This window comes from Cyprinus carpio, chromosome B5 (genome assembly GCF_018340385.1).
Source record: "Cyprinus carpio isolate SPL01 chromosome B5, ASM1834038v1, whole genome shotgun sequence".
Classification (NCBI taxonomy): domain Eukaryota; kingdom Metazoa; phylum Chordata; class Actinopteri; order Cypriniformes; family Cyprinidae; genus Cyprinus; species Cyprinus carpio.
The window spans coordinates 26,394,256-26,538,434 of NC_056601.1; the positions used below are offsets into that span (position 1 = coordinate 26,394,256).

Sequence of the window (144,179 nt, forward strand, 5' to 3'; positions counted from 1 at the left end):
TAACATTTTTCAATTATGCTTTTAGGTCTTTAGAAATACATTTCTACAAGTACAAAGAAATACATTTTTGGAGTTGTCACCAAGTGACAGTCTCATCTTTTACTATGACCATGTACATATTCTTGTCGTTTTAATAAAACACTGATAAATTAGTAACTTGTCACATACATATTGCACTATAGTTCACAGTTTCCTTTGCTTCAGGCCTGGGCTTGTATCTGCCATGACTATTAATGCATATGTTAATGCAACAGGGATGATGATTCAACCTGAGAATGGAATCATTGAGAATCAATTTGAATTTACAACATTAATCATAATATACGTTCACAGGCACATTTAACAATGTGAACCATCCTAATCACAGCATTCATGCCATAGATGAAAAAACAAACAAACTATGAAACCTTATGATATAAAAACGAAATAAGATTTAGAGTAACAGTTGAATATACTTCTGATATAAATTCACAAGAATTTTTGTTATTTTGGGTTGATTTCTATTGTATTTTATTATACTGTATTGTACTATATTGATATAGTACATTCCAAATTATAATAATTAAAATAATACTGTACATCTATAGTAAGGGTTAGTAATGATCAGTGTTGGAGAAAGTTACTTTCAAAAGTAATGCATTACACTATTGCATTTCTTCCTAAAAAAGTAACTAATTACGTTACTTAGTTACTTTTTATTGAAAGTAATGTGTTACGCTACTTTTGCATTACTTTTTAAATCTGGGCTGGGCTTGCTTGTTTGCATTTAATATAAAAAGTTCTGTTTTTGGCAAATGTAAAAGCCCTTTCGGAAATGTAAATTAACATCTGTACAGTAGAACGCAGAAGAAGAAAGTTCAACACTCTTCAGCAATAAATAAGTAGAACAAATGTTAGTTTATCTTGTGTAATTTTTGCTTATTAGTATGGTTGAATTGGACCATTGAAGCTCAGCAGCAAATTGGTTAATAAAATGGGATTAAATACACAGGATAAGGATATTTGTATTATTTAAAATATTCAATTATTGCAGCTTTGAGTCATATTCTGAGTTGCTTTTAATTGTTTTTATTAATTGAGGAAAACTAAATCAGATTTTTTTTTTTTTTTGTGAGTAAAATTAATTAATGCATGTTCACATTTATTCTAGAACTAAATTAACATCTTACTCCCAATTTCTCACAACATGGGGACAGGAGAGCTTTCAATCAATAAATGGGGAAAAAAAGTAACTGTCGTTACTTATTTGAAAACGTAACTCAGATATTCTCTTTTAAATTAAAAAATAATGTGTTACCTTACTAGTTAGTTGAAAAAAGTAATCTGATTACGTAACTTGCGTTACTTGTAATGCGTTACCCACAACACTGGTAATAACAACTACTATATTTCAGAATAACATTATAAAAACATTACAAAAGGCAATCCAAACAATATCTGTCATGTATAAAGAGAATCCAAATCTGAAGTCTTTAACTGAGAAGGAACACACTCAGGAGAATATAGGAGAATTATAAAAGCTAACCACACTACAAACAAAAGCAAGGAAATTGAACCAGGAGTATAAAAATACATGTTAACAAAATTTCACCGTAAAGCCCATTGCTATGATTTTCTTGTCTTTCCCTACAAGCTAGGAAGATAAAATTTGGATATGTTCATTTCAGAGCAGTAATCTGGCATCCCTAAAAGTTTAATGATTCTGGAATATCATGAAAGCCCTCTGATCCTTGCTATAAAACCTAAAAATGCATATTTCAAAGCCAGCAGTGCAACTGCTTTGACCTGACAGCAATATATCGGAACAGCCCTCTTTCTAAAGTTTCATTACATTATGGCAGCAAAGAAAAAAACATTTTGAATGTTTATCTATGATTTATTTTGCTCATAATAGAGGCCATGCTGTGTTGCGATACTATTTATTTTGTGACTGTATTCCAAAATTGCACAACCACCCTTTTGCTTAAATATGGCACATGAGGTTGTATTTTATTGCAAATATAAAGTTATATAAAGAAAGAAAATATTTAACTGTGAAGTAGTTGTGATTATATTCATAGGGGCATTTCCAGGGTCTGTGGGTAGGTATGTATTTGTTCATTCCATTCCATGCTAGAAACAATCAATGATCAATTATGTAACACTGGTCAGGCACCCAACCATAATCAATGTCAAACTGGAATGAAATTTAACCTTCAGAAAAAGAACAAATAGCCACAGACCCAATCGCAGCTGAGTCCTAAATGAAAAGCCATACAAGGATGATAATTTCTTTTCAACTTCCTCTTATTATATAATACCAGAATTCACACAAGGACATTACAGTATGTGAATTCATTTCCAGTGTGACTTCAGGCACTATGCACCCCTCATTGATTATTGTTGTACTGCTGTGCTCTAACACCATATTGGATTTTTCTGTCCCAGTGTAATTCTCTGTCATTTTAAAATGAAATGCAGTACATAAATGTATTAAAATACAAATATAAAGAAATTGATAAGTATTCTTCCCAAATAATCTCAAACAGGCTCAGACATTCTGCTTTCCACTCAAGTCAATATTCTGAAAAATAAGAGATTAACTCTATAAAGCCTATGGTATCATATTTGAATTCTAATGCCTCTAAATTACCAACATTCTAAATTACCAACATGATCAAATCTATGGTGAAAAACCTGTTGTACACAATCTACTACATGACTTGTGTCATCTGACTGATAATTTATACTTATTTAGCATGTAAAAGCCCTTGTAGTTAAAAAAAGAGAATGAAACAGCATTAATTGGTGGAGGTTCAAAGAAAAAGAGGTCAAAGTCTTCATGTGCATTCAACTGCCGCCAATCAAGACAGCTGAAGAAATATACAGGAAAGCAAAACAATTTAAAACAATTTAAATCAGTGGCGAAGCACCACACACACAAAACATAGCATGACTATCCCTGGACAAAGAAGGTCGACAAAGTATGGCTGTGGACAGATGAAGTCAAATTGAAAATCCGTGAGAAGAAATGTCTCTACTATGCTTTTATTGCTGACAAGAACCGTGAAATTTGGCCAAAGTATCGCATTGCCAAAAGCAGAGCAAAGACAGTAGCTGTCATAACAACTGGTTGCTTATGACAGGCTTACATTGCCTCATGAAGTCGCGCTATCATCAAACTGAGGATGTCAATGACGAAAACGGACAACGGATCAATGGCTGTAAGAAGGCCATCGAATGCTGGTGGGACTACTTTGAGAAGGTCTCGACCAATGAGTTTCCGCATCCGCTGATTGGGTCTGCTTCTCCTGTTCTTAGTCCAGTGCAGCTGATCATAGTCAACAAGGTTGCCAGAGTAGAGAAAAGAACAGCGCTGGGTAAAGAAACTGGATCAAAGGATCTGGTGGAGGTGTGAAAGTCACTGCAAGTTTCATCAACCAGGTGTTTTTCAGACAAGGTCAGCACGACCATGCCAATCTGGAAAAAGAAGGCCAACCCAGCTGATTGTGTCAGCTACCAGGAAATTTGATTGCTCTCACACACCATGAAGATCTTTGGGTCTTGGATCAGCAAATTCACAACATTGTTCACCTCACCATCAGCCAAGCCAGATTCATGAAGAACAGCTTACACACCAATCAAGCCACCAATCACATCAAATGGTGCCAGCGATTCAGAAAAGCAGACCCTTTCACCATGCGGGATAAACTATTGCATAGTTTGTACATTAATATTTATATTGCATATTGATATACATCCATGACTGATAAACAAAATCTATTTAATTATATTTTGTTTAGTCTCAATACACTCCATTTATTAAAAAAAGAAAGAAACTGACTTCATATTCATTCATACTGTATTATTTCTGACAATTACTTCATATGTCAGGCTTTACAGGATTAATTTTACATTCTGGAAAACAGCAAAACATTTTTGAAGCTATTGTGTTTGCTGGATTAAACAGGAAACTCGGAAGCTCTTCAATTTAATGAAAACAAAAATGACAAATTCCCTCACATTACATAACAAAAGATGAGAAGAAACCATGTTAAATAGGGCAAAATGTATTAATTTATTTTTTTAAATATGGATGGCAGGAAAGCTCAATCAGTTTAGCTGCAGCATGTCAACAGATCTTCAGGGGCCTGTACCATGATGGTGGCTGAACTAGGATTAGTTTTGAGTTGACAAAACCAAACCACACCAATCTGGCTTAGATCATACCATAATCACTACCATCAACATTCCCAACCAAATCAATCTTCTAAACTTAAATAGATAGAACATGTGCACATGAATGTGTGACATCAGTGGCAAATAGCCAATCACATGCCTTGCAACACAGAACAAGTGTGACTCCAACAAGATTCAAAACTCATTGGCTAAAGGTTAAGAGATAGAAGAATGTTGAGGAACTTAAACCCATTTACACTGAAGAATACTTGTCCAAGAAAGAGGACAAATAACAGAAATGATCTTGCTTTATCAGTGCAGTCACAAGTGAAACTTGTTAGTTTAATATATAGCGATAGAGACTTGAAGATGTAAGGTCACATATTTTAAAGCGTTATCTATTGATTCTACAGATTATTAATTTATTTAATAGGATCTGTATGAATATTAATTTAAAACAAATGCTTTATAATTATTGTTAAACTAATGGATTAATAACAAATCATAATTATATAAATCATATGTAAAGCTTATAAAATAATTTACTAAGTAATTATCATTAAAGCAAGATCATTTTGTTGTAATTTGTTGTTTGTTTTATTTTGTTTGGGGGTGGGGGGGGGGGGGGGATCTCGGGTCTTGAGACCTCTAATAGATTGTTTCAGAAAGAGAAACTGGGGGAGTGAATTTTTTTTTTTTTTTTGCATCAGACATATATCACTTTGCTCAGATCTGATTGGTCCAATTTCAGTTTGAGCTCTCTTACCCAGAACATAACCTGCCCAGGAGCAGGTTAGCTGTGGAGCGCAAGTTACTATGGCTATGAAAGCTTCTGAATGCCAAGCCACTTTCTTGGTACCTAAAACCCAGGACTGATACAAAAACCTGGCTAGCCAGCTAATCCAGCTTCATGGTACAGACCCCAGATCAGTCTCTCACAGACTCCTCAACATGCACTGATCCACTCCAGCTGCACTCAGGTTCTGTTAGATTATTGATGGATGGATTGCGTTGACATGCTGATCACACTGCATACCACAAAACAAATGTTCTGGAACCATGTTGGAACAGAGTAAACAACAGATGCACATATGAATCATATGATGTTCATGTGCACACTCTAGTGGTGAAGCATAGTAAAATCACAACATGCAGCAATGATTGCTCAACATACTGATTTCTGTTAGCATTCGGTTCCCATAAAAAATATATATATATACTTAAAAACATGTTAAATATCTATAGCTCAACTAATCTATAATTTAAAAAGACCTACATCTATTTTTTAAACATGCAATTTAGCCAGACAGAATTTATGAATATAGGTAATATGAAAGTGTATTACATATTGTACCAGTGATCATCCCTTCTGCCGACATTTTATCATAGGAAAAATACTTGAAACTTTTAACAACAGGATGCACACTTTCAACTCTGACAGGCTTCTACTCCAAAATGCTATTTATTAAAATGACAAAAGTTTTTAACAAAACTGATTAATCAAATATGAAAAAAAAAAAAAAAAAAACACTGAAATAACCAAAGAAAGACCAACATGTTTTTTAACATTGTAATTTAGAGATTTACTGATGAATGTGGCATTGTGAAAAATAATCAGAACAACAAAACATTTTGATCACTTAAAACATGCTTTTAGTTAAGTTTTTGCAAGCAGGAAGAAAAAGAGAGAGCAGTAGCATAATGAACAATAATAAAAGTAATAAGTTGAAAAGTATGACGCGTCCTGAAAACGTCCTGAAATCGTCTTTAGAAATTTCATTCAACAAACAGTTCAAAACTTTCGGCTTCCTCAAACTCAGCATTCATCTTTGCAGCAAGAATGTCCAACTCTGACATCTGAAAGAGCAGAAAAAAAATTAAAACCAATCTAAGAAAATAAACAAGAAGCATTTAAAAAGTCATTTATGCAATTCCACTTGAAGTAGAAATTACAGTACACTATTTAAGATTCTTTATAAGCATTATGGTTCCATGAAGTGCTTTCAACATCCATGGAACCTGTCCACTACACAAAAGCTTTTTTATACTGAAAAAGTTTCTTTAGATTATTAAAGCATTCTTCACACTAAGAAAAAAAAAATCATTCTTTTAAGAACTGTTCACTGATAGGTTTTTTGGGAAACCAAAATTGGTTCTTTAATCTGTTGATGATACTCAAATCTATTTATCTTTTAGGAAAAATGATCCACTGACCATGACTGCTCCTTTATCCCGTCTAGATGAGGTTAAATCCTGGTTATCTCAAAAAGATTTATCCTTAAATGAGGAGAAAGCTGAAGTAATTTTTTTTTTGCCCATCAGAAAATATGAAAGCATTTAATTTTGACCTGGGATCCCTATCGGCTTTTAGGTCTTCACAGGTACAGAATCTGGGTGTTATTTTAAATTCAATAAACAAAAATTAGCTCCGTATACTTGCAAAAATTAAACATTCCTCACTGATAAGACTCTGGAGATGGCAGTGCATGCTTTTATTACGTCACGTCTCGATTACTGTAACTCATTATACTGTGGCATTTCTAAAGCTCAAATTGCCTGTCTCCAACTGGTCCAAAATGCTGCCTCTAGATTTCTTTTAAAAAATAAAAAAAGGGATTACGCCACTCCGCTTTTAAAGGCCCTTCATTGGTTGCCTGTTCAATTTAGAATACATTTTAAAATATTATTTGTTTTTAAATCTTTACACAATCAAGAACCCGGCTACCTATGTGAATTGCTGCATCAGTACATCCCCTCGAGAAGCACTTTGATCAGTCTTGTGGCTGTTTTAAATGTGCTATATAAATAAAGTAAATTTGAAACTTTATGGCATCGCAAAAACTCCCTTTTGGAACATTTACTCACCCCCTCGGCCCATCTAACATGTAGATAGGATTTGGAGGAATTTTGCATTATGTGTGACCCTGGACCACAAAACCAGTCATATGGGTAAATTTTTCAAAATTGAGATTTATAAATCACCTGAAAGCTGAATAAATAAGCTTTCCATTGATGTATGGTTTGTTATGTTAGGACAATATTTGGCTGAGATACAACTATTTGAAAACCTGGAATCTGAGGGTGCAAAAAAATCTAAATATTGAGAAAATCGCCTTTAAAGTTTTCCAACTGAAGTTCTTAGCAATGCATATTACTAATCAAAAATTAAGTTTTAATAGGTTTACAGTTGGGAATTTACAAAATATCTTTATATAACATGACCTTTACTTAATTTCCTAATGATTTTTGGCATAAATTTTGACCCATACAAGGTGTTTTTTTTGTTGTTTTTTTGGCTATTGCTACAAATATACCCCAGCGACTTAAGACTGGTTTTGTGGTCCAGGGTCAAATATCACAATGGATCCTCTGCAGGGAATGGGTGCCATCAGAATTAGAACTCAAAGCTGATAGAAACATTACCATAATCCACAAGAAATTTACACCACTCAGTCCATCAATTAACATCTTGTGAAGTGAAAATCTGCATGTTTAAAAGAAATAAATCCAGTCTTCAGGCATTTTCTCTATAAACCACTACTTTTGAGTCTACAATCCATAACACTTTCTCTGGTGTTGTCCACTCACATCAAAAAATACCAACATGTTTGTTTAGAACTGTTCTGGACCATATTTGCTTGACAGAAGTACATGATCTATGCATATTTGCATTCTCCTGATTCAGACATGATTACTTTTTCACTAGAGAAGCTAATATCATGGATAGAGGACTCATTTTTTGGCCAGAAGCAACAGTTTAAAGTTAAAAATTGCTTCTAGATGGATTTGTTTCTTACAAACACACAGCTTTTCACTTCACAAGACATTAATTTATGGACTGGAGTTGTGTGGATTATTTGTGGATTGTGATGTTTTTATCAGCTGTTTGGACTCTCATTCTGACAGCACCCCTTCACTGCAGAGGATCCATTGGTGAGCAAGTGATGTAATGATAAATTTCTCCAAATCTGTTCTGATGAAGAAACCCTCATCTTTATCTTGGATGGCCTGAGGTTGAGTGCATTTTTAGCAAATATCCATTTTGCACACTCCACCTTTAAATTTAAAGAGATGTTTTATATCACTATATCCTTCTTCTTCCTCTACTCACGCTCACCTTTATCTGTTGTACGCGCTTCCGCCTGGTTGTCTTCTTTACCAGGCACACACCCGGGATGTTTGGATCAATTTCTGGTGGGTTTGACGTGCTGTCATCAGCAGCGGAGATGTTGAAAGAACCCAGCGAGATGGACATAGAGCCCAGAGGAGCTACTCTAGATACCTCAGCTTTACGCATCACCTCTGGTGTCTGAAGCCTCGCAAAACCAAACAGGGTCTCTCGGTTGTTGGGAGAAGTGGAAGGTGCATGATGGGATTTGGGGCTTTCAAAGGACTTGTCCCCCATGATCAAGCGACTGTAGGAGCGTCGCACTTTTTGGGACCAAACGGGGTCCTGCTCAGATTCTTTGGGGTGAGAAGATGGAGATGAAGGAGGCAGGATGGGCGAGAGGACAGCTGTCTCGGGCACTGTTGCCACAGCTGGGGACGATGTCAAGACTCTGGACAGCTTTGTTGGCACTTCAGATAATCTTTCCACATTCTCCTTGTTACTGTCAGACAGGGCCTAGGGAAATATTTTTAAATGACAACATGTATTTTTGGTAGAGTCCAAAAAACAAAACACAAACATAAACTGGGTAGAGTTTGTAAGAAATACCTGAGTTTTCCTGGGTGCTATTTTCCTAACAGTGATTGACCGTTTCACAGCCACAGGTGGTGCCTTAAAGGTGGGAGACATGATAATATTACACATCTATTATAAAAACATATTAATAATAAAACATATAAACATTATATAAACAATATCAAAGACTACAATTTATAATAGTTTACAAAAAATGTACAAGTTACTGAATAATTACTATTAAAGGGGTCATATAATGTGATTTCAAATTTTCCTTTCTCTTTGGAGTGTTATAAGCTCTTGGTGCACAAAGAAGATATGTAAAGTTGCAAAGATTTAAGTCTCAAATCCAAAGAGATATTCTTTATAAAAGTTAAGAGTCAACCACGCCCTTTTAAATTCCTCGTTTAAACACGCCCCCACATGTCTACTTTAGGATGTGGGAAGATTTGCATAACGCCACCCAAATGTTCATGCAAAGAAAGGCAGCGTAACTTTTATTCTCACTGAACCCAAATACACCATGTTGTGGAGACGCTGTGTGTTTCGTTGTGAAAGCGAAACTACTTTGTTTGGCCTTCCAAAAGAGGACACAACTAGAAATCAGTGGCTAAGTTGTATTTACAACACTATTCCAGAACAGTTCAACCCAAATATTCAGATGTGTGCACTGTGGAGCGCATTTTACAGAGGACGATGACTATTTCCTAGAAGATAGCCTACAATGCCAGTGTCTGTTTCTATAAAGTGGGGCAATTCCAACTTCAATGACAGTCTGGCGCTTCTGACTCACAGTCTGTAAGTATGTTTACATATTTAAAGATTTTGCCACTGATGAGTCAAACGTGAGTTTTGAGCAGTGAAGAGTAGCCCTTGTTGTTTGTCATTTCTCCAATCTCAAATGCAGATATAGTTTTATGTTTATGCAGCACGATACGCAACGCAATGCATAAAAAAAAACAAAAAAAAAAAACAGCACAAATCATTATAATCAGTAATTATGTGCCCACTGGATGCTACAAATAGCTCGATTGTAATGGGCTTTATTGGTTTTTCTTGTCGCGCCGGGTAAGAGAAGCACATGGGGGAACACGATGTGCGACGCGCTGAATGAAAGCACATTCACTCTCTGACAGCAGATGGCGCTAAAATGAAGCCCTTACCCTATAAAACCCATAAATAAAGCAGCTGCTACTTTCTAAACCATATTTAAATAATTTTAAATAGCCATTCAGATTTGTGGATTTGCTATGGTGTTCATCACAGAGCCAAATATTTAAATATTTAGACCTAATAGGCTATTTATTAGCAAACTTTTTTTTTTTTAATCTGGACTACAACATTGTTTGAAAGTGCTTTGATTCTTTACTGTTCATTCACACTTTACATTAGGGCTTCTTTAGTTAACAAACTGGCAATGAAAAATTCTTCTGAACATTCATTAATCTTAGGTATTCCAATATTTAATAACACGTTGTTAAAATTGAAAGTTGCAACTGTGTTATTTAAAGAGCTAACGAACTAAGACTTGTATTTTTTAACAAAGATTAATAATTTCTATAGTAAATGTAGCTATTGCTCATTGTTTAGCTGTGCATTTACTGAAATGAGCACTTTGCGATGTCCAAACTGATTACACTATATTTTATGTATTGAACTGTATTTTATGTAAAATCATTTTCTATTTTTAAACAGTCTTAAATTCTTTTTAAGTCAATTTTTAAAGCATTTTCAAAGTTCTTAAATTGCTTGTTTTATTTTTGTGGTTATTTTTCTTCATTATTTGTTTTTTTTACTTTCTTTTAATGTAAAGCACTTTGAATTACCATTGTGAACAAAATGTGCTATATAAATAAACTTGCCTTGCCTTAAATGTTAATGCATTAACTAAGGTTAACTAATGAGGTCTTATTGTAAAGTGATACCTATTGGTCTTTAGAGTTCTTTTGCACTTTAATGTGTAAAACTTTTAACTTTATATATTTTTTCTGTATTGCTTTATTGTATTTAAATGTTCAGTTATTTTTGTTATAAGAAAAAAGGTATTTAACCTGTTATACTATATTATGACCAACAGGAAAATTTGATACCAGCATATCCCTAGTACAGTGTGTGGAAAATAGTGTTTTTTGAACCTTAAACCGCATAAACACATTGCATTACACCAAATACACAAAATAATGTTCTTTTTAGCAACGGCCACATTAACACCCAAATGGTTAACCATCTTTTTTTTTCTCTTTTTTTTTTAATATGACAAACAAGTGTCGCCAAGACCAACAATGACCCACAGAGCTGCTTAAAAAATAACAAAATTTCAATAAAAAAGGTTAAATTAACAGAAAACTTTAGTAAACTCACCACAACTTTAGAGGCCAGGTTTTCATCATTTGCCGACAACCTGCAGGACCTCCTTCGTGGTGGACTCTTTCCATTTGACTCTATTTACAAACAGTAAACTTTTATAGAAAAACACAACTAATACAAAACAGAACATACTATAGTATTATAAAGCTATTTTAGCTGTCATTTATGCTTTCATTATTCCTTCGCCATCCGCTAACATAACATATAACTTAATAACAGCCTTGTTAAAAGACTAACGTTAAATATAATGTTCAAAGTAATAACACTCACTTCTGATTTCATCGCGGCTTTTCCTGGACGGTAATCGTGTGGTTTTGTTGCTCATCTTGCAAAACAATACAGATCCAGAAACGCCAAACTGCTGCTAACGTTAGTCAGTGAGCTAACACAACGAACAGACGAGAAATTTACAATGCCACGATTACAACAACAAAACGTTGCATGTATACTAAAAGAGCTGTGTATTAGTTTTACTTACAAGGTCCAATCTGTTATATGGTCGGTTTTATTGAATTGTATAAAACAAATAACACAAAATTCTATGTTTTCGGATGTAAACGAATATGCTCTTCTTTCAAATTCGCCCGCCTTCCCATGTAAGAACAGGAGATGGCGGAAGCAGGGGGTGGAGCTAAACCAACTACTTCCTGTTAAACATGTGTTTTCCTTTGGGGGGCGCTTCAAACTTCAGAGACAGACAGATCATCTTCATATCAGGATATTTTGGATAGTACAAGATAAGACTAAAAATACAGTATTTTAAGTGCAGTTTATTTAACTGCAAAGATAGAACCTCGCATATATATATATATATATATATATATATAAATATATATATAAATATATATATATTTATATATGTGTGTGTGTGTGTGTGTGTGTGTGTGTGTGTGTATATGTATGTATTATATATATATATATATTATATATATATATATATATATATATATATATATATGTATATTTTAAGTGCAATTGATTAAAAAGATAGAACCTCGTATATATAATATATATGTATATATATACACACACACATTTTGAAATTAACATTACTTTCCGACTTGGTTATGTCCCTTTCTTATGTTTTCCCATACATTTAATTCTGAAGAGAATTGGTAATAATCGGGTGACAGGTTTGTCGGGTGGACTCCATAGACTGTGGATTAGAATTTCATGTTGTCACAGCCATGCGTATTGATATAACGGTAGGCCTAACTGTAATCTCTAAACTACAAAACGGTTTTAAATAGCCGTTAAGTTGAAGGCTTTAACATGACATTTTGTGAGACCTTATAGGCTACATTTCCATGTTTTAATTTCCATGTAACTTTAATTTAAAATTAAAACAAAAACAAAACTGTATTTCAAAGAAAAATTATATACATTATTTGGCCAGTAACTTGACTAAATAAGGAAATATTGGCATTTGTTTTGATTCTTGTTTCCTCCAGCCACTGTCTTCAAAGCTTTTGAAACTCATCACAATCAAATGAACCGAATGCCAAATGATTCTCTCTTTCTAATGGCCCAAACACCCTGACAAATCAAACACCTTTACAAATCAATTTCAGATGTTTTTTATGCAAGTGTAATCTATTAAATGCCATCTACAAATCATTAAATATGAGGTGAGTGTATAAATTGTGTTGTTTTACTCATTTGTAGTTCTTGTTTGTTTTATTTATTTGTTTGATTGTTTGTTGAGAGGGCTTGCAATCAGGCCAATTTAGTGACTAATAAAACCAATATACATCTGTCATTAACACTAAACCTAAATCATAAAGCCTGAGATTAGATGAAACCATATATGCTGATTGATCTAATGAATGTCGAAAAGGTTGACATAAAAAAAAATAAAGAAAGTTTATTTTTAGGCTGTTTAGTATGAGCAGCAAGTGGCAGTGATGGTCCAATACAGGCTGCTAAGCATGTTCAAATTGATGATGCACTTAAACAATTTGCTAAACACTTCTTCATGAAGCTTTGAAACGTTTATGAAACTTTGGTTTCAAACCAGTGTTTCGGAGTGCATATCAAACTAGACACGTGATTTTGTCCAAAGGGATACTCCAGCCCAAAATGAAAATGTTGTCATTAATCACTTACCCCCATGTCATTCCAAACCTGTAAAAGCTTAGTTCATCTTCGGAACACAATTTAAGATGTTTGGATGAAAACCGGGAGGCTTGTGACTGTCCCATAGACTGAAGAAAACAAAGAAAACAAAAATAACAACTTTATTCAACAATTCCTTTGTCAACAATCTCTTCGCATTCTTGTGGCGCAGCTGATACAGAAGAACATACGCAGCATACGGTGATATGGAGAGACACAGAGGAGACTGTTGACAAAGGAATTGTTGAATAAAGTTATTTTTGTTTTCTTCGCTTACAAAAATTATTCTCTTCGCTTCATAACGTTACGGTTGAACAACTAATGGCAGATGGAATATTCTGACGATGTCTTTAATACTTTTCTGGACCTTGACAGTGTAACTTACTTGGCAGTTTATGGGACAGTCACAAGCCCTCCCGGTTTTCATCCAAAATATCTTGTGTTCCAAATACGAAAGAAGCTTTTACGGGTTTGGAACGACATGGGGGTAAGTGATTAATGAAAATTTTCTTTTTGGGGTGGAGTTTCCCTTTAACGTTTAAAATTCTAATGGTTCACCACTAGGGGGGCGTTGATCTGGTTTCTAGTTTCAGCCTCAGACATCACAACCACAGACCGTTGGCTAAACGTCTAATGCTAATGCATATGGGGCACAAAAGTATCTGTACTGCCATCGTGACGCTGAGACGTAACAAACTGTGATTGGTTGTTTGACATGTCGGTCAAACGGCCTCATGGGCGTGCCTTGGGCAATGAAAGCTGCCATGAATTCCAGACCTTCAACCATCAGTCTGAAGGTCTGGCTACGCGAGACTAGTGTATATCTGTCAGCATAGTATAAATTAAACTTAACACTACTGACTTACAGGTAATATTTAGACATAAGGAAACTATACATATTTTACTACATTTTAAACTTGGTTACAGTTATTTATGAAAAATATAATGCACATTTGATATTAGAATGTTTACATAATCTTTTCTCGACTGCAATTTAGTTAAAATGATGCATTTCTTTTTGTTCAGTTTTTTTTTTTTTTTTGTTCATAAGAGAAGAAAAAAGATTGGGAAACACTGATATAGTTAATGGTTATGACTGACCACAGACAATTTAAAACTTATTTGAAAACAATGTTTATTGTAACTCACTGTTTCATTTGCCAGGCAGTTTCATTGTCAAAAACAATGTCTGGCTCGGACAAGAGCCAAACAGCCCTACATTTTCTGCAGACAGCTCAGGATGCTCTTTAGGGCCATACACACGTTTTCTTTTAGAGCAGCACATTGGCATTAACATACAACACAACAAATAATATTTTTTGCACTTAAAAGATATTTCTTGAAGTTTATTTTCAAAAAAATGTCCCCCCCCCTATAATATTACAAAAAAAAAACTCACAAAAAACAAGCCAAACAAAAAAATAACTACTAAGAAACAAAAAAAACAGTAAGATGGTGGTTTTTTTCTCCATTTTTTTTTTCGGGCAAAAAATGCATTTTTCATAACAGTCATTCTTAACGATAATAAATGATTGAAACATACTTGTTTCCTTTTTTTTTTTTTTTGGTATATATATTTTGAAATTTTCACAATTCTAGAATAACTTACTTTTTATATTAATACTTCTCTTACAGCATCCAAACTCGTTGATATGTGAAAGGCTGTTGAGAAGTCAAGCCTCCCTTCCACTAGAGGTCAGCACTGAAGTTCAAAGATCTACAACCTTTTAAGCATATAAGAGAACCTTTGATTCCAGATTTCATGGTTAACCACCTCTACCACCATATAAAGAATGAGCAGGTTATTTCAAGGTTATTTCAAAGTGAACTTAAAACTCTCTTTCCTCCTAATAGTCATTCAGTGCAATAAAGGCAGGTAAAATTGCCACTGAGTAAACTACAGATGCTTGCTTTTAAGTGACTGAAAGGTTTAGGCTTATATGGTGGTAAACACACAAGTGAAAAACCACACAAACTTACAATAGTCTTTTGTGCACTGTTTGATTCAAGGCATAGTATTGCAAGTACAAATGTTGCGGGATATTGGAAGCAGGACCCTAGAAAGTTTGATCGTCATTGCAGGAATCTGTCCAGTGGCCGAAGACCTCACAGATGTCACAGTAAGGTCTTTCATCATTGGGACTGCCATGATAGGTGGTGTGTGGTGGGGAATCTAGCATCTGGTCTTGTGTGGGACAGTCCTCTGTATCGTGTAGGTCAAAGCAGTCACATATGTCACAGAAGAGACGGGGAGGGGGTTTCTTTTTAATCGTTGGCTCGGTGTGACTAGGTAGAGAAGACAAGGGTGTAAGATACTGTGTAACAGTTTATAAACAGCTTTTTTGATTCAACATTTTTATTCAGTTTTTCACATTTTGCATATCATCATAATAAAATGGTGGATCAGGCATGGATAACCCAAGCTGAAATAATCAGTTTAATTCTACACAATACATAGGAATTAAGTAAAACAAAAACAAAGGTAACACTCCTTAAATTTAGAAATTCTATGTATTTATGTACACAGAATGACATTTTTGTTTGCAGAATTGAAAACCATCACTAAGTCTACAAAATCTCTACATACCCAAAATGAACTAATACAATACCAGTAAAGCTACCAATTAAGTGAAAAATTAGTTTGAAGTTTAAAAAAAAAAATAGTGAATTCAGCTCATTCTTGGGATTGTATGCTGAGATTTAAAAACAAAACACCTGTTATGACGGTCCATTTCAGTTGCACCATTTCCATTGAGCGCTGCTTCAGCCATCTTCTCTAGTTTCGATTTTAGGTCCTCATTCTTCCGCTGAAGATCCACAATAACAGAGTTCAGGAATTCAACCTTTCAAAAAAAAAAAAAAAAAAAACCGAAGTAGTAGTAGTTATTCAGCAAGTGTTTCAATTGTGCAATTCATACATTTATAATATTATAAACCTGCAGAAAGCCTGTCCAATTGTTCTAAGATAATATTATGGAATCTATTCTTATGGCATTGCTTAAATATACATATATGATTGATTTATAGTTCATAATTTAGCTACACTCCAGCTACCACAGCTATATTCATGGTGAGAAAAAAATTAAAAATAGACCGTAATAAACTATATAAAACAACAAATTGAATCTGTATTCCACGTTTGTGATGGTTAACCACAAATTCGGATGAGACAATGCCTCCAGATTAGAGATGAAATGATTATAGTGACCAAAATGATCATGTTATCAATATTATTGTTAAAATGTGCTGGAAACGTTAAAAAAACCTCATACACACACACTGAAATCATTTTAAGTTTTATATCAAACATCAAAATATTATGTCAAAAATAAATAAATAAAAAAAAGAAACAGCACTGCATTTTTTTTTTTTGCATAAACATTAAAATAATACCATTAAAAATGATGGCAGATTTTAAACCAACAAAATACTGGTTGGGTGACTTACAATGTAACTTACCTACTAACATGTACATCATGTTCAAATAAAATTAAGATAAAATATATAAGATAAAAGTTATAAATGATGAATCTCACAATTCAGCCTTAACATAATGATAAATTAAAGGCATTTTATCTGTTTCATAAACAATTCTACATAGGCTACCTTTTATCTGCAGTGTTACTTTTTTTTTTTAGAATGCACATTAGCTTGTTTTCCATCTACCAGTTAAGATTTATGATAAAAATGTGGTCCAACAAAACTGGCAGACAGGCTGAAAGAAAATGTAACTCCACTGTCTGACAGCAAGTGGCACTTATGGAACAGCAGAAACAGAGCAGCTTCCTCTGTAACCTTCATAAACAAAGCAGCACTGTTAAGCAGCTGAGAAGAAGAAAAGCAAATGCTATTGTCAGTTCCTCCTCGTTCATTTATAGAATTCATTCATCCATACATTCTTTCCTAGAATTTATCTATCAGCACTCTGTTTTAATGATAATTAAAATATGAAATGGTAATTCTAACCGTTGTTACTATTTAATCATAGTTATGGTTATACAGATACAGTATTGGGGTGAATGACGGAAAGCTTTCTCTGTTTAAAATTGGCTGGTGGTGATCAATAACGAATTTGGCTAGTTGTTAAAATTATATTTCAACTTAGTAATTGGGAGGAATTCTTTTACACAAAAATATCTGTAAATGTGTTAAAAAGCCAATTTTAACCAAGTATGGACAACAAAAGTAAAGTGATTCATGAGAAGATTCTAACAAAAATATCCCATATATTATAATTAAAATATTGATTAAATTTAATTGTGAGACTTTTAATTAGGCAAACTTGTAGACAATTTAGACCAAAAAATGTCCTCGGTGTGTCAAATGCCAAGAAAGAAAATGCATTAAAAAACGTTATTACAAATTTCTAGGGTAATTTATGCAAAGTTTTTTAAAGCAGGTTTAAGACTAATACTGTATTTGGTAGTATCTGATGTTGTAGGACAGTGGGCCAAACGAATAGTATGCCATCACAATGATGGACAAAAATATACATTATGAAGATCAAACTTTCCACTCTGCATACCTGCCGCTCAGCATTCTCCTTTGCCTCCTTCCATGCTTTTAAAGCAGAATCATCTGGTTGGAGCGTAAAACATGCAAACCGGTCATGTAGATTAAACATAAATACAACACACTTATAATAAGTTAGATTTAGGTCAGTTTAAGGTAACAGTTACAGCATATACGTATTTCTAAGCAAAGTTTGATCCCAAAATGCAATGGCAGAACTACAGTCTGCCTGGAAGAAATTAAATGTAATGCAATGCAAACAATAAATCCCTCTATTTTATATTAAAAATTATCTAAATCTTTTCTCTATTTTTTTTTTTTTTCAAATGTGCATTTCAACCTGTTTTATTTACTTTTTACTGATGGAATAGACACATGCGATAAAACTGTGTGTAGAGTTGTACCTGAGGCATCATCTCCTTTGCTGGTGATCTGAGCGTCAGTTATACTCGTCTCCAGATTCTTCACTCGCTCCTGCAGCAAAGTATTCTCACTCTTGTGAGATTTCAGATTGGACTGCAGCACCTGTGTCGTATCACGCAGACCTGCTATCTGCTTGCAAGAACCGCAAAAGAAAAAAAAAAAATCAAGCAAAACTGAAATTTGCACACACACACCATAATTCAAACAGATGTTACCTCATTTCTGAGAGTGTCTAATTCTTTGTCCTTCTCTGAGATCAAGGCACTCTGTGTTTGGAGAGATTGCTGTAGTGCTTCCTTCTCTTTTTCTTTTTCTTTTGTTAAAGTACTTTCCCTGTGCAGAAGACAGATTGCATGATGTGTGTATTCTCCATTCATTAATGCAGGAATGTACGGTCAAGAATGTCTATATTAAAACAACAAAGCAAAGACTTCTACACATGATACAGTCAAAATAGTATTCAATTTCCTGTAGTTGCTCACCTCATTTTTATCTTCTTCAATTGACTATTGAGGTTGTCACACTCCTTTTTGAACTGTATTAAGGAGGAACAGAATTTAATATTTATGCAAAAAGTACAAAATTATTAACTAAAAATTAAAAAGAGCCTATAATTTAGAAACCATAGCTCACATATTCTAAAAAAAAATTCCTGAAACGTAATTAAAGTGTAATGCCCTAGTAACCCTGACCTGTAAAACACTTTTGTTTTATTTTATTTTATATGTGCAATTTCAGGACTGATTTATCTGAAAATTAAGATACCACAATAATAAAGACTAAAGGTTCTTGCACACTGAGTCCGAAATTTACATATGCATTTTTTCGTATTCGTCATCCTAAAAATTCATCACGCACAGAAACCTTGCACACTGAGTCCGATGCGTATTAATTAATAAATTGCGAAAAAATTAACAAAACAATACTAAATGGAGTCTCCAAGCAGTGAGGATGATTTTGTTGTCCTCTCCCTTCTTAAAAAGAGAAAAAGAAATTGGGTCCATCCAATTCTATGATATAGAGAGGAAGGAAAGTTCCCCCTCCTTATTAAAGGGTTAGTTCACCCAAAAATGAAAATTAGGCTGCGTTTACTCACCCCCGATTAGGGCTGGGCGATATATTGCATGCGATTGTCACGCGCATTTCGTCATCACCTGCAGATAGGCTCTGTCTATTAAATGTCGCTCCATTTGAAAGCAGGATATGGCGATTTACCGGTAAACAGGGAACCAGCTTTACTGACGAAATACGCGTGACAATCGCATGCGATATATCGCCCAGCCCCACCCACGAGGCATCCTAGGTGTATATGGCTTTCTTCTTTCAGATGAATCCAGTCGGAGTTCTATTAAAAATTGCCTTTGATCTTTCAAGCTGTTTCATGGCACTCAACGGGTGTTGCATTCCTTCAGTCCAAAAGAGGTGAAATAAAAAGCGCCCTTCCATTCACAAAGCTGACCTCATACGTAATTCCCCGGGAACTGCTTAGTAAAACAAGTCCCAAATCAAATAAGTAGCACAAATAAAATAAATCTCTTCATACAAACAAAATAAGGCTTTGTCTTTGCTCCTTCCATTTAAAATTAGAGGAAACCACTGCATTTTAATCATGATCCAAACAAAGATGCTGCATACATGCAACATGAGCAGTTTTTAATTTAAATTAGATTGTAATATTTTGAATTTGAAGCAAAAAAAGAATGGTTTGACTTCAGTTTTGTGAAACTAATCATAAAATGATCTGCATGAAACAAAGTGTTTCCTTGGTTTCTGCTGTAAACGAAGCAGCGCTGCACTTATGAACTTTAATATGCATTATACAGAGGCAAGATGAAAAGAAAAAATACCATATAAACTTTTTTAAAGACCGTAAGTTCCCCTCAGACATGCATTCATATAAACTCCTATCCCTAAATGAATCGCGATTTGTTTAGCATCTCAACCGCAACACATATTTGAATCTATTTTTCAACCGGCTCGCAGTTAATCATTACATCCTTAATTTTTACGTGTTTTACTTTTAGCTTCGTAACTTTGCAGATACTGTTTATACTCGAGCAGCAACATTACACACTAACTAACATTAAAAAAGTGAAATCGCAATCAACCACCCCTTTAAGAAATACTGCAGCTTGGAGAATTGCTTTACAAATATGGTGTGTAAATTTATTACTATAAATATTATATTTGAAATATATGCACAAGCAGCAATTATTGGGGTCCAAGCACCAGAAGCTCATGTAAACAAAACTTCTCAAAAATAACGTACTGTTAAGTATGTTTGTACTTGAGAGTTAACTTGAATCTAGAATCTCCAATAATTTTATAAGTTAGGGTTTGATGAAACAGCTTAGAAAATTACAAGAGACATGTTTATGGACAACATTAGTATTACAGCCCATCAACCATCATTTAAATATAAATACAGATAATTCGGAATTTGCTTTTAGCCCCCATGAAAATCAGAAATTTGTGAAATTTGGAGGGGTTTTTCAGACTATTATATTGGCCATGTGTACCAAGTTTTGTAAAGTTAGGACATTGCAATCACAAGATGTAGGCCAATTCGTTATAATGGGCCTCGCGCACAAATATAATGGCCTACATCTCTACTTTATGGATCAAACAGTTGCAAAATTACAGGGTTTAGGTTACAAACTGTAGTGTCCTCAGAAACTCCTGATGTCTGTGTATAATGCTTTGTAAAGCTTGGACATTGTGCTCTGCAAATATAGGTAAATTGGTAAAAATGGCTATCACCTGAAAAATTAATTACATTATATCTTCACAATGCTCTGACAAATCTAAATTATTTTGATAACTTTCCATAGCTCTCAGGTCATGGTTGTCATAAAACACACCACGTTTGGTCTAAATAAGATAAATTTAAAAGATATTGTTCATTAAAAGTTCATTACTGTGCTCTTCATCAATTTTAAATTAATTTATTTTGGATGTTAATATGCTCTCATACTGAAATAACCACTATTATTCTACTCAAATATCATACATAAGTATTGCATAAACAGCCACACTACCTCATTTCTCAGAGAGTCTAATTCTTTGTCCTTTTCTGAGATCAAGGCACTCTGTGTTTGGAGAGACTGCTGAAGTGCTGCTTTCTCCTTTTCTGATTCGCTTGTTAAAGTGCTTTCCCTGTGCAGAAGACAGATTGTAGGATATAGTTGAAACAATGAAACAAATTCCTTGATACATGACTCCATAAATAAATTCTCTGTTGTTCCTTACCTCATTTTCATCTCCTTCAATTGATCATTAAGGTTGTCACACTCCTTTTTGAGCTGTATTGAGGGTGAAACCAATTTACCTCTTAGATTTAACACATTAATCATCACAACATTTCATTTAAAACACAAAATATTTACATAAAACACATTGCACAACATTGATCCATTTCATTTTTTAGCATTCAAAACTGCTTTAAATTCAAACAAAAATTAATTGAGCTTAAAGATCTGGACAATCGGTTAACATACATTCAGCAGAATGTTACTGTCTTTGTGGCTGCTGGCAAGTTCCACGGTTAACTTTTCCTTCTCATTTTTCAGAGCCTCTACTGCCTGGGCTTTTTCAGCAGCAGCTTGTTTCAGCTCCTCACTGAAACACACAACCAGCATTTATTCAAACAACACAGAGTCAGATAAAAAGTGAAATCACAAAGGATTCCTATTCCACTTGTTCTTAAAAGAATTATAAAAAGAAGCAGCTCTCAACAATTATCTAATCTTTAATTATTAAGCTATATATGCAAAGAATGTTATGCTACAGGTTTGGTGACAGCAATTTACTGCGACCATGTGGTTGTCACACAGGCATTATATAGTACTAAAAAGGGGTGTGTGTACATATATAGTCACATCAAAAAAAAAACACAAAAAAATATATCACACAAAAAAAATAAAACTCTCTCCTCTAAACCAACCCCTCAAACTATTCCAAACCTGTATTAGTTTCTGTCTGCTGTTGAACACTAGAGAAGATATTTTGAAGAATGTGGGTAACCAGACAGTTGCTGGTAGCCATTGACTTTCATAGTATGGAAAAAAAATACTATGGAAGTTAATGGGGACCAGAAACTGTTTGGTTACCCAACATTCTTCAAAATAACTTTTTTTGTGCGTGTGTGTGTGCGCGTGCGTGCGTGCGTGAGAGAGAGAGAGAGAGAGAAAGAGAGAGAGAGAGAGAGAGAGAGAGAGAGAGAGAGAGAGAGAGAGAGAGAGAGAGAGAGAGAGAGAGAGAGAGAGAGAGAGAGAGAGAGATATCAAGGACATGAGGGTGAATAAATGATAACAAAATTTTCATTTCAGGGTGAACTATACCTTTTCCTATAAGAAGGAAAGGAAATTTTCCTTCCCTAGTATTATACATGGTTGAATTACAAACAAAGAAAAATAAATATCAGTAGCAGATTGAGACAAGATTTTAAACTGAGTGGAAGTTTATCATGAATATAAAACAGTTAATAACTTAATACCAAAGAGAAATTACTTAAATTCCACAATAACACAAAAAACAGCAATGTGGGTGAATAGTTGAAGACACTCACATCTCTTTACTGAGACTGCTGATCTTCTGACTGTCAGAACTCAGATTCTCTTGATACTGCGAGTTCTGCTGCTTCAAAGCATCCAGCTACAACAAGTACAGAGAAACGCGTTTAGAAACATCTTCTGATCATCTAAAAATATACACATTATAGGACAAGGACAACCTGGGGCGGGCACTAATAAATATGTAAAATTCTGCACAAAACTGACAAGAGATTTGCATAACATTCTGCTATCTCATGTTTTCAGATAACACAGAAATAGACTCTTCCTCCAGTCTGCAAAAAAGAATAGAAACTGCAGATGCATGGTTAAGACAATCTGCAGGTTTAAAAACAGAAATGTGAAATTTCACACTTTTGTTCAAGCATTTACAAGAATTATTCAGTAATACTAATACTGCATTATTACTAATTCATGTTATTTGATCCGTAAACTTGTCTAAAAATCATCCTTGACTTTGTAGGTGGATAAAATTCTGGTTATGCATTACTGACAATTTTGGTGGGTGAAATTTTACCCATGTAGCCAGTATCCTAGCCAGTGATTGAAAGCCTGAATATAAGTGTACATTTAAGATTAGTAAGCACTGATATCACATTAGTCACATGTAAACATGTATAAGTCTTGTGGCTATACTTTCAAAACAATCTGTATTTTCGAGACACCATGAAATCAAAATGTACAATTCTTTGTTTTATTCTAAATTATTGTAAAGTTAAAGGTGATTTATCAATTTCTATTATTATTATTATTATTATTATTTTTAATTAATGTGCTCTCACAATCTTTAATCAAAAACATTAATGATTATAATCTGTCCCCTTCAGCAACCCATCACTTACGTGAGATCACAGTGACGTTGTAAACAATCATTTCACAATGGACAAAACCATATAACCATATATACGCATACTTTTATTGCTTTACATGTACAGTTAATTAAATTTTGGATGCGGCAAAACATTTTTTTTTATTTTTATTTCTGATAATTTTTTAGCAGTTGAAGACGTCACCTCATTTCTCAGAGAGTCTAATTCTTTGTCCTTTTCTGAGATCAAGCCACTCTGTGTTTGAAGAGACTGCTGAAGTGCTGATTTCTCCTTTTCTGATTCACTTTTGAAAGTGCTTTCCCTGCACAGAAGAGAGAGATTGTATGAAATGTGCAAGGAACAAAATTAACTTCAGTCATCATTTACTCGCCCCTCAAGCTGTCCACTTTAGTGGAATGTTCACACTGCTGCTATCTATGAAGTAAAAATCATGCAGCTCCAAAAAGCGTGTTAGGTTTCAGATTTCAAATCACATATTCCTGCACCAGCTGAGTGACTGGAGATTAACAGAAATGCTATTGCATGACTTCTAAAGACTTATATATGGTTCACAAGTCATGATGGACTAATTTTATGATGCTTTTTAAATTTTCTTTCAGAGAGATTTCCTGGTCATTTTATGCTCTCATTGTATGGAAAAGAGCAACTTGAACATTCTCCTAAACATCTCTTTTTTTGGTTGTGACGAGGGTGAGTAGATGATGACAACTTTCAACTATTCCTTTTCATTTGAGGTTGTAGTAGGCCAATGACAGACTAGAACTAAAAATCATGCCCAGACCTAAAACAGTCTATAAAAACAGTCTATATGTCTATAAAAAGCATGAATAAATTGATATAAGACAGATCAGTTGAAACACTAAACACTGTCACTGTCTGTACTGCCATCTTGATTTTGTAACATTCGCCTCTGTACATATTTTTCTTTTTGTAAAAGTTCATTACCTCATTTTCATCTCCTTCAATTGGTCGTTGAGACTGTCACACTCCTTTTTGAGCTGCATTTAGATAACAGTGAAGAGAATTCAGGATATTTACCTCTCACAAAATAGCACATATATGAGAACATGTAAAAACGGAATTTAGTTTAAGCATCTGGATTTTGAGTCTTTTCTCATACAAAATAAAACAGTAAAATATTACACACATTTAGCTTAACATACATTTAGCAGAATGTTACTGTCTTTGTGGCTGCTGGCAAGTTCCAGTGTTAGCTTTTCCTTCTCATTTTTCAGAGCCTCTACTGCCTGGGCCTTTTCGGTGTCAGCTTGTTTCAACTCCTCACTGTAATACACAAAATTATTATGTTTATTAAGGCCTCTTTTGACTCCTTTGAACTGATGGAGAACCACTGTTTTACGCTGTTTCCCCACAAAACCACACTACAGTGATGTCACATTCAAACTTTTATAGTGTGTTTGGTTATGTTTTTTGTCTCTGTCAATATGCTCAATCGATATTTACTGTAATGATAACCAAAGAATGTGGGGAAAAGTCATTTATATAGCTACTTCAAGGATTAAAAAAAAAAAAACAGATGTTGTATTAACTGTGTCAATTATTTGTAACATGTTAACCGGCAAATATTAAATCACAGATTTATTTTTCCCAGCCCTAATAATAATTTGAATTAATATCATACAGAAATTACTTAATCTACCCAATTCCAAAGAATACAGAATTCAAGTGTAGACACTCACATCTCTTTGCTGAGGCTGCTGATCTTCTGACTGTCAGAACTCAGATTCTCTTGATACTGTGAGTTCTGCTGCTTCAAAGCATCCAGCTACAACAAGTACAGAGAAAATGATGAGCAGCTTGAAGCAGACACTACTAAATATCAATTATTCAACAGATATGAGGAGAAATAGCCTATATGAAGGATTTAAAAACAAATGTGCAGCTCATATTGGCATTTACACAAGTTATCTGAACTGCACATTTGTATAAATTGTGCTTTTAACAGCAGGCCAACTTTCCCAGGTAAATGAATGTCTGGTTAGACCATACTGATGTTATTCCTGTAAGTTTTAAAAAAAAAATTCTCTGTAAACCATACTTCAAGGATAGGTACAGCACATTTCTTTATTTGTGGTGCTACTAGGGCTGCACAATTAATCGAATTTCTAATCGCGATTACAATTATGGATGCCACAATTACGTAATCATTCAAAGTCCACTTATCTTATTCTGCATGCTTAAGATGCATTTTTTTCTTTCTACATGTTATCTTAAGCGTTTTTCCCATTATTTTAAATTTAGTTTTAGTATAACATTATAATACCATTCATATTTTTACTTTTTCATAATTTAAAGAAGAAACCAATCCAATGTATAGTTGACATTTGAGGCTTAATACTATAGAAAAGCACAAAGTTTTTCAGTTAGTGTATTTTCAGCTTGTTTATTTTCATATAAAAATATGGCATGTAGTTGCATCAAACTATGGTATAAACATTCAATGTAAATTGTGATAATTGTAATTAATAATCGCAATTACAATTGCAAGGGAATAAACGACAATTATGATTTTTGACAATCGTGCAGCCCTAGGTGCTTACACACTACACAAGCTTATATTTTGTGACAAATACATTACTAATGTACAGTGGAACGTACTTCTCAAAGTAAGAACAACAACAAATTTTTTTTTTTTTTTAATGGAACAAAAAATCTCTTAATTTTAATTTTAGTTTTAATTTTAGCAGTTAACCTGTTTCTCTGTTTAATGAAAGGAACTGTTAAATTTTCATTTGTTCACATTTTAAAAGATTAATTACATAGTTAATGTTTTATGCCTTATATGTCCATTTTTGATAAAAGTTTTATAAAATCACAAATTCAGAAAAGTTAAAACAGACAACTCAAGATCCTATTGCAGTAAAAATAAATAAAACAAAGTAGAAATAAAATGAATTAAATTGTTTTATGAATTAAATTGATTGGACATGCTTTATGATTATTAACATTTTATTGAACCATTAACAAAGAATTAAAAAATATTGAAATGGAAAATTAGAATATTGTACAGACTTCGAAGTTTAGTAAGGTTAATAAAAGTTTTATTTGATTAAACTTTTAATAAATTAATTTTCATGATTTAAATTAGACCTGATTTTGATTAACAAAATGTAATTTAACCATTAAAACTGAATCCACAAATATTAAAATTGAAAAACAAAGAATCTAGAAAAATTAAATTGAAAAAAAAAAAAAAAAAAAAAAAAAAAAGAATTTGGGAAATAATAAAACGTTTAAAAAATAAATCAGTAGTAGTAGTAGTAGTAGTATCTGTGACCCTTAAAGGGCACACACTTGGGTCTGGGTTTGTTGTTTAAGTGTTATAAAACTGCAAAACATGGCAGAAGTGTCACAATCCTGTTACCAAAGACTAGAAATCACACAGAGATGACAGGGCTGTGACACTTCATCCCTTTTTGTCCTTATAACAATGGTGTTAAATGTTATACCTTGGAATAATTCTTCCCTAACCTCAGCATGATTTTACCTTGCACTGCATTTCTTGCATTGAGTTCTTGAGCTGCGTTACCAGAGCCTCAGTATCGGACTTGTCTTTCTGAAGTTGTTGGTTCTCCTGGGTCAGTCTCTCCAGTGAAGTCTGTGCAGTCTGTTCTGCTTTCTCTGAGACCTACGTGCAAATTAACAGTAGGGGAAGAGTTCAACCTGAGGTCACATTCTGATTCTGATTAAGCATCATGAGACATTTAGTATAGTATAGATGTTTTTAAATGCCACATTTAATAATTTTACCATTTCTTTCAATAGTTTTTATGATTTATAATCTATTTATCTAATAGTATTTTCGCTGCAAAGTTCAAGACCTACACTTACAACTGCAGTACATGAATTGTCCAAATTGCCCCATGCTCTTTTACAATTGAAGTATTATGGTCTTACCATAGCTTTTTCTTTGAAGGTCTTCAACTCCTCAATCTGTTTCCTCAGCTCCTGGCTTTCATCCTGAGACACTTGGAGCTCTTGTTGAACTTTTTCAAACTTGCTGTTTAGCTCCTGCATTTCTTTTGTATGCTGTTCCACAGCATCTGCAAGAGCTTTCTCTCCCACAGCAAGCATGTCTTTGGCTTTAGCCTGATTGTCTTCAGCACCCTTCTCCTGAAGAGTCAGGGGAAAATGGCAATTTTTAAGTTATATAAGAGTGCACTTGAAAAACAGAATGAAAAAGGGAAAAAAAATCAACACAGCTGGCAGAAAGGTTTAAATCAATTCAAATAAAATCAAGAATTATTATAACGTTACAAGTGTTAAAGGGATAGTTAATCCAAACATGAAAATTGAATCACCATTTACTTATGTTGATCCAAATCCATAAGACTTTGGTTAATCTTTGAAACAATTAAGGACATTTTAATGAAACCAGAGGTTTCTTAGAAAACTTTTAACATCCACAAAGTTAAATCCATTTAACAAAGTAAAGCAGCCAACCTTGGAATTTTTTTTTTTGGATGGGGGTAAACAGTTTACTTTTTTTTTACTGTTTACCGTAACTATTTACCATAACTGTTTAGTTAATTTTTGCTATATAGTTTTTTTTAATGCCATTTTAAAAAATTAAAAAAACAAATAAAAACTCCAGTACACGTCTGTGTGGGCGATATGAGCAAAAATTCATATCTCGGTATTTTTTGGCTGATCTGGTATATGGTAACCTATATATCTTGGTATTTTGTATTTGGATTAAACAAAGTGAATGTAAGCATGTAGGCATATATTATGTGCAAAAAAGGGTTAAAATCACATTAAATTGTAACACTGCAATCTAAAAAGCAGAAGTTAAAGTTACTAAACTAAAAATGAGAATAAAAAAAAGCATAGACTAAATTGAGTAAAACGGCTATTTTGATTACCTCATTACACTTTACAGTTAGCGCTATCATATTCTGATTCTACATGTCACATTTATTGTCCAACTACAAATAAAAAAGCTATTGTGCTCCTATTTCATTGAGCTCTGTCTGTTTGGCAGCGGTGCTCGTTCTAAATGAAGTCTGTGGAGTTTAGCCAAGAATCGCAAAGCAAAAGCTCATGCACTTCTGACAGCAAAATGGAAATATTTCTATGGTGTTTTTAACATTTATAGATGGAGAATTTACCTGTGAAATGTAAGTTATGCATTAAGAAAAAAAGCACATCTCAAACACATTAAACAGCGGGTCTATCAGCATCACACGCAGCCTTTGAACTGAAACTATAAACTATAGGCTAATAGGAGAGAAATAAAACGCAGAAATTATTTAAATGCAAAACAAAAAACAAAACAAAAAATGCTCTGATTGGTTTAACTCTAACTTTTTCTGTTGCTTGTTTTGAATACTGCGCGTGGACAGAGGCGTCACCAGGTTTTTGCGTGGTTTAGAGTGACAAATCGCACCAGCGTACCTTGAGGGCAAAATGAAAATAATAAATACGAATTTATTCCAAAATTCGTACAGGTTGGCAGGTCTGGTAAAGTAATCATTTCTCTTCAAAAGGATGAGAAATCTTGGAGTAAACTGCTTGATTCATATGGATTCATTTTACACAGCCTTTATGACCCTTTGGGGTCTTCTAAATTTTGGTTACCTTGACCTTTAATTTAGGAACAGAAAAATTCTTACTTTGTGTTTTGAAGATCAACTACATGATGCAGGTGAGGAAATGATGATAACTTTAATTTCTGGGTGAACTATCCATCAAATCATTACACAAACACCAGAATGAGACGATGCCTGTATTCATTTAAAAATTCTTACTTTGTGTTTTGAAGATGAACCATGTGATGCGGGTGAGGAAATGATGATAACTTTAATTTCTGGGTGAACTATCCATCAAATCATTACACTTAAACACCAGAATCAGACGATGCCTGTATTCATTTAAAAATTCTTACTTTGTGTTTTGAAGATGAACCATGTGATGCGGGTGAGGAAATGATGATAACTTTAATTTATGGGTGAACCATCCATCAAATCATTACACTTAAACACCAGAATCAGACGATGCCTGTATTCCAGTTGGGAACAATAAGTATGTGACGGGAGAAGTTTAACAGTTCTCACCAAAAACGTGATCCTCTCCTGCAGGTTGGAAAGCTCTGCTTGGTGTCTCTTCTCAAGGCTTTTGGCTTCATTCTCAGCCTGGACTTGTGCTTGAGACTGTTTTTCCTCAGCTTGAGCTGCCTTCTCCCTCTCCTCTTCAAGTTTGTTCTGAAGCTCGTCTAGTCTCCTGAAATTAGGTAGGGTTTGTGAATTGGGTACGAGTTCCTGAAATAAGGCTTGATTTGCAAGTTTACAATTTAGTCTACCAAAATATTAGGCCCCACAAACAAAATCACTCTAATATGTAAACGGCGATAAATACTTCTGTTTACTTTCTGTATGGTTATGTTTTTAAGCATTTTAATCAAGCATATTAAAGCAGACCTTTCTTTCTGCTTGATATCCTCATTCAGTTTTGTTATTAGAGTAGAACTGTCTCCTGATGACTTTGTCATGTCCATAATGTCATTCTCAAGTTTAGTCTTGTCTTTGGTCAGCAGCAGTATCCTTTCTTCGTTTGCTTTCAAATTTCTCTGTAAAGCTAAGATGGAACAAGATACCAATCATACATAATTACAAACATGACATTTTAATTTGTTCTTTCACTGATTCATATTTCATTAAAGAACTTGGTACTGACCAGCAGACTGACTCTTCATATCCTGTAATTCAGCAGAGAGAGATGTGCATTGCTCCTCTTTATTCCTGAGCTCCTCACGCAACTCTGAAATAGACAGCAAATCAGTCACGCTGAATGTAAAGTTCAATTAAGCTCTATAAAATCTTACATATTTCAAGTCATAACTGTGTAATCTGTGCATACACATACCTTGATTAGTCTGAGCAGATTTGGCTTGATCATTAGATGTTTTTTCAAGATTCTGTTTCTAGAAAATTAAGAATGTGAATTGATATGAGGATTATGGCTGAAACATTCTCTGGCTTAATTCCTTGTATTTGCTTTGTTATTTTGTTGTGTTGTGCATAAGAGGATCACCATAGTTGGACTGACATTTATTCCCTCACTGAATCAGTCAGAGTGGTTCTTGAGTTTAACTCCTACATTTCCTAAACATACACCCCAGAACCCCACCATTACCCCTGCCACTCAAACAGGCTATAATCAGTGGTGTCATTATTTCTGCCTTTCACATGTACTTGTGATTCTTAAAGATGATGTTCACCCAAAGATGAGTGACCTCTGTGACTTACTTCCTTCTATGGATCACAAAAGATGATATTTTGAAAGTCAGTGGGGTCTAAACAACATTGGACCACGCTGACTTTCACTGTATGGACAAAAAAGCAGTAAATGTAAATGACAGAATATAATTTTTGGGTGAACTATCTCTTTAAGTGCTTCTACTATTAGTTATTTAAGTGCCTTTGCTGTATTTTTTTCATGTGATAATTTAACTAGTCAGTTTACATTTAGGTATCTTTTCAGTCACTTACCAGCTCACTAACTTCTTGCTCCAGAGAGCTCTTTTCCTGCAACAGGCCGTTCAGCTCTTGCTGTTTACCCTCTAGTACTGAGTTCAACTCAGTGACCTAAAGCAAGGTGTAGCACCATAATGAAGGGAAATGACGGGGGACAAAACATGAGGAATGTCACACACAAAAACTCAAAAAGTTGCCAGTCATACAAATTGGAATTTAAAAGTGAAGGAATGAAATATCATGGAAAATAACATTTTATAACACTCTTAAGAACAATGTTACCATGGATGTATAGGGCTGCATGATTTGGAGAAAAAAAAAGAAATCTGATAAAAATTGTGATTGTGAATAAAAAAATAAAAAATTTATAAATCCAGGTTTGCCATGCTTTTTTGTAGGGTCACACAATTTAGCAAATAATTTTTTTACTGTATACGTTTTATATGGCTATAAAACAATAATAAAAATTAATTCTTATTACCAAATTAAAATATTAAACAAATAAAAGAAATATAACTATTATAATATTTCACTGTAAAATAAGATAAACATCAGCATGTGTGTATGTGTGTGTATGTGTATACACACATACATATATACACACAGATAGACAGACAGATAGATAGACAATGATAAATAGATAAATTTTATTTTATTTGCAATTGTAAAATAACAACACTAATATTTTAATTAGTTTAATAAGTTTTAATTTCCATCAAACTTTTATTTTGACAGCAAGCAGCTGCAAAAATGGTTGGCACATGTTGAGTTCCCAAATGCAGGTTAAAGATACCCAAACTCAGAGCAGACGCAGATATGGAGTTTGTTTGGAGCAGCATTTACTGTAAACTGAGCCGCTCTGAGATGCTGCAAACAATGGCAGATCATGAGCTGCTTGTGTATGAACACAGTGCTGCGTTTCACTCTGAAACACAGCGCATATATTTACATAAGTCTTTGAAATTTCACAATTGCACTAAGCCATAATGTGATTGACTTTTAATTTCAATTAATCATGCAGCCCTATTATGCAGAATGCACAAATGACATGATCAAACAAGAATGACTGAATGAATGACTGAATGACCTGAACACCACTTATGTAAAATTTGGCACAATGAGATTTAAAAACTATAGCAGACGGAATGATTCCTGCCTGTTTCTCATATAAAGCAATTGTGTGTCTGAAATGCTTCTAAAATTATTTTAAAATGACTTTTGTCGCTGAGCTTGACAGCCCCAGTTTCCATTCATTTATGCTGAATAGAAAAGAGCAACTTGGACATTCTGCTAATGGTATGTGTTGACTACACCATTACATTTATATTTACTCTCATTGCATTGCATGAAGCATGCAATCAATGTTTCCAGAAATAAAAACTAATAAAGAGATTAAAAACTTCATATTAACTATAAATAGACATATTAATTAAAATAAATTGCACTCAAATAGTGCTTTTTGGTGTTTACGATCTACATTTGTTATTACTGATCTAAGTATTATTTAATCACGAAATGGTTTAGGGGTCTTGGAATATCTAAAAATAAATGGAGTTCGCACTCCAAAGAACATAGCATTTTTGCCAAAATCTTTGGCAACTGCTGTTGATTCTTCATTATCAGCCTTTGTAGATTCCTTGTTATGCATGTTCTACTTGCAAATGGACGTAAAGGCCTACCTTTTCTTCCTGAGATCTGGACTGGCTTTTTGCCTCCTCTATTTGGGTCAATAACCTTTGCATCTCTTGGTTCCCTTGACTTTGCTGTGACTGCAGAGTCTGAACGGCTGTTTTTTGCTCCAGAGCTTCTTGTGACTTTTCATGCAACTGCTGACCTAACTTAACTCCCGTGTCCTCTAGCTCTTTTACCCTGAGCTCAGCACTGTGAAGTTTTCCCAAGACATCCTCCATTTCCACCAGGTGCTGCTCCTCTGCCTTCTCCAAATTGGTGCGTAGCGTTTCTACCAGCCGTTCGTTCTCTTCGGTGACTTTCAGGAGCTGTGCCTGGTGCTCTTTGGCTTCACCCGTCCACCCCATGGTTTCAGAAGCATGTTTTTTAGCAAACTCTTCGAGCTCCAGTTTATGTGAGAATTTCAACTGTTCCAGAGCATTGTGTACCGCCAGCAGCTCAGATTTGCTTGCCTCATGGGAGGTTTTGAGCTCCTCCAAGGCTTGCTGGTGTGAGGCCTCCACTGATGCTAGTTTAGCACGCCACTCCACAATGATATTTGAATTCTCCTCCTTGGATTTTGCAAGCTGACCTAAAAGCTGCTCGTTATCCTTCGATAAGCGACCTGAGGATGACTGCAGCTGTGACAGAGATTCAGTGTGTTCTTTTTCTCGAGCCGCAAGCATCTCACGCAAGGAAGTCAGCTCTGCTTGGTGACTGTCACTTTGAGCGGCCAGCTGTGTATGGAGGGAACGGAGTTCCTCCTGGAGTACTGCCATGGTGGAGTCAGTAACCCCATCCTGCCCTGGTAATGCTTCCAGTGACTTACGGAGTGCAGCTACCTCCTTGTCCCTCAACACAAGATCCCGCTCCAACTCCAATATACGGGACTTCTCAGAGACTGTGGCCACCTAAAATAATAAAAAATGCTCTTTTAGTTAACTAATGTATGTGTGCTGTATGGATAATTGAGAATTAATCTGATGGTATGGATATGATTGTCTTTTCAGGTTAAAGTGGATAATTTAATTATATTTTCATAGAAATATAGTTCCATTCAATTTATATGAGCAATGTTGCATAAGCTAAGTAAAAAAAAAAACAAAAAAAAAAACACTGGGACAGAATTGGGTGGATTAAGGACTTTACAAGAGGGTGAGCAACCACCAACCCAAAACTGATCATCTAACTGGGTTCCCACACTTGAATGGATTATCATGATCTCGTCTGTAAATTTTTCATAGACATTGTTGAGCAGATTTACATTTATATGCCAGTGTGTTTGATTTTTCTTAATCAAATTTAATTTAGTAAGACCCTCTGATTTACACTACCTCTCTCTAATAGACTGCAATAGCTGGGTTCAGAGAGGAAAAAAAAAAACCTTTTTTACTAAAAAAGAACTGATTTTTACCAATAACCTATAAACTTTTAAAGCCTGCTGTAAGCGCTGATGTTGTTAATCAACAGTATATGGTTTAGCTGAAGCCATCAATTTCAATTTTAAAAAGAATCTTGATTAACAGCAGAATCCCTTTGAACCTGGTGAAACAAGTACATAACCCATAACGCATGGAAGAATATTTGATGTAGTGGTGAGTGATTTTGTAATAAACAATATATATTGTGTCTATATATGCAAAAGTGGCCAAAAGTGATGTCCGTTCTAGGAAAATGGACATCATTTATTAAAACATTTTAAGGATTTTGTAAGCATATTGCATAGTTGTACTAGGTGTGTAAAACTAATACAGTATATGCACTTAATTGTTTCATTTGTAATAATGCAATGAAACAACGTGTCATACAAGGAAAAAAATTATTAATTCATAATTACATTTTTGTTTTCAATGTATGCATTTTTCTGTAAGCTTTTTGTTTTTCTATGCATTTTTGTACATAGTAAAATAAAATCCACATTCCATGATAAACTTTCCACCACCTTGTGGCTCAACAATCTAACTGCACTAACTGACAGCCCGTCTAGAATGCATGCAGATGGAAATATCAGTAGAAAGTGTCTTGTCCAGTCAGATTAGAGCTAACTGTTATACATATAGGCTAACGACAGCCTAATGATCTTATTGTCAGGTTTATGTTCTGTTATGTGGACCATTATTTTGTCATTCTCTCCTGTTCACTTCCTGTTTCAATGCTATTTGGTTTTGGTTCCACTGTTTTCTGAATGACCTCGTTAGTTATATCGTAACACATACACACAGATTATATATATATAATACTGCATACCGCGCTATTGAGCCACTCAAAATTACCGCAAGGGAAATTCCCTCACCGTGACAGCCCTACATACGTATTTGATAAAAATGTGATTTCCTCAGCTTTTTGCTCAAAATGGTGCCTTTTCTTAGAACTTGCCTACATTCAACAAGTGTTGAAAAAAATAAATAACTAAATAAATAAAAATAAAAAAAACCTTGAGGCTAGAATAAAAGTTTAAAAGTAGAGGTTATGTTCTTTATTTTAATGTATTGCGTGTTCAGATATTCATACAACAAAATATTGTGGGGGGCATGAAATTGTAGTGAAAATGATTAAAAATGCTGGAAGTGGCTGGCAACTTTTTTCAAAAAGTCTAGTGGAGAAAGAGTTAAAAGCAAATTAGAAATATCCTCTCCGGACATCAGTTTTGGCCACTACATATACAACTAAATCAACTTTGATTGAGTAATTTTATATTTCTTTATAACATTTATTTGAAGCCGTTAAGTACACTCTCTTATACCGTTGTCTTCTTTTCTGATCTTTAAATAATTTTGTGCTTCTAATAAAAGTTTGTAATGTGTTAATTTGCTTTATAGCTGGTGGTTTGGTTCATGGCTTAAAATGCTTTAACAAAAACATTTTAAAAATCCCTATATGGGAAAAATAAATGGAAAAACCAAAATCCAGAACCAACCAATGCACTCTGTATATAAAATATATATTTCCTATAGAACTTCCTAAGTTTGTACGGATTTCCACAGGACAACTTACAATCACCTGATGTTTTCAGGTTCTCTATGACTTTGGGAACCCTGGTACAAAACAAATTTGCGTTCTCCATACCTATATGTATATTATGACACCACAATAATATTACAGCAATTAGATATTTAGTGTGTGTTAGTAATCATTGCTCAAATTAGTTAATAATTAGAATAATTGAACAACATGCAGTGAAGATCCCTAACTGATGCCCTGACATAGAAAAAATGTTAGATGGAGCATTGTAGCATATCTTCAGTGATCCTTGACCCATAGCCCAGGTGAAGATCCATTACCCTAGAGTCTTCTAACTCCCTCTGAAGTTTGTCAGCTTTGGTCTTTTCAAAGAGAAGACTCTGTTCAAGCTCCTTAAGAAGGGCATGCTCCAGCTGCGTCTGCGTCTGTTAGTACAGAAAGGGGAGAGGAAGAAACACAACCAGTGCCACCATCACATGCCAGCCTGATGCAGAAAGACGAGGAGTGAGGAGGACAGTTGTGGAAATGTAACGCAGAAAAAGATGAGCAGGAAGATGTTGTGATGAATCAAGTCAAATCAATGCCACAACTGAGAAAAGTGTGAGGAAATATTGCAAGATTATTGGTCAATCCTTATAGACATGCTGATGATGGCCAAACAAACAAATAAAACGCCAGACATTGCCAAACGCCATGCAGCATTATAGTGACTGGGGTTAGGAACACTAACAAAAACGGTACTTTGACCACAACAAAGAGGAGAGGAACAATAAAAAAAAAAAAAAGTTATTCTTAATGACTAAGCACTAAATCAAATAAAACATGATTATACTGTAGTTCGCACAATGAGATCTTCATGTAGGTTAGTGACTTGTTATGGCATTACAGATTAATTCAGTATTTATTACTCTACCAAATTTAATAGACTTCCAAGACTATTTAAAAAAAGACAACAATTTTGCATTTAACATCATGCTGCACACTGTGTGGGCTGGATGATCAACTTGACAAATGAACTTGAAAGTTGATAATATAGTATCCATTTTCCATGGAAATTCACTTGTAAAACAACTAACCTTTGTTATTTTTAATTAAACAATTTTACTTAGTATAGCTTCAACTGATCAAGTATGTAAAGCATCTCCACAATAATTCATTGTCTAGGTTGCTGATTTGCATGTTTTATAACCTAAAATCATTAGCCAACAGTTTCATGAATTTAAATGGATGAAAATAACCTAAGAGTTATTTTTGAATAAGTAGGTCAAGACATGAAAACAACTCAAATGTGCAATAATGAAGGCTGGAAACAATCAGTGAACCTATCAAGAGTACTTGATTCATGAATAGAAAATATAAACTAACAGACACATTACAGCTCTTTAAAATCTTATTATGCAGTTGATTCATACAAATATATTGAACTCAAAGTAGTGTGACCAATACTTATGTATAATATTTGAAAATGCATATGTTTCAAGTTCTGCTGAATGGATACACTTTCATAGTACTTTCATAGTTAGGTCTAGTGGTTGACCGATATTGTTTTTTTTGACAGCCGATGCCGATATCTTGGAATGCAGGGTGGCAGATGGCCGATATAAAGCCGATATAATTTTATTTATTTTATTTAATATTTAAGAAATTTGAAATCATTTGAAAATGGATTAAATTAATAAATGTGTAAAATAAGCATGCTTATACTTTAAATGACAATGTATTTTTCACATATAAACAAATATTTAATAAAAATATAATTAAAAAGGAAGTTAAACACTAACCAACAGGGTACTCAGTATTCTGAGAAGTTTGTGTGCATTGGGAACCAATATTTTTTTCAGATAAAGCCAAGATAACACTCATTTTACATACAGCAAACAGTGAAAATGACATGAATATTACATTTGGCAAAAGCATGAAGTGCAGCATAATTTGAAATCACAAGTTTAAAGTTTGTTGATTGCGCGTCTCAATGAAGCTGAAGTCTCCTCCTGTCTGTATTCAATTCACACGGACCGACCTTCATGCAGAGTACACGCGATCGTACAGGATACAAAAGCACACTTCATAAGATCTCACAGCTGGATTTGACTAAGTTTGCAAGGTTTTTGAAATTAGATGTGCATTAGTCATTCAAAGATTTGTTTAAATTATATAAATGTTGATTTGCTGAATGCTGACGGCAAACAAGAAAGTAGTATAATGTTTGCCTTTCCATTACTAACAATATAAAAGCAATCATTATAATACTTCAGTTCTATCTGATTATTAGACAGACTTCTGTCTGTGGACAGAACTGTTAACGATGACAGCGAACAAGAGGGAGAATGTGAGCACTGTCTGTTCAGACGCTGCCGTTCTTAGCACCGTCAAAATAAAAGTCCTGCCACAAACGCATCGGCCAAACAGAAAAACTTATTGGTCAATGCCGATATTTGAAAAATGCCAAATATCAGCCGATATATCGGTCGACCACTAGTTATGTCAACAAAAAATAGCAGTCCAGTCTAAATAAAAGAATTTTCTCATTGTGGTAAAACTGGACTCATCTTTATTTGGTTTGAAATTCAAATTAGGGAGTAGTAAATGTGGATATGATGCTATAACTTAAAGCAGGGACCTCTAATAGGAGTGTAACGGTATATGTTTTCGTACCGAACGGTTTACGGGGCAAATTTCAAATGGAAGTGATCATCCCAATGCCCTACTCCCTTCGAAGGGCAGAGTCCTTGGAGTGGAGGACTTTGGAGTGAGCAGGGCACGTGTGTGCCATTATGTACCCATTTGGAATACCATTATGTAGCTGTTTGGAACTGTTGCAAATAAACATACATTTTATATTTTAAAAAGTTTTATATATATTCGTTTTTATGTATTATATAGCATATTTTAAAAACTTTTTAGAATATAAAATGGATGTTTATTTGTAACAGCTATGCTAACAACAATTTAAAGAAATTTGACGGGCACCGTGCTGCGTTGTGACAGAAACATGCCAGCTGAAGATAATGAGAAAATGACGCTCCCTTTGCCAAGTGCATTCCAAATTGCTACATAATGGCACGCATGTGCCCTGCTCACTACAAAGTCCTACACTCCAAGGGCTCTGCCTTTCGAAGGGAGTAGGGCATAGGGATGATCACTTCCATTTGAAATTTGCCTCGTGACCTTTCAGTACAAAAACATGTACCGTTACACCCCTAATCTCCAACCCTGCTGCAGGAGAGCACCCATCCTCCGGACTTCAGCTCTACCCCTAGTCCAACACACCTGCCTGCAATTATGAAGTAATCCTAAACACCTTGATTATTTGGCTCAGGTGTGTCTTACTGGGGTAGGAGCTGAATTCTGCAGAGCAGTAGCTCTCCAGGAGCAGGGCTGGAGACTCCTCCCTTAGGGCTTCTGTTTTAAACAACCAACATGTAAATAACAGACATGGATAACATTGAAAATGTGAAAAACATACCATTTACTCAGCTTTCCCACAGCACTGTGGTATTTAGAACGTCTATCGGTCATGCATCTTGTCATGTAAATTCAGTGAATGGATCAAAGTCTTGTGTGACCACAGCTGTGGGTCTGAATGTTATATCAGAGCAAAAAATTTTCAAATACCTCCAAATCTCCTTTGGTAATGCAAGCTTCCTCCACCCGAAACTGCAGGTCCTCCACCTTCCTGTTTGGGACAATAATTATTTATCATTGTCAGTTTTTATTTTCATTTTACGTTCTTACTCCTTCGTCAGCTGTATTTTATGTACTTATTTTTATTTATTTATACTTTTCCATTGAAGGGCATGAGAAATAAAAAATAATTAAAAAAATAAATAATAATAATAATAATAAAAATAATAATAATAATAATAATAATGTAATAAATATAAAAACTATAACTTAAGTAACAGTGAGTACATGTCAGCTGGTGCACTATTATTAACTATAAAATAACTTTGGTTGTATATTTATAGTAAATATTTCATAAAGTTGACTGAATTCTGACATGCTGCTAAGAAAAATGCAAGCATCCCCACCACCACAAAAAACTATATGACCTTTTCCCCCATATAATCAGAGATAAATGTCAGCAAAACTGGTTACCAGCATTCTTCAAAATGTCATCTTTTGTGTTTGATAGAGTGAAGAAAGTCATACAAGTTTGGAATGACATTATGGTGCGCATATTAAGTCAGCATTTTAATTTCTGAGTGAAGACTATTCTCATTCGATGAATTTTATTGAACAAAAATGCAAAAGCCTCCAAGTGCCATTTGAAATTTTCTTCTGAAATTAGCATTTTTCTCAGGCTCCTAAGTGTGGGTTCAGTAATTTCACTTTGATGGCAATGAATAGGTTCTTTTTACTGCCATGAAAGTGAAATAACTGAACATAAACATAGGAGCCTGAGAACATTTCACTTACAGGCTTTTGCATCTGAACTCTTCATATGGCCCTTCATCAACAATATAAATATTCATTATCAATGAATACTTTGTCTACTAGTTCTAAGGTTACTTATATGCAAATACATTCATAAAAGTCATGAAAAGCCACAAAATTCAAACTGATTTCATTGAGTCTTTAATATGAAGAAACCTTAAATTGATTCATTAATACTACACCTCTTTTCCTCCTCCAGCTGGTTGAGCAGTTCCACCTTCTCTCTGTCCGCAGCCTCCACAAGCGCTCGCAGCTGGTCCATTTTGGCATCAACCTCCAATACATACTACGATTCAAAACATTTACATTACATTTACCTAATCTAACCTTATAACTTGCATTAATATTTTCCATATTTTATATATACAGTGCTGTGAAAAAAATGTAAATAATATATTTTTATATATATATATATATATATATATATATATATATATATATATATATATATATATATATATATATATATATATATATATATATTAGAGAGAGAGAGAGAGATCATCAAACTAATTTTAATATTACAAAAGGATAACCCAATTAAATACAGAATGCAGTTTTTAAATAATGATTTTATTTATAAAAGGAAAAAAGCTGTCCAAGCCTGCCTGGCCATATGTGAAAAAGTAATTGCCCCCTAAATCTAATAACTGGTTGTGCCAACCTTGGCAGCAACAACTGCAATCAAACATTTGCGATAACTGGCAATGAGTCTTTCACATAGCTGTGAAGGAATTTTGGCCCACTCTTCTTTTGTTTTAAATTTTTTTAATTCAGCCACATTGGAGAGTTTTCGAGCATGAATGGACTGTTTAAAGTCATGCCACAGCATCTCAATCGGATTCAAGTCCGGACTTTGATTTGGCCACTCCAAAACCTTAATTTTGTATTTCTTAAGCCATTCAGAGGTGGATTTGCTGGTGTGTTTGGGATCATGGTCCTGCTGCATAACCGCGCTTGAGCTTGAGATCACAAACTTACGGCCGGACATTCTCCGTCAGGATTTTCTGATAGGGTGCAGAATTCATGGTTCCATCAATTATGGCAAGTCGTCCAGGTCCTGAAGCTGCAAAGCAGCCTCAGACCATCACACTACCACCACCATGTTTGACTGTTGGTATGATGTTCTTTTTATGAAATGCTGTGTTGGCTTTATGCCAGATGTAATGGGACACACACCTTCCAAAAAGTTAAACTTTTGTCTCATCAGTCCACAGAATATTTTTCCAGAAGTCTTGGGGATAATCAAGATATTTTCTGGCAAATATGAGATGAGCCTTTGTGTTCTTTTTGGTCAGCAGTGACTTTTGCCTTGGAACTTTCCCATGGATGCCATTTTTGCTCAGTCTCTTTCATATTGTTAAATCATGAACACTGACCTTAATTGAGGCAAGTGAGGCTGCAGTTTTTTAGATGTTGTTTTGGGTTCTTTTATAACCTCCTGGATGAGTCGTTGTTGCGCTCTTGGAGTAATTTTGGTAGGCCGGCCACTTCTGGGAAGATACACCACTGTTCCAAGTTTTTCCATTTGTGGATAATGGCTTTGACTATGGTTCCCTGGAGTCCCAAAGCCTTGGAAATGGCTTTATAACCCTTTCCAAACTGATACATGTCAACTATTTTGTTTCTCATCTGTTCTTGAATTTCTTTAGATCACGGCATGATGTGTGTTGCTCTTTAAGCATGCTTCACTTTGTCAGACAGGTTCTATTGAAGTGATTTCTTGATTAAACAGGTCTGGCAGGAATCAGGTCTGGGTGTGGCTAGTGAGATTTAACTCAGCGTTATAAAATAATATGGTTAATCACAGTTCTTTCTTGACTTAACAGGAGGGGGCAATACATTTTTCACATAGGGCCAGGTAGGTTTGGACAGCTTTTTTCTCTCAATAATTGAAATCATTTAAAAACTGCATTTCGTATTTACTGGCATTATCTTTGTGTAATATTACAATTTGTTTGATGATCTGAATTTTTAAGTGTGACATGGCTGGCTTTTTTCCCCCATTATTTAATCAAAACTGTATTTTTATATGTGGATATCCCTTTATGGCTGATTCTTTTCTTTATGGCAGACAGATTCTTAGTCCCAATCCCATTTCTACCCCTTACACCTACATTTTGCGCGTCCATGTGAAGGGGTAAGGGTGTCTCGATTCTCTTTTGGTTGGAGAAGTAAATAATGTATTTACTACATTATATTTTCGTTGCTGGAAAATATAATGTAGTGATTCAGTATTTAAACTGTTATTAATAAAAGTCATGGGGCAGCGTTGACAAGTTTCTTTGCTCCTAGATATGTGAGCTGCGCAATCTCTGATATATGTGAGTGTGTGTCAGTAACCATAGCATTAATATAGAATGATAATTATAAAGGCTCTACTGCGCACAAGCACACCAGTATAGGTGTGTGTTTTGTAGGAGCTAGACAACGTATAATGACGTGTAACGGTATAGTAGTGGTGTTCCATTTCTTAGGGAAATATTATCAGGGGTAGGTGAAGGGGTATAAAATAAAATTGCGACTGGGCCTTACTGTCATACACACACCCTTGTTACTCCGATTACATACATAGAGGTGACCCAGAGTCAAAAACCTGAGAAATATCTAGAGATAAAGGTAAAACATTATGTACATGCCATGACTGTATTATTAGTAGATTCTGTAATCACTACTTCTGAAACAGAAAGTATCAAGTGGAAGTAACAAGGGGAAGAAAGGCTTTTATTAGAACCTCAGAGCCTGAGCACTGACGTAAATGAGCGCTCATTCTTCCTCTTCATTAGCTTATAAAGGCTATAATACTTTTTATATGCTGACAGCATTCCATAAATGTGCATTTATATCATTTAAATCAGTATTTGAATATCTAATAAACATTTAATTCCACAAACAGTGTAGAATTTAGCAAATGCAGTTAAATCTTCTAAACTCTACACTGAAGTCTGCTTAAAAACATGTATAGGCCTTTATCACAGTCCGCGTGTCGTCACATCCGGCTCCGATTAGTAGTGTTAAGGAATTTCTGCCTGCTTTATTGTCAATGGACAGACGGCAATTTTGTGAAGAAAATTAAAACTAATTTAGTTTAGTTGAACATTGACGCAATAAACGTCAATGTTAAAACTGCGTATTTATACCGATTCCATACTATGTATCATGTCATCCTTCATTTTAATGTGCAACATTAGCCTATCTGAGCGACTGTCAGCGCTGCTAATGTTGCCAGTCAGATTAATGCAGAGCTCGCAGCTCAAATAACTGCCAGAGGAATACTCGGACTGATAAAATTTTATTTTATAATATTATTTTGTTTATTTTTGCATTATATTTATTGCAATTAACCTCCAGTTCTTTTTCACAATATAATGACATTCAATCGTTGCACGCAATCACTGAGAATATAACTTGATTAAGATGATCAAACTTATTTTTAATTATCATCTATGGGCTGGAAATATTTCTTTATTTTAACAACTTCAATTTTGATGCAATTGAGATTGCATAATAAAGTCAGCGCGTGAAAACAATGTGAGCTAAATGTTTAATACAATTTTGCCCTAAACCTTTAATTTAATCCTTCTATACAGCCTTAATTTAGTCATAATTAATGTTTTAAGCTTTGGCTAATTCTAATGCTTATGTGATATGTTGTTTGCATATTTTTCTCGTTGTTCTGAAATGAAATAAGGTGATCAGACTGTGAAGAATTGCCTATACACATACAGCATTGCTTGCACACTCCTGTTTAAGTCTCGAAATACGCATCGGGATATCGTGACAACTTATTCCTTCGTTTCATAATACTCAATTAATTGTTGTAACCTGAGATTGGCGTCTTTAGAAGGCATATATGTGCTGAATTCTAGATAAATAATCCACAACAATGACATGCCATGGGCACAGCCGTTGACAGAGGCTGCAGCGGAAGTTCTTTTACGCTTCTATTTGAATCTTCCGCTTTTCAAATGCGGAAGTGTGATAAAGGCCTATACTGTGTGCAAGATCTATGCAAATGATCCAAGCAGTGTGAATTGTATGCAGAAAGTAGTCTTAAAAAGAAGAAAAAAATAAATAAATTCACTGGACACCCACAGTTAATTTCTACGATTATAAGTTACTGTGGTTTAGTTCCCCACCTCCCAGTATACATTAACTAATTTAATTCATATAAATGTGTGATTAGTTGATTAATTGCACGTTTAGTCGACTACTAGTCAACTAGAAAAATCTTTAATCGGGGGCAGCCCTAATAAACACATGCACTATGTTTAGACGGTGCCTTAAGAACTAGTTTGACCAATCAATCTTACTTTAAAGTCTTACTTAGATCAGTCTACATTTTTTTTTTACAAATTTGACTAACTTGTAAACAGCTTAAGCAACCGGCCATTGCTTACAGTATTTGCTTCTCTTTTTCACGTTTAACAATTTATTTGTGAATACTTAATTGTTAAATATCTTAAGTGTAAAGATGTTTATTTTTTTTTATCAAGTTCACCTTATTTTATTCATTTTTTAATTATTTATTTCTAATAAATTAAACATTAGATAAAATAAATGTAAATTTAATTGCATAAATTGGTATTATGCATGCTTTCCAAAATATCGGATCTGCATCAGACATGAAAAAAACCTATATCAATTGACCACCCCTCATGAAGTAGTCTTATGTTCCAAAACAAATCCATAAGCAATTGTTTTGTGTTAATGCTAATATTATCTTGGTGTAAAAAAAAAAAAAATGGAAACATCAGGAGCTGATGTTAATAAGTTCAATTTATGTTGTAATCATCTGAAAAATGCTAACCTTACTAACATAAATGAAGTAGTCCCAGAACTCTAACATCAATATCAGCTGTCAAAAACTTGCTTACTCTTCTGTTACACACTCAAAAGTATCTACAGCTTAAAACACATTTGGCTACAGCTAATTTCTGATTTGCATCCAGAAAAGTACAGAATGATTACATCTGATGAGCTTTTAGACATTCTAAAGGCTGGAATAGACTACATAATTTTTGTCCAGCTTATGAGTCTGGTGAAGCTGATTTTAGTTGCAGAGCCAGTCTGCAGATTTGGGTTGACAGATTTCAAAGAAAATCGCACCGTGTATGATGGTCATAGTCTCTGATTTGTTAGCTTCAGACTATGAATACATCCAGTTGGAGGATATCAAACATGTTATATATTTTGGGCTGATTTTAGAACACACATTGTTTTCATTTGTCATGCATCTCCTAGCAACAAGGTGCACGTTTTAAAATCAGTTCAGATTTTAAAAGTCGTGTATTGTACTCCAGTCTTAAGCTGCTAATTATTTTTCTACAATGAAAAAAAAAATTGGTGTAGAAATAATTTGTACTAGTACATTTAACAAAATACAAAAAAATTACATGTAAAACATTGAATTTAATGTCAAATTGTGAAGTAGAAAGACTAAAAAAGGCTGAAGTAGTTTAACTGAGGTACTGACCACATTATTTTTCTAGAGCATCTTGCTAAATGATTTCAATAATTTCAAAGAGCCTTGCAGTCTTCTGCATACAATGGCTTAATCCTGTGTTACTAGTTCAAAAAGGATAGTTTAGAAATTGCAATGGAGCACTAAGATATGTGTAATAAACTCATTTAGAAGACCATTTTAAGGACAAAAACCTGAAAAATGTCTTGAGGTGTGGTAACTGACAACAGGCTGATTAAGAAAATTATTGAAAAAAATAACAGAAAAAAAACAGCAGCTTTGTTTTGGGGCATTACCACGCATTATTTTTCTAAAATTCAATGGCCTGTTATCAATTATTCCTTACTTGATAAAACCTAAATAAACAGATAACAGAAGACACGGCTGGGTCTAACCTGCTCCTGGCCTTCTCTCAGTAACGTAAGCTCCTGCTCCACTTCGCCCACATGACTGGTTGCCTTGGCAACCTCAGCTCTCTCCAGGTCACGCTCGGCAAGGAGTTGCTCAATGTGTTGCTGTTTCTCCTTCAGGGCTTCCTGAAGTGCCGTAGTGCCAGAGATCTTCCTCGCATACCTTGTAGACGTCTCTGTCAATCAGAGAGAAATTCATTCAGGATCTTTAAAATTACAGAAACCGTATTGCCTGTTTCATATAATATTTACTCAGATATAGTTTTCAGATATGACCTTAGCTCTAAAGCTAGACTTAGTTACAGTTGTTACTAAGTAAGCAGGTGTTCACACCATTTTTAGAACCATTAAAGTTACATTTACGCTGGGCTTTGATTTCATACAAATCCAGAAGAACCTTATATGTTCAGATAAACTGAAGGTAGAATGCTGGAAAATTTGATCCTGCTATCAGACCTAACACATTCTGTGCATTTTTATAATTACAGCTGAACAATTAATCAAAATAAAACCAGAATTGTGAAATGGCTTAGATTACAAATGGTAAAAGGCTGCAATTTAAAGTGCACCTATTATGCAAAATTGACTTTTACATGTTGTTTGAACATAAATGTGTTGGCAGTGTGTCCACACAGCCAACCTATAATGATAAAAATCCACCCTTTTATTATAATTTTTTTATTTCCATTAATCATAAGCAGTGTCTCAGAACAAGCTGTTGGCAGAATACGTAAAATGTTATGTCACATTTTACAAGCCCCACCCACAACTGTTGACAGACACTGCTGTTTTAGCAGAGACCCTGCCCTGAGTCTGCCGCACACAAGCCGCCATGTTTATCTTCATACTAGAGTATTTAAAAGCAGCATTCAATTAAGAAATGTCTTCTTATTAGAGCTACAGAAATGATTCATTCAAGAGCAGTGAGTGATTTTCTGTTTATTTTATTGTTTGGGTCATATTAACAGCTTAGACAGCAGTTGTACTGTATATTATGCTGTTGTAAATTAATACACAGATCTACTATAAACATGCAATTTCTTTCCATCTGTTTACCTTCACAGACATAACCAACTTATGTCTGTTTTTAACAAACTTGTGTGTATTTGACAGTTTAAACATAATAAGACATGAAAGAGAGTACTCACATGCCATGTGACAGACATTTTCTGTGTGCGTTCTGCAGATGTGTGCACTCAAAAAAATGTATATCAGAATTTTAAACTGATATGAATTTTTAACGCATAATTTCAGCGTGATAGACATGATAATCAAAACCAAACAGATGTTTTTTTTTATTTTTGGCAGAGTATCTGAGGTATGAGCTGTAAAGGCACAACCCTATTCTGGAAAAGGGGGTGGGGAGAAGCAGCTTATCTGCATTTAAAAAGACATGCACATAAATAGCGTGTTTCTGCTTCCACTCAAAATAGGCAATTTCAAAATAATATAACAAGCCTTATTTGGGTAGAAAACAGGCATTTGCCTAGCCCTAGGAAACCCATCTGTAAGTTGTTTTTTTCTGAAATGCTGCACACTAAAACAGTGCATCAGATCAGTGAATTAGTTCATGTGACTCTGCTATCAAAACATTGCCCTATTTGTTTGAGACCTGGCTTGTCAACTGGCTCAATCAATTGCTTCAGTTTGCCAAACACAGTCTGGCAAATGATTCTGCAGTTGCATTTTGGTGCTGCTAATATCCCAGAAATGACATATTTTGGCCCAGCTAAGCATGCCGAAGTTATGTAACCAAAGACATGTATGCATATGAGGATGAATGTAACTCACCAATCCTGTTCGGCTTGGCTTGCAACTAGCAGATGAGGCCACAGAGCTCATGGAGCTGATGGAGGAGGCACTGGGGCTGCGTTTCAGTCCTGATGGTGTGGCCGCTGTCTTCCGCACAGTGGTCTTTGCCTTGGCTGGGGTAGTGGAGGGAAAACCTATACGGGTCACCTTGTGCACTGGTGCAAACAGACCATACTTGGGCTGACACTGGAAATACCTGATGATACACAAATCCATTAATGAAAAACTATTTTCGTATATAAAGGGTAAATGTAAGAACAGGCCACAGTACCTGGTTCCAGCCACAGCACCATCGTTCTTTCCCAAGGGCTCATCCAGCTCAACTCCACACCACTCACCCTTGGCAAAATCGGTTTCGCCTAAGAAACGCACCACACCAGCTTTTGTGCCAGCAACCTAAAATACGTGAAGGAAACAAGGACTTAACATGCATTCCGATACACAATGGAATATTTGTAACAGCAGCTTCACTGTAACATGCCTGATAATTCACTGGTACAATGTTTATTGTTTCTCTAGACAGAGTTTAAAGTTTAATACTTTGTTTATTCTGACTGATATTAAGAGGCTCACCATCACTTATTTTTATTATAAAGCCTGTATTTAGAATGCAATATACAGGCATTTTCAGGCATTATAATGCATACATAATAACATGAGAAGCAAGCAAACATATAAAATATCTTTTATTTTGATTGTTTTTATTTTACAATTATATTATACAGCTGCACAACTTTGCCAAAAAATATATTGTGATTATTTTATCATATATTGCAATTTGAACTCTCAGATTCCATTTCATATGAGGCTTCTCATATTGCTACTGCTGAGAAATTGAGACAAAGACCAACAGACTCTGCTGCTAGGTGAAATAGTTACTTGAAATAGTTGTTCACACTTGGGTTCATTTTTCACAAGAACCAGCTAACACTACACGTTACAATACAAATATTTATCTTGAATGCTTCAGTTTCAAATATTCAAACCTTCTGGGTTTTAACATGGCAAATCCTTAAGCTTTTACACTACCGATCAAAGATTTGTAAATGATTTTTAATAAAACGACTTCTCTTATGCTTCAGTGTCACATGATCCTTTAGAAAACTTTAATATGCAGATTTGGTATCAATATTGAAAACAACTGCATGCCTAATCTTTATGGAAAACATACTTTTTTCAGGATTCTTTGATGAAAATAACGTTCAAAAGAACCACATTTATTTGAAATAACATTTTCTAAAATTAAACATATCTTTACTGTCACTTTAGAATAATTTAATGTGTCCTTGTTGAATAAAGGTGTTCATTTATCTTACTTTTTTAGTTTTTTAAACATTTGCATGATTTCTGTAGGATCATGTGAAACTGAAGACTGAAGAAATGAAGCTGAAAATAAAAAAAAAAACATTTTTAAAATATATAAAATTAAGAAAACTGTTTTTTTTTAATTGTTGTAATATTTAACATTATTACAGCATTGTATTTACTGATAAATGAATGGACCCTTGGTGTGCATAAAATATGTTTTAAAAAACAAACAAACAAATCTTAACGATTCCAATCTTTTGACCAGTAGTTTAAAAGTTTAAGGAAACACAAATTCAAGATAAATATTTGTACTGTAGCTTGCAATGTTATATAACTGTATTATTCAGATGATACAACACAATTTTTTTATGGAATTATAAATGCATTATAATGCCTAAAAAGTGTCCTCATAATGCATTGTAAATACTGTACAGGCTTCATAGAAATGGACTGCAATTTCTCAATCATAAAACATGCATAAATAATGAGTATAAAGGAACTTGTAAAATATTGTTTAAATAACGTCAAAAATCACTGGTTCTCAATTCCAATCCTGGGACCCCCACTGTTCAGCACATTCTGCATATCTCCCTTATTTAACACCTGATTCAGATCATCAGCTTTAAGAAGAGAGATCCATGAACTGAACCAAGTGTGTCAGATAAGAGACATACAAAATGTGCAGAGCAGAACTGGAATTGAGAACCACTGCTTTAATGACCATCTTAAAATCTTGAATTATCCTAACTTGACACACAATAATGCTCATCACTACATCCATCACAACACTCACCAGCACACGATCGTTGATCTTTAGCTCCCGATCACCTTTCTTGACCGAGCCAGTCTCTGACAGATTGGACACTGAATCGCTCTTTGACCGCACCAAGTCTGAGGCTGGTGTAGCAGTTTTAGTGGGTGAAGCTGGTTTCTTGGTTGAAGCAGACACTGATGTAGTGGAGGGTGTGGGTGATGCAGCACGGGACGGAGGAGCCGTCGTTGTGCCGTCCGGCTCACCTTCTGTGCTTGAAAGCTTGGACGGCCGTGTGAAAATACCCTTCAATGGTTCACACTGAAAATAGCGCACACCTGACACTGAACCATCGTTTTTCCCAATTGGCTCGTCAAGTACAATTCCAGCCCACTGGCCCGGGGCAAACTGGGTCTCTCCTAAAAACTGAATGACGCCTGGCTTGTTGCCGTTAACCCAGACACGATCCCCGATCTTGAACTGCTCTCCTGCATCTTGGGCTTCAGCTGAGGATTTGTCACCTGTGCTGGTTTAGCAGCTCCTGTTCCAAAGGAAGGAAAGAAATAGGCTACCAACTAACACAATGCACTTACTGATTCTGTTCTTGACATACAAACTGTCATTATGTCATTATTAATTATTAATCGAATTTAAAAACTAAGAATAACATAGGCTGCTTTTATTTTTGACCTGATTTCATTAATGCAATGGGTCACTGTCTGGTTTACCTAGCAAGTCCTTTAAACACCTTAAACAGCCATATGACTACAGAAAGTAATTTTTACAATAACTTTTAGGTTTGTAATTTCACAAATAAGGTAGTAAAGTGAACCTTAAAGGGTTAGTTCACCCAAAAATTTGACAGTTTCTTGCTTCTATGGAAGATAGGATATTTTGATGAATGTTGGTAACCAAACAGTTGCTGGTTCCCACTGATTTCCACAGTATGGAAAAGGCCAAAATATAAAATAAAATTATATATTATGTAAAAAAAAAATTAAAAAAATTAAAACAATTTTTGACAGAGCTACGTCAGAAACAATATTATTATCTGTCTACATATATATATATATGGCTCTTACCTACAGAAGGAGACGTCTTTGTGACCCCAGCATTGGCTTGCTTGCCAATTTTGCTGGGCGCTTTGAGTCCACTGGGTTTTGATGTGCTCATTGTTGCTCTGAAATGGTCTGTCTATACTTGCACGTTTCCTCTCCAACAAACATTGACTGTTGAGTTTGGAGCAACAGTGTAGGAAAAAGTAAAAAAAAAAAAAATTAAATTAAAAAAAGTGAGGGAAAAAAGAGGTGCAGCAGTGTCTGTGCAGAGAAAGAAAATAGAAATATATCATATATGATATAGTTTGCATGACATATGCAAGGATGTGTCTTGCTTTGTGCCATTTCAGTAATATCATGCAACGCAACAAACACATTGTTTCATTGGTATGTTGAGTTCAGTGTAGTGTTAAGCCTATTTCACACTGCACACATAAGCAATATGTAAAAGCAAACCTGACAGTGTATTCTACTGCGCAACAAAACTAACTCTATACAGAAACCAAGTCCTCTACTCAAGTATTTATATTAAGTAAAGGCCTTAAGATATAAAACAGTTATCAAGAATTAGCTATTAAAAAGTAATTAATGTGCTTGTACTGAAATAAAGTGAGTGACACTTCAGGCAATTTGAAAAAGAATTGCTTCCAAGAATGGATTCCATCAAAGGAAATCGACTCCTTTACATCCTTTTTATTTTGTCACTTGTTCTTTCAGACAGTTCATTTCAATAATCAATTGCAGCCCTTCCTTTGCACTGATTATTGTATAATGTTGTCACTGCGTATGTGTTTCTAACAATTTGATGTCACCTTATGTCTGTCACACTGAAATATTCACATTTAGTCGTGTGCAAATGCATATTTATTTAATTCACTTGAGTTAATGAGGTTTGTTGTCACCTTTTAATTCTGTGATCCCGCATGTCAAATAAAATATGACTGACAAATATTCATTAGCTGCATTTACATGTGGGAGTGAATTCACTAAATAACTCTTGAGAGTCATTCTTGAAATTGCTTGATAATGGTGTCACTTGTTGCAAAACAGTTTGACCCTTATTGTAGAATTTGCTGCATTCCACTTCAAACTGTAACACACCATTCAAATGTAATAATTATCTTTTGTGGTTGCCTTTCACAAGCATTTATGACAATAAGTTAAAAGTCAGTTGAAACAAACCAGTTGGAACAAACAAACCTGTAAAATGTCAACTGGGAATTTAAAAATAAGGAAATGTGTAAAAAACTGTGAATGAAAATCTTTTCTACTCAAAAAGAAAAGAAAGTAGAGGTCAAGTAACCTCTACTAAACCACTATGAGATGGACTGACCCATAAACTAAGTACTTCAAATGCCATTTCTTTACTTACAGCAGATTATCATGGCTTGGATGAGTGCAAAAAATAACATAACATAACATGCTGCAAAGATGCTGAAATAATCCCCCAGAGTGAAATAACATGATGACTTGGCTACACTTACTCCTGGTCATACATGCTGCACATGTGATTGAGATCATCTGAAAAGAGAAAGCTGCAAGTACTTAGAGTCTAATTCTCTGCTGTACGCAAATATACCAAAACTTATCATCCGGGAAATTCCACTGATGAAAAAAAATTTATAATAATTTAATTTTTTCCAGCTACTGGTCAGTAATATATTGGCCACAGATATATTGTATCATGATACATCATGCATCCCTACTTGGTGTGATTACAAAAATCTGCAAAAATATATCATGTGCTGCTACACAGTTGCTTACAAAAAAATCCACTTGGGAAAGCAACAGGCGCCAGATTCACTTTATTTTCACATATGCAGAATTTACATTATTTTTGTGGACAGATGTTTACACCATTTCACTTGAAATGAAAAGCATTCATAAACCTGTTTTTAACTAAACACAGAAACTAAAAAAGGCTCTCTTGCAGCTTTACACCAATAAAAAAATTAATAATAATAATTAAGACAAATATCAGTAATGTAATTATGTAATTTTACTACTCTACTAGATTAAATTATTATGTTTTTATAATAATAATAAAAATTTAACATTTTAATAATAATGATAATAGCAATTATAAGAATTAAAACAATAATACAAAAACAATACAAAGTGACTGAATTGCTATAAACAATGGTGTAAACAACATATATTGTTATAACTGAGTGTAAGCAGAAAGTCAATCCAAAGACATTTTTCACAGTTTAATTTAATCACTGAAAGAGGTCTGAGTTGGTTCTTGTACAGACTGAACTTAAAAAAAAAATTACTATTTCTATTGGAGGCAGAGTGTAGAGTGTAATCTTAGCAGCTATATCAGATATTTTATATGAGATTAAATGCGAGATGTCAAATTAAATACAAAAACTCTGTACGTGACTTATTGCTGCAATCAATAAAGTGGTATGAGTCCAAACCACTACTGTATATTTCAGTAAACTAACTAGACAGTTATTGTCTAGTTCTCAGTTGTTCAATTCAGAATTTTCTTCACCTTAACACTGGGATTTTTTAATCAATTATATTATCCATTTAATTGCACGGGCACGGAACTGAATTGAGCATAATAATGACACTATTGCCTTCCATAGATATGCTTTACAGCTGAATTGATATGCTGTATACAGAGACCCAAACTCAACAAGGAACATAAAATAATGGATTGTTGAGTGCACAAAAACTAGCGGCAACCTTCCGGTCTCTCTCGTCAAGCCAACACGGAAGTGACTAAAATGCAGTTCAGCTGGCCGCTAGAGGCTGGCTCCAAAAGAGAGTCAATCCCACAGACCTCCCATGTTAAAATGCCCAACTTCACAGCAGAAAAAAATATGTTTACAGTCTTGTACAAAAAGTGGTTTTGGTCTATATAGCTAATTTTGCCCTTTATGACAACTGTAAGGGGGGTGAATTTTTTTTTTATAACTCATCAGTTTAAATTATATTAAGCCTTAAAGTTCTGCATAATTGAGGGCGTGGCCACTTGAGTGACAGGTCGATTGCCGCTGCTGTCATCACCGTCGAAGTAGGTGGGCGTGGTTTTAGCATCCAGCTCCAGCATTTTTGCCAATTTTCGATTATCTGGGAGGGACGCATGGTGACTTGCTGCTAAGATGGCGACGCTGGCCCTGCCCACTTTGAGCTTCAAAAACACTCTTCAAGAACCTACGGGTGACGTCACGGACACTACGTCCATGTTTTTATACAGTCTATGACAAAAACATAAGCTTTTCTTAATATCCACTTCTTTGTCTGAAAGAACTTAGAGGAACAGTTCTGCCAAAACTATTTGCTGTTAATTTACTTACCCTCTGGCTATCCAAGATGTAGGCGACTTTCTTTCATCAGTAGAGAGTGCTTTTTTGACTCTCAAAGTGACGGCACTCCTTGACTTGCATAATATGAATCACCAAGCACCATGGATTCAGCTAATCATCTTTAGTCTCTACTGAATAAAGAAAGTCATCTACAATTTGGATGGCCAGAGGGTGAGAAAATTAACAGCAATTTTCCATTTTTGGGTGAACCATCCCTTTAATAATGTCAATAATAGTGCACTAAAAATAATCAACATGAAAAAAATTTTATGTGAAAAACTTTCAACCCACATTATATTAACTGTCTGTAACTACTGTATGTACTACTAACCTTTAAATTGATCATTTAATACATTCATGTGTACATACCCATCATATTGTACTTCCATTTACAATACTTTCATGTAATTTCATCTGTAATCAATTTCTGTAATTACATCAATAATCACTTTTGACCCTATCTCTACCTCTTAACCCACTTTTAAACCTAACCAAACCTGTAACCGTATCCCACCTCAATAGTAGCAAGTGTTTTGCACTACAACATGAGCAAGTATATCAAACGCTTATTTTTGTTAAACAAAAGTACACGGTAAAGACACCTAATTTAAAGTAGAAACTAAACTTCTTTAAAAGATGGCAAATCAGAATTCAGTTTTGTTTGACTCGCCCTTACCATACCTTACTCTTAACCAAAACAAGCTCCAAGTTAAACACTAAAAACTGACGAACAAGACAAACCACAGCAAACGCAAACAACTCGTTCAAGCAATCGGTTTCATTTTGAAGTGGCAATGAAAAATGAAAAGGCCACTCAAATGTTATTTTGGCATAAGATCAAGCGCAGCATTATAATCAGGCGCCACATCTGGGGCTTCAAAGTCTGAGCCGATTTACCCTACAGCTTGACCAATGCGAGTCTGGTTTAGGATTTCAACCAAAACAACGGCCCAATATGAAGAACAGGATATCATTTACAACACCTTTAAATAAACTATAGGTTTGACGACGAATGCTTAGCAGTTTCGACCTTAAAGCCCAAATTAGTAGTTTTAATGAGATAGTTTTCCAAGAACATTTCAAGGAGTTCAGAAAAAAGTTCAAAGAATCCCACACAAAATTACCACGTCACAAAAACTAAACATATATTTTGGCGTTACAGGACTTTCCCCCTTCAAGTAAGCTACACGCAAGTTTCAATACGCGATGAACGTGGAGAAAGTTTCCTAGTCCTTATGACGACTTTCCGCAATGTCACATCAGGACTAAGTAAATCGAACCAAAACCGAGAGCCGCAGTCAATAAAACCGCAGTGCTAACACCATACATCTATCATCAACGCGTTTACACCACAGCTTTTGTTTACGGAGAAGAACAGCTGATGACAAATCTAACAAAGGTAACGTTATCTAAGGTTAGCGAGTGCTGACCGAGGGCCGAAGAGCAAGCTGTGTTCGATGGGAAATTCTGACTTAGCAACTTCCGATGGTAAAATACGGTGATCTCCTCGGGATCCACGCCACCCTCTCATCTGAACACTTAACCCAGCGATCGCGTGCTCACCTGCTGGCTTCTGGCCGCGTAGTGCTACCAAAAATGAATTGCGCCGGATTCTCTTCAATCTACTTTGCTTGACGCCCGCGTTGGTTTAAGGATTTAACCTGGTGCGTTCAAGCACCCACTTCACTAGTGACACGAGTGGCGTAATGACGTAACGTACACTCTCTGCTCCGCCCAGGCCAACGGGAACCCTGAAGAGGCGGGCAGATGAAAAAAGCAAATGTGGTCGGTCGTAGTAAAAGGAATTCCGACTCTTCATTTAAAAGCCACTTCTGGCTTTTATAATTCAGCTAAATTTAGTAATGTTTTGAGATATGGTGTGGTGTGTACAAATATAATTTATATTATGCAAAGTAATTATACTAAACCTTTCCAAACCACCATCATTTTACATTATTTCTGGTGTAAAAACTTAAATATATGTGAAAACATCAAATACTGTTAGAGAACGTTATAGTGAACTATCCAAAACACAAACCATTTAGATCTAGAAATACTATATGCAGCTTACGACAGACTCCTCCCAGGTCTATCACACAAATTGCCTCCAATGTAGGCTATATGAATCATCCTCACCATTTACACTTTCCACTTACAAACCCCACAGTGGTGATGTTCTAGCATCAATATATTAAAGACAACACCATTTGCAAATCTAAAACTTACCTGAATCAGGGGTTAAAGCAAAAAAAAAAAAAAAAAAAAAAAAATGAAATGAAATGACTGTGGCAACTTTTAACATTTGAAAGGATACTATGGCAAAGTTATTTCTTTCTTTATTCAAACTGATTTTCTTTTTCATGAATATATGGTTGACCTGAAGAATGAAAACTGTATCATACACTTGGAAAATGATGAGCTATATCACTGCTTACTGACACTAGGGGTGTGACAATACATTTAGCTCACAAAATGAGACAAAATATTGATGCTTGGTTCAGTAGAACGTGACAATATTTTAATACTATTTTTAAGAAATTTTCAATGACAAAATATTTGTCTTTTAATTACAAAAAGTAAAACAATGCAGTTGTACTTAGAAATATTTGAACTAATCTAGGTCTGTAACTAATTATTATTTTTAGTATCACAAACAGACCTAAGTGAAAACCAGGCTTTAGTGTGACTATATACACTCACCGGACATTTTATTAGGTACACCTATTCAGTTGCTTGGTATCACAAATTGCTATTCAGCCAGTTTTGTGGACGAAAATGCCTTGTTGATGTCAGAGGTCAGAGGAGAATGGGCAGACTGGTTGGAGATGACAGAAAGGCAACAGTAACCCAAATAACCACTTGTTAAAACCAAGGTATGCAGAATACCATCTCTGAACACACAACACGTTGAACCCTGAAGCAGATGAGCTACAGCAGCAGAAGACCACACCGGGTGCCACTCCTGTCAGCTAAGAACAGGAAACAGAGGCTACAATTCATACAGGCTCACCAAAATTGGACAAAAGAAGATTGGAAAAATGTTGCCTGGTCGGTCCGTGTATCTTTTGGTCATTGGATTTTCCTTTCAGAAACGGATATCAAAAAACAAAAAACAAGTGGTTATTTGATTTTTGTTTTAAAATACAAAATTTAAAATTAAAATACAAAGCGTTTCTCTTTTTCAGTGTCAAAAAGAGATGAGCGAAATTTTAAAAATGATTTGAATTTCAATTTCTATTTCGGATATCAAAAAATAAAGTTACTTTAGAACAGAAACGAAAAAAAGGCCCGTTTGTTCATATTCCGAGACCGGATGTGGTTAGCACTCACGTGACAAGACCGCCACATTTGACTGAGTGACAGTCTGCTTAGCCCAGAATAAAATGTCTTTGGAAACTTACTCAGTTATGATTTTAGACATGGCAAAACAAGGCCTGTCATCCACAGAAATCTCAGCGCAGATATCACAAGTAAATGGGGGAGCAAGAGGATGTTCCGCAAGAAACGTGAGGAGATTTTGCAGTGAAAATGGATTAAGTTTGATGGGACTCCCTGACGCACATTTGGAGTTGGAGGTGGCAAAAGCTATAACCGAGGTATGATCCTGCTTTTTTTTTTTTTTTTTTTTACCTTTTACTACAGAGAGAGAGAGAGAGAGAGAGAGGAGGGGAGAGAGAGAGAGAGAGAGAGAGTATATTAGATTTATTATTATTATTTTACTATTGTTCATATAACTGTTTTATTGTGTTTGTATATATTATGTATATATTTTATTTGTATATGCTTTGGCAACATTGTTTAAAAAACTTTCATGCCAATAAAGCCCCATTGAATTGAAGAGAGAGAGAGAGAGAGAGAGAGAGAGAGAGAGAGAGAGAGAGAGAGAGAGAGAGAGAGAACATGTGATATGCACAGTATGTCCCGCATTTATATGTCTTATCAAATTTATTTGACTGGCATCTTTAATGCCCGTTTATTAAGAATAGTACATAAATCCCAATAAATAGCCTCAGCCTTCCATTATTTATAAATAGTTTCTAAGTCACAGTTAACATAATCCTCACAACACTGATAAATTCTATAACACAAAAACGTCTTATTTCATGATACACACATCAGCTGGTATAATTTTGAAACGTAGAAAAAGACATGTATATTTTTTATTTTCTAGACTGGACCTACATATGGAAGAAAGATGATGAAGGTGTATCTCGCCATGAAAGGAGTGCATGCTGCAGAAACACGAATTGGATCAGCGCTCAGAACTATGCATCAGCCATACCATGAAGCAAGACGTCAGGTCTATTACGGTCTCCTCTCTAATACATAATCAAATATGTGGAATTTATGTGTAAATATGAGATAATGTTTTTTTGTCTGTGTTTTTTGCTGTTTAGCTGCAGTTACTTAGATTGTATAAGATTAAAAACTTACAGATATTTATAGTAAGCCTATAATCAGAACAAACCCCTAATTTTCATTTTACTTTTTTGACAGAGGCACAAATAGACATTAGGTTATATTTGTAAAATATGCAGCCATATAGGACTAATGAGATTTTTTTGTGTGAAATAGTTACATCGTTTTCCTATCTCTCTTAGGGTGCCCGCAATCTCAACCCCATACCATATCAAGCTGATTACATGGGTCAAAAGGTTCATATGGACCAAAACGAAAAACTGGCTATGTTTGGGGTTACCCATGTTTTAGCCATTGATGGCTTCAGCAAAAAGATTGTTGCTCATTCTACAATGCCTATAAAAAACAACCTTGCCATCTATGAAGATGTTTTCAGGTAATAGCAATTATTATTATTGTGGACACTATAGAAAGTGCATACACATGGCTACCATTCATGATAGAATATAAAACATATAATAACTGTTGAACATCTACAGTATATTGTTATGAACTAATAACAGTTAAGTTTGAAAAGTTTTGCACAAAATAAAACACTTTTTCATCCAATAGGCCTGCAGTACTTGCCTATGGTATGTGGGACCAGGTACGAGTAGATCATGGCAAGGAGTTTTATTTGACGCTTTTCATGCAGGAGCTGCTGTCATCTCACCGCCATAATCAGGAGCGAAGGCCATATTTACAGACTTCATCCACAAAGGTACAGCTCAACAGTTTGTTTGGTTGCTTCAGCAATTCACTTGTATGCCTGCTTTTTTATTATTATTACTATTATTATTTTTGCTTCAGCAGCATACTGTTGTTTTGCATGCATGAGACAAATTGTCGTTGGTATTACTATGCTTTCCAAATTTTAGAGTTAATTAAACAAAATTAACTATGGCTGAGAACATGATTCTTTTTTAAATCTGGTTACAGCTTAACAATAAAAAACTGCTGCAGAAGCAATTACATCTTATTTGTCTTCAAGCAGAATTCCTGGTAAAACTATAAATTTACTTGTTCGGCGGTCAATGTGCATAATGACTGCTGAGTTAATACATTTACAGATTTACTGGGAATTCTGTATGACCATTTTTCCTTAATAGACAGTTTTATTTACACACCAGAACAAACTGACTGATTACACATCTTTGTTGCAAATTCAGAATCATATAGTTGAACGAATCTGGCCTGAAGTCAACAATCGTGTCAACTATCCACTGAAGACAGCACTTATGGGGTTGGTGGATCAAGAGGAAATAGACATGAACGACTCCCTTGTGAGATATTGTGTGTCCAACCTTACTGGCCGCTTGTGTGAGATTGGTCTTACAAGGCTGGTGGAGTCATGGAATGCTCATAGAATTCCAGGTGAAATAAAACCGTGTTTCGAAGATTACAATTATTACAAGAGGCATTCATAAGTTTCAATACCAACAGTATGTTCTTTATTTTACAGGTAAAGGAACACCAAATGACTTGGCTGGCCGTGGGTGTCCCAAAAAAATCCAACAGGAGCTGTTGCCTCATTCAGCTGAAGCAGCAGACCTTTACAGCCAACAGCTGGGATCATCACTGACCAGGCATTCAACTTTTGGAGTTGATCCATTTTCAACTGAACAGGACAAGATTACAGTTGAGAACCAGTTTGCCGAGCATTATTCAGACATTTCAGAATTGTACTCTAGAGCAGTGAACAATGACTTTGCCCCATACAAACAGGCATTGCTCTGTCTTATAACCACAACTCAGCGCAATGTGTGAAAAGCCATTAGCTCTATTTAACTTGAAGACTGTTAACTTTAAATTTGTTTGTGTAAAAATTCAACATGTTACTCCTCTTCAAAAAGGGATCTCAGAACAGAAAATGTCTCTGACAGACCATTAATTTCAAATATGGTGTTGTTTGCAGTGTTCCCTCTACATTTTGCACAGTGCACAGAGGTCTCCTGCCACTGTACCACACATGTTTTGCAGCCAATAATGCTCCGGCAACACTCTGTGAAGACTGGCTCCTCGATGAATTCTAAAAGACAAAATGAGAAAAACTAGTCATTCTGTGTGTGTGTGTGTGTGTGTGTGTCCATATGACCTTAACTCTTAACCAGCACCCGTATTTTTTGAGAATTTTCTGAAAATGACATGTAACCAACTACAAATGTCTGTAGCTCTTAAACCCTATAGTCCACATTCATAACTGGTCTTTTTTTTAAACTAGACAGTTTAAACCTTTTTACCAGAGAGTCATTATAATTCAAAGCAGCAAAGAAAGAGTAAAACAAGGTAAACATTTTACATGAAAAGTTACTTACGATTTCTTTGAATGAACTTAACTTATGGAAACATTTATCAGACTTTTATGTTAAAGGCCTGAAAACAACAAAGATCAAATTTAATGTCTGGACCATGTTTTGATTCAAATTTGAGAATAAAACTCCCAGTCCCAACAATTTAGTTTCTGTTAGCTTTTATTCATGAAAAGTAAAGGCGTCATTTCTAAAAGGCCAAATGGAGAGCTTGCAATCGATTTTGGTTGGTTATTACTCCCATCAATCAAAACTTTGCTGACTAGACATTGGCTTGGTTTTCAAACCTTTTAACTACTTGGAAACCGAGGAGCGCAAGTGACAGGTCGTGCAACCAGTTTTGGATTAAAAACTGGGACGCATTTTGAAGAATAGATCCTTACATTGAAATTTAATTGTTTTTTGGATTCGTCCGAACTGATCTGAACCATAAGAGATAAAAGATAAGTATTGCTGTTCATTTTGCTCATGTTTACATTATCAGTCCTTCAGGATTTCATTTAACCCTTTCCTCTCTTATGTACTGGTTGCAAAAACATGTTCAGAACATGATTCTTAAATGTTTTAGCTTTCAAATGATGCATAGATTTATCATAGTCAGTTGAATATTTGTTATAAAACAAAGGTAAATAAATGTAATAAAAAAGTATAGACATCCCCAGCGTATCCGGGCCAGGATGATACCATCCATGAAGTTAATAGCCGTGTCTGAAATCCATCCCTATCCACTATTTAGGGTGTCTGCCATTTTCTAGTGGTGTCCGAATTCTGATTGAACGACATCATACTCTACATTTGTTCACTACTTTTACCCACAATCCTCTCTGAATTAGAGTGTACATCCAATGTACACTTGCTGAAGCACTGTTTACCACAATTCACTGCGTAGAGGACTGAGCTTGCATGAAAATGCGGGAGCGAGCGAGTTGAAACCAGAGATTACTTTACAGCTATCTTATTTCTGCTTTAACATTTATTTAATCCTTTTTTTATTATTATTATTAATCATTACTTGAATAAAACATATTAAAATATTGAGACAATATTATATAGATGACTTGATAAAATTAAATGAAATATTAATAAGGTAATTTTGTTTTAGGCATTAACACAATTTAATGTGTTTGACTAACAGTCAGGTATTGTAATAATATATGGCATTGTTATTAACATTAATATTTCATTTAATTTTAACAAGTCATCTATATAATATTGTCTCAATATTTGAATACGTTTTATTCAAGTAATGATTAATAATAATAATAAAAAAAGGATTAAATAAATGTTAAAGCAGAAATAAGATAGCTGTAAAGTAATCTCTGGTTTCAACTCGCTCGCTCCCGCACTTTCATGCAAGCTCAGTCCTCTACGCAGTGAATTGTGGTAAATAGTGCTTCAGCAAGTGTACATTGGATGTACACTCTAATTCAGAGAGGATTGTGGGTAAAAGTAGTAAACGAATGTAGGGAATGATGTCGTTCACTCAGATTTAGGACACCGAAACAAATTGGCAGACACCCGAAATTGTGCACTATATAGTGGATAGGGAGCGATTTCAGACACAGCTTTTGTTAATGTATCGTTACACCATGGGTTGTAACACAAAGGTTTGCATTTGTACATGTAATTAATTGTAGTGGATGAGACATAGGTGACCATGGTTAGAAAATGTAATAATTAATGCGTATTTGGAAAATTACAATTCTGGATAAAAATGGATTCAAAATAAATGTACATGTGGGACAATGACTATCTATTGTGTACTCACTCATACAAATAACACAGCAGAATCCTTGCTTGATGGTCTGTAGCTGGGAAGGAGTCAGGATCACTCTTTGAGTGGCAGCTAGATTGGTGAGCTCTCTGATTGCTGCAGTGATATCTGGTAAGGTCTGTGATGCCAGTACAAGCTCTTCTATCTTCTCAGTGACCTCTCCAATTCCAGCAGCATCTTCATCTTTTCGGCTATTACAAGGAAAAAAAACATAATAGATATATACTGTTTGTGTTTTTAGCGGTTTTGCTTGTGGTAGCCAAATAAATCTTTGGCCCAAACATTATAGAAGCCACTAAAATACAGAAGCATTAATGGCCAAAGGGTTGGCAAACCGGTGCTGATTTGAAATAAAGTTTCAATAGTCTGGACAACAAAGGTAAGGAAAAATATAAGTAAATAAACAATGCCTTTCAGTATTTGGACAAATAAGAGAAATACGAATACTTAAGATTACCTCATTCTCCTCCTTTTAGAGCCCTGTACCTCCTGGAAGGCCTGTTCTTGTATAGCAAGAATCTTTCTAGCATTTTGTTTCCAGTACTGGGACCCTTTACATTAGGGGTGAAAACCAGAAAAAAGGTTAAATCATCATGAGTTATCTCATCCCCTCTAATTTTAAATCACAAAAGTAAAGACTTAAAAATAAAACAAAATTAAAGGGTTAGTTCACCCAAAAACGAAAATGATGTCAGTTATTACTCACCCACATGTTTTTCTAACCCCGTAAGACTTCCTTCTTTGTCCTATCATAATTTAAGATTTTTATGACGACATCTGATAGCTAAATCACTCCTCAGTAGGGTTATAGGTGGCCAAAACTTGCTCGTAAACGTATTAAGACATCGTTAAAATAGTAAAAGTGACTCCAGTGGCTCAACCATACGTTTATCAAGCGACGAGAATACTTTTTGTGCGCAAAAATCAACAAAATAACGACTTTATTCCACTATTCATTCTCTTCAGCATTGGTCTTGTGTTTCCCTGGTGTTTTTACTTGGTCTATGTGCGTAGAGCTTCTGGGTTGAACGTCACACGCACCACTCAAATGACCTGCGTAGACCAATAGCGAGCCTGCGTGAAGACGTATGAATAGTGGAATAAAGTCGTTATTTTGTTGATTTTTGCGCACAAAAAGTATTCTCGTCGCTTGATAAACGTATGGTTGAGCCACTGGAATCACTTTTACTATTTTAACAATGTCTTAATACGTTTTCTGATCCAGCAAGTTTCGGCCACCTATAACACTACTGAGGAGCGATTTAGCTATCAGATGTCATCATAAAAATCTTAAATTATGATAGGACAAAGGAGGAAGTCTTATGGGGTTAAATCAACATGTGGGTGAGTAATAACTGAGAAAATTTTTAATTTTTGGATGAACTAACCCTTTAATGTTTCTCACCAGTTGTGCCTTCAGACTCCAAAATTGCATTCCCCTGCACATCAGTCAATACCATTGGGTCATGACATCCAATGGCATCTTGAACTTTACCGATTATCCCCTGAAGGGTAGCCTCAGATTCCAAAAACCGGACCACCACCATTCTGCTGGGACTCAGCCCTCCCACCAACCACCTCAGCAAGAAGAAAAACCGATCTGGAAGAACATCATATTAAAATAATCATTATGACACACACTGCATTCAGAATCCTATTTAATGTTAATAGTCTTATACATTTCGTATATCAATAAAATGCACTCAGTTTGCTTTTATAGTATCTTTGGGTTAACTGGTGTGAGAATGTAACAATCTCTTCTTTGGAACAGGATCAAACAATACACAAAGTTCCATGTACATATTACTTTCATAACATTTTGCATAAGCTTGCTGACAGACACTGCAAAAACATAACCTCCCACACCACTTTCTTGGCAGAGGTTATAAAAGTCAGGGGGGAATGTTAAAATGTAAATGAAAAGTACAAGTAGTATTAACTATTACACTACAACTACAAGGGAGGCAACTGGAGATGATAATATCATCAAATGTGATGAGGTGTTTTTCATTTATATCTAATTATAATTTAGACTTTCCCGTGGCGTCTGTCATTGCTATGCAAACATGCACTGCGCTCTCCACAACGACCGTTTGCATCCCTGAAATTTATAAATCGTATCACAGTCATTTAAGAAGTTAACGTTACCTTTGAAATGTTTTAGAGGCAGTGGCTCTGAGGGGGGCTGAGGCAGCCCGCTGAGCAGATGATGATGGACTAGGAGTAACGTTAGTAGCAGTCGCAGGTGATCGCATGAACGTAAAACGAGCTGTGGCATTTGAAGCTGATGAGGCGTCCTCCTCCTCACCGTGAACCTCATAGTGAGCTCTTGGTGTAAGGTCCAATGTGCTAAAAAAACCAGAAGCTCCAGGAAAAATGGCCACATTTGCGTCGTCAGTCACGTATAGACTATGTGCTGAGACCTGTCAAGAAATTCATAAGTCAAATAACCGCAAGTGTTTATTTCCAAACTTTTCTCAATTAGTGCTAATATTTTTCAGTGACTACTGAGAGGTTAACTTCTTAAAATCAGACACCACCATGTTTCCGTTAAAAGAAAAGTTTTACGGCTTAGCCAGCGAACGTTAGTACGTTAGCTATCCTTAGAGTTCGTACGTTAGCTTCAAACATTTTTTACCTGGAAAATGCGACTTATTTTTTTCTGCAGTCATGTCTTCTTCCCTGAGAGAGACTCTTTTATTGTTTCGAAAAACAACGTATTGCTCCATGTCTGCTCTATGATCACGCTCAATTAGCACACCTGGCACATCAGTGACAGTCACAGCACAATTTCTTAACAACTCTGTCAAATGTGGCGGTCTTGTCACGTGAGTGCTAACCACATCCGGTCTCGGAATATGAACAAACGGGCCTTTTTTGGTTTCTGTTTTAAAGTAATTTTATTTTTTGATATCCGAAATAGAAATTGAAATTCAAATCATTTTTAAAATTTCGCTCATCTCTGTTTGACACTGAAAAAGAGAAACGCTTTGTATTTTAATTTTAAATTTTGTATTTTAAAACAAAAATCAAATAACCACTTGTTTTTTGTTTTTTAATATCCGTTTCAGAAAGGAAAATCCAATGACCAAAAGATACACGGACCCTGGTCTGATGAGTTTCGATTTCTGCTGCGACATTCAGATGGTACGGCCAGAATTTGGCATAAAAAACATGAAAGCATGGATCCATCCTGCCTTGTCTTCAGGCTGGTGGTGGTGGTGTAATGGTGGGGGATATTTTCTTGGCACACTTTGGGCCCCTTAGTACCAACTGAGCATTGTTTAAATGCCACAGCCTACCTGAGTATTGTTGCTGACAATGTCCATCCCTTTATGACTACAGTGTTCCCATCTTCTGATGGTTACTTCCAGCAGGATAATGCACCATGTCACAAAGCTCAAATCATCTCAGACTGGTTTCTTGAACATGACAATAAGTTTGATTTACTCAGTCACCAGATCTCAATCCAATAGAGCAGCTTTGGGATGTGGTGGAACGGGAGATTTGCATCATGGATGTGCAGCCGACAAATCTACAGCAACTGTGTGATGCTATCATGTCAATATGGACCAAAATCTCTGATAAATGTTTCCAAGACCTTGTTGAATTTATGCCACAAAGAATTAAGGCAGCTCTGAAGGCAAAAGGGGGTCCAACCCGGTACTAGCAAGGTGTACCTAATAAAGTGGCCAGTGAGTGTAAAGCAATAATAATTGGCTCAAATAAAATATCACAACCAAGAAATTACATGATTGTATTGAACAACCCTGTTAAAATACATAATGTAATATGCCTATATGTAGGCTACTGTAATATGAACATAACTAACTTGAAGGGAACCCAAAAATGAAAATTTGATGTTTACCTGCTTACCCCCAGGGCATCCAAGATGTCGGTGACTTGATTTCTTCAGTAGAACACAAATGATGATTTTTAACTCCAGCCGTTGCAGTCTGTCAGTCAGGGCCGACCCTAGCATTTTGGGGGCCCTAAGCAGATTTTCAAAAGGGGCCCCCATACCTACAGTTTTACCTAACCACCCGCATCCCATCCCATACACATCCTACACTGACACCTAATTGTAAAGTTTTACCACTTTGTATTACTCAATGTATTTATCTTTCAATATATAAATAGGAAAATATATTTGGGTAGTTGACAAATATGCAGTAAAAAAAAAATGCTTGTAAAACACTATTACTGGTCCTTCAACTAATTAAAGTTGTCCGTGGAGTTTAAAAACAGGATATGCTGTTACACCGGAGGACATAGTTTTCAGTGACATAATGTATCAAGTTCATATGCTTTTAGAAATATATGGATAAAAGAGAAAAAAAGCCAATTACTAAAATAGACACTTGCAAAATTATGCCTGAGGTATTTATTAACAATTTTATGCTTTTCTTTTTCATGTAAAAAAAAAAAGTTTTATTAATTTGGTATAAATTTAGTAGTATTTTTTATTAGTTTTTAGTAATTTATTGAACATCCTTGAGACAGTCACACCATAGGACAATTTTGAGATTTAGCTCAAAAATGTAAAAAAAAAAACAAAAAAAAATCTAATAACAAAGCAGTTTTATAACAATAGGACCATGTAAGACAAAAAAAAATTAAATGACAATATTATTACATTTTTTATCTTTTGTGACAGTGAAAATGCCATGTCATTGACCCAACAATCCATTTAAGCAAACTTTTAAAACCAAAGAGTTTAAAACTTAAAATTAAAGAGTTTAACGATTGCTTAAGAGAAATTTATCAAAATTCAGAAAAATTAACTCATAAAGCAAAAGAGTACATTAAAAAAAATTACAATAAAAAAAATAATAATAATAAAAAAAATAATAATAATAATAATAATAATAATAATAGAAGAATAATGAATTTTCTGGGCTGGCATGACAGTCCAGATTAAAATGCAAAAATAATCAAAGTGAAAACATGTTGAAACAGATTTAAGCAACATCAAAGTAAAGGCAAAAATCTGAGATGAATGGAGACACAAGATAGGGTTCACAAAAAAGAGACTAGACCAGATTTTTACACTATTTTAAGAAATCTTCAATGTTGAAAAACATGCCTGGAAAATGGTCTATAGGTGCATTTGAAATGTTTTAACTAATCTTGCAATAAATGCCATCTCAGTTCTGCTTTATGACAATGAATTATTATATGCAATAAAAGACAATACTCAAGCACTGTAAAAGATTTAGCCACAAACTGAACTGACTGACTTCTCTTTTGTATGTTTTCATGAGTCTCTTCAGACCTATAGAATTGTACTAGCAGGCTATGAGTTTTTAGAATGTTTGACCTCCTATCTGAACTTTTTTCCACAAACTGATCATAGAAATAAAAAAACAAACAAACAAACAAACAAAATGAACAGTTATTTCTTAGTCTTATTAAGTGCAACTATAATCAAAGTACTCTTTCAATATTCAAATCAAAGCACAAACAGAAACCAACATTTTCTTCAAGCATGATACAGAGCTAAGAGATGGCAATTACAGCCTAGATATTGTATGCAGCCTAATTTGCATGCATCAGGGAGCCTCAAACTGCTGGTATTGAAATTGTGTTTGAATGCGCACACACATCCTTTTTATTTTTGATTTCGATTTCGCTTATTAGGTAGGGCCGGCACTGCTGTCAGTTGTATAATGTATGGCAATGGTAACAAAATCTATGAGAGTAAAAAAAACATGCACAGACAAATCCAAATTAAACCCTGCGGCTCGTGACGATACACTGATGTGTAAAGACACAAAACAATTGGTCTGTGCAAGAAACTGAACAGTATTTATATCGTTGAGATTGTAGATAGAGTGTCAATGGTCCACTTGAGAGATAGGTGGCGGTAATGCACTTATAAGTCTGTGATCATATTAACCATTGGGCTAGGTGCCCATTTTGGCCCATTCGGGCCCGAGCAAGGAGGGGTCCCGTGATTGGCTGTGGGGTAGATTGACTGGCGCTCCCATCGCCAAAGCCACCATAACCCCCACTTATTAGCGCTGTTATTTAGATTAGATTTTCCATAAATCCCATGCATTACCATTTTGAGATTAAAGCATAAAGTCAGAATTTGGTTTACCAATCAAATGCATGTATTCTATATTTGACATTTAAACGATATGTGCATGTATCTATCAGGTGATCGCTGCCCAGTATGTCTGCATTCATGTCCACTCTTCACTTCGTTCTGGAGTAATCTGGAAATGGTCACGCAAAGTAGCTACAATATTCGATAGTTAGAAATGTCAGTAGGGCTCAAAAAATGAAAAACTTCAAATACAAATAACAGAAGAAAAAAAACATAAGTTAGTCAGTAAAATCCCCAGCTATCAGGTTAATTTACTAAAACTGATGATGGAGTGGAAGTTATCGGAACAGCAAGTGAACTGGGCACATGCATAGACGTTGGAACAGGGGGGGCTGGGGGGGCGGCCGCCCCCTCCCCCTTTCCCCACCCCTCTCGGGGTCAGGCAGCTGGGGGGGGGGGGGGGGGGGGGGGGTTGTTTTCGTTGTTTTGTTTTCCGTTGTTTTATATATATATATAAAAATATATATATATATATATATATATATATATATAAACTATATATATATATATATACAGAATCTGAATTAAAATGTGTTTGATTTAAGCCTACATTTCAAAATTTTTTGTCAGAAAATGTATTGTTTTTTAAGCCTTTCGCACGTACGATCACACAAGTGTAATCAGTCTAGGCTGGTCCCTGGAGCGTACGATCAAGTGCATCACATGATCAACTGCTAAATTCAAATGTAGAATTTAGCCAGACACAGGCGCGCTCAGAGCTGTCATATATCACAACTTTTCAGTGTTTTCAACCACATACTGTTTATTTTAGGTTTCAAACATATAAATTCACATAAGTACTAAAAAAAAAACAATACATTTATAGTTTGTAAAGTACACACTGATGTCTATGGAAGAGGTAATAATAATCCTTTCCATTATAATTCGACACGTTTTATTCATATCAGATACACATTGTGTAAGTAACTTCAATGTTTACTCTATTCTATTCCCAGTTCACCAGCCACTTACTTTTAAGTATTTCGGGAGAAGTGGATGAATTCACGTGTTGTAAACATAGAGGTTGTAAATCCAACAGATCCGATTCTCTGAAGTGCGTCTGCGGCACAAACGGCGGCGCCCATCGCGCATACAGCTCAACTAACGCGATCGTTGTTTAAACAACAATATACTTCCACTTTCATGTATTTGACAATCGGAATATCAGATATTTCATGTCATAGCTAACACATTTGTGAATATTCTGAATAAAAAAGGAAAAATGACATAAAAGCAGATCATCATTCATCCAGCGCTGTTGCTGCTGCGGTGTGTCACGTGACAAGCAATGACGCGACACCATGGAAACGCCGCCCCCCCTCTCACAATATAGTTCCCACGTCCCTGGGCACATGGAGCATAAACAAACAAACAAACAAAAAACAGCGACATCACCTACACAGATTTTAGGTTAGTTTGATTATGAACTGGATGTATATTGTTTATGTGTTTGAAAAAACTCTATATATTCATTTAAGGATTGGGAGATAATCCGGTAGAAATATATCAATCGTTTGCGCATCAAATGTAGGCTAAGTTTATAATTTAAACGCGTTTTAAGCAGGTTTTAAACCAAATGGTTTACCTGTTAATGAACCTTAAGCAGTGGGACAGAATTCATTCTGGTAAATGCGTGCATTAAAGCAACATTATGTAAATTTTGGCGCTCTAGCGGTTAATAAACAGAACTGCACGCATCCCGCGTAAAAACATTTTAACCGGAGCTACTTAAAGTATATGTCTATGGCGATTCACGCAGGTATGTGTTAATCCGCAGCGGTGACGACCCGAGCAGGCTACAATAGTCCAAAAATAACCATTTATTACTTACCCCCATGTCGTTCCAAACCACTAAAAGCTTTGTTCGTCTTCGAAACACAATTTAAGATATTTTGGATGAAAACCGGGAGGCTTGAGGCTGTCCCATAGACTGCCAAGTAAGTAACAGTGTCAAGGTTCAGGAAAGAAAGCATCGTCAGAATAGTCCATCTGCCATCAGTGGTTCAACCGTAACTTTATGAAGCGATGAGAATACTTTTTGTACTCGAAGAAAACAAAAATAATGCCTTTATTCAACAATTCCTCTCCTCTGTATCTCTCCAAATCAGCTTAGCGCCATTTTGGCAAATCTGAGCAGTACCCAGGCGGCATACGGTATTCTGTGTCAGCCGTGCTGCGCTTATGTTTTCTTTCAAACCAAAGCGTAAATACATGTAAAAAAAAAAAAAAATAAAATGTATCCTTGTGGCACGGCTGATACAGAAGAGTGCTCAGATTTGTAAAAGAGGTAGAGCATAATAAGCAAAGAAATGCATTAATAAAAGAAATATGAAAATATATATGAAGTGCAGTGATTTAATTTTACTACCAAGGTCAAGTTAAAACTTTTAATTCAGTGAGAATTTTTAAGAAATTTACGCTGAAAGATATTCAGAATAAATTACACAGATGATCTATGGCAGGCATACGAATCAGCATGGCATGAGATTTAGGAGTAACATTTGTAATTACAGAAAACAGAATTAAAAAAAAAAAAAAAAAACATCTACACACGGAACAAGTACCCACCGTCAGTTAATATTCAGGTACAAACCAAATGTAACCTTTCTGGATTTTTAAAAATCACACAATAGCAGTAAAAAGATACAAAGCACCAAAGTTAAACTACATACAAAAGGACTGTGTTAAGAGAAAAAAATATTTCATGTCCACAGGTGGGCAGTATAAAACGGACTACTTCGATTATTTCTTGTTCTTGGCCTGATTTCTTGGGGAGCTTTTCAGTAAATCTCGAATCTTGAGGTAAACCCCTGTTGCTTCAGCAACCTCTGTAAACTCAGGTGTGTCCTCAAAAGGAATTATTCCCGCAGCAAATCTGCTACGGTGTGGAACGAAAGTTACTTTATTTACGACAGGTTCCTCCATGTTGTCGGCCACTTGCGCATTTGACTCCTGTGTGCTTATCTGAGGAGTGTCTGAAGTTCCATTTGTTGCATCATGATTTGTGTTTTCCTCATAAACTTCATCCAGGACAATGATGTCACTCATCTCTGCTTGCAAATCGATCACGTTTTCATTAACTGAATGTTTTTCCTGTCCATCGCTGACTGTTTCATCTATCCTCTCATCCTCACATGCATTAGTTACTGGTTCAACAGGTGATGTTGGTGTACTTTTGATTTCATATGTAAGACTCGAGTTCTCCATCTTTTCTCCGTCTTCCTCCGAGTCAAGTTTAAGTGAAGTGACGACACTAGGGGAACTTGGGACGGGGGTCTCAGAAGCTCCAGCTTCAGAATCACTGTTGGTTGCAGTATCTGCATTCTCAAGGGCTGCCCAAAGAAGCCTTTGCTGCTCCTCCAGTTCCTCCAGAGTCAGCCCATCCTCTGACTCTTCCCCCTCAGTCAACCCTCTGGCTTGAGTGGATGGAGAATAATTTGTAGGTGGAGTTGGGGGTGGAGTTCCCTTAGGGATTGGAGGTGTGGATGGAGGCGTTCCCAGCGGCAGAGGTGGAGCAACGCCCGAGGACGAAGAGCCAGGAGGAAGTGGTGGGTGGAACTGGAAACCCTCAGATCTAATTTGAGACGAGTCATGATCTGTAGGAGGACAAAAATTAAATCATGATACTTTTTCACGATAATTAAATATTTTTTAGTGATGCACAAAATTTAAGTAACTGTTGGCAACACAATCATCATAAAAAAAAATAATTTCAGTGCATCACTAATATTTGTGTAGTATCTTCGGATATGAATACGTTAAAAATAGTGTAAGTCCAATAGTGAGCTGCAGCAGAAAAAGGGATGACAATGCAAGCTGTGTGAAGCATTAGAGCACTTGGCAATTGGTCAGCTGTAAGTTTATGCATTTCAGAACAATCTGCAGTCATAAAACATACAGAATCTAGTAACGTTTAAGTTGTGTACCTGATTCTATCTCCATATCTGATTCGTGGTTTTCTGAACTGGATCTCCATTTCTTTGTCTTCTGGGGTGTGGATTCAGACTCATGACGCCTCTTACTGCAGCTGGAGCCCTGATGAGCACATATCGATGCACAAGGTCATAAATAATTAGGGAAATAAGGATAAAGGCAAATTAGAAAATAAAAAAAAATTATAAAGTTTTTACCGTTGGAAAGTTACTGCTTAAAAAAGCAGCAAAATTTTGCTTCCATTGCTGAGGCTGCATTGGAATAGAACCGAAAGACCGGTAATCCTGTCCAAAAAAAAAAAAAAAAAAAAAAAGACACACATTAGAACTTAAATTGAATTGAAATAAAATAAAATAGAAACCTAGATAGTGGTACATAGTTACGTCAGTATACATTAATCATGGACTAGATAATCTTTAAGGGTGCCATAGAATGCAAACATCACTTTTATAAGTTCATGAACACAGTCTTGTGGCCGCAGTGTGTGAAAACAACCAGCCTATAATGGTAAAACTCCACCCACTCATTGTTTTATAATACCTATAAATCATAAACTTTTTCTCCACACTAGATTTTTCACTACTATGACATCATGGTCGGGGAAAGTCCCGCCCATTTATGATGCTCTCTGCCCTATTAGCATATACACAGCCCTGAGTGAGAAGCAGCGGTCCACCATTACTGCTTTCTTGCTGTAGCTGCTGGAAATATAATGTCAGCGCCAAGGAGCCATTAAAAGTGTTGTATGTTGGGATGCACCAACAAACATAGGAGTCTCCATAGACTGCTGAGGACACGGTGGTTAAATTTCATTTTTGAAGGAAATGTCCCAGAAAAAAAACAAAAAAACCCCCAGAAAAGTCCTATACGTTTGTGCAAACATTTTACACCAGCCTACCTCACAAACAAGGGACAGTTCAGCGCTGAAGTAGTTCAAGATTGCTTATGAAAGAGGGATCGATACCAGTGCTTTGTGCACAAACGTCCAGACTCCAGACAAAGTAAGCATCATGTATCATATTTTGTTTTCCAAAAGAGCTTCTTGGCTCTCTGTAAGGCTAATGTTGCTAAAGCTACCATTGTCACTGCCTGTTTTCACTAATGCTGCCTTCACGTGCTACCAGAATGATCGTAAATAGGAATGTGGTAGTTAAAAATTGCATTTGGAAGCAATGTGAGGTCAGTAACGGTCACCACCAGTTAAACCGTAAAATACTGTATCAATGCATTCGTATGGCACTTTTAATTGCCAGCAAATTCACATAAACATGCAGGTAAATAATACATAACAATACAAACTTGCATTTGTAGATGGTCAGCCTGTAAATGAACTGTTCTAAATTTCCTGAAGAAAATGTCAGTGGTAGGGCTGTGTATCACCATACCAAGTTGTATTGCGGTACCACACTTTGTATGTTTGGAAGAATCATTATTGCAGGGGATCTTTTTTATTAATTCTTTAGTCTGCATAATTCATTACTAATGGATGATTATTATCATTACACAGAAGTAATGTAATCTTTGTTTCTTAAGATCAACCCAGTGGTTAAACCATCAATGCAGTTAAAACATTCATTTCAAAGAAAACTGAAGACTTTGACCTCCAAAACTGAAATTATGTCTGCAGTAACAAATGTGAACATTACAAATAAAACTAAAACCCTTTAGAGTCCACCAAACTTTAACCATCAAATTCTTTCCATTATGTTCCTCCTTAATGCAGCAGTGCTTGCATAATCCATGCATTCTTATGTGTCCAATAAATGTGTATGTACACTTACATCTCTTACGTTGGGGGGTATAGACACATTGAAGCCAGGAAAGTCAACCAGCTTTGAGACATCGTAAGATATCTTTTGGCTGTGGTTGTTTTCATCTTCATCATTTGATCCGTGAAGAAAAGTAAAAGAGTCAATGGCAGTTTAGTTCCATTTAAAACACACTATCCTTCTTTAATCGTGCTTATGATAGGTGAAGATCAGGTCCTTATGACTGGCCAGCTACAACAAACCCCTTACATAAGAAAACCCTTAGTAATAATTTTCTCACATTTTCAAAATCTTATAATTAAGGGCTTTAACCTGACTAATGACTTGCCATAATAAAATATAAAACTCAACCTTACCATCATAGAGCATCAGGCCTGAGTTTTCCATTTCTGCCTCTTTTAACCAACCAGGTGGGTAGCCAAGCTCCCTCATGCGATAGATGAATGGAGGAAGGGTTTTTGTATTAATCCCAAGCGCATCAAGGAGCTCTTGACTATACAAAGACAATACGAATTGCATTTCATTTGAGTTGATTTTCAGACAAGCGACACTTAAATTACCAAATTAAAATATCTGGGGGGAAATATGGGTGGAAAGACAAAATGCATTTATTTTAAGCTTAAATGAAATCACTTGAAATGAAAATGAGTCCACATCCATTAGCACTGAGACCACCTATATGCTAAAGCATTATTCTTCACAGATATATTGTGCAGGTGAGCAGTGTTTCTTCCTGAATACATGGACTGATATGCTAAGGAATTTTATGTGCAGGTCTATAATTTTCAATGTCAACTTCTCTTAACCCTTTCACACAAGTGTTTGACTTCCCATTTTAGTTTTTAAATGCACACACCATAGCGTGGTATAAAATATTTAAATGATTCAGTTAAAACTAGACAGGTAAAGTTGGCAAGACAAACTCTGATGTGGGATATTATTAAAAATACCTTCATTTGTGTTTTGAAGATTAACAAAATTAGGTTTGGAATGACATGAGGGTGGGTAAATGACGACAATTTTAATTTTTGCATGAACCAACCACTGAATGCAATAAATGCAAAGCTGCAGAAGTTACACCTATTCACTTGTTAAGGACATACTGTGAAGTTCACAGGTTTGGACTGATATTTTTGACTTTTCCACACAATGACACTTCATAAAATGGCTGACCTCAATATTCCTGGCTTGTACTTTGCAAATCGCTCTTCGACCTCTTCTGCATGGTAGCGCTGGTTGCTCTGATTGCTGTTCTGTGAAAACTCTTTCCTCTTTTCATTGATACGAGCCATATCTTTGGGTAAAGAGTGAACAAAGTCTGATTTATACTTGCATTCTTAAATGATCTCATGTCGATTTCAAAACATAATGTAGTTGGAAGAATTAATCTAATAGTAACAGAAACTTTGTCTATATGCAAAGAGAAACACCTCTGGACAGTCTCGCAGTTGATGGTCCTCAGAACAGCAGTTAAAACAGCATGGTCTCGGTCTGTAAAGACAACACAAGATGATTTCACTTCCTCAAGCAGAAAAGCAAATTAAATACAAAACAGGAATTAACCAATCTTTAAAAACAATGCAGTTAGAAAAACAGCACTACTGACATTCACAGCAAGTCTTGTAAAGACAAGCATTGGTCTTATAATAACAAACATATCAATATCCAAATTATACTATTGTAAACTCTTGCCATACCTTTTCTCCTTTATCTGCACTTCTTGGCCCTCAAGGGCAATGATTTGGCCAAAGATCTGCTGGTATCTTTACAAAAATGATTCAGGAGCAGTGACGTATATAGACATGATTCAAATAGACTAAAAGCATTGTTTCAGTTAATAAGAGCACAGCAAGTGTAAGTGCATAGCTTTCTTTAAATGTTTAGGATACTTGGGAACCTCCCATCCATCAGTCAGCTGGGGGTTTTCATTCAGTAGCGGTTGGCCAAGTTTATCAACACAGAAGTTGGTGAAGTATAAAACACTTCCTATCATCTAAGATCCAAAAACATGTTTTATCTGTGGTTAATTTGCCATCGAATAAGAATAATGTGGGCTATGGCTCCGGTTTGTAAAACTCACACTGAAAGCATTTTTTATATGCTTGAAGTCACTGGAAGTCTTCACTTTGTAGCTTTCCTCCATAACGAAACTTGAATGCTGCAAACATAAAAAACAGCAATTTTGCTTACTGATGAAGACTATTGTACAAAATGTCCAGTGACATTAAAGGCATACATGTGGCTTGACATGGAGAGCAGAGCCTTCTGGATCATTTTTACACTCTTGTAGTCTTTTCTGGACAAGACTGAAGATGAAGTCCTCCATTTCTTTCCGACACTGCCTAAACACACACACACAAGTGTATCTCTCAATAAAACTGCTGTTCTGGAAAAACTGATAGCATGAAACATTAAAATTAAGGGTGATGCAGAAAACACCTACCTGGAAATGATGTTGTTTCCATAGTTAATTTGACAAAGGGGCCCATCGATTTTGGAATCATCTATCTTTATACCACTAGAATAAAAATGACCATAATCAATGAATCTTAATGAATGCCAGTTTAAATGTATTTGAAATAAGTTAATCCTTTACTCACGTAGGACGACTTAATATGTTTAGCTTTCTCTTCAGTTCCTCATGTGGATCGTCATTAAGGTACATATTCTGACTTTCAGTATAAAGACAGTGACAGACAACAAGCAGTGAATGAAACCAAAACAAATGGTAGTCAAACAGCCGGGATACAATATATTGGTGACCATATAATCAGTCAGTTTTGGTGTGAATATATAAAGAATATCATTCTGATTATTAGAAATTCTGGTTATTAGAAACAGATTACACTAGAATTTAATTAATCCTCTGGGCCACAGCTTTCTAAATACTACACATTCATTCTTTTTCTTGATGCCTTTCATTTACAGAATTCGACAGACTGAAGTTTCAGTGTGCTTTAAAAGCATTCCAAAAGTGCACAACAGGATGAGCTCACTGGATGATATGCTATAAGGATATTCTCTGCGTTCAAACGCTCTATGGTGTCTTCGCACACTTCTAATGTCTGCCGAAGATCCCGCAGTCGATCTGAACTCTCACTCTCTTCATCAGCAACTTCTTCTATGATACGATCGCGCTCTGGCGCGTTCTCTTCGAACTGATCGAATAATTCGCTATCCCCAAACTCCACCGTAGCCATGTTTGATTAGCACAATGCGCGACGCGTACTACAGTTCAAAGGGCAAATCCTGCAACGCGCTGACGCAGGGCTGCTGATTGGCTAGGAGACCGTAGTCAGGAAGTAATACATTTTTAAACATGCAAACGAACACTTCATAGCATAAGATAGTAATCTGCTCAGATTCCATGTCCTCCTTGACAAGTATCCAGAGTGGAAATTCTGTATGTTGGCAAGGTCTTTTAGATGAAATAAATCAATTAATTTTAACTCAACAACAACAACAAAAATTATACACAGTTTATATGGGTTCCTGCGCATTGTGGGTATTTAGGGAAATTAAAAAGTGGATAAATTGGCAAAAGAAGCCCTGAAGACAGAAAATATAGATATAAAAATGCCACTTAGTAAATCAGAAATTAAAGTTATCATTAAAGATAGTATTAATAAAATGTGGCAGGATACATGGGATCAGGAGGAGAAAGGAAGACATTTATATAGCATTCAGAAAGAAGTGATTGTTAAAAAGTGCAGTAATCCGAGGCGGCAGGAGGAAACCATTTTAACAGGGCTGAGAATAGGACACACAGGGTTAAATGGCTGCTTAAGATTAATAGGAAAACACCTGACAGGATTATGTATACATTGTGGAGAAGTGGAAAGTGTAAAACATGTACTCTTGATATGTAGGAAATAGGCTACTCTGAAAAAAAGGAAAAAACTACAGAGGGCATCGAATAATGGATTGAGCTTAAAAAACGTATTGAGTCTGCCTGGCTCACAATTTATAATTAACCCTTGTGCTGCATTAGGGACATTTTTGGTCATTTGCAGTTTAATTTCTTTGACCATTTTGTCTGTTTTAATGCAAACGGTATGTAATTTGGCAAAATTTTACTTTTTGGATAAATGTAAATTTTTTTATCCCATTTTGCAAAATATGTATAACACACTGTGTAGATCAAAAAGTAACACTCAGCACCAATTATGACAAAAAATGGCCCATTGAAACCCATTAAAACGTCGTTTAAAGCCGGGGCCGTCATTAATACATGAATCATGAGTTATGTTGGAACATCCTTTCATTTTGAAGCAAAAGCATTATATTTGCATTATATCGTGTATTCCACCCGATGACGTCACTATATAGGTATTCCCTATGGGTGGAAATGCACGTTATTTTCCTGGTTTCCACTAGGGGCACTATTGACTGTGTTATGAAGCATTTTAATGGCTCAATGATTTAAAATTATGTTTTTGAGTATTTGTGGATGTCTGAGAGCAATGTGTGTAGGGCCTAAATATAATACATGGTGTTTAGGCGAGTGACAAATCACAATAACCTGAAGGTCATATTTTACCCTTTCTGTCTACTCTCTCTCTCTCTCTCCGTGTGTGTGTGTGTGTGTGTGTGTGTCAGTGGTGTAGGCTAATCTTTGACATATTCGAGACTGTGATAATCCAAAGCCAAGGTTTTCACTTTGCATTTAGTATATGGAAAATAATTACATTTTTGTGTTTTTTCCTCTTATACAAATTGATGGTATCGACACCAAAATATTTAAAGGGATAAAATCCTGAAATTAAATAAATATTTGGTAGTTATTATGAGGACTGATGCTGTTTAAAAGATTTAACTCAGTAAAAGTGGAAAATAATAATAATATATAATATTTTAGGCAATGTTTAATATGTGACCATTTTTGGTCATTAATGCACTCAATGGCGTAAAATATATAATGCACAAGGGTTAAGGCTGTTATGACTTTTCTGAAAGAAACTCAGCTTGTAAAAAGGATTTAATTCTCTCTCTCTCTCTCTCTCTCTCTCTCTCTCTCTCTATACACACACACACACACACACACACACACACTGAGTATCCCCCAATGAGTTCACACTTTAGTCCTGCAGATGGCGGTAATGTACTTTATTTGCAAACTGCCAAATAAAAAACACAGAAGAAGAAGCAGCAGCAATCTGGACAATGGAAAATACAAAGGTGGACATAGAGCTTCTAATAATAAAACGAAACAGTTGGAGTACAGATGTACAAAGATAGTATTACAATTTTTACATTTTAATTTACAAATAGAGATGTATAGCTATATCCCTAGACATCATGTGGGAGTAAATAAAAGAACATCTGACAGTTTATGTGTATATACAGTCGAATTATATGCTGTATTAATAGCATTAGAATGGACTGAACAATCCAGTTGGGACAACGTTGCAATATGTAGTGATTCTGTATCTGCCCTCATGATTATAAAGTCTGGTGTAACTAGACTTCAGGAACCATCAGGAATTACTTTATGAAATTTTATTTCATAAAATGTCAAGGGAAAAACATCACAATCATGTTGGTACCAGCGCATATGGGCATCCAGGGAAATAAGAAAGTAGACAGACTGGCAAAAGAAGCAACAAAAAAAGAACATGTTGACGTCAAAATTAAATTATCAAAACAGAAGGGGAGAGTTTAGGGTGGAAAAAGATAATGCAAAAATGGCATCAGCAGTGGGATAATGAAATCAAACGGAGACATCTGTATATGATACAAAACATGATAGGTATGCAAAGTAAGAAGGGGAATAAAAGGAAGGAACAAGTTATAGTAAATAGACTGAGGATTGGACATTGCAAGCTAAACAAAAATCTTAATGTTATAGGAAAACACCCGACAGGACTAGGCCTATTTGATGAATGTCAGGAGGAGGAAACAATTAAGCACATCTTTATATCATGTAAGAAATATATACAAGAAAGGCAAGAGTTAAAGAATCCGCTACGGATACAGGTATATTACAGTATAATGTTAGAAATGTAGTAACATATGGAAATAATGACCAAGGACGGAGATATTTGTTTAATTTTCTTAGGAGGACTGGACTGGAAGGACGAATTTAATTAAAGGGATACTCCACAGGAAAATATATATATATATATTTTTTTGTCATTAATCACTTAGCCCTATGTCGTTCCAAACCTGTAACTCAGGGATAGGCAACTCCGGTCCTGGAGGGCCACTATCCTGCAGAGTTTAGCTTCAGCTCTCATAAAAACTCACCTGCCTGTATCTATCTAGTAATCCCGAAAACACTAATTGCCTTGTTCAGGTGTGTTTAATTAGGGTTGGAGCTAAACTCTGCAGGACAGTGGCCCTGACAGCAGATGGCAGTAATGCAACACTATGGATGCCAACTGCCGTAAAACTCCAACGAAGTAGAAGAAGAAGACCACTTCATAGCTAAAGCAGTCTGTTTACGGTTGTTAAATTAGATTTGGCGGTTGTACAGTTTTCTTTTGTGACCACGCTGAAGAAGATATCTGGCATGCAGGGCGTTTGCAATAAAAACGCTTAATTTGTTCAGTATTTTAACATATTTGTTGCTCGTTGGCAGACTGACCTGTCTTTTCAGCATCATGGCATCTGGAGATAATTCTCTCATCAACATGTCCTATTGGGAGTGTGGTAAAAGGAGGATGCGATTCTTGTATATTACAAACAACAACTCGTTTAATGTTGCTAAACCAAGCACAAACGAGGTAGGTGTACCAGTAACAAAAAGTACCGTAATACAAAGTTGTTTTTGGATATGTATTCATAACCTGCTTAAAGAAAAACAGCCAAAACCAGCCAGTCAACTTATGCTGGTTTTGGCTGTTTTTCTTTAAGCAAGGTCCCAGCAAGGTTCAGTACACCGCTTTAAGAGGGTTTTTGACTAACGTTACTTTTTAGCAAGCCGGTCGAGCTGGGAGACCAGCTTTAACCTAACTTACGTCCGTCTCGAAACAGCTAGGAGGACTAACGTTAGCCAATAAGCTTAGACTATTTTTTCTTTTCCAAGAGTTCCATTCCACTGTAGGTTCTTGTTTTTTTCCAGCGAGTGTTTGCCTTATCTTGATTATTAATAATCAATAATAATTAATTGCATCTATTAATGTGTATTAATGTCTCTTTAAATAATGTGTAGCTTATTATTATTCACAATCAAGCTGTTTTCCTAATAATTTTATATAAAGTAATTTTTTGTAGTGTAGTTGTTCAACCTGACTATTCTTAAAAAATTAGGTTATTGAATTTATTAATGTATGAACATTTCTTTTTTTATGGTCTGATAATTCTTCAAATTAATTAAATTTCCGTAAAAAAAAAAAAAAAAAAATATATAATTTTTTTTTTTTTATTTTTTTTTCCATTTTAATATGTAGGATCAGATGATCCCTCTCTTTCTTGGAGCTGATCTGTTCGCAGACACAGATGTTCACAGTAAAAATCAGCCCAGATACCATGCGAAATATGCTAAACGAGGATTGGCAACCAAACTGGTTTTCCCATCAGGTATGTGGTTATTTTTTTTTGTCCTGGTCAATTTTCATTATGGGTTAATTAGAGGGTTAGATGTTAATATTTATCTTATTGATCTCTAGACTACAGATTCCAAGGACTGCGACTCCCCTATTCCAACAACAGTCTGTGGTTCTATAGTGTTCATGGAGTTTTTCGAGTGGCATTTGAACTGTATAGCAAACAAGATCAGCTCTCAGTTATGGAGTCATTTCAGGTAATTTGAAGTTGTCATATTATGATTTTTATCATGTCCTTATATTTTTAAATTTCTAATGAATTGTTTTAAATAATTGTGTTCATAAGGATGTATGGAAATCTCGAATAAATGACAACAACTTGAACATGACCTATCATCTTGGTGCCCAGGATGTTCAACCCCAAAATGATCAAGATGCGCAAACAATTTTGGAAAATAATACATGTTCATCATACCAAGTCAATCGACAGTTTGGCGAAGTAGAAACAAACTTCTTTCCAATAGTCACAGATCAGTCAGATATTTCAGCAGCTTCAGACCATGACTACTGTTCCTCAGAGCAAACAAACTTAAGCCAGTCTACTTTACTTGCACAGAAACTTCGAAGCCTAGGGGAAAAAGTGAAGTTATTTACAAGTATTGAAGCAGAACATTTGAAGACTGCCACAAAGGTCCTGGACTATGTTGAATACTGTATTACTGGGATGATTGACGAGGAAAAACTGATGGACACTGTGATGGCCCTGTTTCAAACTCATTTTCAGAGCTACTCCATCTACTCAAGCAGTCTGCTGAAGGCTGTGGCAGGTTGGCTTGGCCAGCAGTTCAATGCAGCCAACAGCACCATTAGCCACCGGGTTGAAGGTTTTAAGGCCCAACACATTGAGCACATTACAAACTTGCCGCCTCCAGAGGAGCTGGCAACTGAACTTTTCCCAGAGGCAATGCGAAATCTTCTTACACACTGGATGGGTCTGAGTGATGAGGCAGAAAACTGGAAAAGACACAGCGAATACCCCATTTTATTACTTATTCTAGAATTTGCTAATCACAATCTTATCACAGGAGTAGCTCATGTCTTGTATTCCAGTCTAATATGCAAATAAGTATACTTCGATGTAGGTTATACATTACATATCATTTGGTCGCAGTTTTGTTGGTTTATAGCCTTAAAACACAATTGATTCCAAATAAATAAAAAAAAGTCAAATGTTTATGTCCTTTCCACAGCTAGCTGTTGACAGATGTAGTATTTTGTCCTAAAAGGAAGAAAAAGACAGCAAAAAGTATTAAATGAAATCTGAATTTAATGTTTCTGAAAATATTCAGGCTGAAAGTTTGAATCCAAACACAAGAGGGCAGCAGAGCTTCACGTACTGTTCTCATCACTGAAAAATAAAGCACACCTGAACATCAAGCATTTCAAAATTAAATTTTGTTTGTAATTCACTTGTATAACATAATACAATAATAATAAAATAAATCAAATAGAATACATATTCACCTGGATCCAGTCACCAATGGCTTACGTAGACAATTCAGTAATCAAATTGCTATGTATCTTTTTAAATGTAATGTGCGTCTTTACGTGTCTCTTTAAAGAAATGTTATGCTATTTTTTTAAAAGAGACAAATAATATTGTCTTATTTTAATTGGGCAGCAACATATTCAGCTATGTCTGGTAACTGACAAATATATATTTTTATATCATTAGCATATATAAAAAATATTATTAATCATTAATTAAATCAAACTCATAAGGTTCTACAAATGAATTTCTATGCCTTTTTTGGGGTAATGATATTCAACCATATACACTTATACCTGTTACCTGAAGTATATAAGTTTCTTATCATGTGGATAACATTACAGTATTAGTCTTTTTCTGTCATTTACTGATATAAACGTCTAATCATTTAGGCATTGCTGTAACTCTTCTAGCATTCAGCTCATATTTCATTTTCCTTGATCAAACTGTTGTGGTGTTATGGCTTTCAGTTGTCGCATCCTCTATGCGTCCTCAGAACACCCACTTGTCTATGAGTCAAGTTTTGTTAAATCTGAACATACACTAGTCAACATTTGAAGTTGTCCCAAAACCAAAATGTGTTTCTTTAACAATTCATGCATAACATGTAAGTCTGTTATTAGTCAATGTTGTCATTAATGAAATGTCATCCTTCATGGCTTTTGACGGTCTACAGATATGATTGTTTTTCTTTGGGTACTCATAATTGGGAACTGGTCATAATGTTTAATATGCCATCATTTACCAATTTACCTGGTCATAACACCAAATCAAGACCGATACTTGACCCTGCATGCCTGCTGAAATCGTTTCATGCCTGCAAAATGACCTTCAGGATGTAACAGGGGTGCGAGTGTCCACGCAGATTGTGAGACGACTTCATGAAGTTGGCTTGAGAGTCAGAAGCCCAGCACACAAACTGGCACATCTGCAGTGGGCCACAGAACACCGCAGGTGGACACTAAATGAGTATATGCTTATTTTCTCAAGTAGTTTAATTAGAAGTAGCTCATCCTAGGCCTAACATTTATTAAGAACCACAGAATCTGAAGTAATATTGCAGTAATGTACAGTAAGCTAGTACAAGGACTAGGCAAATGGAACGTTTAGATTTCAATTGTTTTAATTTTTCCACTTCAGTTTCTTTTGGTATATTAAGGATAAGGAATCAAAAATGCATGATCTTCATGAATGATGAAATGTATTTTGCATGTTAAATATTTTTTATTGTTCTGTGAAATAGTGATGTTTTTTTTCCCAACTCAAACCACCGACGGTCTATCATGTTAATTTCTGTCCTTGATATTTATGTAGTAACTATTTCATAAAATCCATGAAGCATTCACAATATATCATAGCCCCTGGTACCCATTGGTCAATGATATCAGGAATCGCTAGCTTCAGTCAGTGTTAATACAAACACAGTGAAATATACAGTCACATTCCCCTCCCAAAATCCAAACAAAAGCTTTACAATATTAAACACAATCTTCAGAGACCAAGCAACTACATATGTTTAAGCAATCAACTGTATTTACATGTGAATTTCCAAAATGAATAAAATGACAGACCTGATGAATCATACATGCAGGCTAATGCAGCAGTATTCTCTACTAGCAGATACAAACCAGCTTTACAGTGGCAACGTCAGCCAGAATTTACAGAAATGAGAAGCACAAATACAGAATGTTCAGACAGCATCCATGCCCCTTGAAGAAAACGAAGAGGAGAAACCTAGGCCCATTCCCCTCTGTGTGTGTGTCTGTGAACGGGCCATCTCATACTGGACGTCCAGATTGCGGAACATCTCTTCCTGCTGCTGCAAGGTTTTAAGACCTTCTTCATTACCAGCTACTGATGAACTACCTTCTTCTTCACCCTACAGTGAACACAACAGGGTTATCCTTAACTTAAAACATTTTTGTTAGTTGAAATAAAGCTAAAATAAAACAAAAAAATAGATGAAAAACAAACTAAAAGTGAATTTGAAATGTTGCCTTGGTAACTAACTGAAATACGTAAGGGATAATCAACGGCTTGCCGTGCATTAAAGGATTTTAAATGCACGACGTGGAAACAGGCAGAGGTTTGTTGCTTGCCTCTGCAAAGTGCATTTAAAATCCTTTAATGCATGGCAAGCCACTGATTATCCCACTTATTCCATGGTCATTTGCCAAATTATAGACAAGTTAAAACTAGTATTGCTCTTTGCAGTGCAATATTTGACAGAATGGTTAAAAATTAGTTATTTTGGTTAGTGACGGCACATTAGCTCTAGCATTCTGCCCACTTCAAATCACACACAGAGATGAAATAATGTGGTAAAATCATGTTTATTATAATGAATTATAGCATTGATTTCAATTAATTATCGATCAAGAGAGAGAAATGACAGTTGTGTGTGCGTATGCATGCTGCGTCTCTCTCTACAAATGATTAATTACTTCAAAAACAGTGATTTTACCACCTCGTTGCTTAGGAATATAATGTAGCGACCTAGTATCTAGGCTATTTTATTAATAAAAATTGCAGGGAAGCATTGACCTCAAGTTTACGTGTGTGCGATCTCCGACTTTCTCTCTCTGTGTGTGTGTCGGTTTGTGTGTAATGCATCAATTAAAGCAGCGCATTAATATAGAATGATGATTAAACTGACTTAGAACTACCTGTGCTTTAAACAGTTTTACTGCATACCTACCAGCCAATCAGAATCCAGTATTCAGACTGACCATTGAATAAGTTTAAAAAATAAAACTGAAATAAAGCTAAATATTAAAACTAATAAACATGACAAAGTTACTAAAAATTAACAGCCAATTCAAAATATTAGTAAAGTCTGACAGTATAAAAATATTTAAGTAACTCAACAAGCAAACAACATTTATATATTAATATTAAAAATGTCTCCAGTTCACACATTAAGAACATTCTGAATAAAAACTCAAAGAAATGAAAAGACAATATTTAATACAGGATAACACTTACTTTGATGCCCATCAGTTTGCGAAATTTCACATTTTGGTCTTTATTACCAAAATTCAGCTTCTCCCAAAGCTCAGCTGTTTGTGACTTGTCCTACAACATAAACATATATTAAAACTGAACATCTCAAGACATAAGATTTTAAGGATGTCAAAATTAGTGTTACTAGTATCAGAGGCAGTAAGTACTTTGCAAAAGTGAATCATTTATCAATGGCAAAAATGAGCAATAAAGATTTTTTTTCTGTGTCTTAGAGTCACTATGCTTTTTTGTACTTTTCTGGTATCTTTTGAACTGTTCAAAAGTTATTACAAAAAAAAACAAACAACAACTGACAAATTCAAACTGGCATAAAAAAAAAAATGTCAAGACTGAACAAACAAATGGAAATTTGAACTGCTGGTAGCGCTACAGGTTTTGGGTTAGAAAATCCAAATTTGCTGTGGTTGAAAGGATAGTTCTCCCAAAAATGAAAATTTGATGTTTATCTGCTTACCCCCAGGCCATCCAAGATGTAGGTGACTTTGTTTCTTCAGTAGGACAAAAACGGAGGTTTACTCAAACCGTTGCAGTCTGTCAGCCATATAATGTAAGTGGATGGGAATCACGGCTTTGAGAGTCAAAAAAATTACACAAATAAAACCAAATTAAACCCTGCGGCTCGTGATGATACATTGATGTGTAAAGACACAAAACGATTGGACTGTGCAAGAAACTGAACAGTATATAGTTTTTTTACCTCTGATTTTCACTGCAATGTCTGAACTGTCCTGAGCACGTTCTTCTGCCATTGACACTCCTAATTGAAATTGCAGATAGAGCGTCAATGGTCCATTTAAGAGATAGCTGGCGGTAATGCTGCCATTCTGCGATCCACCGTAAAGCAAGAAGAAAAAGAAAATGCCTCACTCCCGGCTCAAGGACAGTTCGGACATTGCAGTGAAAATCAGAGGTAAAAAAAACCCCATATAAATACGGTTCAGTTTCTTGCACAGACGATCGTGATGGTCTTTACACATCATCACGAGCTGCAGGGTTTAATTTAGTTTTGTTTGTGTATCTTTTTTGGACTCTCAAAGCCGTGATTCCCGTCCACTTACATTATATGGCTGACAGACTGCAACGGTTTGAGTTAAAAATCTCAGTTTGTGTTCTACTGAAGAAACAAAGTCACCTACATCTTGGATGCCCTGGGGGTAAGCAGATAAACATCAAATTTTCATTTTTGGGAGAACTATCCCTTTAACGTTCAAACTATCCTCTGTCTATCACATTTAATTACTTTCCCATAAATTGTTCTATGGGCTACCATAGACTCAGAAGTGGAGGAATATATACAGGACATAGAAAAATTATTGGTATATTAACAATCAATGCAAACAATATAAGTGGTATCATGCCAACTGTCAACAACCCTATATTAAAAATCTATACAACCGTGACTTTCTTGGCCTCACCCCTTCTTTTTTCCCCTGCCACAACTTTTTCCTTTTCTTTTCCTGCTCTGCAAACTTCATTGGGTTCACCGCTGAGGGATTGTAGTAGCTTGGCACAGCAATGCCAGTCTCTGCCAGTGTTTTGGCCTGAAGCGCTGCCATCTGAGCAGCCATTGCGATCTGAGGAGTGACCTGTGTGCCAGAGGCCAGCAGTGCTGCAACGTTCAGGCCTGAACTGGGTGCTGCAGTGGTCGCATCGCACAACAGTGGAACTGCTGCTGCTGTTAGGAAACAACCAACAACATATCAAATGGATGTCAGCTGCAGTCAGGGCTCCAGACTACGACCAAATGGTTGCATTTTGTGACCAACTGAGAAAGTTAGTACCAAAAGAGCCACCAGTGGGAAGAATGAGTCTGGAGCCCTGTGCAGTGGGTCAGATATGAAGCAACTGCACCAATAGGCAGATGATTTGCAGCAGTTACTTGCCTGCTGCCCTCTCTTGTTGTTGCCGTTTTTCCAACAACTCTTTTTCCTTCTGTTCTTGAAGCTTCTTTGCTCTCTCCAACCTAAGAATGTGAGGAAAATATATTTAGTGAACATAAAAACAAGGAAGTTTAAACCTTACAAATCTAGTCTGATACTTTAGGTGGTTTTCACCAGGGCTGAAAGATTTTGTAAAATAATCTAATTGCATTTTTTTTTTAACCAATATTGCGATTTAATATGCGATTATTTTTTAAAGCTCTTTATGTTCTGTATTATTCAACAAAGACAAGCTAAAAATCATTGTATAGTATGACCAAAAGAAAAATGTACTTTTCTGTAGGCCAGGCCTACGTTACGATGAAATTAGGTGATACATGAATTGATATGACTGACCCTTTTATTAAACAACTACAATCACAGTAGAATATTGACTGAATTGTTGAACTTCCAACCTTGTAAGCTTGTAATAATTATGACAACATAAAGCACTGACAAATAAGCCTTGAACATTAATATTAAAAATTGCACAAACTAGTAAGATACAAAGTAGATTGCAGAAATATAAAAACAAATCTGTTGCTTTACCACACTACTTTAGGTAATTCAAAGTCACTGTAATATGTAAACCTGTGGACTGCACTTTTTAAACACTGTCTGTTAACTTTAGACCAGTAGTTCTCAAACTTTTTTGGTCGCGCCAAATAATTTGACTAAACATTATGAATTTTTTTTTTTTTAATTTAAAAAACCTACAGGGAAAAAACACCTGCATCACTTGAAACACTGAAAAATAGCAGAGAGAATAACTTATTATTATTATTATTCTCTCTGTTATTTATTTATTGTGGGTTTCATGTGGTCCGCTAAAGTATAGGACACACACAGGCTTTCCTCCTCACCAACGACATTAAACACCGTGTCTACACCGGATGCAAGCATTGGCAAAATACAGTAAAACCAATCAGTGATGCTGTCTACACTGGATGCAGCACGGCGCGACAAAACCCAACATTAAACTGATGCCTTGTTCTATTTATGACGTACTGACACAAAGTTAAATGATTTACACCGGTCGCTTTGTCACATCCAGTGTACAGTAGAGTGGTTGTGGCGTGATGCGACAACTGTAGCATCTGGTATAGACACAGTGAGTGAAGCAGAGAGCAAGATACAGTATGCCTCGTCCTATTTTCTGCATTTAGCTTCTGAATGACCAGCCTTGGTCTGTGTGACATCATCTATGTCTTTTCTCTTCCCTTACACAAACCGATCCATCTCCCATTCTAAAATTACGTCCTTTGGCTGTTTACGGTTTTATTTATTTTCTTTTTCTGCTGATATGGCCCGTGCACCCCAAACTTTGAGAACCACTGCTTTGGACCCTCTTTTGCCTTCAGAAATGCCTTAATTCTTCGTGGCATAGATTCAACAAGGTGTTGGAAACATTCCTCAGAGGTTTTGGTCCATATTGACATGATAGCATCACACAGTTGCTGTAGATTTGTCGGCTGCACATCTCTTTTTGGACCATTCTCTGTAAACCCTAGAGATGGTTGTGCATAAAAATTCCAATAGATCAACAATACTCAGACCAGCCCATCTGGCATCAACAACCATTCCACATTCAAAGTCACTTAAATCCCCTTTCTTCCCCATTCTGATGCTCGGTTTGAACTTCAAGTCGTCTTCACCACATCTAGATGCCTAAAAGCATTGGGTTGCTGCCATGTGATTGGCTGATTAGCAATTTGTGTTACCAAGCAATTGAATAGCTGTAACTAATAAAGTGCCCGGTGAGCACATAAATATATATACATAATATATACACATATGTATACACATAATATATACACATATGTATACACACATATATGTGTATATATTATGTGGGGTGTCTACCGGTATTCCAGGGGGTAAAATGCATGTTTTATGGAGGGTTTACCCAAACTGCGGACTTGGCAACACTGTAGCGTGCCAACCTGATGCATTCTCTGAAGACTGCACTTAGATGAGTTCGACGTGAAGCAGCGCTGATTAGACCAATCGGTGCATGTCATTAATGTACTGTGATAGCTATAAGAGAGCGGACGTCTCCTTATGCTTTCTCTCCCTGTACTTTGATGTCATACACCGATCAATCTTCAAGTCCAATCGAACACACCTTTTTACTCTTGCGCGTCACGTGACCGAGTGTAATAGCAGCCTCTGAGAATTTTTTTTTTTTTTTATCATATTGCAATATTATCGCAAATGCAATTGCAATCGTTCACCCCCAGTTTTCACAATGGGTAGTTTTGAAGCAGTCTAAAAGAGCTTGATTAGGGCTGCAGGATACCTCAAAATAACACTGAAACTAGGGATGTGCAATATTTATTGTCTGAGATAGGGGTGGGCGATATGGAAGGAAAAAAAAATTCACAATTTGTTTTTTTATATCAATTTTATCACGATTCTGTCACGTTGGTTTTACTATTTTGCAAGTTTTCTGAGCATTACAACCAAACTTATTTCCCTATTATAAAGACAAAGCCTTTCAAGGTAACAAAACGTGTAAATCCAAACAGTTGCTGGTCCACAGTGACTTAATATTAATTTCCTACTATCAAAATCAATTTGGACCAGCAACTGTTTTGTTACCCACATTCTTCAAAATATCTTTTGTGCTCAACACAAGAAAGAAAATTGTACAGGTTTGGGACAACATGTGAGTCAGCAAATAATGTAGGGCTGGACCAGAATATTCAATCATTCGAATATTCGTTTGGTGGGTTGGCATTCAAGATTCAGATATTCTTTTTTTTTTTTTAAACCCCTGGCATCCACCGCGAAGCGGTTTTCAATCGCTTAAATATGAATCACCCATGAGGGGACGTCATGAACATCATGGTTCATTTCATCTGGAAGAGAAGACAAACATGCCGAAAACCTCAGCTGTGTGGGAGCACTTTTAATTGAGTGAGGACAAGAAAGGCAGTGTGCCAAAAATGCGATTTGAAACTGGCCTACCACAACAGCACATCAAGTATGAAAAAATCACCCAAGTTCTATAAGTAGTATGCCTATAGTATATTGCAGGTGTAAAAAAAAAAAAAAAAAGAACGAGCTGAGTTTATCTGCCATGTTAATCAGTAATTTTACACATGATAAAAACGTGCAGTTAATTTGCTTAAAATATACTTGCGAATACAGCAGCCATAAAAAATGTAAAGTAGCCCAGCCTAATAATAATTTGTCAATATTAAAAGTATTGTTCTTAACAGACCTGTGTGTTTTGTATCACTAGTGCAGTGTCCATTTTCAGAGCATATAAGCCCTGCCCACATGAGGCACGCTGCTTTCGGCTCGCACTGTTTTGTAGTTCATTAAAAGTTTATTAATTCGGAACATGTCGCGTGTCCATATTGAACCAAAACAAGACACTGCACTCCCTTGGGTCTGCAGCAACACACCTGACACTCGTGAAGTCGATTGGATGAACAGTTCTCGATATAACAAATGCAAACAGACAGACAGACACACAGAGATTCCTGCCTTTATTACACCGTGTCTACACCGGACACGACAGTAGTCGTGCCTATAGTATATAGGCAGTGAAAAATATTTTCAAGCATATTATGTCAGAGTGCTGGAGTTTGTTTATCTTTCTTTTTGGCATTATCGCCTGTGTAGACATTTCATGATGGTAAGTTTAATTTCCTTAATTATAACAATTGCAGCGTTGTTTTTAAACTTGTAGTCAAGCTATAACATATTTGATATTTATCATGCAGGCCTATGAATAAAAACCATGCAGGGATTAAAAATGAATTGAGCAAAAACGTTAGGTTTTTTTTTTCTTTTCTGGTAGCCTAGTACCAGATGTTCTCAAATGTTAGTATGGAGCCCTGAATAAGGATAAATTACAGGTGCTGGTGATATAATTAGTATATCATCAAAAAGTTGATTTGTTTCACCAATTCCATTCAAAAAGTGAAACTTGTATATTATATTCATTCATTACACACAGACTGATACATTTCAAATGTTTATTTCTTTTCATTTTGATTATTATAACTGACAACTAAGGAAAATCCCAAATTCAGTATCTCAGAAAATTTAAATATTGTGAAAAGGTTCAATACTGCAGACACCTGGTGCCACACTCTAATCAGCTAATTAACTCAAAACACCTGCAAAGGCCTTTAAATGGTCTCTCAGTCTAGTTCTGTAGGCTACACAGTCATGGTGAAGACTGCTGACTTGACAGTTGTCCAAAAGACGACCACTGACACCTTGCACAAGGAGGGCAAGACACAAAAGGTCATTGCAAAAGAGGCTGGGTGTTTACAGAGCTCTGTGTCCAAGCACATTAATAGAGAGGTGAAGGGAAGGAAAAGTGGGGTAGAAAAAAGTATACAAGCAATAGGGATAACCGCACCCTGGAGAGGATTGTGAAACAAAACCCATTCAAAAATGTGGGGGAGATTCACAAAGAGTGGACTGTAGCTGGAGTCAGTGCTTCAAGAACCACTACGCACAGATGTATGCAAGACATGGGGTTCAGCTGTTGCATTCCTTGTGTCAAGCCACTCTTGAACAACAGACAGCGTCAGAAGCGTCTCGCCTGGGCTAAAGACAAAAAGGACTGGACTGCTGCTGAGTGGTCCAAAATTATGTTCTCTGATGAAAGTAAATTTTGCATTTTCTTTGGAAATCAGGGTCCCAGAGTCTGGAGGAAGAGAGGAGAGGCACACAATCCATGTTGCTTGAGGTCCAGTGTAAAGTTTCCAAAGTCAGTGATGGTTTGGGGTGCCATGTCATCTGCTGGTGTTGGTCCACTGTGTTTTCTGAGGTCCAAGGTCAATGCAGCCATATACCAGGAAGTTTTAGAGCACTTCATGCTTCCTGCTGCTGACCAACTTTGAGATGCAAATTTCCTGCACACAGTGCCAAAGGTACCAGTACCTGGTTTAAGTACCATGGTATCCCTGTTCTTAATTGGCCAGCAAACTCACCTGACCTTAACCCCATAGAAAAATCTATGGGGTATTGTGAAGAGGAAGATGCGATATGCCAGAACCAAGAATGCAGAAGAGCTGAAGGCCACTATCAGAGCAACCTGGACTCTCATAACAACTGAGCAGTGCCACAGACTGATAAACTCCATGCCACGCCGCATTGCTGCAGTAATTCAAGCAAAAGGAGCCCCAACTAAGAATTGAGTGCTGTACATGCTCATACTTTTCATGTTCATACTTTTCAGTTGGCCAAGATTTCTAAAAATCCTTTCTTTGTATTGGTCTTAAGTAATATTCAAATTTTCTGAGATACTGAATTTGGGATTTTCCTTGGTTGTCAGTTATAATCATCAAAATTTAAAGAAATAAACATTTGAAATATATCAGTCTGTGTGTAATGAATGAATTTAATATAAAAGTTTCACTTTTTGAATGGAATTAGTGAAATCAACTTTTTGATGATATTCTAATTATATGACCAGCACCTGTATATTGGAAGGCATCTCCAAAATAATAGCATACACAGATGCACAATGCTATTACAGTAGTCAGCGCCAAACAACAGGCAAATAAAATATAAACTGAGGCTACAAAAGTGATTCAGTCAAGATCAGTCAGGTATTTTCATTTTTGTTCTTTGATTAACATTATAATGACTGTCAATGCACGGATCCAATACACCCTTGTTTTCTTTCTCAGCTGAAATGTAATTTTATAACAAGTAATTTAATTCCTGACCTTGCGTATCTGATTTGATTTCCGAAATTGGAATAGCTTTTCGATTCCCAAACCTCCTACTAAATTATTTCATTCTTGCATGCAAAAAGGCCTGTATGGTGACTATGGTGCTATGTAAAATATTTTTAGCAACTTACAAGGTTTATCATTTGTCCTTTTTTTTTCTTCCAATAATGTCAATAATCGTCTGTTACCTGACTGTTGACATCGACATCGCAATACTTATGAGACATCATCGATATATGATAATATCGTCATATCGCCCAGCCCTACTTATTTGTGAATCTTAAGTATATTCATAATCTGCTTTACGTTTACCTGGCACTGGAAGTCCTTTCACAAACTTGTAACTTACATGCTTAAAGCAGAATCACCCATCATTCATTTATATTTCTACATGGCTCCCTGCAATACAACTCTGATTCTTCAATCACGCCATCTAGTGGTCTGTTGTTGATACAACCACAACTTCTATTATACGAATTTCTGTGACTGTTTCTATTGTTTTTTTTTTCAGCAGGGTAAAGATACCCATAAGTTACTGTGCTACACACTACTGACAATATTAAGCTGAAGCTTGACTTTGTGAAATTAAAATAGCAAATCAAATAGCAATCACAATATCTGTAAAAAAAAAAATTAAAAATTAAAACCCCAATTAGATATTTTCCCCAAATCGCACAGCCCTAGTATCCACGGTATAGCAAACTCCATATCATGGAACAATGTAATAATGAAGTCATGTTCATACTGGTATAGCGCCCGCCCCTAGAGTATATATGTAAACCTTGTGTGTTTTGACAGCGTTAGCGCAAAAGATAACTTAGTTCTGTAATCAGGCGCTGTTTAACAGGCTTTTTAGTGCATGCGCTTCAGGTGTACGCATCGCTCAGAAAAAGCGCCTGTCTGACCAGCACGTGAACGTAACATTTAACTGACAAGGCTTTAAAGCACATGTAAATAATGTACTTTTGTGATTGTGAATAAGTGCAGTGTCCTGTGAGAGTAACTTTACTGCTGAGTTAACATTAGATGTGAATGTATGTGGCGTTGTACAGTATAGGGGTGCTACGATCAGGATTTTTGAGGCCGATCACCGATCACAAAAAGCAGTATCTGCCGATCCGAGCATCGATACCGATCTTTTTAAAGCCTTCTTTTTATCATGTAGAATTATTTATAGTGACGATCCAATCAAGATGTTTAGACATTTATTCAGGGCCTGAATTCCTCTCGTAGGTGATTCTTGTGAGAGGATTTTTTTATTTATTTCTTTTTTTCATTTGAGGGGTGGAGGGGGCCATATTTTCAAAAATATATATTTATCTCACCTAAATGTTTGATCATACACTGTATTCTTGTTTTTACAATTGTGTAATTGTTGCACAATAGCTTACACAGCGCAAGCCTGATTTTGTGAGCTGTATGTGAGGTTCACACGTACTCTGTCTGCAGTGCGTATGTAGTCCATCTGTGGTACAGAAGCAGCACGGACTGTGCTTTCACACAGGAGTCTGCTACTGATCCATGGCTGTTTACCACAAAAACAACATTTATCCATTACTTTGATTTTAAATCCAAACATTGTTACTTAAGATGCTTTTTCAACATTGTGATTCTTTTTTTTTTTTCACACAGTACAGTAATACAATCTTTCATCAATTATTCAATGCTTTTTACTTTTGCATTTACTTTTAAGATTTATATATTAAAATTGCTAAAGCATAACATTTAAACTACTTTTCTAATATTATCACAAACATTCTAAATTAAAACTTACCATTGACAGAAACAGTCTGCTCTACTGCCTTTTCTTTTGCATTTAAATCTTTATTACAAGCAATCCTATGGTTCATAAAAAACTTTAAGGACTTTAAAAGTATTGCCTTGTTTATCTAAAAGTGTTCTTTACCTTTAAACCTAGCCAAAAAACCATAGCCTATGTGTTGGCTGTGAAACACAGTAGACTTTAATTATATGCATTTATGGTGTACTACAATTTTGTGTCAATGCATGTTCATATTTACTGCAAACAATGCGTTGTTAGTTTAATTCAGCACGTGCAGTGCAGCAAAGAATAGACTCGGTGCAGAAATTATCTCTGCGCTGCAAGTGTGCATGAGCGCACGGTCTTCAGGAAAGCTTGTGAGTGCCGAATGGTTTAAATACTGGCAAGAATTAAAAAGAAAAAAATGCAGTTTATAAAAAATTTATAAACTGACTCGATAGTGCAAGTGAAAATTTCTGTGTCGACTGTGAAGCATGCAGCTGGCTTATAGTGCAGACGCGAAGTGATTTTTAATCCATTTGCATTTTGAGAGAGAAAGAGTGTGCGGTGATTCATTCACGCTGTTTGTGAAATTATGTCTCACAGAAACTTTTTCAAATTACTTTATCAGTTATTTAATGAAGAAAATAATGTAAATAAAAAATGACTGTACCTCATCTAAAGCATTCTAATTATTTCACCCATGCCGGACAGAGACTGAGACGGTGCCGCTGCATGTCATGCCAAACCTTTCACGGCAGGCGCGTCAGCAGCTTGAGATTGGTTTTATGAGATCGGCCTTTTAAGAGACCGCTGTTTAATCATCCCAAAGCGATTATCGGCCGATTGTGATCAGTAGCCAATCAATCGGAGCACCCCTAGTACAGTATATTGATATGGAGGCATCAGAACTGCAACTGATAGAATGTGCACTGTAGCACGATAATACCATATTCCTTCAAAAGCAGATTGTGGAGACATTTTTATCGTCCACGATCAAAAATGGTCATATCGCACACCCCCATATACTGTGTACAATATCCATTTTTTTTTTTTTTTTTTTGTATGTCACTCTACCTTCTGGCCAATGCCTCCTGAGCATCCATGGCTGTGTTTCTGCCCCTGAAGGTCACAGGGCTAGCTGACCGACTGCGACTTTTTTTCCGTGCTTTCTCGGACCTCTTCTTCTTCTCCCTAGATAAAATTGGATAATCTCATAGTTTTAGTACAAAATTGCAGTTTCATTGAGTTTCATGCAAAATCATGAACGCACAATCTTCGTCCGACCTGCTCTTGCTACCCACGGGCTCCTAGTGCGATGTCTGTGCTTGCTTCTGGAGTTTGATCGAGACCTGGCCCGTCTCTTCTTGTCACGACTCCTTGATCTCCTTTCACCGCTTCGTGAGCGAGATCTTCTTTTGTCCCAGTTTCGATTATGATGTCGTCTTCAGTAAAATATCAATTAACATCTAAGCACACTAAACCCTTAAAACATTCACTTGTTGCATAAATTTAGCCAATGTAAAATTAAATCAAAACGATTTGTCAAATGAAAATACCTTTCCCTTGAACGTGATCTTGATAGGCTTCTTGGTCTGGAGGATTTCTTATCTTTTCGGCGATGTCGCTCCTCCATGTCTTCAGACAGCCTGTCACGGCCTTTATCTGACATCTCCAGCTGCTCCTCTGATCCGCTCTGACATTTCAGAGCTTTCTCAGAGTCCTTCTTCCGTGCCTGTTTTAAGAAGAATTGGTCTCTTTCAGGAAAATAGTGCAATAAAGAGAGTTAGTAAGTTTAAGAACAAACTTGCCAAAATATTTCTGACAAGAAAAAATAAACAGTTTTTAAATGACAAAATTCCTATGTCAACTTCCACCACCATCCGAGTGCAGCATATACAATTACATTTAACACAAATGAGTGCACTTAACCAGCACATTTACACCCAGTTCAGTACCCAAAAATAAAAAAAAAGCATGGGTGATCTTTATTGCGAGAAATGTACACAGATTTCGCATTAACATTTTCTTTTCTCGTATGCATTGTTTTTCTCCTACATAAACACAAGTCAAACATGAAATCAAAATGAACCCCATTACGCTACTTGACTTCTTGGTTCAAATGTTTATCTCATCAGTCTTTCTCCAAAATGTAATTAACTGACAAATCTAGATTTTGCTTTGTCATGATGGATTTGTAAAGATACTCTTGAGTGAATTTGACCTAGCCATCATCTTGGTTTCCAGTAGGTAGAGGCTCAAAATATAAAATATTCTAAATTACCATACATCTACAAAATTTCTGACTGCAAACTTCGCTTCAGGTCTGGCCCATTTAAGAACAGAACACCCAAATCAAATTATTAAATTATTAAACTCCTTCTTTTTGTGTCTCTGTGTTGAAAAATTATGAAATACCCCCACAATTTCACAAAACTCACATTACGAAAGTAAACTGGATTTGGTTTCAGGTTGACTTTAAAGGGCATTTTACATGATACAAAAAGAAGCTTTCCATCTTGCCAACTCCCATGTGTACAGGCAACATTTCTATACATACAATAAGCTATTTTAAACTGCTCGCTTTGTGCCTACTGAATGAAAAACTGCTTTCTCGGACCTCTTCTTCTTCTCCCTAGATAAAATTGGATAATCTCATAGTTTTAGTACAAAATTGCAGTTTCATTGAGTTTCATGCAAAATCATGAACGCACAATCTTCGTCCGACCTGCTCTTGCTACGGCTCCTAGTGCGATGTCTGTGCTTGCTTCTGGAGTTTGATCGAGACCTGGCCCGTCTCTTCTTGTCACGACTCCTTGATCTCCTTTCACCGCTTCGTGAGCGAGATCTTCTTTTGTCCCAGTTTCGATTATGATGTCGTCTTCAGTAAAATATCAATTAACATCTAAGCACACTAAACCTTAAAACATTCACTTGTTGCATAAATTTAGCCAATGTAAAATTAAATCAAAACGATTTGTCAAATGAAAATACCTTTCCCTTGAACGTGATCTTGATAGGCTTCTTGGTCTGGAGGATTTCTTATCTTTTCGGCGATGTCGCTCCTCCATGTCTTCAGACAGCCTGTCACGGCCTTTTATCTTGACATCTCCAGCTGCTCCTCTGATCCGCTCTGACATTTCAGAGCTTTCTCAGAGTCCTTCTTCCGTGCCTGTTTTAAGAAGAATTGGTCTCTTTCAGGAAAATAGTGCAATAAAGAGAGTTAGTAAGTTTAAGAACAAACTTGCCAAAATAATTCTGACAAGAAAAACAGTTTTTAAATGACAAAATTCCTATGTCAACTTCCACCACCATCCGAGTGCAGCATGTACAGTTACATTTAACACAAATGAGCACATTTACACCCAGTTCAGTACCCAAAAAATAAAAAAAAAAGCATGGGTGATCTTTATTGCGAGAAATGTACACAGATTTCGCATTAACATTTTCTTTTCTCGTATGCATTGTTTTTCTCCTACATAAACACAAGTCAACATGAAATCAAAATGAACCCCATTTACTTACACATTCGTGGTCTTACGCTACTTGACTTCTTGGTTCAAATGTTTATCTCATCAGTCTTTCTTCAAAATGTAATTAACTGACAAATCTAGATTTTGCTTTGTCATGATGGATTTGTAAAGATACTCTTGAGTGAATTTGACCTAGCCATCATCTTGGTTTCCAGTAGGTAGAGGCTCAAAATATAAAATATTCTAAATTACCATACATCTACAAATTTCTGACTGCAAACTCGCATTCAGGTCTGGCCCCATTTAAGAACAGAACACCCAAATCAAATTACTAAGTCAATTCAAGATGAATAAAATTAATTGTTATTATTATTATTATTATAACAACAACTCACATTACGAAAGTAAACTGGATTTGGTTTCAGGTTGACTTTAAAGGGCATTTTACATGATACAAGAAAGCTTTCCATCTTGCCAACTCCCATGTGTACAGGCACATTTCTATACATACAATAAGCTATTTAAACTGCTCGCTTGTGCTACTGAATGAAAACATCCTATGTCTTAGGTGATTACTATTTATATATTGCATTCCATGAGGCATGCAAGTAAGAGCTAAATTACATTTTTTTTTTTTAGATTAGGGAATACAATATTTATTTCTTCATAAAGTGTGTGGATTTTCTTTTGAGAAATGCAAAAGTAATGCTGCTATACAAAGGCAAAACACAATAACACCACCAACCAAAAATGAGAAAAATGGCTTTAGAGCAGGGGTCGGCAACCTATGGCACACAGAGGGATAATAGCTGGCACAGAGCAATAGGGAAAACTGCATACCGACATACATTTTGAGGTAATAACTTCTCAGTCACACAGCCTGTTAAGAGATATAAATACTATTAAAGTCTGCGAATTAACTTGCGCTAGTCTACGGATGTGTGCGTGACTGCTGCACATACTAGGCGCTTCAGATCAAACCCTTAGCGGTCTAACAGCGCTCGTCAATGTCAAAATGACTGAGATGACCAATCAATCAAAGTAGGCGGGGTTTACTGTTCACAGAAGCAGAACGCGAAGCATCAGTTTAACATTAAGGAGAGCGAGGTAAGATGAAGCTGCAAATCATTTAATATAAGTCTTTTAACGATACGTTTTATGATAGAAATGTTAAATGACCAACAGCTATATCCAGTGATGCAAACTACTCGATTTTTTTTTCTCAAAAAAAAAATATATATATATTTTAGAGACTTTTGGGGGGGGGGGGGGGGGGGGGGTGGTGTAAATTGTCTGTGTCTCTCTCTGCAAATAATGAAGCTGAGTTAAGTTACTTAAACAGCGATTTTAACCCCCTCTTTGCTGAGAAATATAATGTAGCGATTCAGTATCGATTAATAAAAGTCGCATGGAAGCACTGACAAGTTTATGAGCTTCTGAATGTTTCTTTTTGCACAGCGGGATCTCAGATCTCTGTGTGCAAGTGGTGTCTGTGTGTGTGTGTGCGCGTGCATCAGTTAAAGCAGCGCATTAATGTAGAATGGTGATTAAACTGAACTGTTTTAATGCATTGGCCAAAAGTAAAAAAAAAAAAAAAACCCAGAAACTATTTGCATGAAAATCAAATAGGCCTATTGTTTTTTTTAAGCGTATAATTTAAAAATGTTTATGTACAGAATGCATTGCCGACCCCTGCTTTAGAGTTTTGCTTTTCGAGTGGAAGTTAATGCAGCTTTCATGATCAATAAAAAAACACCAGTGTTTAGGCTTTGTAGGGCAGAATAGGTATAAAAAATAAATAAATTAAATAATATAATATGAATAAAATGTGGTCGTACACAACAAAGTGGCATGATTCATGTGAATGAGCCCATTCTATCACCTGTCCTGCTCTCCCACAAAAAAACGAACCGAAAACTAACCGTCACTGTGTACAGCGTAAAATGCCCTTAAAGGGATAGTTCACCCAAAAATCTAAATTATGTCATTAATGACTCACCCTCATGTCGTTCCAAACCCGTGAGACCTCCGTTCATCTTCGGAACACAGTATAAGATATTTTAGATTTAGTCCGAGAGCTTTCTGTCCCCCCATTGAGAATGTATGTACGGTAGTATACTGTCCATGTCCAGAAAGGTAATAAAAACATCTTCAAAGTAGTCCATGTGACATCAGAGGGTCCGTTAGAATATTTGAAGCATCGAAAATACATTTTGGTCCAAAAATATCAAAAACTACGACTTTATTCAGCATTGACTTCTCTCCCGGGTCTGTTATGAGCGCGTTCACAGCACATCCGGTTCGCGAACGAAACACTCGATGTAACCGGATCTTCTTGAACCAGTTCACCAAATCGATGAATCGTTTGAAACGGTTCGCGTCAACAATCTACGCATTAATCCACAAATGACTTAAGCTGTTAACTTTTTTAACATGGGCTGACACCCCTCTGAGTTCAAAATAAATCAATATCCCGAGGCGTTTAATTCATTTACTCAAACAGTACATGACTGAACTGATGACGAGCCAGATAATCGAAACGAAACATTGACTCGTTCTTCGAGTCAAGAACCGGTTGCATCGGTTTTCGGATCACCGGTAATGATGGGAAGTTCTGTTCTTCTCCGCAAACCGGTTCTTTCGGAACAGTTTTATTCATAAAACCGATTGCCGAAAACGGTTCACCAGTTCTTTTGCGCTCGACGAAGAACTTCATTGGCGATGATTGCCCTTGATTCAGCCTCGTTTACCCGCGCTCATACACATTAGCACAGAATCAGTTCAGAATTCACCAAAAGAACCAGTTCAGTTTCAGACGTCGATGTGTGTCAGTCTCTGCTTCAAACCAGCCTGCGCAGTATCATCAGCTCCTCGGTTCTCGAATCGGACGCGTCCGACAGAAACGGTTCTTGACTCGAGAACGAGTCAATGTTTGTTATCTGGCTCGATTCAGTCAGTGTACTGTTTGAGTAAATGAATTACTCCGGGATATTGGTTTATTTGAACTCAGAGGGAGTGTCAGCCATGTTAAAAAAAGTTAACAGCTTAAGTCATTTGTGGATTAATGCTTATTGTTGACACGAAAACCGTTTTCAAACGATTCAGTTCGATTTGGTGAACTGGTTCAAGAAGATCCGGTTACATCGAGTGATTCGTTCGCGAACCGGATGTGCTGTGAACGCGCTCATGACAGACCCGGGAGAGAAGTCAATGCTGAATAAAGTCGTAGTTTTTGATATTTTTTGGACCAAAATGTATTTTTCAATGCTTAAAAAAATTCTAACGGACCCTCTGATGTCACATGGACTACTTTGAAGATGTTTTTATTACCTTTCTGGACGTGGACAGTATACCGTACATACATTCTCAATGGAGGGACAGAAAGCTCTCGGACTAAATCTAAAATATCTTATACTGCGTTCCGAAGATGAACGGAGGTCTCACGGGTTTGGAACGACATGAGGGTGAGTCATTAATGACATAATTTAGATTTTTGGGTGAACTATCCCTTTAAGACCTTCAATCCAGTTATGACCAAATTAATATATATGAAAAATAATCTCAGTGCGCGCAACTTAACTGTTTTAAAACGTATTTCAAAACTGTGCAAATCTGCATGCATTCACACTGGGGATGGCCACTTTTTAATTGCAATTCTTCTGGTGTCTACAAAAAAGGCAGTAACTGGGGTTGTGAGACAAAAAGATATTGTTTAATAGGCAAATAAGTTTAAATGACTGATAGTTACCTGTCCAGGTAGTAGGCATATAATTTTGCTATCTGTCAGCAGCGTCTTCTGTTCAGAGTGTCTCTTCGTGCATTAGCACGCTGAGTATAATTTATTATAGAAATGTTATCATATGATCTAAAATACAGGACGTTAAAAAAGCTCCCAAACAGACAATTCTCTCCATCTGTAATCCACATTAATAAAATTTAAGATTACATGCACTTGTGATTACATCTCAGTGCTTTTCTTCTCAGTCTGGCATTTCAATCCTTCTGTCTAAGCTGCATACTTACCCTGGACTAAAACTAGAAATGCCAGCTGTAAAACTACTGATGAAGTGACCAGTTTAATTTAGGTCTACGTGATATTAATGGACTAAAATTAGTTACCTCTTTGCTTCTGCTGTGGCTTCGTCTGTGCCTCTTGTCTCCTGAAAGACAAGATGATACAAATGACTTATTGTCGGAAGGACACTGAAGGATACTAAAGGATTAATTTTACAAGCATTTGCCAAAGCATTTTATTTTTAAAAGTTACAAATATTCAAGAGAATACTGTGATTGGGTCCAAAAAACAACAACAACAAAAAAACCTTGACAGCAACATATTCACCATAACTGAGCAAACACCTCCCTACATTTTCTTTAGAAAATAGGCTATACACATTTAGTTTATTAATAAAATCTAGACAGAAGTTTTAACAAATGTAAAGTTTTTTATCTTAGTATTTAAAAAATATAACTAAGAAAACATTGTTACACATGTAGGATGTCCATAAAGTGGGGGGTAGGGGGATCTTGATTTCAGCAGTTTCATTGATTTACTCGTCCTGTAGCTCCTCCTGCTCCTGTAGCTCAAGTGGTAGAGCATTGCATTAACAAGCTCAAGGTTGGGGGTTCGATTCCCCGGGAACACAAGATAGGTAAAAATTGATAGCCTGAATGCACTGTAAGTCGCTTTGGATAAAAGCATCTGCTAAATGCATAAATTTAAATTTAAATTTATGGATTGTATGCAGACTTTCTGCAGGTTTGATAGGGGTAAATTTAAGATTTTTAAAAGTCAAGTAAAGAACATTTAGGGGGGAATAAATGGAAGGAAACACAAAATGTCTCCATTACTTTTTTTAAATGATTTTAGCAAAAAAAAAAAAAAAAAAACCTTACAGGCTTTAATAACTCCCCCAAACCACTACAATATGGTTGGGCTTTGTTTTTTTCTGATCACACGACACAAAAGTGATGTTCTTCTTCAGTTCTTTGTTTTGTTTTGAGTACAAATGTCTGAAGATCCTTAAATTAAACTATATAAAAAAAGAAATAAGACACTGTAAGAGGTCTAATTTTCTGTGGAACTGATCGGATCGAAGCAAGTTCATAATTAAAACAAGAACAAATACCCGCCAATCCATGCAGCGACTCAAAAATTTAGTTTTTACTAGATTTGTATAAAAAATAGATCATACAAAAACAATTTAACTAAATATCATTGTAGGGTATGGAGTGTAGATTATGTGAACATGTAAAAGCATTTTAGTGAAAAAAAATTCAGCGTCTAAATACACTTTAAGTATTGTTATAAATAGGTAATGTAGCCCCTTTAAAATCTTGCCAATAAACTAACGGTCAAGGTTAAAGGCCTAATTTTACTATTTTTTTTTTTTTTTTTTTTCGCCGTGCTTTTTAAATGAGAATGAATGTGAGATGTCATTATTAATGTACCTGGTCTTCCTGACTTGCGCTTTCGGTCCACTGATCGTGATCTGGACCGCGAGCAGTGCTTCGAGCTCCGCTGACGATCTTCATCTGTGTGCGATTTTCCGGACAGGGACTCGTGGTATTTGATGTCATTTGCCTGATTGGAGACAAATCACAAATTCAAAATAATTTAAAAAGAAAAGCATGCAAAAGTATCAAACCACTAATTGATTATGAATATTTATATTAATTAGTACAATTTGAGTGTTGTCCTGAGTAACGTTACTAAGAACCGTAAACTGTATCACGTAAACCACGAATTACGTAGGCCAGCGAATTGCCGCATGTTTATGTGCATACTAAAATACAACAAATTCTCACAAAATCAAATCATTTGTCATCTCAGATACACTCTAAATTTTTAACATAACAGTTTGGTATTTCAGTTCACAGCATCGTTTTGAGACTTCATTCTTTTCTACTTAGTTTAGAACAGTGGTCCTGCAAGCACCCCTAGCACTTCACATTTTGTATGTCTCACTATATTTGACACACCTATATCAGGTCTTGTAGTCTCTACTAATGAGCTGAGGAGTTGAATCAGGTGTGACAGATAAGGGAGACACAGAAAATTTGCAGTGCTGGGGCTGCTCGCAGGACCGGTCTGAAAGCCACTGGTTTAGAATAAGGTATCCGCCATTTTCCGAGTACAGAATGCAGCCAATGAATTACTGTTTCATTAATTATATTCTTTTCTCGACTGTAATCTCGCCCAAAACAATAATCAAACAAATGTACTTACCGCCATGTTAACGAATAAAGAAAGGAATTCGCTGTATCCTTGTAGTTAGTAGCAGAATGCGACAACCTCCTTCTATCATTCGTTTCTCTTGCGGTGGAACAATACCCGGATGTTTCCTTCTACTTCTACGAATACTCGCAGAAGGCCGCGAAAGCACAGTGCCCCCTTGCGGCTAGACCTTCTCTCTCTAGGTTTTTGGTAGTCTCGAGTAGCAAGACCTTCACACCGGTTTCACACTGCAAGCGTGAGCAGCGCGTATTTTTTTTTTTTTTCGGCGTGCGTGTTAATTATCAGTGAGTGCATTCATAGGGGGTTTCGTCTATGAGGTGTGATTTATGCACTTTTTGCTGATTAGTAAGCAAACTGAGAGGAGAACTAACGTGTATACGCTTGCCGGCCATCTGACCAAAATCCCACAGTATCCAGGCAAGGCTGTTATACTTCTGCTCAAACTAGCCTGACGTGCACCTCTCCAAAAATGTCACAGCACTTCGAGTCTATGCGGACTGCAAAGACTGTGATTAGTCTGCTAGTACCGAGCGGCAACCTCGCGCTCTCTCTCGTGAAGCCAATAAGGAAGTGACTAAAACTGTAATTCATCGACTGGCCGCTTGAGGCTGGCTGCAAAAGGGAGTCAGTCCCATAGACTCCCCATGTTAAAATGGCCAACTTTACAGCAGAAAAAAAACATGTTTACAGCCTGGTGCAAAAAATGATTTTGGTCTATATAGCTAATTTTGCCCTTCATGACAACTGTGAGGGGGGTGGATTTTATAACTCATCCGTTTAAATTATATTAAGCCTTAAAGCTCTGCATAATTAAGGGCGTGGCCACTTGAGTGACAGGTGGATTGCCGCTGCTGACAATGCCGTCGCGCTAGGTGGGCGTGGCTTCAGCAACCAGCTCCCGCCTTTTTGCCCGTTTTCGATTATCTGGGAGAGTCGCGCGGTGACGCGCTGCCAAGATGGCGACGGCCCGCTCTGCACACTTTGAGCTTCAAAACCGCTATTGAGGAGTCTATGGGTGACGTCACGGACACTACGTCCATATTTTTTTACAGTCTATGGCTAGTACCCCTCTTTCCGTATGTATTTGAGTTTTGTATGTGTTTTGTACTTTAAAATATATTTTAATGTTATAAAATAAAACCGAGCAAAGAAGTGTCTTATCATTTATTATGAAATGTAGTATTACATCACTTTGTTGTTTGTGACAAACAGTTGTTCTGGTACAAGTCCTTGTGGAGATTGAATGCCATCTTCTGCTGTTCCGTTGTCGTCTGTTATTTGATATTTATTTGCCGCCATGGCTGATGCTTCTCCGACAAGCTGCTTCTTCTTCAGCTTTTGCCGTGGTCTGCGGGTTACACAAGCAACATGCCCGTGGACACTGCAGACTAGTGGTTTGCATGTGTACTGCACGTAGACGTATAAATGAAAACTGACGCGCATCCTACGTCATAGAGGCTACGGCGTATGTCCGATGCAGAAGTATAAAATCAGCCTTCAGACGTAAGACATGAGACGTTAGACGTCACAGTCTATTGTCAGAGCTGCGCTCAAACTGCGTGGCGGCGAGTTAACAATGAAAGGATTTTTATGGCGAGTGTATATGAGGTGTGATTTATGCATTTTGAGTTTGCGCGCACTCAAAGCGAACTTCCGGCAACACCATGAAGACGTCATATTCACCATGCACACCCAAGCGAACTTGCAGATACATCGAGTATAAATCAGCCTTCAAGGAAGGCTTTAAGGTGGATTAATACATCCTATTTTATCCCAAGGAAGGCTTTAAGGTGGTAATGATCATTATAACAGTACCTAAAGTACACATCTGTCTCCCCAGTGGCGCAGAGTCTGGGTATGCAGGATATGCAAGTGCATATGGGCCTGGGCAGTTTGAGGGCCCGCCAAGCTGGGTGGAACTTTTAATTGAAACGAGGGAATGAACAGAGCCCTCCATGGGCCCGGCCCTTGTCCAACAGCTTATGAGAATTCTTGGCCTGAGTCCAACTGGATACCGTGTTTTTTTTTCTCTCTCTCTCTTCCCCATTACACAGCTATTAAAATAGTTCAGTTTTGGTTTTAATGGCAAAGTGGTCATATTTCTTTTTGTTTCTTTATTAAGTTAATTTGGAAATATGTTTGGAACAGTTTATGCTTGGTAAATTCAGGTTTTTTAAAAGAACGAGCAAGCGGCAGACAGTGAGTTGAGCATTATGTTTGATCAATTTAGCTTTCTCATTCTATCATGAATTGCCTAAAATATACAGACATAAAACACTTCATGCATTTAACAGTATTAATTTAAACATTTACCCTTGCACATTTACATGGTGGCGCCAGTGCAATCACTTGCATTTAAAAAAAATAATAACAGTGGAAACTTAAAAATACGCTTCCTTTTTGCTCATAAAGGTAAGAGTATACATAATTCCGAACTGCAAAGGGTCTACTTGTATTTGTGTGCACTCACAATATCAACAAAACCTTGTAAAATAAGTAAAACAAACAGGATGCGCTTTCTGTCCTCCTGGTCTTTAGCAGGAGTGCTTCACCAACATAATAAAGATATCTATAGAATGCTTTAAATTACTATTTTAAAACAAAATAATTCAAATCGAAAAACAAAAACTTTCATTATGTAATCCATAAAGATGCATTTCTAAAGGCACGTCCAATGAGGAGATGGCAAGTCAGGTTTGTCAAATTAATTTTTGCAACATTGACTCAGAAAACATTATTTTATTAATAAATTATTAAAATATCCCCTCGCTATTTTTTACTTTTTTTGTTTGTTTGTTTTTGGGCCGCTGTGCCAAAATTGTATTTGCATTTAGTAGCTTATAAGGCAGCATTTTTGTGCCATGTTGAAAAATAACTGAATAAATAAGACGTTAATTTTTATTAAATTGGATTTTTTTCAACATATGTTTATTTCATGCTGCAAACATTAAAGATTAAAGAGGAAAATATCATCAATTCATATGCAGCTACTGAACGAATTATCTCACTACAAATTTCAGAAAAATCAACAATAGGAATTCACGAAGCTTCCCACATATCTTCTCAAGCAGCATCTCACGCAAGAAGGGGGGCGAGGAAAGTGTCACACTTCTTATCACACGTCATTGGTCACGGCTTCTGCTCACGGCAAGGTATGCGATGATTGAAATGACTGATTGCTTAATTAGCAAAGTAAATGCATAAATCACACCTCATACACCGCAAGGTAAGGGACGATCGACATGACTGATTACTTAGTTAGCAAAGTAAATAAATCACACCTCATAACGGAACTCCATAATTGTGCATTCGCTGACACACTGCACTGAGCCATGTGAGCAGTGTGTTATGATATGTGTTAGCGAAAAAATAACTTCATTGCTACATGTGAATCACGCGTGACGTCTGGCTCGACACTTCACTGCGACATGTGATATACGTGACTTCTGGGAGATGTCTATGCCTCGTCTGCATCTTAAAATGAATGGATTAAATAGAAAATAAAACTAAAAAATTAAGACGTCAGTGAGACGTTCAGTGAGATGAGTGCTTGTTACAATGTCATATTAAAGATCCCGTCGGAACGCCATACGGCTGAAGGTCTGGAATCAATGGCAGCTTTCATTGGCCAAGACCTGCCCATGAAGCCAGTTGACTGACATGTCAAACAACCAATCACAGTTCGTTTCGTTCAGCGTCACGTTTCGGGCCGTGGAAATGTCACCACAATAACAGGCTGGTGTGTAAAACTATGGCGCAAACTTTAAATATTTCAAATACTTTTGAAAACCCAGCGTTTAGTTGATCCTGATAAGCACTTGTCGTCACAGTTGTAAACACTACGGCTTTCTTCTTTCTTGAGAAGGTTTGGCGGCATGGCATCTTTGTTTCCAGGCGGAACGTTAAAGGAGTCATATGATGCAATTTCAAGTTTTCCTTTCTCTTTGGAGTGTTACAAGCTCTTGGTGCATAAAGAAGATCTGTAAGGGGCGGTTCACATATCGCGCCTAAAAACGCGTGGAAAACACTAGGTGCTCCGCTTTCTGATTTTTTTCCAAAAACCTTCGGGCACTTGCACTCCTGAGGCATCTGCCGTTGCTAAGCAACCATGACCTGCTCTCTCCATGAAGACGTGGAAATTTCAGCAAAGGATAAATGGATTTGCAGCACTAAAAATCGCTTGCAGTAGCTGTTCTACTAAAATTATAAAAAAATGTCTATCCATATACAGCTATGATCAGCTGTTCCTTCATCTTGGCTGAGCTTTCAATATTGTTACAGGAAAGGATGAAGCTAATTGGTTGGTTCTTGTCACATGACCCGCGGTGCGCTTGCAGCATTCTGAAAAGCTGAAATGTTTTTATCTCGGTGCGGCGTGAACACACCTGGAAAAAATGAGCGCGTCGCACCACGTGCGCTTCGTGACAGCATGGCTTCAAAAATGAGCGTGCCTGCCGCGCATCTACATTTAAAATAATGAACTTGAGCACGCAAAAAACGCGATATGTAAACGGCCCCTAAAGTTGCAAAGACTAAAGTCTCAAACCCAAAGAGATATTCTTTATAAAAGTTAAGACTTGTCCACGCCCTCCTAAAACGCCATATTTAAACACACCCCCACATGTCTACGTCACAATGTGGGAAGATTTGCATAACGCTGGCCAAATGTTCATGCAAAGAAAGAAGGCGTAACCTTTGATTCTTGCTGTTGCCACCGGCACCATGTTGTGGAGACAATGTTTTGTTGTGAAAGTGAAAATACTTTGTTTGTCCTTCCAAAAGAGGACACAACTAGAAATAGGTGGTTAAGTTGTATTTACTACACTTTTCCAGAACAGTTCAAACCAAATATTCAGATGTGTGCAGCACATTTTATGGAGGACTGTTTCCTGATTCTGGGAGAGAAGACTACAATGGCGGCTGTTCTGACACACAGTCTGTAAGTACATTTACATATGTAAAGGGTTTGCCACTGATAATTCAAACGTGAGTTTTGAGCAGTGTAGAGTAGTGCTTGTTGTTTGTCGTTTCTCTGATCAAAAAAGCCAGACATGGTTTTATGTTTACGTGGCGCGATGCAACGCAACTTGTTAAAACATAGTATAAGTCATTATAATCTGTAATTATGTCCCCACTGGATGCAACAAATGGCTCATTTGTAATGGGTTTTATTGTTTTTGTTTTGTCGCACCGGTGTTCTGACTGGGACACGCATCACAGTATGGCAAGGGGTGTAACATTTCCATCACACGCTTGAGGTATTCAGCCAATCACAAAGCACTGGATAGCTGGCCAATCAGAGCACAGCTCACTTTTCAGAATAATGAGCTTTGTAAAAAACGACACGTTTCAGAAAGGTGGGGCATAGAGGAGAAATAATAATGTACATTTTGTGGAATTTTTTTTTGAACCTTAAACTGCATAAACACATTTCATTACACCAAATACACAAAATAATGTTCTTTTTAGCAATATCATATGACCCCTTTATTGAATGGATGCCACATTGTTTGATAGAAATAAAAATTATCAATCAACAAAGGGCTGAATTCAAAGACACCCCGAAAATCAAAGTGAAAATGATGCAGCAGGCCAGTCCATTTTGCTGAAATTTCATTGCAGCAACTCAGAATGGTACTCAGTAGTTTTGGTGCGTTCAAGTCATCTCGTATCGATCGTATTTACGAGTTGAATGCACATGAACGCCACCACAATATCGTAAATACCAGTGGGGAGCTCGGGATTTTCTTTAAGCCCCGATCTGTACGAGTTGGGGGCATGTCAGTGATTAACATGGCGGAATCAATGGATGCAACGTCTGTAGTTGACGGTAAATTTTAATTGAATTTCAATGTTTACTAGTCTATAAACTATAAACATTTATCATGATCATCATTAATCTTGTTATAAGCAGCAAGTTAATGAATTACAACTAAAAATCCCCACATTTGTGCACCTTTAGACGAGAAATGGTTTGATTCGCAACATTGCACATGGCTTTTAAAAAATTTTTTATCTCTCCGTTTAGCATTTTTCTATAAGCAGAGTTATTAAACCTTGCTGTAATTTCTTGCTATTCATTAAAAGAAGGTACAGCGCCATCTTGCTCCGACGAAACTGACTTGAACGCACCTCACATCGTCAGCACGACTTCCCTCCTCGTACGTACGAAATTCCCAGGAGGACTTGAACGCACCATTTGTATGGCCCCCTCGTGCTTGTATGCATGCCTGACAATGCCAGGGCATGCTCCTAATGAGACGATGGATGGTGCCCTGGGGTATTTCCTCCCAGATCTGGAGCAGGACATCACTGAGCTCCTGGACAGTCTGAAATGCAACCTGGCGGCGTTGGATGGACCGAAACATAATGTCCCAGGGGTGTTCTATTGGATTTAGGTCAAGCGAGCGTGGGGGCCATTCAATGGTTTCAATTCCTTAAACCACAAGGAACCACCTGCATACAAATTCAAACACCAATCGACCTCCAAATACTGGTGTTCAATGGCAAATGCCAATCGAGCTCCACGGTGCCGGGCAGTGAGCAGAGGGCCCACTCAGGCCACCCTCAAAAGTCTGTTTCTGATTGTTTGGTCAGAGACATTCACACCAGTGGCCTGCTAGAGGTCATTTTGTAGGGCTCTGGCAGTGCTCATCGTGTTCCTCCTTGCACAAAGGAGCAGATGCCAGTCCTGCTGATCGGTTAAGGACCTTCTACAGCCCTGTCTATCTCTCCTAGAGGAACTTCCTGTCTCCTGAAATATCCTCTTGAGACTGTGCTGGGAGACACAGGAAACCTTCTGGCAATGACACGTATATTGATGTGCCATCCTGGAGGAGTTGGACTCACTGTGCAACCTCTGTAGGGTCGAGGTATCACATCATGCTACTAGTAGTGACACCGACCTTAGCCAAATGCAAAATTAGTGAAAAACAGTCAGAAAAGATGAGTAGGGGAAAAAAAATGTCAGTGGCCTCCACCTGTAAAATCATCAGTTTTGGGGGTTGTCTTATTGTTACCTATCTAGTGCAACTATTGATTCAACCCTGCCTGTGTTTGACCTTGTTACCAATAAAGCCCACAAATGGATCTAAACTACTCTTGTCTCATTGACCCCGTAACAGAATACTCGGCCTCACTGGGATCCAGCGGCTTTTTCAGTGGACATTGGCCAGGTATGGCCACTCAAATCACGACTGATTCAGGAGGGTCCCTGTTCGACTTTAAGTGATTTTTTTTTAACTTTGCTTTGATTTTCGGTTGGCTCCGCTTTTACTGTGGGTGTCATGGAGGAGGAAAGTGGCATAGCAGTAATGATGGTCGCCAGCCCAGAGCCACTGCACAAGATGGCCGTCAGCCCAGAGCCACTGCACGAAATAGCAGCCACAGCTGACTTTCCAGAGTCAAGTCAAGCCACCGTTGATCTTCAGGAGTCACATCAAGTCACAAGTGATCATGAATCAAGTCACACCTCAGCTGAGCTTCCAGAGCCTCATCACATTTCAGCCAATCGTCCAGAGTCTCATCTCATCGCAGCTAATCGTCCAGAGTCCCTTCATGTCTCAGCGCATCATCCAGAGTCTTGTAACGTCCTGTCTGTCACACCCGGATATTCAAGGTGAGTGCTTCGATATCCCAGTCTGGTGTCAAGTGTGAGGGATACACCGCTGATGTCTGCACACGCAGCGGGTATCCCCAAAATCACTCACTCTTGCTCTTCTGTTCCCGAACTGATTCCCCTGACTAGAGTGCTTCCCCTGATGGGAATCTCTTTGTGTTGTGTCTGGGCTGTATATGCCATCTCAGAACCCCCAGATAGGGCGTTGTCCACTATGAAAGCTTTAGAGGTGGTGGTTGAGGCTGCAGAACCTCCTAAGGTAGAGGCGCACACTGCTGTATCTCCTGAAGCAATGGTGCCTGCTGCAGTTTCTCCGGAGGTGGCAGCATATGCCACAGAGCCTCTTGAAGTGGCGGCTCTCACTTCAGTTCCTTAGATGGCAGTGGCACCCAGCAATGCAACTCCAGCTCATCATGCCACTGTCGAAGGAACCACAGATGAACTCTCCCAGTCTCCTTATGGCATCACTGTAGAACCTCCCGAGGTGGTGGCATCTGCTGCAGAACCTCTGGAGGTGTCAGTGATATCCACTCTTCAGCTCTCGCCCTCTCCTGTCCTGTCGGTGAACTCTCATCCTGCCCTGTCACAGCTATGGATGCCGTTTGTGGATCCTTGACTTGCTCTGCCATAGCCATTAAGGCTGTTTGTGAACTACTGCCTTGGCTTGACCCAGCCAAAGAAGCAGATTCTACACTCTCAGCCTTGTCCATTAAACCTGAAAACACTGTGTCTGAACTCCCAGGTTGCTTTGCTAGGGCCACAGGGGCTGTTCAAGAAATTTCACTTCCACCCATCACTGTCATGAATGCCTTAAACTAACTATCTGTTTCAGTGAATAAGTCTGGCTATGAATTGCCTACCAGTTTAGTTCCCCTCACTGAAATGTCTGCCAGTCAGTTTTCCGTTGATGTACTTGGTGATGATTTATCTGTCAGTACAAATGTCATTTTTGAGTCCACTGTTGAACTGTCTGCTTAAACTTCTGTCAATACCCCTGATTTTGAATTCTCTACCAGTTCTTCTCCTAGCCATGCAGTTGATGTTGGACAATCTGTTTGTCTGGTTATTTTCAATGGACCCAACTATGAACCTGTTGTCTGCCCCCTCAGTCCGATCACAACCCTAGAAACCTTGACTGAACTCCCGATAGGCTTTACTGACCGGCTCACAGCCCAAAGACTTGACTTTGGAATCGAAACCCCATCTATTATTAACTCAGAGACTGTAAATTCAACATGTCTGTCCCATTTCTACCAATGAGCCTGATTTCGAACTGTCCATACATCCCATAATTACCCACAAATTAGTTTATGAACTAACTGCTAGCTCAGTCCCCCTCAGTAGGCCTGATTATGAACCGTTTACCCGTTCAGCTGTCACCAGGGGAACTGTTGATGTGTACCCTTTCTTGTCCCTTGGGGCTGTGAATGTGCTGTCTGTGTTGTCTATCTCTGCATTTTCTAGGTCTCAGTATCTACCATGGTCTCCTGATCAGTCTGGTCCGCTGTGGTGGTTTTCTGCTCTGGCCTGGGGGTTCTCTGCACCGTCTACCCTGGTATGGTGGTCTTCTGCTCCACCGTGGAGGTCTTCGACCCTGCCTGTTCCGCCCTGGTGGGCTCCAGTTCCACCTGCGCTGCCCTGGTGGGCTTCTGTCCCATCTGCTCCGCCCTGGTGGGCTTCTGTCCCATCTGCTCGACTGTGGTGGTCCTCTGCTCCGCCCTGGTGGGCTTCTGTCCCATCTGCTCGGCTGTGGTGGTCCTCTGCTCTGCCCTGGTGGGCTTCGGTCCCTTCTGCTCGGCTGTGGGGGTCCTCTGCTCTGCTCCGGTGGGCTCCAGTTCCGCCTGCTCTGCCCCGATGGGCTCCAGTTCCATCTGCTCCACCATGGTTCCTTGCCACGCTGGGTCTGCCTGGGTGTCCTGCTCTGCCGGCTCAGCCTCTGACCTTGGTCTCTCCACTTGGACCTGGCCCTCCGCCCCTCCCCTGTTCCGTCTCCGCTCCACCGCCCTCCCGGATTGTAATGTGGCTGGAGCGTCTGGAAGCCACTCCTTGGCGGGGGGGCTATGTTAGGAATCCAGTGCCTGCCCTTCTGTCCAGGCACCACCAAATGTCACTAGCCACCACATGGACACTCTCACACTACACCACTACGAACTCTCACAACACACAGACTATTACACATCACCTCAAACTACATTTCCCATCAGCCACTTTCCTAATCACACTCTCACCTGATAACAGAGCTGCAGCCAATCAACTCGGCCTACTTAAGCCTTGGATTTTCACCCACTCAGGGCCGAGTATTGTATAGTGTGTCACACTTCTGGTGTTGCTATTCTACTAGCCATTGTCAGTGTTCCTAGCCTTGTCTGTCTTTCCGTGTTTTTGATTCTTGCTCATGTACTTTGGATTTACCTTTTTGTCTTGCCCTCCGGATACTGTTTGCTAGCGTTTTGCCTGCGCCATGCCTGTTTGCTATTGATTCGAAATGGCGTATTTGGAATAGGCTATTGTTACAATAGCCTTAAGAAATGTAACGAAATGGATCTAAACGACTCTCGTCTCATCGACCCCGTAACAGTTACATGTGTGGCGTATTTGGAATAGGCTATTGTTACAATAGCCTTAAGAAATGTAACCCTGTTTCTTTTTTGTAGTAAGTGTTTTTTTTTTCTATTATTTTTTTTTGTTGTTGTGTACTGGTTAGCATTTGTATGACCACAGTTTTACTACAAATGGTTAAACTATGTAGCCAAACCATGGTTAATATGTGGTTACCATGGTTTAACTATAGCAACCATGCTTTTTATTATAATGTTTTTTTTTTTCTTTTTGGTTTTATTTGTAGTAAAACCATGGATCATTTTCAATTTCATTTACTTACATGGTAATAATTGTTACATTTCATGTCCGCTGGTGTTACATTCTTAACACTTTTCTTAACCAAAATAACATTTTATACTTATCTCACTAATCACTTATCTCAAACTTTGCTTGCAGTTGCCTTGATGTTCCTTTGAATTTACAGTTTTTGCTTTTTCCATTTCTGAAGTTAGTGGTTGTTGAGTTCAGTGTTTTTGAATAAATTTTTAAATCGAGTTATACTATGTTTTAACAAGTTAAATCGAGTTTAAACTTAATTCTTTTTCTTTTCTTTTTTTGTAAAAAAAGTTAATACTACCTGTTAATAACTTAAACCCCTGCAACTAATAATGGTTTATCACAATGCCAGCATCACATAATAATATACTATATATATATATATATATATATAAATATAAAACTCTGTGGTGGATTTTTTAAACTATTTAATCTACAATAACCTGTTGTCAAGGAGTATATTAACCGAGTGTCAACTATGTTGGATGTGTTAAATAAAATAAGGCAAAGCCTGTGAGTTTAAATGATGAAATTGTTAACTGTATTACCCGTTAACTAACCCTGTGGCCTGCAGAACACACTCTTTGGTAACACAGTTGTCATGACCATGTGACCATGCGGACTTGCATTATAAATTTAAATTTACATGAATTGTGTGTGTCAGGATGTCATAGGTCAACAAGCAGATGTTGATTGGTGTGGTATGCTTGAATGTTACTTAAGCCTGCAAAAAAAGATTTCAATCATATTTTCTACAAATTAATACTGTAATGCAAAAATGCTAGAATAGAACAAACTGTCATATTACTGAAGACATGTTAGAAAAAGTAAATTAATTAAATAATTCTAGGGCTGTGGGTATGTGTCAGGTTACATGAGAATGTGCTCGTGTAAATGTTATTCAAACCAAAATGCTAAATAATTGTGTCTTTATAGAAATTGTTTTAACCTAAAAGAGATTAATAAAAGGGTCCCTTATTTTAAAAGGAATCTACAGCAGTATATTTAATCATATCTGGCCTGGCAATATTACAAATCTGATTTTAATGTTACTAGGATATATAAAATTTATAGTAATATTTAGTGACCTATAAACGTTTGACAAATTTCTTTGTAAATTAATAAAACCAGTGCACCATATTTAAGCAAATAAACTGCCATTTATTCATCCATGCAGGGCTTTTCAGAATATCTAGTCAGACATATGACAGTATGAGATTAACACAATGTTTCTGCTCAAAACACTTATAGTGTTTGTATTAACATTCTATTGTGGATTTTGTATATGACACATGAATGTAACTGATTATTATAATACACTGATTATTATTCTTATAAATTACCCCAAAACACATGAAAAACACATATAATAATAATAATTGTATATCATAATTGTATATTTATCAACTTCATGTTTCATCTGTGTTAGTTAAAGAGACAGAATGCAGATGTTTACCGTCACCGATAAAGGGAATTGCGATGACACAATATTGATTTCGGGATCTGCAGACAATTGTATATCTGTGAGCCATCAATCCCATAGGAGAGAGAGAGAGCTGCAGGCAGTGGTTCAAAGCACTTCACAACAGAATGCATAATCAACGGAAAATTAACAGATATTATTTTACCCAAAGAAATGTGAAGTAAACTTATAAACACATCAATATTTCTCCAAATGTGTGCCCTTTTGAACTAAAAGCCTGGGTGTTATGCAGCAAAGCCTTATGATCAAAAATAATTTAATAATTTAGTAATGTAATTAGGCTAAAACAGCATACTGTGCGCGATCTTTGTGTAGATTATACATTCAGCCTGATACAGCACACAGCTATGAAAAAAAAACATATAAGAGAATGAATCATCATGTGGAAATCTTGGTGTCAGCAAAGGGACTGCAAAATTCTCCAGTCTAAAGTGATCATCATGAAGGTCTTCCCTAGTCATACTCATATCTAGATTATTAAGAAGGAAATCCCCAGCTCTGTCATTATGTGCAGTTATCAAGTGGATGAATGCAGCCAGCAATGATGCAAAGATATCATAGTGATAGGTTTCCTGTACTGTTGTAATAAACTACTCTTAAAGTCCCCATGAAATCAAAATGGAATTTTTTTTTTTTTGCTTTTGGTATGAATATGTTAGGCTTAAGATTATCTATAAACTAGTGTGCTCAAAAACAATGACAAAATTCGCTTTTACAAGATATAAGCATTCAAAACTTGCAGTCTCTCACTTCCGCCAATATGGATCAGCGATTTTGATGATATCACACTGCACTTCAACTTCTGCATATGCTCTCTAGAACCCGAAGTGTACCGCCCCATGCACTATAAATAGATGCTGAAGTGGCAGCTCAAATCGGTCACTTGTTCACATGAATTGTATTTTCTGTATGGTGAATGGCACGTAGTACACTATACAGGGGATAGGGAACGATTCAGACAGTATTAATATGCTTTCGATTGAGGCGAATGAAGTCAAAAACTGCATCCCAAATGATGCATTATACACAATGCACTCATACACTATGTACTTATGCACTATGTACTCAACCATGTAGTGTATGAATTATATAAGGTTATTTTGTCATTCATAATCAGAGTCTGATAGCCTCTCCACCTTCGCTACATAATTAAAGGAGCTATGTGGAGGTTTTTACTTAAAAAAATCTTTAAGATAGAGTTTTCATTTGTACATGTATGAGCCAACCATGATGTAAAAAAAAAAAAAAAATGGCACCTCGACTGTCCACCGGGCCCGAATTGGCGCGAAAATTCACAAAATGTGACGTCATGCGCGTTCTCGTCTACTTGGGCTTACAACCGTACGGCACGCCAGTCATTATAGTAAGCAGCGGCAATAGTGTTTTCAGATGGACTCTGTGGATGGAAAGAAGCGACCAGCCTCCGGCAGCACACTTCAGACACCCACGGACACTCCTCGTAAGTAAAAAAAAAAAAAAAAAAAAAAAAAAAACCTATCTAGTGTGGCAAAAAGAGAGAGCGTGCGCACTGAGAACGAGCATGAGACTGGCTGCAGTTCCTCTAACGGCCACTGGTGTCAGTAACGGTTAGAAATTTCAGAACCTACGCAATGCTCCTTTAAAGCTGCGACAGTTGAGTGCATGAAATGTCCAACATTGCACACTTCATTTTTTCGGTTATTAAAGTGCATCACCTGGGTGTTTAAAGTGCATGTTTTCTTTTTGGAACTTTCAGTGTGAACGCACTACTCACACTATTTATACTAAAAAACGTCATAGAATAGTGCATAAGTAAGCGATTTGGGACGCACCTAGTCACATTGTCTCTTTAAGACAAGTCATGTCACTCGATGGCCCTCTTTGAAACGCCTCTCAGGCATGCAAGTGCAGCTCCTATCTCTTTGTATGGGGAAACATACATAATACATAAAACATAATTCTTCAAACCTGTTAACTAAACTTACAATTAAATTTCATATTTTAAATCATCAAAGAAATCTGACAACAACTGTGTCATTAATATTGTTTATTTTACTCAAATAGCATTATAAAAAGCTTATTTAATCCACTTCTTACCTCAGAGACTGTGTTATGATCTATATGACCTTATCATTTTTATTGTGCTTATTAGGCTTATCATTATTGCTGATCACTGCTGTTGTGCTATGATATTGTAATATTTACCATTATACAATCAGAGGAGTATAGAAAAGTTTATGAAATTGTCACTCCACAATACAATAGCAAAATATATAAATATGTATAGTATTTTTATGTTACATTGATCAGTGTTTAGCACACCTTCCTAAGGAAAGGATATGGACCAGAAGACATTGCAATTACTAAATGCTATTTAGACAGACTTAAAGAAGTTCCAGATCTATACTTCTACTCTTATTATTTCAGTTATTTTGCCTTAATGTAAATAAACATGTGCAAACAATATACTTGCTCTTGTGAATTTATTTTGATGTTAATTACATTGTGCCAGCTTTCTCTTTAATTCTGTGTGGTTTATATACATGTTGCTGCTAATTGGGCTGAAATTTTTGATACACCCACCAAACAAGAGAAAACATATCTCAAACCCCGTTGCACACCGTTTCCAGGAAACATGTCATTCAAACCGGAAACTGTAGCAAAATGTTGCGCACCGGTTGAGCTTGAACTTGCCCCAGGTTTCCAGAAGCACTGAAGCAGCAACAACTTTTGAGCATATACAGCTCCCTTAAGCAGTTTAGTTTAAATATTTTTTTTATTAGAAAGTCTTCTTTCTGGCCCTAGAAAAGGACAATCATCAAGACTGGACTGATGCAAAAATTTAGCCCATCTGGCCCACAGAGTCCCCCATAAATGTTTTGGGGTTAGGGCAATTGGAATAAATTATTTATTAATAAATAACGGACGAAAACAAATGATATTTTTGAATACTTAAAATGCATTTAACAATATTAATATTCCATTATATTGCAGGCTCTTAATTATTGAATTCATATTTTTTTGGAATTAAAGTTTATTAGAACTATTACATTGTTCTTTGTAGTTGCCCCTAACGAAAAGCTAATTCTTGAATCTAGAGTTAACTATTATTAGTAATCTTTTATTTTTATTTAAAACTGACTTATTTCCTTTATTTGAACCAGTATTTAATGGGCTATAAGTATCCTATAACAATTTTGTGACATTAATAATGCATATCATTAACCATATTTCTACAGTGCCAGTAAATGCATCTTAAATAGGGTGCTGTGGATTAAATTGCTTATTTACAGTTTTGTACAGTTTACCTCTACACTTCAGTTTGATCAATCTTGTTTCCGCTAGCTTCACCACAGATACGTTACTATTCAAATATAAGTGTCGTGTGTGGAATTCAAATGGGCAAGTGCTGCTTATTATCACTTCAATAGAGCGGCGAATGTCTCGAGCTACAGATGTTGTCAGCACTGTGGTGGCGGGAGACACTGGTCCGGTGTGGTCCAGCTGTTTTCTTGTGCTGCTTGGTTTAATCGGGTAACTTAATGCCGTTTCATGAGAATCAAAATTCTAGAGGCCAAATAATTCCACCGGCATAAAGGAGAACCTTAGAAAGGTCATCTTATAAAGCTTAAAGCATTTAAAATCTACTAATTAACAGTCTCAGCAAACCACCTAGATGAGATAAGACTTGTATTCTTCTGTATGATTTCATTATTAGATTCAAAATCTACGTCAGCAAAGTCTGGATTTTGCCACATTTTGTAATTACATGTGATGTCATCAATAAAAAAGATGATAAGAGATATCAGGATAAGAGCGTGCTCATTACATCAGAGCTTTAGGTCTTTTACAGATGGTGCTCTGAATCACAAACTGTTACCTCATCAAGGTTTCTAGTCTTAAAATTCCACTTTTTTTGTGGAAAAAGTTTTGCACTGACCTATTAACAAAGATCTTGCATCATGGAGAATGAAACATGTGCCTTTTACCAATTTGGAGCATCAAAAAAACTTTCACCTTTTTGAGAATAAATTACCCTCTGATTCATTAAACAAACTAGCAATGTGTTCCTTTGAATAATTATGATATTATACAGCATAATATTTAGCATTATTAATTTTCTTAAAGTGACAATTTTTAGAGTTTTTGACTTTAAAACCAATACAGTGTGTACTAAAAAAAATTAACATATAGCTTCAAGTAATTTATTCGCACAGAGAATTAACAGGTTAACATTGTTAACTGAAACTAAGTTCATAAAAAGTATTACTTGAAATTATATAATATACATTACAATAATAATAATAATAATAAACTTATTTAATTTCAAGTTGAAATACTAAAATAATTAAAACTAAATAACCTAAAACATAAAAAAAAATATAACCAAAATTAAAAAAAATTTGTTAAACGTAATCCTAGTTTAGTTAACATTCATCTGGACAAGCATGCTGCAGACTTCCATTCTCTCCTTCATTACTATAAAACTTGATATCCACAAGCGAAATATAAACTTAAAGCAGGCATTTTTAAACTGGGGGTCCACAAGAAACTTTATTGAACTTTACTGTAATCCTCCATGTTGTGGTAGTTACCAGTCTCCTGGGCAACTGAGCACCTCCCTAGAAGAGCTGGTTGGTCTGCTATCCTCACTCCCATTCATCTGGACAAGCATGCTGCATACACACACTGTTAACATTCATCTGGACAAGCATGCTGCAGACTTCCATTCTCTCCTTCATTTGTTTTCAAACGCCTTACCACTACAAGCACTCACAAATCAGGCAACCAACTTGACTTAATTTACACACGCAATTATACTGCAAACAACATTTTGGTAAAACCCCTACACATCTCCTAAAATTTAACCTACATCTTCCTACCTGTGTGCCACCAACCCCTCTACCTGTTACTTTTAGACAACCTGCGCTCACTTTCACCCTTCTATCTTTCCTCTGTAGTGTCTTCTCTCTTCCCTCACCTACCCATTTCTCATCTCTGGACGTTAATGCAGCAACTGACACTTTATCCTCTACTTTAACTTCTTATCTAGACAAAATATGTCCTCTCTCCTCCAGGCCAGCACGGGCTACCCCTTCTAACCCATGGTTATCCGATGTTCTTTGGTCCAAACTCAGAGCATCATAGAGAAAATGGCGCAAATCAAAAGATCTGTCTGACCTGAGTATGTATCAGTCTTTGCTTTCATCTTTCTCTGCTCAAGTCCATTCTGCCAAATCTTCATATTTTCACAACAAGACCAATAGCACTACAGAATTAAATTCTCTACTCTGTCCCCCTCCATCACCTCCCATCACTTCTATAACAACTGATGATTTCGCTACATTCTTCACAGTCAAAACTAGTACAATCAGTAGTCAGTTCTCAGCTCCACACACACACAAACCCAAACCAACCGCATTCATGCCTAACACCTCCCTCTTCTCCTACTGTATCCAAACTTCTCCTCTCCAGCCATCCTACAACATGCCCACTAGACCCAATCCCCTCACACCTTCTCCAAACAATCTCCCCTACATTTTTACCACCATTCACACATCATAAACACATCTCTTCTCACAGGCACTTTCCCTACTGCATTCAAGCAGCTCAAAAAAACCTACATTAAACACTTCACTTACATATAGCAACAGACCTGTCTCTGTCCTTCCTTTCATAGCAAAAACACTCTAACAAGTTGTTTTTAACCAGGTATCATTATTTCTTACACAGAACAACCAACTGGATCCTAACCAGTCAGGCTTCAGGAGTGGCCATTCAGCTGAGACTGCACTACTGTCAGTCACTGAAGCCCTACGGATTGCAAAAGCTGATTCCAAATCATCAGTATAAAAAAAAAAACCTTTTGTCGTTTTGGTCATTGTTGCCTGCGATTGACTCTGATTTAGCATGTGGCCGCTATTTTACCACTTGTATAATTATGATAGATATCTTTATTTAAGGTACACACAGTATTTTTATGATTGTATCACATCATATTAGTCAATGAAATCAATTATGATATGTAAAATATATGGACACCAAAAAATCATTCTATTGCGAACTTTAAATTGGCACTAATTCTTAAAACAAGGTTGGCTGATTCCAAATCATCAGTTCTTATTTTTGCTGGATCTATCCGCTGCTTTTGACATGAATCATCAGATCCTCCTGTCCATTCTTATCACTGGGCATACAGGGATCCACTTCGCTGGTTTGAATCCTATCTCACTGGTAGGTCATTCAGGGTGGCCTGGGGTTGGGAGGTATCCAAAGCACATCAACTTGTCACTGGGGTTCCTCAGGAATCAGTTCTTGGACCCCTCCTCTTCTCCATATACACTACATCACTGGGACCCATCATACAGGCCAGTGGTTTCTCCTACCATTGCTATGCTGATGACACACAGCTCTCACACAATCTCTCATTTCAACCAGATGATCAAGTGGATTCGGATAGGGTTAGGAAGATCATTCCACCACTGAAGAACAGTAAATTATAATATTATGGAATTTGATTTTGTGCCTCTCTGCAGGTTACAGGCTTCAGGAGGAGATATTAATTCGTAAGAGGGAGCAGAGGTAGGATGGTGCGGAAGCAAGTGGCTGTTCTTTGCTTAGGTAAATATTTTTTAACTGATTATTTTTCTGCTAATCTTTGTAACCAATGCACAATAATGAGTGTAAAAAAGTATGATGCCTTGGAACAAATTACAAAAGATACCTGTCTAATAACAAACAGTTGTGTGGAGAGGGACTGTGGATTTAGCTTTTGATGCAACCAGCCCGATACATTCTGATACTTTTTCTCTCCCTTTTCTTAAAGCGATATCAGCTCAGAGAGGCATTTATTTAAAAATTCAAATTAAAAATTTTTTTTTTTTTTTGAAAAGTGAACATTAATAGGCATATAACTGAAATTTTATGTGGCACATGCAGCTCCAAGGAATCCATTTATAATTATAATAAACAATCATATACAATAAATATTTATATGGATATATATTTCCTCAGTATTGCGTATGCAATTGCTTTTAGTTTTGTTTTTACATATTTTGTCTAAAGGTTCACTAAACTGTTCCATTTAAAAAAAATGTAATTTATCTAACTATTAGTTTATATGTCATAAGTGTACATTAAGGAGTATCAAATTTAATGTTTTTTTTTTAATGTTTCTAGCATTATTTTAGTGTCATTAAAAAAAAAAAAACCTTGTCGTGTTTTGTCATTGTTGCCTATAAAAGCGCTTTTGATTGACTCTGATTTAGCATGTGGCCTTCTATTTTACCACTTGTATAATTATGATAGATATCTGTATATTTAAGGTACAGCACAGAATTTTTATGATTGTATAGTATACATTATATTAGTCAATGAAATATACAATTATGATATGTAAAATATATGGACACCAAAAAATCATACTATTGCGAACATTTAAATTGTTGTAACACTAATTCTTAAAACAAGCATTAACAGTTGGCTGAGAAAAGGGGTTTGGATTTGTGTGAATCAGAGGTCTTTGCAACTTTGTGCATCAGTGTAAAATCCCCATTAGTATTTTTAAAACCACTGATTAATTGATAACGGATGAGCAATTGGAGAGCTTAAATATGGCTAAACGCATCTATACACATCAACAAAGTGTCTCAACATGGCATACAGAATACAGCTTTGCACCACTGGTAAGTCTGCTTTCAAATTTAGACTTAACTTGTAAGGAAAGAGACAATATTACAAGATTTTTTCTAAGACAAACTAGAGTTCATGTAGCACATACTCATTCTGTCAACTTCTACAAAACAAAACAGCAGTTAATGATCATTTAGCTTAGATTATTTGATTTTTTAGCTCAAATCCACTCACCAATGTTTAAGCCATTTTTGTATTATTTTAAGGCTTTTAATTAAATGTTTCTCTTGTATTTGTAGGTTTACTCCTGTTGCTGTCTTTACTGCACACCAATCAGTCTGCACATATTGTGGCTATGCAAAAAATGGCAACATTGGGTGAAGATGCGGTTACATATCTGGTGGGTTTTTTTAAAAAAAAAAACGTACTGTATAATCTAAGATTACATCTTATGTTCTGGTTGAGCAATCACCTAGTGGGTTGATGAAGAGCATTATCTAAGACATATGTAAGAAATATTACCAGTCCTGAGCCAGCAAATGGCCCAAAACATAACTATTCTTTGGTATTCTCAACAGTTTATTTCATATGATGGTGTTAGACAGTTTTTTGGAGAGAAAAAAGCTCTAAAATGTGACTGGTTGCTTCTTTTTGAAGGAAAACGCAGCTGCTTCAGCCCTGAGGAATCACACAGGGTCCCACTCAGTTGGATGCATTAAGGAAGCAAAGAAGCATGAACACCTCAACTGCAATCTCATCTCTACATTCAGCTCTTATTTTCAGGAGGCAGCTGATCTAAAGAGTCTCGACAAAGAGCTGTGCAACAAGCTGAAAGCTATCATACAGAACATTGCGGATCTAAAAAACGAGTTGCAAAGGTTACAAAAGTGCAGCAGGTATTCAACAACCTGTGAGGCAGCCTTTCCAGGTAGTAAGGAAGCTTATAAGAATTTAGAAAAGCTGAGAAGCCTAATTGTGCTTTTCAAACACTGGATTGTTAAACCACTGGAATGATATTACTGCTAAACACTCCATCATTCCCATTTCTACTAATGCTTTCACTATTTATTGTTGCTGGTTCAATTATTTGTTAAAAATATTAATTGTCTTTGTTTTATTTATTTATTTATACATAAATGCATTTTGTAGCAGAGAACTCATTACTGCCTAAAAATATTTCTGCACATCTAGGAGAAATTCATGAGATGTTTAAAGTTTTCAGATCTTTATGCTTGTTTTCGAGCAGTCCAATTTTTGTACAATCTGACAATGTCACATACTGTGTAATCATGGTAAACATGATATGAGTATTTAGCATTTGAATAGACATACATCATCTGCTTATTTATTTGAAATTAAATTGCTCCCTTTCGGTTGAAATCATTGTCTGTTGTATATTCCTTGTTCGTCTGTTTGGTTTCCAGACAAAAACTCTAAAACCATAATCTATGATCAATAATTTTTACACTTCCTAATAGCAACTTTTAAATCTAAGTAATCAATGAAATATACCTTATGAATTGACAAAATTTAAGCACTACATTTGGTACCATGACAAATAAAAAAATAAGTAGACTCTACAAGTAAAGTAAAACCAAATATTTGAGTAAGCCAATTTAAAATAATGATAATAATTTATTCACTTTGAATACACTAAATATATTTGCTAGCACTAGCACTATAAATATATTTGCTACCCCTCGGTAGAAATCACGATCGCGTTCCCCTCGGTAGAAATTGCGTTTCCCCCTCGGGGGCCCCCCTCCATCGTCGGGCCCCTAGAATCGCCTAACCTTCCCTAACAGATCACCTCTGATATTAATTTGTGCAAAACCACAAAATAACACGTAATTTCAACATTTACTCTGCTTATGCAGCCTGTATCAAAGCATGCTGGGAAAATAAGATTTCCCTCTCTTTTGTGTCCAGCTCAGTTTCTTGAGTTACTGTTAAAGAGGAAGAACACTGAGTAATAATGAGGAATGAGTAATAATTGTAGTTCTGTTAATATATAGGCCACCAATAATTTTTTTGCGATCATGCACTCCAGACAAATGTCATTTCAGGTAAAGTAGGTCATCTCTGATTTAACAAAAGAGGATCCTGTATCTTAATTAGAAATTCTATTAAAAACACTTTATATATGTATGCATGTGCTTTCACACAAACATTCAACAACATATTTAACAAACCCAAAACATATAGCTTGCCATGAGTAAAAATATTATTATTATTATTATTTTGAATTCAGGTTTGCTCAAATTGTGTGTGAAATTCAAAACAACCGACAGAATGTAAACAACACAGAATACAAAGAAAATTTCAGTGACCAGTTCTTAAAAGGACCTTTTTTTTTTTTTTTTGAAGAGCATTTTAAAAATCTAAAGAACCTTTCTGCACTGTAAAGATCCTTTTGTGGAATGGAATGCTTCTGTGGATGTTAAAGGTTTTTCATTTTTCATCAATGCCAAGATCCTTTATATTTAAGAGTGTACCAGAGGTGTTTCTAGGGTCAGAAGAGATAAGGGGATTAGCTTCTGAGAAAAATACCCCCCAACCCACCCAATTGTGGGTAAATGGCCAACTAGAACTCTACAAGTCTGGATAAATTGAAAATGACAGACAACTAAACAAAATAATATGTAATTTACTCTATTTTGATCACTGCCAATGAAATCAGTGATTATATACATCTACATACATATATATCATCTCTGATTATTTTAATGTTTGTAATAGAAATATTGATGCACTGTAAAATCCAATAGCTTACCTTAGAATTAGTTATCTTAGTTGTTATACTTACTAGATTTTATTAAGATACAGCTAATTTCAAGTCGAATACAATGACTTACTGCTTTGAGTGATGCTTACATGAAATGATCAAGTAGCCACAAAGGAACCAATGACATTAATACACCCATGAGAGGCAGCAGTGCATTAATATGTTGCTAATGTGCAACAAAACAGAAAAAGAAATCAGGAAGGTTATAGCAGTGCAACAAGCAACATTTAGAATTTTTGCATGCTGGTGTTGTTTGGCTTTGTAGCTAGTTTTACAGTTTCAACTGAGCTGATACAGTAAATGCATATTGATTTAAACTAAAAAAAAAATAAAAAAAAAATGACAACATGGAAATTCCATGGTACAATTCAAGAGGATGCCAATACCAAAGTTGCCAATATGGCCTCGCAGCAGTTTTTTAAATCAATATTTAGGTGCCACTGATAGAATTAATATTTTCCTATAATATTTTGCTGTGTTCCCTCTATAATTCTATAGCACTGTGATGCTTATAGTTATTTTTTAAAGTGATTCACAATTTTATTGTTAATATATTTTACTACAATACAATTATAGTCATTACATGATTACACCTTTGAAATCTAAACTAAATAAGCTAAATAAGAATGCTGTTGCTACCTAAATTGTTTTCAATATTGTAAGATAAAGTGTCAATGACTCCTTTGTGTCAATGCAATTATTACAGAAGGTTCAAAGGCTCACTGATGCTCCAGAAGGAAAACGATGCATTAAAATCCAGGGAGAGAAAAGGTACCTGATGACCTGCATTGAACTTTCCGGTGCTCGTGGTAGTTCACCTGTCTCTCAAGTGTTTCTACACTTAGGTCCATCACAATGTTCTCGTTCACATGGACAACATTGCAGTGGCACCACTCATAAATCTCCAAGGCGGTTCCCATTCTCACCCACTTGTGACAAGCCTGTAAACGTGGGCATACAAGAAGCTCCTGTCTGTTGAAGTGTCTGTCTCCTCAGTCATCTCAATTGTGGGGCAGACATGCATTGAGGCACAGGACCCACGCAGCCCTGGTTCTCGGGACCTGAATGGCTAACCAGGCCACTCAACAGAGTTTTCTACAATGTTCACATGATGGCGGTATCCACCTTTTTCTTCCTGTAATAGTTGGCGCTAATATGGGGTGTGCCATATCATAGATTCAATTTAGCAGATAACCACATCAGCAAGTAAAGACAAAGGGGTTCAAAGCAACTTTTTGCACAATATGACATCATAGACAAGGTGAAATAATTTGTAATAACAATTATAAAATAAAAATTATAATAGGTAACAACCTAGGCCTTTTTACCCCACAAGGGCATTACTTAAGAAAATTGACCAAAGTAACAGAGAGCATATAGATTTGCAAATTGTCGCTAGTTTTGACAAATAATTGAGGAAAAGAAAAGGTCAAAATATTGAAATGAAATTTAAAGAGAAAAAAACCTGAGCATATTAAGATTGACATTAAAGAAGATAGCAATTACAAGAAAAGAAAAGAAAATTTCAAATAGTATCTGCGTTATTAGAAGTTTTTAACAGGTCATTGAAAAGAGGCCTCCAAGAAGCACTATACTTATCTATATTTCGGGAAATACTATATCTAAGTCTTTCCACATGCAGGGTGGAGGAGAGTTCTGACAACCAAGTTTTGAATAGTGGCTTCGACTTTTTCTTCCACACGCAAAGAATATATTTTTTTGCAATCGTCATACCATAATGTATAGGCCAGGGTTCGGCAACCTTTTCGGCATGACGTGCCATTTTACATTTTTCTGGTTAACCACTGTTCCACAACACCCCACCCCCACCCATGCAAATAGTTTCTGGGGATTCTTTCATTATTTTTATTTGTATTTTTTTACTTTTGGCCAATGCATTAAAACCTTTCAGTTTAATCACCGTTCTACATTAATGCGCTACTTTAAAAGAAGCTCATAATTTTGTCAGCACTTCCATGCGGCTTTTATTAATCGATACTGAATCGCTACATTATATTTCTCAGCAAAGAGGGGGTTAAAATCGCTGTTTAAGTAACTAAACTCAGCTTCATTGTTTGTAGAGAGAGACACAGACGCAGACAATTTACATCTCTCTCTCTCTCTCTAAAAGTGGCCATATTTGAGAGAAAAAAATAGTTTGCATCACTGGATATAACTGTTGGTCATTTAACATTTCTATCATAAGACGTATCGTTTAAAGACTTATATTAAATTATTTGCAGCTTCATCTTACCTCGCTCTCTTTAACGTTAAACTGATGCTTCGCGTTCTGCTTCTGTGAACAGTAATCCCCGCTTACTTTGATTTGATTGGTCATCTCAGTCATTTTGACATTGACGAGCGCTGTTAGACCACTGAGGCTTTGATCTGAAGCACCTAGTATGTGCAGCAGTCGCGCACATCCATAGACTAACGCAAGTTAATTCGCACACTTTAATAGTATTTATAGCTTCTAACAGGCTGTGTGACTATGAGAAGTTATTACCTCAAAATGTATGTCAGTATGCAGTTTTCCCTATTGCTCTGTGCAAGCGATTATCCATCTACGTGCCACTGTTGGCATGCATGCCATAGGTTGCCACCCCTGGTATAGGCAGTCGGAAAGCACGGCTAAGAACGCTGCAAGGAAGCTGACCAGCCAAGAACAGCAGTCGCAGGATCTAAAGCGCTGAAGCTCACATGCATAAGCATCAGAGAGAAATTGAAAAACTTCTGATCAAAATTCACAGAGTTTTGGCCATGTCAAGAAAAGATGACCAAGAGAGCCCTCCACAGATTCACACTTATTGCAAAGTGGGTAAATAGTAGAAAAAAAGTGTTCAGTTTGACCCTTGAATAATGTAATCTACAAATTGTGTGATTAACTTTGGGGTACTGGGGGTGCAAGTAAGCAATATAAAAAAAGTATCATATCGCGATATCAATGATATAGCGACGCGATGACGTATATACATTCTCTAGCACGCACAACAACACCACCACAAACCCAACAGATGTGTTCAACTTGAAGCAGCACTGTGCAGACTAATCTGTGTATTACATCAAAGTTAGGGATGGGCTATACCACTTATTTTGTTTTCAATATGATACCGATACTTTTAAAGGCCAGTATCGTCAATATCGATACTGATACAATACTTCTTAACCGAACTTTTAAATTATGAAATTTATTAAATGATTAAATTACTAAGAGTAAAATGGTTAATGATATCCACTTAACTTTATATATGAAACACATTTTAACATTCAATATGCCTTAATTACTACTTATTAGGTTATAGTTTTGCTTACAAATGGTTAAATATGTTTACTGTAGTGGTAACTATGGAAATCTACAAATACTATAGTTGAACCATGGTCACTTTAGTAAAACCATGGTTAATTTTCATAAGGGACTGCCAGTGACAGGCTGTTGCATACATAAAATGCAACCTTTTAAGGGTGCTTTCACACCTGCCTCATTTAGTTCGGTTGAATCATACCAGAGTTCCTTTCCCCCTTTGCTGCGGTTCGTTTGGGCAGGTGTGAAAGCAGCAATCTCACTCGGGTGCGCACCAAAGGCGGACCAAACAAGCGTACCGAGACCTGCTTGAAGAGGTGGTCTCAGTACGCTTTCAAACGAACTCTGGAGCAGTTCGTTTGTGGTGAGAACGTGATCCAACCTCGAACAGACCCAACTGCAAAAAGTACTGATTATTTTTGGACTAAACCAGCTGCCGTAGTCAGCTGCACTGTGCATGAAGTTACGAGCGATGCCCGCTCGCCGTTTGCAGTGCATTAAAATGTTGTTTTCAAGCCGCATCCGCGCTTCATTATAGAAATGTATTGTTTGCATATTGTGGTGTATACAAACAATGTAATAGATTATGACCAGGGACAAAACCAGCCTGCGCAGTAGTCTCTCCATAGTTGTGTTGACTCCGTGTTGTTTGCTGGCTTTTCCTCTTATGTGTGAATTTTCCCGCATGTAAATTTTGACCAATCGAAAAGCAGTTTAGGAAATACGTCATGGCCAATGAGTGATGTGGATGTTGTCATGTGACTGCATTTTGGTTCGTTTCAACTGGTTCGGACCAAAGCAATCAGTCTGGTGTGAAAAGGAACCAAAAAATTTGAAAAATGCTACAATGTATAATTGTTTGCCCTTGGTTCGGACCAAATTAACCGAACTAGAGATGTGAAAGCACCCTTATTCTGACAGTGTATGCTTTATACTAACATTTCAGAATAGAACATGATCAATATGAACTTTAATGTTCAATTTAAATAAATGTAACTGCACAAACAATGTAGGCTACAATTTATTGGTTTATTTATTGTGAAATACCTCAAATATATTGTTTTTCTGTCCTCTGATAAGAATTGTTCTGGGCTGACGTTCCCAAAAGCATCAATGGTATCTTATGATAATTTTGGGAAACACAGCCCACCATCTGCGGTGCAGTGTGGCTCTGATACGGACACTGAAGCTGACTGCGGCCAAATCTGTAATGGAAACTTACCTTGTGATTGATTGGCTCTGTCTTGTATCATTTGCTTCAGAATATAAAAAAAAAATCACTATCAAACAAAACAAATTAATATCTATATTAAATAATCAAAATCACTGGTAAATAAAACACCTTAGTATCGATATTTTTATTTCAGTATCGATACTTTTGATACTCGCATCAGTATCGATACATCCATCCCTAATCAAAGTATTGTGAGAGCAGTTCTAAAGCATATTTGAGCACACACTCTTACCTTCAAAAAAAGGCATGGAGAGAGCCACTTCTGAAACCTGCCCTGACACCACTGGTGTAAACACAAGCATTGACTAGAGTGGCCGCGTCGGAGCCATATCGCGCCGCAGATGTGTGCAGTGTAAATTAGGGGTAAATAAGGGGTAAGTCACTCTTGCAGTATTTTGACGTCATACACAGATTGGTCTGTGTCGAACGCACAGCTGCTGCCGCCACCTTATGACAGTAGATTTACACCTCGAATGTCGATGACAGTAGCTCATTGGAAAAGTCCCTTCACTTTGTTTGCACTAATAAATGCTGCTGCCTGCTAGCTGCAATCACCAATAAAATGTTGTTCCATGTTTTTTTTTCTTTTTTCTATATCATCATAAATATCGTTATCGCAAATATTCTTGAAATATCGTAATATAATTTTGAGGCTATCGCCCACCCCTAGTGGGCGCTGCCATTTGTAAATTCTATCAGTCTAGCCTTCTCATTCACATCCAGCAATTTTTTTAGTTGTACAAAACGCCTCATTTTGAAAATATTGAATATTGAAAATATTAAACACAAAAAATATGTATCCCAAAAAAACCCTGAACTTTTTAATCTCAAAGTGGCGACAGAATGTACAGTTTTTAGCACTCACTCGGAAGAGTAACCTCAAACAGAAAACAACCCATATATAATAACATATTCCCCTCTCGTGGCCATTATGTGAATTGCACATCAACATAAATGATTGCAGTAAGGATACCACATTTACTCTCCCCTTATTTTTGATGGCAGTAAGATTATTACAGAAAATATACTAAATTACCCATAAGTACCCATTTACTATTTGAAAAATAAGAGGAAATTATTTTCCAAAAACAACTGAGATCAAAATACTTGTTTTTTTAAAACATAAGAATGCAACAGTTTCTCAGAATAATTCTGATAACTTGTTTACAGCTACGTTCTCAGCTACTGAACATAGTCCTGGATACGAATGGGGTGTCTCTCCCGTGAAGAACGACACAGCCGTGGTACAGCTGGTGTCTCAAACTTGTCACGCAAGTGTAGCTTTTCCTCAGCTACCACTTTTGTTGTGTCCTGGCTTGGAATGGCTACTTCCGGTACTGTCTCCGTTTCAGTAAAACAGGGAATCTCAGGTGGCCGGAAAATTTTGTCAGAGGGCATTGTTAACTGGGTGGAGTCCTGAAAGTTTTCCATATGTTGAATTTGGGATTTGCTCAACATGCCGCTTCAGGATTTTTCCGCTTCCAACAGCTATTGTATAGAAAACTGGACCTGAGGAATTTACAATGACAGTAGGTATCCACCTGGGACCGTAAATGTAATTACACATTAATATGTCATCTCCTGTTGTAAAAACTCACAACTTCGGATTTTTGTCATGACACTCTCGTTGCTTTTGTTGCACTTTGGCTTTAATATCTGGCAAGAGAAGATCGAAAGTAGATCTCAGCTTCCTTAAGCTTGCCATAATCATCTCAGCAGGCAATGTTGTAGTATGTAGACCTGTTGTAGTATGTGGGGTGATACGATAGTTAAACAAATCATGAAGAATCGCGTAATCTACGTGAATACAGGACCAAGGAGTCTCGTGCCATTCCCAGGGATGCAGTGACGCTACAGAAGGCATTTTGCTGTGCTTCATACATTCCTCACAAAGTTGGGACTCCTTCTCAACCTCCTCATCCATCACAGGCCATTAAAAATAGGAACAAGCAAATCCTTTCATCTTCGCCATCCCTGCATGTGGCTGGTGTAAGAGTTTCAAAAGCATTGCCTGACTGACTGGCACAATTACTCTGGCTCTCCAGAGCACACATCCATCGCGCACACTCAATTCCAGTTTCCTTTTATGGTAGGGGTTGAATTGCGGATCCACTTGATTTGGCCATCCCCTCAACACATAGTTACGAACTTGACTTGAAAATAGCACATCTTTGTTTCTCCAGCTTCTGAGTTTCTCAGTGTTATCTTCCATTCGATGTGAAAGCACAGCTCCCACACCATAAGAACAGGCATCACACAAAAGAATTAGGTCTTTTTCTGAAGAATAGTGTACCAACACATCTGTGGACTGTAGAAGTTCCTTTGATTATTTGAAAGCTTTGGCTTGTGACTCACCCCAGGTCCATTTAGTATCTTTTCTTAGCATGTGGAGGGGAGCTAGGATACTGGACAAATTGGGTAGGAACTTGTTGTAGTAATTCAACATCCCTAAGTAGGCTTCCAATTCAGTGACATTAGTGGGACACGGAGCTTCCGTCAAGGCTTACACCTTGTCTTTTAGTGGGTGTAACCCCTGGGCAACAACTAGATGACCTAAATAACACACTTCTTTTTGAAGGAATTCACATTTGTCCCTTTGTAAGTGCAACCCAGCATCTTGAAGTGAAGTGAACACGGCATCCAGGGTTTGCAAGTGCTCTTCATCATTTACTCCAGTGACCAATATGTCATCAAGATAGACTGCAACATGAGTTAATCCTTGCAGCAGCCCTTCTATGGTTCTTTGAAATATTGTGGGTGCCGAAGCCACTCCAAATGGATTGTAGGTGAGCATGCCCTTGTGGGTGTTAATGGTGAGATATTGATTGGAATTTTCGTCCATTACGATCTGCTGGCAGGCATGACTCATATCCATCTTTGAAAATGATGAGCCCCCAGACAAAGTTGTGAAGAGGTCTTCCACACGTGGAATGTGATATTGTTCCAAAGGCGATGCCTGGTTTATAGTGTTCTTATAATCTCCTCATCTAATAGAACCATCAGGCTTGGGGATAGATACGACTGGTGCTGCCCACTCTGAGTACTTCACAGGAGTGATGATGTTTTCATTCAGCAGTCTGTTAATTTCCGCATCAACCTTAGACCGCATAGCAAAATGTACAGATCTGGGACGATAGAATTTTGGCACCGACCCCGGGTTAAAATGTATCATCACTGTCATTCCCTTGAGAGTTCCTAATTCCTCTTTAAAAACTTCCTCATGACGCTGCAGTATTTCTTGCAATTTCACCTTGAGGGTACCCTTATTTTCCTTTATTCTCATATTTTAGATTTCTCCCTAACATAGCATTATCTGTTCCAGCCAGACTCTGCCCAGCAAATTAGGTCCTTCTCCCTTAACCACGATGAGAGGAAGCTTTTTTTTCTCTGTTGGTGATACATGACGTCCACGTAAGCAGCTCCTATCACCTTAATAGGCTCACCTGTATAGGTTTCCAGCTTTATCTGTACAGGTTTCAACTCAGTGGTTCTTTCCATGTGTCTTTGAAGCAGGCTTTGTTTACAACAGTCAGGCCACAACCTGTGTCTAATTCAAAATCCACATTTTGTCCATTGACATTCAGTTCGACTGTATACGGTTTCACTTTTTGTAACTCTGAACAGTCCATACTGCCAAGCTGGTCTGCGAGGCAACCCAAAGCAAAAGAATCTGGTAAGCCATTTTCAGCATTGTTTAGTTTCACCTTATTTGACTTGTGCCGTGAAGCTGCAGTGTCTCCATTAGGATTAGATTTTTGTTCTGGCATTATGGCAAGCTTGAGCAATGTGTCCTATTTTCCCACAATTATGACACTTTTCACTTTTGTATCTGCATGTAGAAGCCGTGTGATTTGTGCCTTTACATCGATAACACTGCCCACTGTTCGGACGGTAATCTTTCGTACTGTGCATTGGTGTAGGGGAGCTTTTCACTTTGTGACACACAGCAGAGGAGGGCTTTTGCAAATCTTGAATATTTTTATTTGCTTCTTCAACTTGCTTGTCATATTTGCTTCAGCCAGCAGATGTCTTTGAATTCTTTCATCATTTATGCTGCACACAATCCGATCTCTCAACATTTGCTCTAGCGTGGCTCCATAATTGAAATTTTGTGCCAATCTTCGCAGCTCTGTAACGTACTCGGTTACAGACTCTTCTGGCTTGAGTCAAATTTGTACCTTGTGATTCTTTAAGATCAACACAACTTGCTGATATGTTTTGTCTTTTGGTTTTTCAGGACTTAAGAGATTGTGCAACAAGCTGTAAGTTTGAGCACCACGCTAATCAGAATGGCTCTCTGTCTGTCCACATCATCTATTCCATTTCCCTCAAAAACTACTTGAGAATCTCACAATATTCCTCCCAGGATTGACTCTTTTCATCAAAAAGCTGACAAAGTTCATATAGTTGCCATTTGCCATATCTTTCCCCCTCACCTCAAATTTAGAAAGACATCTGTCTGAACTTCCACTTCAAATCAATTTTCTGTCATCCACAACTGTTCATTCATCAATATCCATTGATCCTCGTCACCAATAATATGTGGTTTCGTGCCGACACATGTATCCCAAAAAAACCTGAACTTTTTAATCTCAAAGAGTGGAGACAGAATGTACAGTTTTAAGCACTCATTCGGAAGAGTAACCTCAAACAGAAAACAGCCCATATATAATAACATATTCCATTATGTGAATTGCACTCCAACATAAACTATTGCAGTATGGATACTTACCATATTATTTTAATGTATTATCTCAACTATGAACACACTGGTATGTAGTGAAAACAGTTTTACGGTTTATTGCACGTTGTTATTCTTCTCGTTATAGTGGCTATTGAACCGGAACTCTTGCCCATAGGCTTACTTCAGCGTTGAAGAAAAAGGTGGATACCCTCCAAGCTTAAGTATATGTATCATATCAGCGTTCATTTTGAAGTAAACGAGACTCATGTCACCAAAGACGTTGTGATTTTTGGGTCACACGTCACTCAAGGTCCGGTTATGAGTATTTCAGATGATGAACTTATGTTGTGGCAAGCAGGTCCTTAGATCATGGACCGGGCAGCTGGGTCAGATGGGTCTTCACAGGGTCCTTTACACCCTGGCTGTGTCGTTAAGGATCTGCGTGTTTCAGGCAATGTCTGCCAATATGGAGGTCCTTTGCAGACTGGGCTATGGTGGTTTCAGAGCGGCAAGAGTCAGATGGGGTTCGTCACTGCTGGGTCATTTGCAACTGAAGGGCACCCAAATACAATAAAGAAGGTTTACTCAAGAGCTAAGTTGAACCATAGCAATTCTGAAGTCTATTTCCTCATTCCTTATTCCTTTCTGGTGAGGAGGAGATTGGAATCTGGTGCCTCTCCATTACAGAAATGTGATTGGCCACTTGTGTCTGAGGTGGCCATGGTGTTTCCCACCCTAGTGTGGAACTCATTTGCATATAGTGGAGTACAAAGTTAAACAGTATCTTTAACATTTTACCCATGCAATATTTCTTTAACAAACCTCTTTCTAATTCCAACATCAGGGGGAGCAAAAAGAGTCCAAACAGGATGGGGAACTGTTGAACGATCAACTATTCATACCATAATATGTTTATGGGTCTGGGGCCCGTTATTCGTACGTCGCTTATTACATCCGAGATTAAATGTCACATCCAAGATGATATCATCACTAATCAAGCTAATCTGGCTAATTCGGTTCTTCGAACGCACCTGTTGTTGATGATTAGTTTGGTTGGATTGAGTTATCTGAGATAACTGTGCCTTCATGGGTTGGTTTAAAAGGGGCTATATATTGATACTCGAAACCACGATCAGCAATGCAGTGATTGGCTGGCGGCAAGACAGCAACGTAATGACATTATATAATTAAAAAATACACATGACGAAAAAGTGACAAATTTCTGGACTTCAATTAACTTCAATTATTTATATTCATGATTTCTAATATTTGTACAGGCTTTACATTTTTATTTCAATGTAGTAATTAGCAATTCATTTAATTTTACATTCAAACAGATTTCTTACATGACAACATTAATTAAAGTTACTTAAAAGTCAAGATCATGTTATCTGCATCTCCTGCACTCCATCAAGCCACTCCCATAATAGCTGTCATGACTCAAATAATGCACAACTCTACATTATCTGTATAGCATGTGTGTAAGACTTGAATACAATTATGAAGTAATAATTCTGTGACAAATAAATCTTTCAGTGAGTAAAACTGGCTGTGTCTATAGTATTAAAGACTACTATACACAACATTATTATATTATCTTTAAATTAATTTTTAAATGATTATTATTTTAAATTATTGTCCCTGGATTAGTAGGATACTTTTGTGATAAAGTAGCGGTGATAGTGGACAGATTTTAAGTATCAGTTCTGCTTAAAAAAATGGAATCTAATCCTGTTTACATGAAATAAACCTGCTCCCAGTTTAAGCTTACAGACTTGTTGCTATGACAGCTAGTCCAGGATGAACTTCGAAGAACCAGACAATCCAAGATCATGCCAAATCGTCAACAATCAAATCCAGCTAACTGAGTTAGTGATGTACGAAGAACGGGCCCCTGCTCCCATGAACTGTTATGTTAACAGTCAATGGCCATCGACATAAACTATACTTTCTCTGAGGTTGAAATGAATATGTTGTAGTTTATATCCATTAAATGTCTCTAAACATATGTATGAATGGATTTCGACTTATCTTTGTGGCCTTTCTTTGCTTCGGTCACTGCTGTTGCATCCAAAGATATGAAGGAATTTTCATGGCAGTCATTTGCTAAATCTTAGCATTAGGTATGATGGTGAGGGTCAACGTGGGTGCAGAAGGTGTCCCTTCCTACCCTGCTAGAGGTGTCTGGCAGTCGTCTTGGCATCCTATCTGACTGTTGTTCACCACAATTCTGACATCGATAGGTTGTCAGTGGAGAGGAATGATTAAATGATAAGATTTCTATGGGGCGCAAGGTGGCTGAACCCCCCAGACAGACAGTTTAGACCATAGGTGGCAAATGTCAGTCCTAGAGAGGCGCAGCCCTGCAGAGTTTTGCTTCAACCCTAATCAACCATAACTCCTTCCAGGACAGCCAGAAACCTAGGAGTTGTGATGGATCATCAGTTAAGCTTCAAGTCAAGTCAAGTCAAGTCAAGTCACCTTTATTTATATAGCACTTTAAACAAAAATTATTGCGTCAAAGCAACTGAACAACATTAATTAGTAAAACAGTGTGTCAATAAAGCAAAATGACAGTTAAAGGCAGTTCTGAATTCAGTGATGTCATCATGCAGCTCAGTTCAGTTTAAATAGTATCTGTGCTTCACAGACCATATTGCTACAATGACCCGGTCTTGCAGATTTGCCTTATACAACATTAGGAAGATTAGACCCTTCCTGTCAGAGCAAACCACACAACTTCTTGTCCAAGCTCTTGTTCTCTCCAGACTGGACTATTGTAATGCTCTCCTGGCGGGCCTTCCTGCATGTACTATCAAACCTCTGCAACTGATCCAGAATGCAGCAGCGAGGGTTGTCTCTAAAAAAAAGCTCACGTTACTCCTCTCCTCATCAGGTTACACTGGCTACCAGCAGCTGCTCGCATCAAATTCAAGGTACTGATGCTTGCCTACAAGACGACCACTGGCACAGCACCAATATACCTAAACTCACTAGTTCAAACTTATGCGCCCTCCAGAAGCTTGTGTTCTGCAAGGGAACAACGCCTTGTGGTGCCATCCAAAAGACGTTCAAAATCACTCTCACTGACCTTTTCCTGGACTGTGCCCAGGTGGTGGAATAACCTCTCAATCTCAATTCGAACAGCCGAGTCTTTACTCATTTTCAAAAAACATCTAAAGACTCATCTTTTTCGCCAGCATTTGAGTAACTAATACTAGCACTTACCTTTTCTTGTCTATCCTATTCTTGGAAAAAAAACATAGCTACGGGTTCTGTACTAGACTAACTGAGACTTGTCATGGCACTAATGTAAATGTAAACATTCCTGAACAAGCTAATCAAGGTCTGAACAGTTACTATGAAGCTACAGACAGGTGAGTTTTAATTAGAGTTGGAGCTGAACTCTGCAGGGCTGCGCCTCTCAAGGACCGGAGTTCGCCACTCCTGGTTTAGACTCTGTGATCAGTTTTTTTCATGTTATGGCCAGGGCCGGACTGGGATGCAATTTCAGGCTGGGAAATCTCACACTCATCCAGGCCACACAGAAAGAAAGGGCCAAAATTGTACCTTTTGGGGTAATACAGCATGTCACTGAAGCAGTACCCTTAAAAGGAAATCTTTATATAGCCTACCTTTTTCACCCCTAATAGGTACATAATAGTACCTTAGAATAGTAATTCGTACCCTTAATCTAAAAATAAATACACAAAAATGTACCTAAAAAAAGTACAAAAAAAACAAAACACCCAAAACAAATTCCTAAACCCACAACAAATTCCGCAACCCTATTATTTGTATGGCCATCAAATAAAAAGGTCTAAATCTTTAGTCTGGGGCCATGGAAAATAATTAAAGGTTGTCTCTTGCACTGCACTTTCACTTCCCTTTTCCTTTTACATTTATTCATTTAGCAGATGATTTATCCAAAGTGACTTAGAATTGGGGAATGCATCATACAATTCATCTTAAAGAGACAAATCGACACAGGAAGTGCTCGTCATATCAAGTTTCAAGCATTGCTCAAATAAGTACAAGCTAGACAGAGAAAGATGAAAGAAAATTTAATTTATTTATTTATTTTTTTTAAGATGAGGTCAGATAGTGATGAAAGAGGTGAGTTTTCAGCTGTCGCTTGAAAAATGTCAGGGAATCAGCATTCTGGATAGAGGTTGGAAGATCATTCCACCAGCCAGGAACGGTAAACGAAAATGTTCTGGAAAGTGATTTTGTGCCTCTTTGTGATGGTACCACGAGGCACTGCTGACTAGTGGATCTCAGACTTCTGGAGGGCATGTAGATTCGTAAGAGTGGAAGTAGGCGGGTGCTGTGCCTGAGGCTATTCTTTATGCAAGCATCAGTGTCTTGAGCGAGCCGTAACCGGCAGCCAGTGCAGGGAGATAAAGAGAGTTGTGACGAAGGCTTTTTTGGGCTCGTTAAAATAGATTTGGAGTGGCTGGGAAGAAAAGAAGCTCAGTCTCTGCCAGGTTGAGCTGTAGGTGATGTTATTTCATCCATGCCGAGATATCCGCCAGGCAGCTTGAGATCTGTGCAGCTACTGTTGGATCATCTGGTTGAAATGAGAGATACTGTAGAGCTGTGTGTCATCAGCATAGCAATGGTAGGAAAAACCATGTGCCTATATGATGGGTCTCAGTGATGTAGTGTATATGGAGAAGAGGAGGGGTCCAAGAACTGATCCCTGAGGAACCCCAGTGACCAGTTCTTTGGATAAGTAGAGTGAGTGAAGTGTTTAATGCAGGTTCTATGAGCAGTTACCCGAGCCTGCTTGAATGCAGTGGAGAAAGTGCCTGTGATAAGAGATGTGTTTATGATGTGTGTGAGTGGTGGTAAAAGTGTAGGGGAGATTGTTTGGAGAAGGTGTGAGGGGATTGGGTCTAGTGGGCATGTTGTAGGATGGCAGATTTTCTCTCTGCTGCCCTGAGTTTGGACCGATGCTCACGAAGAACATTGGATAACCAGGGGTTAGAAGTGGTAGCCCGTGTTGGCCTGGAGGAGAGAAGACATGTATTATCTAGACAAGAAGTTAAGGTAGAGCATAAAGCGTCAGTTGTTGCATTAACGTCCAGAGATGAGAAATGGGTAGGCGAGGGAAGAGAGGAAAACACTACAGAGGAAAGATAAGAGGGTAAAAGGGAGTGCAGGTTTCATCTTAAAGTAACAGATAGAGGGATTGGTGGCACACAGGTAGGAAGATGTAGGTTAAATGTGATGAAGAAATAGTCAGAGATGTGTAGGGGTTTTCCCAAAATGTTATCTGCAGTACAATTGTGTGTGTAAATTAAGTCAAGTTGGTTGCCTGATTTTGTGAGTGCTTGTAGTGGTAAGGCATTTGAAATCAAATGAAGCTAGGAGTGAACGGAAGTCTGCAGCAGAAGGCTTGTCCAGATGAATGTTAAAGTCGACAAAGACTAAAAGTGGACTGCTATCCTATGGAAATAAGGACATCAGACCATCCATTTCTTCTAGGAAGGTGCCCAGTTGCCCAGGAGGCCGGTAAATTACCACAACATGGAGTTTTATAGGAGCTGTTACAGTAATCGCATGAGATCCAAATAAGTTATAATTGCATAGGGGAGAGTGGGTTGAGTATTTCCAATTGTCAGAAATGAGCAGACCAGTGCCCCCACCCCTCCCAACCTGACAAGGGGTGTGAGAGAAAGAGAAGTTCTTAGATGGAGCAGCTGGGGTTGCTGAGTCTTCTGGATGAATCCAAATCTCAGTCAAGCCCAAGATGCTGAGTGTAGATTGCAAAGAAAAAACAGAAATGAAGTCAGCTTTGTTGACAGCTGACCGACAATTCCAGAGACCCACAGCAAAAAAAAAGAGAGAGGAAGTAGAAGATGTACAGATAGGATGCAGGTTAGCAAGTCTGCGAGTGATGTTAGAGTGTTGTTGCAAGACAACCAGAATGTATTGAAAACACATGGTAGAGGTGGAAGGGAGAGGACACAAAGGAGTGTTTGCAAAGGGAGAAAAGTGGGTACCTAAATATGTTGCCAGGTTTCGTTGCTCGGTTAAAGTTGTGCAGGTAAATTCGAAGGTCTTTAAACTCGTAGGTCTTCACAGGCTGAACACAAGGGCTGAATGCTTCCGCTGATCCTTCCGCCTCAGCTGACAGACAACAAAGAAATACACAGCCACCCGACACTTCAGAGAAAACAGCTGTGGCCGCCTTCTTAAATTAGCACACCCAAAAGTCTATAGCAGGGCAATTGCTAAAAATGAAACTAAAGTTTGCACTTAAGTGCAGGAATGGAGCAATTTAAATAACAATAATAATAAGTAACCTAAATAATAATATAAAGTAATTATTAAATAATAATAAATAACATTTTCTTCATTTTCCCCAATATTTCTGTCTTTCCCATTTTTTCCCCCTTGTACCTTCTTTACAAGCAGGTCTAATGTTATAAACAGAACCGTGTCCACTAAAACAACCACCTCATTGCAATTTGTTAGCACAGAATGTTGTTATTTAGCCATAATATGACTTAAATACCATATTTTAAAAAAAACTATTTATACAAATATATAAGAACACATTTTATAAAGTGTCTAAATGTCAAAATTAGTACAATATCTATATTGAAAAATCCTAATACTTAACACATTATTGCATTATTAGGCTGTGACTCATTTATTAATGCAACTTTACGATCGTTGATGATGTCTAGTATTCTGACTGGTGATAATAATGGGGTGCTCCTGATAGCCTAACAGGTGCTAGCAGCTTAATACTCAACTAGGTAAATTAAAACAAATCTA

General features: G+C 36.6%; 7 protein-coding genes across 11 annotated transcripts; 2 read left to right on the forward strand and 5 right to left on the reverse strand.

The window, feature by feature from the left end:
- Positions 1–5,709: 5,709 nt before the first annotated feature.
- Positions 5,710–11,844, reverse strand: cdca5 (cell division cycle associated 5). Its single transcript, XM_042725080.1, has 6 exons — positions 11,688–11,844; positions 11,480–11,591; positions 11,204–11,283; positions 8,876–8,938; positions 8,276–8,782; positions 5,710–6,015 (listed from the first exon to the last, which is right to left on the reverse strand). Exons 2-6 carry the CDS (start codon positions 11,532–11,534, stop codon positions 5,935–5,937), a joined length of 786 nt encoding a protein of 261 aa, XP_042581014.1. The 5' UTR covers positions 11,535–11,591; positions 11,688–11,844; the 3' UTR covers positions 5,710–5,934.
- A 3,465-nt stretch (positions 11,845–15,309) lies between these two features.
- LOC109076458 (CAP-Gly domain-containing linker protein 1-like) lies at positions 15,310–56,069 on the reverse strand. The gene is made up of 31 exons (XM_042725081.1): positions 55,909–56,069; positions 51,037–51,286; positions 50,010–50,496; positions 48,180–48,304; positions 47,888–48,104; positions 46,082–46,279; positions 40,405–40,508; positions 39,401–39,461; positions 36,106–36,210; positions 32,836–33,735; positions 31,172–31,267; positions 30,546–30,603; positions 30,357–30,440; positions 30,101–30,257; positions 29,738–29,903; positions 27,579–27,794; positions 27,169–27,309; positions 25,361–25,446; positions 24,824–24,944; positions 24,606–24,658; positions 23,844–23,961; positions 22,827–22,912; positions 21,757–21,877; positions 21,509–21,561; positions 21,298–21,415; positions 18,742–18,794; positions 18,475–18,592; positions 18,241–18,388; positions 17,850–17,902; positions 16,040–16,167; positions 15,310–15,610 (listed from the first exon to the last, which is right to left on the reverse strand). The coding sequence occupies exons 2-31, from the start codon at positions 51,138–51,140 to the stop codon at positions 15,382–15,384; spliced, it is 4,704 nt and encodes a 1,567-aa protein (XP_042581015.1). The 5' UTR covers positions 51,141–51,286; positions 55,909–56,069; the 3' UTR covers positions 15,310–15,381.
- Positions 56,070–57,381: 1,312 nt separating this feature from the next.
- LOC122137508 lies at positions 57,382–60,510 on the forward strand. The gene is made up of 6 exons (XM_042725082.1): positions 57,382–57,941; positions 58,517–58,645; positions 58,947–59,140; positions 59,317–59,464; positions 59,913–60,117; positions 60,206–60,510. Exons 1-6 carry the CDS (start codon positions 57,729–57,731, stop codon positions 60,508–60,510), a joined length of 1,194 nt encoding a protein of 397 aa, XP_042581016.1. The 5' UTR covers positions 57,382–57,728.
- Positions 60,168–64,383, reverse strand: LOC122137509 (E3 ubiquitin-protein ligase UHRF2-like). The gene is made up of 4 exons (XM_042725083.1): positions 64,232–64,383; positions 63,284–63,377; positions 62,821–63,017; positions 60,168–60,772 (listed from the first exon to the last, which is right to left on the reverse strand). Exons 1-4 carry the CDS (start codon positions 64,371–64,373, stop codon positions 60,579–60,581), a joined length of 627 nt encoding a protein of 208 aa, XP_042581017.1. The 5' UTR covers positions 64,374–64,383; the 3' UTR covers positions 60,168–60,578.
- Positions 64,384–71,311: 6,928 nt separating this feature from the next.
- Positions 71,312–77,911, reverse strand: LOC109076461 (zinc finger CCHC domain-containing protein 8-like). The gene is made up of 14 exons (XM_042725084.1): positions 77,660–77,911; positions 77,241–77,283; positions 77,084–77,158; positions 76,877–76,982; positions 76,721–76,798; positions 76,530–76,633; positions 76,338–76,403; positions 76,071–76,131; positions 75,814–75,941; positions 74,998–75,133; positions 74,653–74,763; positions 73,069–73,155; positions 72,865–72,973; positions 71,312–72,534 (listed from the first exon to the last, which is right to left on the reverse strand). Exons 1-14 carry the CDS (start codon positions 77,838–77,840, stop codon positions 71,681–71,683), a joined length of 2,139 nt encoding a protein of 712 aa, XP_042581018.1. The 5' UTR covers positions 77,841–77,911; the 3' UTR covers positions 71,312–71,680.
- A 3,081-nt stretch (positions 77,912–80,992) lies between these two features.
- Positions 80,993–84,353, forward strand: si:ch211-110p13.9 (uncharacterized protein LOC562347 homolog). Its single transcript, XM_019092158.2, has 4 exons — positions 80,993–81,365; positions 82,032–82,161; positions 82,251–82,384; positions 82,474–84,353. The coding sequence occupies exons 1-4, from the start codon at positions 81,243–81,245 to the stop codon at positions 83,251–83,253; spliced, it is 1,167 nt and encodes a 388-aa protein (XP_018947703.1). The 5' UTR covers positions 80,993–81,242; the 3' UTR covers positions 83,254–84,353.
- Positions 84,354–84,880: 527 nt separating this feature from the next.
- On the reverse strand, positions 84,881–105,112 carry LOC109076459 (arginine/serine-rich coiled-coil protein 2-like). Of its 5 annotated transcripts, none has more exons than XM_042725088.1 (11): positions 105,011–105,112; positions 103,679–103,719; positions 103,308–103,387; positions 99,081–99,258; positions 98,815–98,967; positions 97,164–97,280; positions 95,763–95,849; positions 88,584–88,663; positions 88,116–88,375; positions 86,662–86,751; positions 84,881–85,555 (listed from the first exon to the last, which is right to left on the reverse strand). In XM_042725088.1, exons 4-11 carry the CDS (start codon positions 99,224–99,226, stop codon positions 85,367–85,369), a joined length of 1,122 nt encoding a protein of 373 aa, XP_042581022.1. In that variant the 5' UTR covers positions 99,227–99,258; positions 103,308–103,387; positions 103,679–103,719; positions 105,011–105,112; the 3' UTR covers positions 84,881–85,366. The 5 variants fall into 5 exon arrangements, with proteins under 5 accessions (XP_042581022.1, XP_042581021.1, XP_042581020.1 ...); XM_042725087.1 differs by having other exon boundaries at positions 99,081–99,280; XM_042725086.1 differs by lacking the exon at positions 103,308–103,387 and having other exon boundaries at positions 105,011–105,108.
- Between the last annotated feature and the right edge of the window lie 39,067 nt (positions 105,113–144,179).

What these genes read in the sequence shown, in the direction of transcription:
- LOC109076461 (XM_042725084.1), bottom strand. Translation starts at nt 77,840, where the DNA reads ATGGCTACGGTGGAGTTTGGGGATAGCGAATTATTCGATCAGTTCGAA. An exon ending in TACAAGCCAGGAATATTGAG is followed by an intron (nt 75,134 to 75,813) that starts GTCAGCCATTTT and finishes GTCTTTGTATAG; the next exon opens with TCAAGAGCTCCTTGATGCGC. An exon ending in CAGGCCTGATGCTCTATGAT is followed by an intron (nt 74,764 to 74,997) that starts GGTAAGGTTGAG and finishes ACTTTTCTTCAC; the next exon opens with GGATCAAATGATGAAGATGA.
- si:ch211-110p13.9 (XM_019092158.2), top strand. Translation starts at nt 81,243, where the DNA reads ATGGCATCTGGAGATAATTCTCTCATCAACATGTCCTATTGGGAGTGT. An exon ending in CTAAACCAAGCACAAACGAG is followed by an intron (nt 81,366 to 82,031) that starts GTAGGTGTACCA and finishes TTTAATATGTAG; the next exon opens with GATCAGATGATCCCTCTCTT. An exon ending in CAGTTATGGAGTCATTTCAG is followed by an intron (nt 82,385 to 82,473) that starts GTAATTTGAAGT and finishes TGTGTTCATAAG; the next exon opens with GATGTATGGAAATCTCGAAT.
- LOC122137509 (XM_042725083.1), bottom strand. Translation starts at nt 64,373, where the DNA reads ATGGTGGTGGTCCGGTTTTTGGAATCTGAGGCTACCCTTCAGGGGATA. An exon ending in TCTAAAAGGAGGAGAATGAG is followed by an intron (nt 63,018 to 63,283) that starts GTAATCTTAAGT and finishes TCCTTGTAATAG; the next exon opens with CCGAAAAGATGAAGATGCTG. An exon ending in CTGCTGTGTTATTTGTATGA is followed by an intron (nt 60,773 to 62,820) that starts GTGAGTACACAA and finishes TTTGTCTTTTAG; the next exon opens with AATTCATCGAGGAGCCAGTC.
- LOC109076459 (XM_042725088.1), bottom strand. Translation starts at nt 99,226, where the DNA reads ATGTCAGAGCGGATCAGAGGAGCAGCTGGAGATGTCAAGATAAAAGGC. An exon ending in AGGAGCCGTAGCAAGAGCAG is followed by an intron (nt 97,281 to 98,814) that starts GTCGGACGAAGA and finishes AATTTTATCTAG; the next exon opens with GGAGAAGAAGAAGAGGTCCG. An exon ending in GGCAGGGGAAAAAAGAAGGG is followed by an intron (nt 86,752 to 88,115) that starts GTGAGGCCAAGA and finishes TTTATGTTGTAG; the next exon opens with GACAAGTCACAAACAGCTGA.
- LOC109076458 (XM_042725081.1), bottom strand. Translation starts at nt 51,140, where the DNA reads ATGAGCACATCAAAACCCAGTGGACTCAAAGCGCCCAGCAAAATTGGC. An exon ending in TAGACTCTCTGAGAAATGAG is followed by an intron (nt 22,913 to 23,843) that starts GTGACGTCTTCA and finishes TACTTGTTGTAG; the next exon opens with CTGGATGCTTTGAAGCAGCA. An exon ending in AGCAGTCTCAGTAAAGAGAT is followed by an intron (nt 21,878 to 22,826) that starts GTGAGTGTCTTC and finishes TGTGTGTTTCAG; the next exon opens with TGAGGAGCTGAAACAAGCTG.
- cdca5 (XM_042725080.1), bottom strand. Translation starts at nt 11,534, where the DNA reads ATGAGCAACAAAACCACACGATTACCGTCCAGGAAAAGCCGCGATGAA. An exon ending in TAGCACCCAGGAAAACTCAG is followed by an intron (nt 8,783 to 8,875) that starts GTATTTCTTACA and finishes ATATTTCCCTAG; the next exon opens with GCCCTGTCTGACAGTAACAA. An exon ending in AGCGCGTACAACAGATAAAG is followed by an intron (nt 6,016 to 8,275) that starts GTGAGCGTGAGT and finishes CTGCTCTTTCAG; the next exon opens with ATGTCAGAGTTGGACATTCT.
- LOC122137508 (XM_042725082.1), top strand. Translation starts at nt 57,729, where the DNA reads ATGTCTTTGGAAACTTACTCAGTTATGATTTTAGACATGGCAAAACAA. An exon ending in ACCATGAAGCAAGACGTCAG is followed by an intron (nt 58,646 to 58,946) that starts GTCTATTACGGT and finishes TATCTCTCTTAG; the next exon opens with GGTGCCCGCAATCTCAACCC. An exon ending in TACAGACTTCATCCACAAAG is followed by an intron (nt 59,465 to 59,912) that starts GTACAGCTCAAC and finishes TTGCAAATTCAG; the next exon opens with AATCATATAGTTGAACGAAT.